General features: G+C 42.9%; 1 protein-coding gene across 1 annotated transcript; it reads left to right on the top strand.

The window, feature by feature from the left end:
• The first annotated feature begins 32,791 nt into the window (after nt 1-32,791).
• LOC122932793 (protein AATF-like) lies at nt 32,792-104,059 on the top strand. The gene is made up of 4 exons (XM_044287403.1): nt 32,792-32,914; nt 67,712-67,903; nt 79,456-79,740; nt 103,884-104,059. The coding sequence occupies exons 1-4, from the start codon at nt 32,830-32,832 to the stop codon at nt 104,042-104,044; spliced, it is 723 nt and encodes a 240-aa protein (XP_044143338.1). The 5' UTR covers nt 32,792-32,829; the 3' UTR covers nt 104,045-104,059.
• The last annotated feature ends 40,120 nt before the right edge of the window (nt 104,060-144,179 follow it).

Below are 144,179 nucleotides of genomic sequence, written 5' to 3'. Positions count from 1 at the left end.
AAAAAAGTTAATTATTTGGCATAAAAAAATACCCAATTTGCCAAAAATTGGGAAAAATTTGCAGATTTCAAAGTTTCAGTTTCTCTACTTCTGTAATACATAGTAATACCCCCAAATTGTGATGACTTTACATTCCCCATATGTCTACTTCATGTTTAGATCATTTAGGGAATGATATTTTATTTTTTGGGGATGTTACAAGGCTTGGAAGTTTAGAAGCAAATCTTGAAATTTTTCAGAAATTCTCAAAAACCCAAGTTTTAGGGACCAGTACAGGTCTGAAGTCACTTTGCGAGGCTTACATGATAGAAACCACCCAAAAATTACCCCATTCTAGAAACTACACCCCTCAAGGTATTCTTAACTGATTTTACAAAGTTTGTTAACCCTTTAGGTGTTGCACAAGAGTTATTGGCAAATGGGGATGAAATTTGAGAATTTGGGGATTAAGTTTTTACTCTAGGGGGCTTCAAAAGGGACATGGTGTCAATAAAAAAGGCCATCAAAATCGGTCTTCCAGAAACCATGTTGGTCCTTTCCTTTTGCGGCCTCCCTTTTACCGATACAGCAGTTTACGTCCACAAATGTGGCGTTTCTGTAAACTGCAGTATCAGAGTAATAACTATTAACTTTTGTTTGGTTGTTAACCCGTTTTGGCACAGTTTTTTTTTCTTGGACCGTGTTAATCTGGGGGGCTGGGTCATGGGGTATTTTTATAGAGGAGATTCTTACGGACGCGGCAATACCTAATAAGTCTACTTTTTTTTTATTATTAAAGATTTAAACTATATTATCCTTTTTGATACCAAAAAAAATTGGGATCTCTAAAGTCTGAGTCATTTTTTTTTTAGCCGATTATCTTATGTGGGGGGCTAATTTTTTGCAGGATGAGAGGATGGTTTTATTGGCACTATATTTTGGGGGCTATATGACTTTTTGATCGCTTGCTATTAAACTTTTTGTTATGTAAGATGACAAAAAAACAAATTTTTTTTTTGGGACCGTGTTAATCTTGGGGGTTGGGTCATGGGGCATTTTTATAGAGGAGATTCTTATCGACGCTGAGATACCTAATTTGTATACTTTTAATAAATTATTTTAGTTTTAACAATTTTTTTGGGTGTCTCAAGTCTGAGAACCAGTTTTTTTATCCAATGTCAGTGCTAAATTGGGATATAAATTTAGTACTCCATGAAGCAACCAATAATGCAGAGGCCCGGATGATCGGGGCACGTGTCACATTGAGTAGTGGTGTCCTTCCGTATCCCCCTCCTGTGACACACTCTGCACCTTTATTGGGTTCGTCCCTTCTTTCTAGTATGGGGGAACCACACCTGGAAAGTGTTGGCCAGGGACGATCCGGGCGACTCCAGTTCCCGAGGCACTCCGGCCTGCTCTTTACCGGTCCGAAAAGATCAGGGCCTTGAGGACTGCCTCATAGAACTGAAGGAATGCCCCTGTGTTGCCAGCGCTCCGGGACAGCACAAAAGAGTTGTACATGGCAACCTGCACCAAGTAGACCACAACTTTTTTGTACCATGCCCGGGTTTTGCGCATGGCATTATATGGCTTGAGGACTTGATCAGAGAGATCGACTCCTCCCATATACCGATTGTAGTCGCCGATACAATCGGGCTTGAGGACCGTTGCCGCAGTACCTTGCACAGGTACAGGGGTGATGCCGTTACCATGAATTGTGGACAGTACAAGGACATCCCTCTTGTCCTTATACCTGACCAGCAACAGGTTTCCAATGGTAATAACACGTGTCTCACCCCTGGGGATAGGTACCTGGAGGGGAGGGCAGGGAGGCCACGTTGATTTTTCCGCACGGTCCCACAAGCGGATGTGGATCTGGCGGCAAGGGACTGGAACAAGGGGATACTAGTATAGTATATCTAGCAGTGGGTGCATAAGGTCCCACACAAGTTTCCCGGTAACACCCAGAGTGGGGGGACATTCTGGGGGTTGAATACGGGAATCTCGCCCCTCGTATACACAAAACTTGTAAGTGTACCCTGAGGTACTGTAACAAAGTTTGTATAGCTTCACGCCATACCTCGCCTGCTTGGAGGGAACATACTGGCGGAAAAGGAGTCTCCCCTTGAACGCAATGAGAGACTCATCTACCGCGACCTCCCTTCCAGGTACATAGGCCTCCATGAATTTGGCCCCGAAGTGATCGATGACCGGCCGTATCTTATACAGACGGTCATGGGCAGGATCACCCCGGGGAGGGACATGCTGCATTATCTGAATAATGCAGACATTTCTGGATGGCCTCAAACCAGGAGCGTGTCATGGTCGTACTGTAAAGTGGGGTCTGGTAGAGGACATCCCCACTCCAGTATAGCCTGACACTGGGTTTCTTGACCAGGCCCATATGCAGCACAAGGCCCCAAAATGTCCTCAGCTCGGCTGCACTGACTGGCGTCCAGACACCGGGCCTGGCCAAAAAGGAGCCCGGGTGTTGAGCAACGAACTGTTGGGTGTACAGGTTCGTCTGCTCCACCATCTGATTTACCAGTGGGTCACTGAAAAAATGACAAAAAAAGGCATATTCAGTGTAGCCCACGGTGGAAATCTGGATTCCTGATTAGCCTACAAAATCAGGAATCGCAGGCTCATATCGCTCTGGGGTACACCAAGTTCACAGGCAGGGTTCTCCAGTGGATTTAACTAGTGGGCCGGAAAACTAGTACAAGCCCCAGAGCTGCTCGTACTAGGGTGGGCCACAGGGACCCTAACATGGCGGTCCCCTTGCTCCGCCTGGCAGCATCTCCACCCCCTTGGGGGCTCATCATCATTGTTAGATGATGAGGAGGACACGGATGACAACAGGAAAGTGGGGTCATCCTCGTCCTCACTGGGACTCGGAGTCGGAGGCAAGCTGGGCATATGCCTCCTCGGATGAGAACGTCCAGCGGGCCACAGGGGAGTGTGTGTCGGCGTGTGTATGTGCGTGTGTGTAAATCTTTATTTGGTGTGCGTGTGTGTGGGGGCATGGGTGTTCGCAAACTCACCGTAAAAAAAAAGGGCAAAAAATGTGAAAAAAAATATATCAAAACTGCTGATCAACCGTCCACAGTTGATCAGCGTTGGGGTGTGCAATGCGCTAACAGTGGCCGGACGCTAAGAGTGCCGGCCACAGTCAGCGTACACAAAAAAAAAAGAAATCCTGGGGGGGGGGTCAAGCAGCGGCACCACTGGGGGGTCTAAGGTCACACACAGGGACCCCAGACAACCTAACTTAGGGTGATGCAATCAAACTTTTTCAAACTAACTTTGCCTTTATTTTCCCTGCCTAGCCCAACCTTTCCCTATATTTTCCCTAAGTACCTGCTGTTCAGATGGAGGTGCTGGGGCACAGATCGGGTCCTGGGGGGCACAGATGGGGTGATGCTGGCACGACGTGCAGGCTCTTTTCTCCTCCGGCTCCGGGACACAAAAGGAGAAGGAGAGGAGCGCTGGCAACATTTGAATCTGCCGCCCGCCCGCCAACCAATCAGAGGCGATCCTGAGAGGTAATTGGTGGGGTAAAATCACACCACCATCAGGATGCTGGAGGTGATTGGTGGGGTAAAATCACACCACCATCACCATCCTGTTTCGGGTTATCGGGTCCTCAGAGACCCGAATAACCCGGAAACGCAGAAAAACGCAGGTCTGAATTGACCTGCAGTTTTCTGCGATCGCCGACATGGGGGGGGGGGGGACAGGCACTGTGGAGGTCAGGTTAAAGGGGCAGGCACTTTTAAAGGGGCCGGGAATATCTTTTTACGACACGCAGAAACATAAAATGAAATAGATGAAATATACACATGCGAAGCCGGGTCCTTCTGCTAGTCTCTTATATACAGTACAGACCAAAAGTTTGGACACACCTTCTCATTCAAAGAGTTTTCTATATTTTCATGACTATGAAAATTGTAGATTCACACTGAAGGCATCAAAACTATGAATTAACACATGTGGAATTATATACATAATTCTAGGTTCTTCAAAGTAGCCACCTTTTGCTTTGATTACTGCTTTGCACACTCTTGGCATTCTCTTGTTGAGCTTCAAGAGGTAGTCACCTGAAATGGTTTTCACTTCAAAGGTGTGCCCTGTCAGGTTTAATAAGTGGGATTTCGTGTCTTATAAACGGGGTTGGGACCATCAGTTGCCTTGTGGAGAAGTCAGGTGGATACACAGCTGATAGTCCTACTGAATAGACTGTTAGAATTTGTATTATGGCAAGAAAAAAGCAGCTAAGTAAAGAAAAACGAGTGGCCATCATTACTAAGAAATGAAGGTCAGTCAGTCCGAAAAATTGGGAAAACTTTGAAAGTGTCCCCATGTGCAATCACAAAAACCAACAAGCGATACAAAGAAACTGGCTCACATGCGGACCGCCCCAGGAAAGGAAGACCAAGAGTCACCTCTGCTGCGGAGGATAAGTTCATCCGAGTCACCAGCCTCAGAAATTGCAGGTTAACAGCAGCTCAGATTAGAGACCAGGTCAATGCCACACAGAGTTCTAGCAGCAGACACATCTCTAGAACAACTGTTAAGAGGAGACTGTGTGAATCAGGTCTTCATGGTAGAATATCAGCTAGGAAACCACTGCTAAAGACAGGCAACAAGCAGAGGAGACTTGTTTGGGCTAAAGAACACAAGGAAAAGGACATTAGACCAGTGGAAATCTGTGCTTTGGTCTGATGAGTCCAAATTTGAGATCTTTGGTTCCAACCACCGTGTCTTTGTGCGACGCAGAAAAGGTGTACGGATGCACTCTACATGCCTGGTTCCCACTGTGAAGCATGGAGGAGGAGGTGTGATGGTGTGGGGCTGCTTTGCTGGTGACACTGTTGGGGATTTATTCAAAATTGAAGGCATACTGAACCAGCATGGCTACCACAGCATCTTGCAGCGGCATGCTATTCCATCCGGTTTGCGTTTAGTTGGACCATAATTTATTTTTCAACAGGACAATGACCCCAAACACACCTCCAGGCCGTGTAACGGCTATTTGACGATGAAGGAGAGTGATGGGGTGCTGCGCCAGATGACCTGGCCTCCACAGTCACCGGACCTGAACCCAATCGAGATGGTTTGGGGTGAGCTGGACCACAGAGTGAAGGCAAAAGGGCCAACAAGTGCTAAGCATCTCTGGGAACATGTTCAAGACTGTTGGAAGACCATTTCAGGTGACTACCTCTTGAAGCTCATGAAGAGAATGCCAAAAGTGTGCAAAGCAGTAATCAAAGCAAAAGGTGGCTACTTTGAAGAACCTAGAATATGACATATTTTCAGTTGTTTCACACTTTTTTGTTATGTATATAATTCCACATGTGTTAATTCATAGTTTTGATGCCTTCAGTGTGAATCTACAATTTTCATAGTCATAAAAATAAAGAAAACTCTTTGACTGAGAAGGTGTGTCCAAACTTTTGGTATGTACTGTATATAAAATTTCGGTCAGTTTCGGTCTGTCTGTTCTTAATGCGCCACCAAACGACTGGACCGATCTTAACCAAATTTGGCACACAGGTACATCAGGTATCCGGGAAGGTTTTAGACCTTTGTCAGCTCTCTAGGACGTACCATTCTTGAGATATTCCCAAAATATGAACTACATTAACCAATACAAGCCTGCAAGGGTTTGTCTTCATATCCCAACTGCCATACACACGGTCACATGTCCATTATCAGCCAATAAAAGTTCGCAGTCCCTTAGTCTGCACATACACACAGTTTTACTCCAGATTTCCATAACAACCCAGCCATTTTTCTTCACTGCTGTAGGTCAGCTTTAAAGGGGCAGGGCGCTGTGGATGACACTGTTAAGGAGGCAGGGGTCACTATTAAAGGGGCAGCTGCTGTGGACACTGTTAATGCGGCAGGAGCCACTATTAAAGGAGCAGCTGCTGTGGAGGTCACTGTTATGGGGACAGGGGACACTATTAAAGGGGCAGCTGCTGTGAAGGTCACTGTTAAAGGGACATTTACTGTGGATGTTACTGTTAAGGGGGCAGGCCGCTGTGGAGGTAACTGTTAAACGGGCGGACACTGTGGAGCTCACTGTTAAGGGGGCAGAGGCCACTATTAAACGAGCAGCTGCTGTGGAGGTCACTGTTAAGGCAGCAGGGTACTGTTAGGTTACTGTTAAGGGAATGGGATATTGTGGAGGTCACTGTTAAAAAGACGGGTGCTGTGGAAGTCTCTGTTAGGGTGAAAGGAACAGTGGAGGTCACAGATAAGGGGACGGTCCCCTGTGAAGTTCAGTATTAAGGGGCGGGGTGCTGTAGAGGTCACTGTTAAGGGGATCGGCTGCTGCACAGGTCCCATTTTAAGAAGGCGGGGCACTGTGGGAGGGTAAGTGTTAAGGGGTGGGGGGCTGTGGAGTTCACTGTTATGGGGGATATGGTCGATATCTTTCATCGACACACACAAACATGAAATGAAATAGAATAAATATACCCGTGCGAAGCCAGGTCCTTCTGCTAGTTCTGTGTATAAATCACTATATCACAGTTCAGTGCTGCCACTTAGTGGCTTTAACTGGGATATAGTAATAATGAGCCTGGAATACAGGCTATGGCTCATTTTTAGAACATAGTGCTTTCCCTGTTCTCCGCTGGGGGAAAGCACGCCAGAACAGGAAACCCGCACTTCCGTTTTTTTTAACACTCCTAGATGCCGTGGTGACATCTTACCACTGCATCTGAGTGCATTACTGCAGATTGTGGACATTGGCCTCGGGTTCCTGCAGAATGAAACAGCAGGTACCCGGTAGCAATGGCACCCGCTCCACCCCAGAGCGGGCACCATCTTTAACTCTTTCTACACTGGAGTTTTTTTTGAGTTTGCGTTTTTGTTTATCACTCCCCGTCTTTCCCAGAGCCATAACTTTTTTATTTTTCCGTTCACATAGTCGTATGAGGGCTTATTTTTGCAGGACAAGTTGCACTTCCCTTACGTCCTACCAGCAGCACAGATGGGGTTAACTGCCCCTGTGGACTGGTAGGACCGGCGGAATTTTAATGAGCCCAAGAACCAATAAACGATCTTCAGCTCCCTGAAAGGGAGGAGATCACCCCCCAGCCCACCGTGTTTTTTTCTGTCCTTTGGACAGGTTGGACTGGCGTATCGCTCCCTTTCAGGGAGCTGAGAGTGTCAGGGGCTCCTTTCTTCTAAAGGGCGGGGCTTTCTCCTTTTAAGCGCCCAGAGCCTGTCATTCAGTGCTCTGGTTGCATCGCTTTGACAAGCTAGCTCCAGAGTTCCCTGCGCCTTGTGATTTCCTTAGTAGTATTGCTTGACGTGGGTTTGTGTGTTCCTCTTCTGCAGCTCTATTTTTTCTTCTAGTGCTGGTGGGCCCCCCTTAAGGTCTTGTTTCTCCACCTCCAATTTTTGTAGGTGTTATGACCTGTTTTTTTTCTTTCCAATTACAGACTATGGCTTCCCCCAGGGATCCGGATCAGCGAAAGTCTGGGGCCAAGAGGAAGCATTTGGCGTGTTTTGATTGCAACACGCCCTTAGACGACGGCTGTCCCTATTCTAGGTGTGAGAGTTGTCGCACGACATCCACGGAACCCACGATGCAGGAAATGTTTCAGTGGACGAAGACATACGTGGATGATTCCATTAAGGGAGTGGTGCATTTACTTAATGAGAGATTACCAGCACCCTCTCAGACTCCCATGGATGTGGTCGCTCCAGTCGCACCGGTCGAAAGACCTACCCCCTGGTCGGTGGGGTCTTCTTCTGAGGAAGAAGAAATTACTTCTTGCTTTTTCCCTCCAGAAAAGACGCAGAAGTTACTTAAGTCCATCAGGTCGGGGGACCAGGATGTTGACATTGGGGAGTCCTCCGATCCCGCCGTACGGACACAGCGTGTCTTCAGAGCGGATGAGACCCTTCTCTCTGTAATGCGCACAGAATGGCGCAAGCCTGAGAAAGGCCCTGTTCTCACCAGAAAGTTTAAACTCATGTACCCGATGGCTAAACCCTTGGTGGAATCGTGGGGTTCCGTTCCCAAGGTGGACATGGCGATAGCCAAGTTGTCCCGGCGCACTCTAGTCCCCGCAGACGATGGGTCTAGTCTGCAGGACCCTCTAGATCGGAGGGCAGAGTGCACCCTTAGGAGGAGTTATGCGGCGGCCGCTGCCTCCGCATCAACTTCAATTGCGGCCACTGAAGTAGCCACCTATTTACGCTCTAGGCTCAACCAGATCCAGACAGACGTGGACCAGAGCGTATCCAGGGATGATATCCTGGCAGCCTTCAAATCAGCCAACCTGGCTATGGACTTCCTAGTTGACTCCACCCAGATGCAGCTGAAGCTGGCCGCCAAAACTATGGCCTTAGTTTCGGCTGCCCGCAGACCACTTTGGCTGAAACCCTGGATCGCGGACAACGCGTCCAAATTCAACCTCTGTGGGCTCCCCTTCGAACCAAACAGGCTGTTCGGGTCCGAATTGGACAAGATAATGGAGGGGCTCTCCGACAAAAAGGGGAAGAGCCTCCCCCAGCAGCCCTTTCGGGGACGCCCCAGGAAGGAAAGGAAGCGCGAAGGACGCCCGGGGCAGCAATCTAGGTGCAAAGATTGGGGGGGACCGTCTCGTAAGTATTCGAGGCGCTCCCGTAAACCCGCTAAGGAGGCAAAACCCTCCTGACTATGGGCCTCGTCGAGGCTCTTGGATAAGCCCTGCTGCCCCTGCAGTGTCTCCTCTAGACTTTCCCATACCACTCCCCCAAACACCCGTGGGGGGCCGTCTCTCCCTTTTCAAAGACTCCTGGAGTCAGTTGATCGCAGACCCTTGGGTTCTGAACTTAGTCTCCGTCGGGTACCGGGTAGACTTTCTCTCTCTCCCCCCAGAGAGATTCGTCGCTACACGAAACTTCGGGCCGGCCAAACAAGTGGTCCTGGAATCTTACATCCAGGACTATATCTCCAAGGGAGCCCTAGAGGAGGTGCCGGCAGGGGAGAGAGGCCTAGGCATTTATTCACCAGTGTTCCTGGTTCCCAAGAAGACGGGAGACCTCCGGATTATCATCGATTTGAGATTTCTCAATCGATTTATAAGGAAAACAAGGTTTCGCATGGAAACCATAAGGTCAGTCACCCATATCCTCAACCTCGGGGATGTCATGGCTACTCTGGACCTCAAAGATGCTTATCTTCACATTCCGATCCATTCCGCCTTCCGGAAATTTCTCAGGATCGCGGTCCAGATTTCAGGGGTTCGCAGGCACTTTCAGTTCACCGCGCTCCCCTTCGGAATCTCTTCTGCCCCCCTTATCTTCACCAAGGTGGTGGTATCGGTGGTGGCAGCATTGAGACTCCAAGGGCTGACTATCATTCCTTATCTGGACGATTGGCTTTTCATAGCCTCTTCAGTTCCGATCCTTACCCACCATCTTCAGATCGCAATCTCCTTTCTTCTCCGCCTAGGCTGGATCATCAACTGGCAGAAGTCGAATGTGAGCCCATCATCTTCAATCCAATATTTAGGATTCGTGGTCGACTCTGTGGAGATGTCCCTCCGGTTGACTCAAGAAAGGAAAGCGCGGATTCAGGACCTGGCAAAGGTCCTTCATGTCCCTCGTCGAGTCTCTATTCGGACTCTCATGAAGATGGTGGGGCTCATGTCAGCGGCTGCGGACGCAGTCCCTTGGGCGCTATGGCACCTCCGTCCTCTTCAGTCGGAGGTCTTACACTTATGGAACGGCAGCCCTGCGGGGCTAGATTCCCTGTGCTCCCTGTCCGGTCAAACCCGGAATTCCCTCAGATGGTGGTTTCGACTGCCAGCAGGGAAGTCTATGACCCAACCAGTTTGGGTCATATTGACTACAGACGCGTCCCTTGTAGGCTGGGGCGCTCACCTGGACGGATCCCAAGTGCAGGGATCTTGGTCCCCCCTGGAGCGGCATCTTTCCTCCAATCTTCGCGAGATGCGAGCTATCCGGCTAGCCCTCCTTCACTTCGCCCCTCAGATTCGGGGCAAAGCGGTGAAAGTCCAGTCAGACAATATGACTGCGGTTCTCTATATAAACAAGCAGGGAGGCACAAGGTCATTACCCCTTCTATCAGAGATCGGGGTGATTCTTCGGTGGGCAGAGCTGAACCTTTCCCATCTATCTGCCGTTCATATCCGAGGTTCCCTCAATATGATAGCAGACCACTTAAGTCGAGGATTACCGACCATGGAGTGGTCTCTGCATCCGGAGGTCTTCAGGCAGCTAGTTCACAGTTGGGGTATGCCAGAGGTGGACCTCATGGCAACCAGGTTCAACGCCAAGGTGCTGAGGTTCTGTTCCCTGTATCGGGAAGACAACCCCCTGGCGATAGATGCTCTGTCGATACCGCGGAGGTTCAGGCTGGCTTACATCTTCCCTCCTTTTTCCATGATACCGAGGGTATTGATGAAAATCCGTCAGGATCAGGCCTCGGTAATAGCCATCATACCGTTTTGGCCCAAAAGATCCTGGTTTACCCAGCTCATTCAGATGAGTCGGGGACAATACTGGAGACTCCCCCCGGAGCAGACCCTGGTGTCGTGGGACACTCACCTCTGCCCAGATCTGCACAGGTTCAACCTGACAGCCTGGAGGTTGATCAGCCCCTTCCCAACATAGAAGGGCTTTCCGAGTCGGTCCTGAGAACTTTGTCGCATTCCCGAGCAGAGTCTACAAACAAGGCCTACTCCAGGATCATGAGAATCTTCGTGGCATGGTGTGATTCCAAACAGGTGGCGTCTGCAGATCCGCCCCTTCCTGCGATACTACATTTCCTTCAGGACGGATTAGATAGAGGCCTATCTCCAGCTACCTTGAAGGTACAAATGTGTGCCATCTCGGCCTGTCTCAACAGGCCATACTCTCGGGATCCACTCATCAAACGCTTCCTGAAGGGAGCGGAAAGACTAAAGCCTACTATACTGAAACCCATTCCCCAGTGGGATCTTTCAGTAGTGCTCAGGGGTCTAGCATCTCCCCCCTTCGAGCCTTTGGAGGAGGTTGATTTCAAATATTTAACTTTAAAGATGGTTTTTCTTCTGGCTATAGCCTCAGCCAAAAGAGTTTCTGAATTGCAGGCTTTCTCTGCAATTCATCCATATATTATTTTCTTACAGGACAGAGTACTCCTGAAGTTTTTACCATACTTCAGACCTAAGGTGCCTACTTTTCAAAATATCAACCAGGTAATCTCCTTACCAGTTTTGTTTACAGCCTCCTCCTCTGATACTCCAGCTAGAGATCCGCTGGATATTTCTAGATGCCTCCAGATCTATGTGGATAGATCCAGAGAGTTCAGGATAGATGAGAATCTCCTTATCCTGTTTGCCGGTAAGTCTAAAGGCCGTAAAGCGTCTAAAGCCACCATTAGTCGCTGGATCAAGGAGGCCATTAAGGAAGCTTTTGTCTCCCAAACCTTAGATCCTCCCGAGTTTGTGAGAGCCCATTCTACTAGGGCGGTCTCCACCTCGGTTGCGGAAAGAAGCCTTCTCCCCTTAGAGTTGATCTGTAAGGCGGCCTCCTGGAGCTCTGAGTCAACCTTCATCTCCCATTATAGGATAGATGCTAGAATGGCAGAGTTTTCGGCTTTCGGGCAGACAGTTCTTACTTCTGCCAGGCATGAGGACCCTCCCTAGGGGTTTTATCTTGCTATCTCCCCATCTGTGCTGCTGGTAGGACGTAAGGGAATCGTTAATTTCTAACGATAATTTGTTTTCCCTTAGTCCTAACAGCAGCACACAAATATCCCTCCCTAACTTACATCATACTTGTTAAAGACACGGTGGGCTGGGGGGTGATCTCCTCCCTTTCAGGGAGCTGAAGATCGTTTATTGGTTCTTGGGCTCATTAAAATTCCGCCGGTCCTACCAGTCCACAGGGGCAGTTAACCCCATCTGTGCTGCTGTTAGGACTAAGGGAAAACAAATTATCGTTAGAAATTAACGATTTCCAACGCCCAATTTAATATTGCATAGAATGTAGTGGGGAAAAAGGTGGTGGAATTGGAAAAAAAAAAAAAAAACAATTTTGCCACAGTTTTACGTTTTATTTTTACGGCGTTCATTATGCGGTAAAACTGACGTGAGCTTCATTCTCCAGGTGAGTACGAATCCGCCGATATCACATATGTATACTTTTCCTTGCGTTTTAATGCTGAAAAAACTTGTAGTTATGTGTGCGGAGCTGATTGAGGGCTCATTTTTTGTGGGGCAATCTGTTCTTTTCATTGATACCATTCTGGGGCATGTATGACTTTTTGATCACTTATTATTTAATTTAAATTTGGGGGAGAAGCAAGTAAAAAAATTGCAAATCGGCTATTTTGACCTTTATTTCTTTTTCCCTTTCTCGTATGGCATTAATACTTTTATATTTTGATAGTACAGTTGTTTACACACTTGGCGATACCCATGATGTGTATTTAAAAAAAAAAAAATATTCTCATTTTGGGGAAAGGGGAATGATTTGAACTTTTTTATTTTTTATTTGTAAAAACGTTATTATTATTTTTTTACACTTCTTTGTAGTTCTCATAGGGAACTATAACAATCAGTCATTTGATTGCTATTATCATAGACTCCAATGCACTTGCATTGGAATCTATGATGATTTTACTACTGTGCACAGCCTCCTGTCAGACACTTTGACAGGGGCTGCGCTTTCGGTTTCCAGCGCACTCAGATGCCGTGGTCAGATTTGACCACGACATCTGAGGGGTTAAATGTCCATGAGCGGCATTGCGGTTGGTTGCGGACATTTAACCGTGGGTGTCTGCCATATGAAACAGCAGGCGCATGGTTGTTATGGCTATGGCCTGAGCGGAGCAGGTGCCATCTTTAAAGACCCAATAAAGTAGATCCGGCAGCACTACTATTTTTCAAAGAGAAAGCCAATTTGGAAAGTCCATATATTGTACCTTGTATCCCGGCAATGTTGGTGCCAGCAGATCGGGATCCTGGCCGATGATCCACAGTCAAAATAGTAAAATATAAAGAAATCCGCAGCACTCTTCAGATAATGGTGAATAAAGTGGATTTATTCCATACAACAGCAAGGACTTGCGACGTTTCGACCGCTCCCGGTCTTTCTCAAGCAATAAAGTGGTTACAATATCATGTGTCTTATATAGTGCCTTAATCAATTATCTAGGCCCTCCCCCAAGTATAGCCATTAATCACATTGGTGCATGTGCATAGTTATTCATTAGTGACATCTTGTGAAATCAAATTTAAGATCCATTACCTTTCCCACAGGGAATGTCCTTGGGGTCCACCTCCATTCCGAATCATCTCCAAGACGACTTACATTCGGCGTCCCGGAATCTCCAATGCGCATGCGTCCCCTTCGATCAAGCAGCCAATAGGAAAAATACCTTCAACCGACGTCACTAGTTGTCAATGGTGTGGAGGCAACCTTTGCTCCACGTCATTGAAAAGCGTCTTCTCCGTCCTTTGGTAGTGACATAGGTGTCGTCATGGAGACGCGATCAGTTTACCTGAAACTCGCGTCACTCGACTCCTCCCCCGTCACTATTTTATGAGTCTCCGGACATGTCTCAATAGGTGAGGGTTCGTCACACCGCTCCAAAATACCTCCACCATTCAATCATGGGGGTTCCCCCACTCCATGTACTTCAGAAATTCTCCATATTCCATTTTTTCGACATGATTCCTCCAGAGCGATTGCCGTATCTCCTCAGCAATATACCCTTCTGAGGTCATCATATCCCAAACTCACATTCCTCTATGGAGGCCATATTGTCCCATCAGCGCCACTTGACGGGGCAGATTCCCTCCACCAGGAATATTTTTAGAAGTAAAATCTCGTGGGTATTTGGGATGTCAGTCAAATTCAATGACAACGACTCTCCCAGTACCACGAACACATACATTCATCAATCTTATTTATTCTATTGACAACCCGAGGTAATAGAGTTTAGGAAGGACTCACCCCCCATATAATGGACATGTCCTTTGGCTATATACATTAGGTGAACTGCTGCATGATCTCTGGGACATCAGCCTTAAGGAGAACGGGATGGAAGCGGACCCCAATATTAGACCATCCTGTAGAGAGAGATAAGAGAAAATATATAAAAGTATAAAATTTTCGTGTTGGTGAACATAAAAAATCATCACAACAAAGTTGGGCACAATCTTAGGTTACACAAAATAATAAATATTAGTCCAGTCTACATTTTAAAGGTGATGTACAGGAATTTCTAGAGGAAGACTCCCAAATTGAAATCCCTATTGAGTCCCCTTGGTTCACGTGTATCTAATTCGTAGATCCATTTCAACTCGAGTTGTTTAAGGAGGGTCTCTCGATCACCCCCTCTACGTAATGGTGAAACTCCATCTATGATCTGAAATCGGAGTTGTGACAAATTGTGTCCCATTTTTTCAAAATGGTCTGGAACCGGTAAATCTAGTGCTTTTTTTCGGATCTTAGATTTGTGCTGTGTGATCCTCTTTTTTATTTCCTGTGTGGTCTCTCCTACATATAGGAGTCCACATGGGCATTGGAGAGTATATATAACAAAAGTGGAATTACACGTATAGAATTGTTTAATTTTATACTTCTTTCCAGTGTGTGGATGTACAAATGTCCTCCCTTTTGTCATGCTATTGCAGTGACAGCACCCCAAACAGGGGTAACATCCCGTTTGTTTATGCACTGGTTTTTTAGAAGGTTTATCTGCATGCACTAATTTGTCCCTCACATTGGGTCCTCTCCTGTATGAAAACAGCGGAGGATTTGCAAATTCTGGGGTATCAGGGAACGCTTGTGTAAGTAGCGTCCAGTTTTTTCTAATTACACCCGCCACCTGTCTGCTAATCATCGTGTATCTGGAAACAAAGGGAATCCTATTTTGAGTTTTTGACCTATCCACATTTTTCTCAAGTAATTCCTCTCTTTTTATTTTTAATGCCCTATTTTGATGTTTGTCCGTTAACTGTTTAGGGTATCCTCTGCTCGTGAATTTTTTGTTCATCTCTTCTAGCCTCTTTCCTACTACTTTTTCATTACTGACTATCCTGCGGACCCGTAGAAACTGACTATATGGCAGTGATTTTACCATATCTCGGGGATGTGAGCTATCATATTGCAGGATATTATTTTTGTCCGTATTTTTTATATGTATATCCGTACCCAGTTTTCCATCCTGGACATATACCAGTGTGTCAAGGAATTGTAGCTCGGTCATAGAGCTAACCCTCGTAAATTTTAAAGCGGGGTGAATGCTGTTAAGATATTCATTAAATGCGTCTAGCTCCAGTTCGGTACCAGTCCATATGCAGAAGATATCGTCGATGTATCTCATCCAGCCCCTCACAAATTTAAAGGAGCTGGATGGATACACGAACATCTCCTCTACATATGACATGTAGATATTAGCATATACAGGTGCGGCGTTGGACCCCATCGCCGTCCCTCTGGTTTGTACAAAAAATTGATCTTTAAACCTAAAATAATTACAGGTTAATATAATTTCAAGTAGTGCCAATATAAAATTTATCATCTCTACTGTATACTCCGAGTCACTTAGGGCATATTTGACTGCCTCCAAACCTTTGTTATGTTCAATACTGGTATATAGACTGACCACATCAAATGAGACCAGTCTATCCCCAGTTTCTATCTCCAATTCTTTCAGCCTACATAGAAAGTGGGTGGTGTCCTTAACGTAAGAAGATGCTCTCGTTACAAAGGGTTGTAACACCCCATCCAAGAACATAGCTGGCCGCGATAGAACAGAGTTGATGCCGGACACAATCGGGCGTCCGGGCGGATCATCTCTGCTCTTATGAATCTTGGGTAGGGTGTACAGAACCGGGGTGACTGGATGTATCACAATCAGATAGTCATGCAGTGGACTGTCGATGATATCCTCAGCGTACGCGTCGTCTACCAGAAGTTTAATCTTTCTGGATATTTCAAACCTTGGATCATAATCAATCATACGGTAGACTGAGGTATCATCGAGTTGTCTTTTTATCTCACATTCATATTTCTCAGTATCCATGATGACAATTGCTCCGCCCTTATCCGCCGGCTTGATGGTAATTTCATCTCTACTGCTCAACTTTGTTAATGTATCCCTTTCCATTTTTGTCAGGTTAGATCTAAATTTAGTCTGTAACCGTTCCCTCAACTGCTGTATGTCTCTTTGGACAAGCGATATATACGCCTCAATCACATTGGTATTGGGCGGTGGCTGAAACTTACTTTTCAGGGAAAGGTTATATTTTTTTAGGGTCATTATGTTTTCCCCTTCACTTCTCATGGTGTCACTTTCCTTCCCTGAGAAGAAGCCTTTCAACCTTAAGCGTCTAAAGAAACGGTACAGATCCACCTCATACTCGAACCAGTCGATAAACATAGTGGGGCAGTAGGATAAACCCTTATTTAGCAATGTCAGTTCTTGTTCTGTGAAAGAGGATGATGAGATATTTACCACTAAATTGCCTATTTCAGTCTGTTCATAGTTAGATTTTTCATTTTGTCCGTCTGTCCCTTCTGGTTCTGGCCCATTGGTGGTTTTTTGGACCTGGTTATTACAGTATTTCTTCCATCGTCTATGTCTCGCTCCTCCCCTCCTATGTGGTCTCGTTTTCTTTGATCCAGTCCCTGGCCTAAAAAAAGAGGATCATCACTACAGTCCTCGGACGATTCAGGGGTAGTGGTCATATCCCTCTCTTTTCTTCCATCATAGGTTCTGCGTCGTGGTTTCCCTTTAAATTGTTTATTTAAATTCTTTTGTTGTCCCGTTATTTGTTTACGATATACTTCACCCCGAGTATAGTCTTCAAGATCTCGATGCCATTTTTGTCTCTTGGTGACTTCAATATTACTTCGATATCGATTTAAATCCACATCCAGTTTATTTTTAATCGTTGTTATCTCAGTTGTTGATAATAGAGTACTTAATTGGTTTTCCAATGCGTCAATACGTATCCGGTTTGAATCCAATTCCAATTGCAAGTATTCTATATTGAGAAGCATAATGTCCATAGAATAACGGTTTGATATTAATTCAAATTTTGCGCAAAATTCCTTGTTGTTCGGAAGTAGGATTGGTCTTAGATGAGACCGAAGACCTCTTGGGATCCTCCCTGCTCTGTAGTATTCTCTTAACGTCGACTGATGAAGTTCATGTGAGATCCGTATTTTTTTCTCTTGTTCCAATTTACGTTTAATCACATCTATTGTTGGTTTGTTCAAAAAGGATTCCTCTCCAGAACTCTCCCCCAGAATCCTGATCACCTCCTCCTCCGTGTAGACTGAACTCCTTGCTGTCGCCATTTTTTTAGCAAAATACTTTTGTCTTCTTTTAGGATTTGAAAAAAAGTCCGTCTCAAAGTGTGCACGCTCAGAAAAAGGCATAGCAACAATAAAGTAGATCCGGCAGCACTACTATTTTTCAAAGAGAAAGCCAATTTGGAAAGTCCATATATTGTACCTGTATCCCGGCAATGTTGGTGCCAGCAGATCGGGATCCTTGCCGATGATCCACAGTCAAATAGTAAAATATATAAAGAAATCCCGCAGCAACTCCTCAGATAATGGTTGAATAAAGTGGATTTATTCCATACAACAGCAAGGACTTGCGACGTTTCACCGCTGCCCGGTCTTCTCAACATATGTTGCGAGCGTGTTTATGAGTGCCTACCAATTTAGCAGTCCGAGACTCATATAAATGGGGAGTGCAGTGCATAGTTTCATTAATGAATCTGTCTCCATGACGACACCTATTCCTACCCACAGGAGAAGCGCTCACGTGGAGCAAAGGTTGCCTCCACACCATTGACAACTAGTGACGTCGGTTGAAGGTATTTTTCCTATTGGCTGCTTGATCGAAGGGGACGCATGCGCATTGGAGATTCCGGGACGCCGAATGTAAGTCGTCTTGGAGATGATTTGGAATGGAGGTGGACCCCAAGGACATTCCCTGTGGGAAAGGTAATGGATCTTAAATTTGATTTCACAAGATGTCACTAATGAATAACTATGCACATGCACCAATGTGATTAATGGCTATACTTGGGGGAGGGCCTAGATAATTGATTAAGGCACTATATAAGACACATGATATTGTAACCACTTTATTGCTTGAGAAAGACCGGGAGCGGTCGAAACGTCGCAAGTCCTTGCTGTTGTATGGAATAAATCCACTTTATTCACCATTATCTGAAGAGTGCTGCGGATTTCTTTATATTTTACTATTTTGACTGTGGATCATCGGCCAGGATCCCGATCTGCTGGCACCAACATTGCCGGGATACAAGGTACAATATATGGACTTTCCAAATTGGCTTTCTCTTTGAAAAATAGTAGTGCTGCCGGATCTACTTTATTGTTGCTATGGCCTTTTTCTGAGCGTGCACACTTTGAGACGGACTTTTTTTCAAATCCTAAAAGAAGACAAAAGTATTTTGCTAAAAAATGGCGACAGCAAGGAGTTCAGTCTACACGGAGGAGGAGGTGATCAGGATTCTGGGGGAGAGTTCTGGAGAGGAATCCTTTTTGAACAAACCAACAATAGATGTGATTAAACGTAAATTGGAACAAGAGAAAAAAATACGGATCTCACATGAACTTCATCAGTCGACGTTAAGAGAATACTACAGAGCAGGGAGGATCCCAAGAGGTCTTCGGTCTCATCTAAGACCAATCCTACTTCCGAACAACAAGGAATTTTGCGCAAAATTTGAATTAATATCAAACCGTTATTCTATGGACATTATGCTTCTCAATATAGAATACTTGCAATTGGAATTGGATTCAAACCGGATACGTATTGACGCATTGGAAAACCAATTAAGTACTCTATTATCAACAACTGAGATAACAACGATTAAAAATAAACTGGATGTGGATTTAAATCGATATCGAAGTAATATTGAAGTCACCAAGAGACAAAAATGGCATCGAGATCTTGAAGACTATACTCGGGGTGAAGTATATCGTAAACAAATAACGGGACAACAAAAGAATTTAAATAAACAATTTAAAGGGAAACCACGACGCAGAACCTATGATGGAAGAAAAGAGAGGGATATGACCACTACCCCTGAATCGTCCGAGGACTGTAGTGATGATCCTCTTTTTTTAGGCCAGGGACTGGATCAAAGAAAACGAGACCACATAGGAGGGGAGGAGCGAGACATAGACGATGGAAGAAATACTGTAATAACCAGGTCCAAAAAACCACCAATGGGCCAGAACCAGAAGGGACAGACGGACAAAATGAAAAATCTAACTATGAACAGACTGAAATAGGCAATTTAGTGGTAAATATCTCATCATCCTCTTTCACAGAACAAGAACTGACATTGCTAAATAAGGGTTTATCCTACTGCCCCACTATGTTTATCGACTGGTTCGAGTATGAGGTGGATCTGTACCGTTTCTTTAGACGCTTAAGGTTGAAAGGCTTCTTCTCAGGGAAGGAAAGTGACACCATGAGAAGTGAAGGGGAAAACATAATGACCCTAAAAAAATATAACCTTTCCCTGAAAAGTAAGTTTCAGCCACCGCCCAATACCAATGTGATTGAGGCGTATATATCGCTTGTCCAAAGAGACATACAGCAGTTGAGGGAACGGTTACAGACTAAATTTAGATCTAACCTGACAAAAATGGAAAGGGATACATTAACAAAGTTGAGCAGTAGAGATGAAATTACCATCAAGCCGGCGGATAAGGGCGGAGCAATTGTCATCATGGATACTGAGAAATATGAATGTGAGATAAAAAGACAACTCGATGATACCTCAGTCTACCGTATGATTGATTATGATCCAAGGTTTGAAATATCCAGAAAGATTAAACTTCTGGTAGACGACGCGTACGCTGAGGATATCATCGACAGTCCACTGCATGACTATCTGATTGTGATACATCCAGTCACCCCGGTTCTGTACACCCTACCCAAGATTCATAAGAGCAGAGATGATCCGCCCGGACGCCCGATTGTGTCCGGCATCAACTCTGTTCTATCGCGGCCAGCTATGTTCTTGGATGGGGTGTTACAACCCTTTGTAACGAGAGCATCTTCTTACGTTAAGGACACCACCCACTTTCTATGTAGGCTGAAAGAATTGGAGATAGAAACTGGGGATAGACTGGTCTCATTTGATGTGGTCAGTCTATATACCAGTATTGAACATAACAAAGGTTTGGAGGCAGTCAAATATGCCCTAAGTGACTCGGAGTATACAGTAGAGATGATAAATTTTATATTGGCACTACTTGAAATTATATTAACCTGTAATTATTTTAGGTTTAAAGATCAATTTTTTGTACAAACCAGAGGGACGGCGATGGGGTCCAACGCCGCACCTGTATATGCTAATATCTACATGTCATATGTAGAGGAGATGTTCGTGTATCCATCCAGCTCCTTTAAATTTGTGAGGGGCTGGATGAGATACATCGACGATATCTTCTGCATATGGACTGGTACCGAACTGGAGCTAGACGCATTTAATGAATATCTTAACAGCATTCACCCCGCTTTAAAATTTACGAGGGTTAGCTCTATGACCGAGCTACAATTCCTTGACACACTGGTATATGTCCAGGATGGAAAACTGGGTACGGATATACATATAAAAAATACGGACAAAAATAATATCCTGCAATATGATAGCTCACATCCCCGAGATATGGTAAAATCACTGCCATATAGTCAGTTTCTACGGGTCCGCAGGATAGTCAGTAATGAAAAAGTAGTAGGAAAGAGGCTAGAAGAGATGAACAAAAAATTCACGAGCAGAGGATACCCTAAACAGTTAACGGACAAACATCAAAATAGGGCATTAAAAATAAAAAGAGAGGAATTACTTGAGAAAAATGTGGATAGGTCAAAAACTCAAAATAGGATTCCCTTTGTTTCCAGATACACGATGATTAGCAGACAGGTGGCGGGTGTAATTAGAAAAAACTGGACGCTACTTACACAAGCGTTCCCTGATACCCCAGAATTTGCAAATCCTCCGCTGTTTTCATACAGGAGAGGACCCAATGTGAGGGACAAATTAGTGCATGCAGATAAACCTTCTAAAAAACCAGTGCATAAACAAACGGGATGTTACCCCTGTTTGGGGTGCTGTCACTGCAATAGCATGACAAAAGGGAGGACATTTGTACATCCACACACTGGAAAGAAGTATAAAATTAAACAATTCTATACGTGTAATTCCACTTTTGTTATATATACTCTCCAATGCCCATGTGGACTCCTATATGTAGGAGAGACCACACAGGAAATAAAAAAGAGGATCACACAGCACAAATCTAAGATCCGAAAAAAAGCACTAGATTTACCGGTTCCAGACCATTTTGAAAAAATGGGACACAATTTGTCACAACTCCGATTTCAGATCATAGATGGAGTTTCACCATTACGTAGAGGGGGTGATCGAGAGACCCTCCTTAAACAACTCGAGTTGAAATGGATCTACGAATTAGATACACGTGAACCAAGGGGACTCAATAGGGATTTCAATTTGGGAGTCTTCCTCTAGAAATTCCTGTACATCACCTTTAAAATGTAGACTGGACTAATATTTATTATTTTGTGTAACCTAAGATTGTGCCCAACTTTGTTGTGATGATTTTTTATGTTCACCAACACGAAAATTTTATACTTTTATATATTTTCTCTTATCTCTCTCTACAGGATGATCTAATATTGGGGTCCGCTTCCATCCCGTTCTCCTTAAGGCTGATGTCCCAGAGATCATGCAGCAGTTCACCTAATGTATATAGCCAAAGGACATGTCCATTATATGGGGGGTGAGTCCTTCCTAAACTCTATTACCTCGGGTTGTCAATAGAATAAATAAGATTGATGAATGTATGTGTTCGTGGTACTGGGAGAGTCGTTGTCATTGAATTTGACTGACATCCCAAATACCCACGAGATTTTACTTCTAAAAATATTCCTGGTGGAGGGAATCTGCCCCGTCAAGTGGCGCTGATGGGACAATATGGCCTCCATAGAGGAATGTGAGTTTGGGATATGATGACCTCAGAAGGGTATATTGCTGAGGAGATACGGCAATCGCTCTGGAGGAATCATGTCGAAAAAATGGAATATGGAGAATTTCTGAAGTACATGGAGTGGGGGAACCCCCATGATTGAATGGTGGAGGTATTTTGGAGCGGTGTGACGAACCCTCACCTATTGAGACATGTCCGGAGACTCATAAAATAGTGACGGGGGAGGAGTCGAGTGACGCGAGTTTCAGGTAAACTGATCGCGTCTCCATGACGACACCTATGTCACTACCAAAGGACGGAGAAGACGCTTTTCAATGACGTGGAGCAAAGGTTGCCTCCACACCATTGACAACTAGTGACGTCGGTTGAAGGTATTTTTCCTATTGGCTGCTTGATCGAAGGGGACGCATGCGCATTGGAGATTCCGGGACGCCGAATGTAAGTCGTCTTGGAGATGATTCGGAATGGAGGTGGACCCCAAGGACATTCCCTGTGGGAAAGGTAATGGATCTTAAATTTGATTTCACAAGATGTCACTAATGAATAACTATGCACATGCACCAATGTGATTAATGGCTATCTTTAAAGACCCAACATGTGACATAGTATTACGTCACATGTCGGGAAGGAGTTAAAGACCCGACATGTGCTGTACATTTGCGGAGGATGTCGGAAAAGGGTTAATGGTCGCAGGACCAAATGTGTATGGGACAGAGCTATTTTTCTGCTCAGACACGAGCTTGTGGAGGTACTTTGGGTGAGAGGGGTTGTGCATGCCTGTGAGCGGCCATGTGAGGGAGGGTCTAGTGGTGTGCAGTGCAGACTAGGGGTACATGCTTTAAGACAACCCGCTCCATTGCTGTAGCTTTTTGTTAAAGGGGGGGGGACTAATTACTGTGAGGGAAGGGGGAATGTGGTGTATTCTGGGACCATGAGGGTGCAGATCTGTGTGAGAATCTTTATTGGGTGTAAGGGAGCATTCACATGACCGTGTGAAGCCCGTGCCCATATTGCGGACTGCATTTGCGGATCCGCAATACACGGGCACAGTTCTGTGTGCATTCCGCATCACAGATGCGGACCCATTCATTTCAATGCTCTGAACCCGGACAAACCCTTTAACCCCTTAGTTACCAGCCTGTTTTGGGCCTTACCGACCAAGCATTTTTCTTCCTTTTTTCATCGTCGCATTCCAAGAGCTATAAAATTTTTATTTTTCCATCTATATAGCTTTATGAGGGCTTGTTTTTTGCGGGACAAGTTGTAGTTTTTAATTAAGCTATTTTGGGGTACACATAACTTTCTGATTAACTTTTATTAACTCTTTCTTTTAGCATTATTCATTTTATGGTGTTCATTTTTTGGTATAAATAACATATAATTTTTCTCTGGGTCACTACGATTACAGTGATACCAAATACATATAGATTTTTTTCCGTTTTACAACTTTTTTTCCAATAAAACGCCTTTTTTTTTTAAACAAAATGTTTTTGCATTGCCGCTTCCCAAGACCCTTAACTTTTTTTATTTTTATTTCTTGTAAAATTGTTTTTAATTAACATTTTTTGGAAAAACAAACAATACAAAATATAATGTAATGAATCAAAGATAGACATATATGTATTGAGTTACACAAAGGTAGATTAGATAATATAGAAATCTGTCTCTAGATATTTATGATGTATATATTCGTAAAATCTACAGGTAATCTCAGTGCATTGAAAATTCAAAAACAAATTAAATAACTAACGTCTTAACAAAACAAAACAAAACAGTACAGGAGTCCCCTTCAAAGTTGAGATCGGATGGTAATTACTCTCTAACCATGTGTCCCATCTATAGTGATATGTGGAGGATCTATCTTGGATCCGTGCTATAGTTTGTTCAAACATGGACGTATTATTAACAGTCTGCCAAACTTCTTTAACATGTGGAGTAGCAGTAGACTTCCAATGCCTAGTTATAACTAACTTGGTAGCCATAGCCAGATGTGCTACAATTGATCTAGAGTCGTCCGGTAGATCATCCAGCCCTAGTAGTAGCAATGCTAATTGTGGTGATAGTGTAAAGTTAAATTTTATTATTGAATTAATGACATTTTCCATAGCCTTCCAAAGTGGTTGAATAATCACACATTCCCATAGGGTGTGTAATAGTGTCCCCTTCTTTCCACACTGTCTCCAGCAACGATCTGACGTGTCTGGGAAGATCAGATGTAACTTACTCGGAGTGTGGTACCATCTAAGGTAGGTTTTGAAGATTACCTCTTTATGTTTAGTGCTGTGAAAATATTTATGAGTATTGGAAAGGGATGAATGCCAATCTTTTAAATCTATTGTTATCTGTAGCTCTTTTTCCCATTTTTCCATGTGTTTGGTAGGTAAACTATTTAAGGATTCTGTCAATTGGGTGTAAAAAGTAGATATCCCTCTCTTTTTCTTGAATAAATTGGCTAGTAGGGTCATATGTGGTAAATGTATCTTCTCTGTTATTTTGTGTTTATTAACAAATTCCCTAACATTTAAAAATCTATAGAAGTCGTCTCTTACTAATCTAAATCGAGTTTTGAGTCTAGAGAACGAGGTAAATGACCCCCCTTCATAAAAGTCCTGAAGGGAGTCAATGCCAACATCCTTCCATTGTGTAACAGGGATTAAGTCTACTTGATCACAAAGGACGTCTAGCGTGACATCAGTTAAGGGAGAATATAATTTCCCCTTCCTCAATTTGAGGAATTTTTTCCAGATCTCGTCCGAGATATTGATCACATTGATAGGTGGAGGAGGGGGGGAGAACCCCCAAATCGGCGCTAGAAGTCTAGACTTTAATGTTGTCATGCCACATATACCTTTCTCTATTTAGACCCACAGTTTGTCAGTATTATCTATCCACCAGTGAGACAGTTGGTCCAGGATGGCCGAGAAGTAATAATATTGGATATGTGGTACTCCCAATCCACCTTTTTTATGGTGTCCAATTATGGTTTTGAAGGCAACTCTGGATTTCTTGTGGTCCCAAATGAATAGTCTGAGTTTAGAATTTAGTGATGTGAAATATGAGTCAGGAACAGAAATCGGTAGTGACCTGAAGAGATACAAGAGCTTTGGCAGAAGCAGCATTTTGTATGCCGCAATTCTGCCCAGCCAAGAAATGGTGTTTTTAGTGAATTCAGCCATATCTCTGTTGATCTCAGAGGCTATTCTAGGAAAATTAGTATCAAAAAGTCTTGATGAGGGATGTGACACCTGTATACCCAAATATGTAATATCCGATTTTTGCCAATCTAGGGGATATTGTCCTTTTAAATCATGTAATAGGGATGGACTCAAATTAATTGGTAGGGCTTGAGATTTATCTGTATTTATTTTGTAATATGAGATCTCACCAAAATATTGAGTAGTCTTAAAAAAAGCTGGTAATGAAGATTGGGGATTAGTGAATGTTAATATAATATCATCAGCGAACAGGGCTAATTTATAGTTGTTGTGACCTATATCTATACCGTATATATCAGGATTAGATCTTATAGCCGCCGCTAAAGATTCCATTGACATAACAAAGAGAAGAGGGGAGGGGAGAAAGGGCAGCCCTGACGAGTACCATTAGTAATTTTGAATGAGTTTGACAGGGAGCTATTCACATAAACACTTGCTGAGGGGTTGCTGTATAGCGCCTTAATACCTGAATGAATGGTTCCAGTTATCCCAAATTTTTCTAAAACTTTAAATGCATATGACCAGTTTATACGGTCAAAGGCCTTTTCGGCGTCAATAGTTAGAAAGATGGCAGGATTTTTTTGCTTCTCACAGAATTGAAGTAAAGAGATTATACGCCTTGTATTGTCTGGGCCCTGTCTGCCTTTTAAAAATCCTACTTGATCCTTATGAATTAATTTTGGAAGTATATTTTGAAATCTTTCCGCTAAAATCTTTGCATAGATTTTTACATCTACGTTTAGTAGGGAAATTGGTCTATAATTTTTCACTTCACAATCATCTTTGCCTGGTTTCGGAATAGTTACTATTGTGGCCCTCAGCATATCTTCAGGGAGAGTGCCTGAATGAAACGCATTATTGTAAACTTTGTGAAGGTGTGGGATCAAGATACTAACACATTTCTTATAGTATTCAGACGTGAAGCCGTCAGGGCCTGGTGATTTTTGATTAGGGGATGTTTTTATTGCCTTTGATATTTCTAACAAAGAGATTGGTAGATTTAATTGATGGATCTGGTCTTGATTTAGTTTGGGCAAGTCTAATTTATCTAAGAATTCTGTAATTTTGGATTCTTCAACTGGTAATGGAAGGTCAGAGGCCAGATTATATAGTTTCTCATAATAATCTTTAAATGAGTTAGCTATATCCCTAGGAGCTAATTTGATCTGATCTGTTGCGGGGTGTTTGATTTTTCTTATTATAGATTTTTGTATTTTGGCCTTCAGCCTTCTAGCAAGTAATGCTCCGGCCTTATTGTCATGAGAGTAGAATTTTGTTTTGGATTGTCTCAAAACTTTTTCGTATGTGAACAGGAGTAGGTTGTACACTTTGAACCTGGCCTTCTGTAGTTCTGCTGTAATAGCATATGATGGTTTCATCTTATTTTTGGTTTCCAAATCTTTTATTAACTTCAGAGCCTCAGTCATATCTTTTTCTCTTTGTTTTTTAATAAAGGAACCTAGTGACATGAATGTTCCTCTGATTTTGGCCTTATGAGCGTTCCATAGAGTGTAAGAGTCTATATCTGAAGTATCATTTATTCTAAAATATTCCTTTAAATCTGATTCAATCGAAGCTGCTAATCCAGTATTATTCAGGATGTAAGGATTGACTCTCCATACGTAATCATTGGTTTGTCTTTGGTCTGTCGTAAATGATATTGTTAGACTGACAGGAGCATGGTCCGACCAGACTATATTACCTATATCTGTTTTAGCTACTAAATCAATAAGTGATCTCTCAACCAAAAAATAATCTATCCTTGAATAGGAAGTACACTTATTTGAAAAATGCGTGTAGTCCCTTTCTGAAGCATGCTGTAACCTCCAGATATCATAAAGACTGTTTTGATCAATTAGTTTTTGAAACGCTGAGTCCCTAAATCTTCCACTATGAGTGGTATCTAAGGATGGATTAAGAATAGCATTAAAATCTCCTCCCAGCAGTAGGTGGCCTTTTTTCATGACATTCAATTTTTTAAGTAATTTCCTCATAAATTTTGTTTGGCCTGTGTTAGGTGCATAGACATTAACTCATGTAATAAGGATATTATTAATCAAAGCTACCAATATGATGTATCTTCCACCTGGGCCAATAAACTTTTCTTTAAAATCTACTGCAATTGAGTCTTTGAATGCTATCATGACCCCCCTTTTTTTCTTTTTGTAAGTGGAATAAACTATCTGCGGAAATTTCCTATGTCTGATTTGTGGGGTACTGTTCGTGGCAATATGGGTCTCTTGGGCATACAGGATGTCACATCTCCTATTTAAAGCCTCGTTCCAAAGCTGATTTCGTTTGAATGGGGAGTTTAAGCCCCTTACATTAATCGATGTTATATTAACAGCCATTTCTGAAAACTGAACATAGCTATGTACCTTGCATCCCTCAGGTCACCACACGGCTTGCACATAGTAAAAAGTGCATCAGAAATTTCCTTCAAATGTATATTACTGGGAAGAGAGAAATGGTTATTTGTCATGAAATGGTGGGATCCTCTTGTACAAAAGATATCGATTAAACAGGTAGTAATTAAAACATTAACAATATTGAAAAACAAAAAAGAAAAGAGTCCATTAACAAATCGGGCAAAAGTAAGCAGATGATCCAAAGTCAGCTATAGGAACTATAGGGCGGGTGTATTACTGGCAAACAGGAGGTTCCCCTCCTCCACACATTGAGTCATGCTCCTTGTGGATACTTCAGGCATTGTTCTTTTGTCTCTGGTCTTTTGTTTGCTTCTTGCGGTCATAAAACTTTTCTGGGTGTTGGCTTTTCTGGAACCTTCTAGGGGCTTTGTCTTGGTAACTTTGGATTTTTTCAATTTGTAAATTCCACTCCCTCAGAGTTATCAAGGCAGATTCTGGAGATTTAAGTGTGTGTAGGGCTCCATCTTTATATACCAACAGTTTTACAGGGAAACCCCATCTATAATTAATACTGTTTGCCATTAGGGTCTTAGTAACCACCGCAAATTATTTTCTTGCTTTAATCGTAGCTGCGGAAAGATCTGTGAAAAGTTGAAGGCCAGTGTATTTTTTCGATAGGATAGGATCTTTCCTCATCTCTCTCAAAATCTGCTCTTTAGGCCTCATGCACACTGCCGTGTTTCACGGCCGTATGCGGGCCGTGGAACCGCGGCCTGGATCCCTCCTGAGAGCAGGAGCGCACGGCGTCACTGGTTGCTATGACGCCGTGCGCTCCCTGCTGCCGCCGCAATACAGTAATACACTGGTATGATCTATACCAGTGTATTACTGTACTGTGCCGGCAGCAGGGAGCGCACGGCGTCATAGCAACCAGTGACGCCGTGCGCTCCTGCTCTCAGCAGGGATCCAGGCCGCGGTTCCACGGCCCGCATACGGCCGTGAAACACAGCAGTGTGCAAGAGGCCTTAATGTGAAAAAAAGTAAATCTGGCCAGAACATCTCTGGGGACATCTTTATGTAGAAATGTAGGCTTAGGAAGCCTATGCGCTGTCAATGCACATCAACTATATATGGGATTAAATCGTTGTTTGAAACACTCTCAGGGATACCTCTGAACTTAATATTGTTCCTCCTGCTTCTGTCCTCTAAGTCAATTATTTTTGCCTGCATAGATTCAACTTGGTCTTCTAGTTCATTATGCCGGTCTATGACCTCATTCTGAGAAGCCGCAAAATCTTCCATTTTATTCTCAATGTGGGAGACTCTGTCTCCTAGCTCTTCAACTGCTTGTTGGAATGGAAGTATAGACTGCTTAAAATCGATATTTATTGATGATCTTAAAGCTAAAAGCATGTCTTTAATCAAGTTGGCAGAGAGCTCTTTGTCTGTGGCTTGGAATTCGGCAAAATGATCGGGTACAGTCTCATGGATTCTCACTGCATCTTGGTTCTGCTTTATTTCGGTATCCATTTTCTTAGATCGAGGGCTCTCCGTCAGGGTATCTTCTCCTTGGTCTTTAGAAATAGGAATAATCCCCTCTCGATCACATTATTTTTCGTCCAGCGAGTCGGACGCTTGGGGGGTCGATTTCCGTGTTGGCGCTATAGCGCCTTCCTCCAGTCCCGTAGTATCTAAATCCGGTGCGTCCCGGCTCGAAGATTTTTTAAGATCCGAACGTTTCTGCAAATAGTCAGCAGATTTCCCCCTTTTAGGCCTCTTTCACACTACAGTATGTTGAATTCAGTGTTTTGCGTTCCGTTTTTCACGGATCCGTTGTTCCGTTTTTTGCTTCCGTTGTGGTTCCGTTTCCGTTCCGTTGTTCCGTTCCGTTTTTCCGTATGGCAAATACAGTATACAGTAATTTCATATAAAAAATTGGGCTGGGCATAACATTTTCAATAGATGGTTCCGCAAAAAACGGAACGGAAACGGAAGACATACGGATGCATTTCCGTATGTGTTCCGTTTTTTTTGCGGACCCATTGACTTGAATGGAGCCACGGACTGTGATTTGCGGCCAAATATAGGACATGTTCTATCTTTTCAACGGAACGGAAAAACGGAAATACGGAAACGGAATGCATACGGAACACATTCCGTTTTTTTGCGGAACCATTGAAATGAATGGTTCCGTATACGGACCGTATACGGAACGCAAAAAACGGACCGTATACGGAACGCAAAATACTGTAGTGTGAAAGAGGCCTTAATCGGGGTACTCGGAGGTAGCAGTGGCATTTTTCGATCCAATTTCTTCGGTGTACTGTGAATCGATCTTTTCACGGAGGTGCCAGCTTGTTTGCAGCTGGAGCCCGACGATGCATCCGAACGAGTGTCCGCTCCGTCCCGGTCCTCACAGTCATGGCTCAAAAATGACCGATTTCTTCGAGCTGAACGATCGGAATTTTTTCTCCTTATAGCTCTTGACTTTCTAAATCATTTGGACCCGAAATAGAAATCCATTTTGAAGTTTTTAACAGATTTTTGCCGCTTTTGGAGCTATTGTATAGAGGAGCTCTCACCTCATGCGGCCATCTCCTTCAGCAGCCAAGCCACGCCCCCCTTTTTATTTTTATTTCTATGGAGTTGTGTGAGGGCTTGATTTTTGCGGGATGACTTGTATTTTTCATTGGCATCATTTTGGAGTAAATGGCGCTTTCTGATCGCTTGTTATTATGTTTTTACGGTGGCAACTAAGAATAAATTAACAATTTTTTTTATGTCGTTCACCGTAGGGGATAATTTACATGATATTTATGCAATGGCAATACCAAACATATGGGGAGATCTTTTGCAATTTTTTTCATTGGAAAGCGTATTTTCAATGGAAAAAAAGCGTCATTTTTTTATAGGGCTGTTAGAGAAGGGCCGCAGCTCTCTGGTGGACCCATGCAGCAGTTAGACTACGGCGGCGGCTCAGCCTAAGGACCCTTAGTGACCCTCGTAAAAGGGAGTATGGGTGGTCACTAAGGGGTTAAGTGAATATAACAAAGTGAATGGGATGCCATAGTTATAATTACACCTCCGTACAAACTTCAAAGAGCTGATCTGACACTCCCGCCGATCCTGAAGACAGGTCATCAATAATGTTGAGTGAATCGAGCTTCAGATCCAAGATGCAAAGTTGATTCGCTCAAAACTTAGTTTTAATACTGTACGGAGACCCGTGTCAATACAGCATTAAAACGTATAGCCTCTGGCAAGGTGAAATTCGTTATCACCAAAGTCTCACAAGACTTCAGTGAAAAACTTTGGCATTCGATTTTTTAACTTGAAAACCATTTTAAAACAGGAATCTGAAGTCTGCTTTGATACCAGCTGGTACGTCTGTACTAAAACCAACTTCGGATCCAAGTTTTAAAATGGTTTTCAAGTTGTAAAATCGAAGTCCTGTGAGACTTCAGCGATAACAAATTTCCCTCACCGGTCCCATATATTTGAATGCTGTATGGAGACGGATCTCCGTACAGCATTCAAACAAATTTTCGAGGGAATCGACTTTGGATCTTGGACACTAAGCTCAATTTGCTGAACACTAGTATTTGATGTAAAATAAGCGGACAACCCCTTTAAGGCCTCCTGCACACAAACGTGTGCTGCCCATTGCCGTATTGTGGACCGAAGATGCGGAATGGTGCGGAACGGAACACTACGGAGTGCTTCTGTGGGGTTTTGTCCCGTACTTCCGTTCCGCAAAAAGATAGAACATGTCCTATCTTATTGTGGAACAGGCAGATCGCTGACCCATTAAAGTGAATTTGCGGGCCGCAGCACGGCCACAAGGCGCACACGTTTGTGTGCAGGAGTCCTAAGTGGAACAGCAGTGAGCATTAATACTTTGTGGGGGCAGATCAGATGGTAACTAGGGATGAGTGAACGTGTGTTTCCAAGTTCGGCATTCAAGCAGGTTCAGGTTATCTAAGGCTACTTTCACACTTGCGTTCAGAGCGGATCCGTCTGAGACGGATCCGCTCATATAATGCAGACGGTGGATCCGTTCAAAACGGATCCGTCTGCATTATATTGTAAAAAAAAAGTCAAAGTCAAAGTAGCCTCAGACGGATCCGTCCAGACTCTTCATTGAAAGTCAATGGGGGACGGATCCGTTTGAAAATTGAGCCATAGTGTGTCATCTGTCCCCATTGACTTACATTGTAAGTCTGGACGGATCCGTTTGCCTCCGAAAAATAGTATCCTTTTTGTCCCCATTCATTTTCAATGAGGACAAAACGTAACTGAACAGAATGGAATGCTCCAAAATGCATTCTGTTACGCTCTCATTGCTTTCCGTCCTGGGATGCGGACCAAACGGATCAGTCATGACCCACAATGCAAGTCAATGGAGACAGATCTGTTTTCTCTGACACAATAGAAAACGGATCCGTGCTCTATTGACTTTCAGTCTTGGCAATGTTAAAGATAATACAACCGGATCCGTTCATAATGGATGCAGATGGTTGTATTATTAGTAATGGAAGCGTTTTTGCTGAACCCTGCCGAATCCAGTAAAAATGCTAGTGTGAATGTAGCCTAAAAATTCCATTATGGTTCCTGGTAGTGGAATCCATAACGGAATTCTTAGATAACCCGAACCTTGCACGCAGAACTTGAAACCACGCGTTCGCTCATCCCTAATGGTACCGTCACTGCAGTGCACTAGACCCAGAACTGCAGAATATGGGACACCATGCATCTGGCACTAAAATTTTGAGGGGGACTATTGTGTTCAGGGGTGCAGTATATCTAGCACTATTTCGGGGGTATAGTTGGGGGCCCCACTCAGGCGACAGATGTGTTTTCGGTTGCATTCCATGGTCCATTTTTCACTCCAGGATAAAAACCATAGTAAATTCTTAGGGTTTTACCATAATCCATGTGGTTCTGTAATATGGGTTTTGTGAGAGGATTTGAACTGGCAGAACATATTGAAATCATCAGCTTTTATGTCGTTTTACCTGCCCCAAATATCCCGTGAAAGCCACCTGCACATTCTAGCACAACTTCCATGTCATGTCCTACTAGTAGCAGTGCGTCACGTTATGTCACCAGGCACAGCACACAGAGTGACTGTGACACACGGGCTACGTGAGCCTCGCAACTACTAAGCCTGCGTCAGAGGGCAGTGACGTCATCTCAGGGGGCGTGGCGTTTTGGCAGCGTGCTTGAGGAAGATGGCGGCGCCCTTGTCTCTGGAGTTGGAGAGTTTACTAAATCCAAAGCCCCAGTTTTGGGATCCCGAGGACGATCCCGATGAAGGTACGAGGGGCGAGATCTGGATTACACGTGCCTTATCTGTGCTGAAGGGGAAGCGGGGTTGTAGAAGCGTTACAGTTAGGCTTCGTGAAACCCACGTGTAATCTGTGTGAACTGAACCTGCTCATAGGGTCGGGTCATATAAACAAGCTTTTCCTCTCTGAGAAGTGTCTTCAAGTATTGTAGCCACATCTTACATTCTCTGGCACTGACCTTTTCCTGACTGTTAGGGCATGTTCACATTGTGGTATGTTCACTACCAAAACATCTGTGAAGCCAGCGTCATGTCTTTGCCCTGTTATTTGTAGTGGGTATTTGTGTTGTGCTTATATGGCTGCCCACCATTTCTGGACCCGCTGCGGTTAACATTTAAGGAGGTGTGCCCCTATCCCATGACAAGTGATGCCATATCTGGCACCTCTAAGAAAACACTGCGGTAGAGCGCCGGGGCTTTGCCTAACATGGCACATGCCATACCTGTTGTGGAAAACATCACACGCTGCTGGGTGATGCCAGTCTGTTTTACAGGGGTTGTTCCATGACAACAAAGCGTAGGATCAGCTGTCCGCTTCTTCTCTCACCCCTGTAGGACTGCTGGAGGTAGCTGGGCGCCTGTACTCGGCAGTCCCCAGCTGCCCTTAGAGTTGGATGGAGGAGTGGACACATGCACATCTGCTGCTCCATTCAAATAGAGGACGTGCGACCAGGGTGGATTTGATTTAAATCACTAGTCAGTAAGGCTTGATTTAAATCATAGTTTTCTACATAAAGACAAATTCTTGCTGGTATAACTTATAATATGTAAGTAGATAAAGATTTTTAGAATAACTTTTCATATTAGTTTGATTCTGTATTCATAGGTTTGTAGAAGTTTGGATTAAGGTCTTTTTCTCAACTCTGTTCACGTTATAACTAGAGATGAGCGAACTTCTGTTTTAAGTTCGGCGTCTAAAGTTCGGGGGCGGGTTAGCGGAGAATCCCGATCTGGAACCGGATATGGATTCCGACTTCCGTTGTGGTCCGTGGTAGCGGAATCAATAATCGGCCATTATTGATTCCGCTACCACGGACCACAACGGAAGTCGGAATCCATATCCGGTTCCAGATCGGGATTCTCCGCTAACCCGCCCCCGAACTTTAGACGCCGAACTTAAAACAGAAGTTCGCTCATCTCTAGTTATAACATTTTTGCTGTGAAGGAGAGGCATGTGATCTCTGCTGAGTCAAATTCAGTTTTGAGAACTGCAAAAGTAAACCAAGCATCTGTGATATTATCTTGTAGGCAGAGAAACTGCCCAATAATCTTACAAAAACCTCTGGAAGAGCATGACATTTCTGAATGGATTAATTGAATTTATTTACCCAAATAATTAAACATATACAGCCTTATTCTACATAATTAAAAAACTAATCTTTATTTCATGATGGAATAACCTTTTGGATGGCAATATATTTTCCTCAAAAAGCATTTTATATATCTAAAAAAATCTGATTTAAATGAAAGAAATCCAGTAAGAAAAAAAATCATGATTTTTATCCACCCTGCGTGGGACTCCGTTCGGATGATCAGCGGCGTCCTGATAGTATCCACCGTGTCGCACCCCCCATGAGAAGTTGGGGGTTTCAGTTCCATTTACACTGGTGACACCCAATTAGGGTAGGTTCACACGACATCACGTATCCCATAACACTATGATGCCCAACCTGCGGCCCTCCAGCTGTTGTTAAACTACAACTCCCACCATGCCCTGCTGTAGGCTGATAGCTCTAGGCTGTCCAGGCATGCTGGGAGTTGTAGTTTTGCAACAGCTGGAGGGCTGCAGGTTGTGCATCCCTGCCATAGCAGAAACCACATCGGTTTCTGCCTTGGGTTTTTATTTTGAATGGTGCAGTCCCGCTCTCAGTTTAGCGCCGTTAAACAAAGATAGATTGCGAGCAGCTCCTGCTGTCGCTGTGAAAATGTGGATGTGTACATTCTTGGTCTGGTTTGGAAAACCACACATAAGAAATCCTCTGCCACGTGAAGTGTGCAGTGGCCTCCCATTGAAAACAATAGGAGGCGGTATAAAATAAAGGCATGATAACCTTCCCTAACTGTGTATACCTCATCCTGCACTACTTAAAAACACCAGTGATTGTCCTCTGTTTTCCTCCACCAACCCGGACCCGTTCATTACGCATGAGCGTATACCCATTGAATTTCTTTTCACTGACCATCTTTCCGTTCAGGAAAAATCGCATCTATCAGTTTTTCACAGACTGCTCCATTGAAGTTAACTGGTCAGTGAAAAAAACCTGACAGCACCTTCACGACATCCGGATGCAGTCCATTTTTCACTGAAGGCTGCTAGATGCCGTGTGTTTTTCATTTTATTTTCTTAACGTACCTGAGATGCAGTTTGGCTATAAGGCCCCTTGCAGACGAGCGAGTTTTCTCCGCGGGTTCAATGCGTGATGCGAACGCATTGCTCCCGCACTGAATCTGGACCCATACAGTTCAATGGGGCTGTGTACGTGAGCCTTGTTTTTCACGCATTACTTGTGCGTTGAGTAAAAATCGCAGCATGTTCTATATTCTGCGTTTTTCACGCAGCTCTGGCCCCATAGAAGTGAATGGTGCTGTGTGAAAATCTCATCTGCAAGTAAGTGTGGATGCAACGCGTTTTTCATTGATGGTTGCTAAGAGATGTTATTTGTAAACCTTTAGTTTTTTAATCACGTGCGTGAAAAACGCATCAATGCGTGTTGCACCCGTCCTATAAAAACAATGCGATTGCATACAAAACTGAATTAACTTGCTTGCGAAATCACGCATTTTTCAATGAATGCATCCGCAAGCATCCGCACCTAATCTGCTCACGCTCATCTGCAAGTGGCCTAACACTTATAGCAATCGCAGACAAACCTGATTCAACTTGTATGTAACACCATTAGTTTCTCACTGAACAGAACCTGACACATGCTGTATCTCATGTGAAAGTAGGCCTAAGGGTCCCCACACATTTGTGGATCTGCAAAACACGGATACAGCCGCGTGCGTTCCGCATTTTGTGGAACAAAATTTCCAACCCATAATAGAACAGTCTATCCTTTTCATCTGGACAAGAAAAGGACATTTTCTATATTTTTGCAGATGACACGTAATGTACAAATGGACGAGGACAGCACGCTGTGCTGTCTGCATCTTTTGCAGTCCCATTGAAGTGAATGGGTCCTCATCTGACCCACAAAAAAATAAGTTTGTGTGCATGAAGCGCAAGACGTTTTTTTTTTGCCACCTGTGTTTGTGGTGGTGTTTTCTTTTTTTTTTTTTTTTTTTCTTTTTTTTTTTTCAGCTTTTCTTTTTGCACACAGTTACATGTCTTGAATTTTCTTCATGGAGTACTGCAAGAAGAGTGACCTGGAGTTGGGATGATGGTCTCTGTCGCTACTTTATGCTGCCCTCACACAGTCTAGTGTAAATCTGTTGACAGATTCTTTTTTTTCTTGAACCTAGCCCTACATGCTAGAATAACATATTTTCATATACCTTTCTTTATTACATTTCCTACTTTTTACATGCTTTGTAGCTGTACCACGTGACCTCACTTCTCTTCCACCCGTTATCTTCTACATCATGCGCCTTTCATTGCCCAACTGCAGGCACCACCCCTTATGTACTTGTTGTCATCAATGATGTACGTGGACCAGTCCCATGGTCTTTGTACTGCGCCTGGCTGCTTGCCTCTGCTGTTCAAGGAGCTTCTGTGACGTCAACCCCATCTACCTGGTCATGTCCAGAAAGTATGCACTGCGCATGCTCCTGGGTAGAGTGGACAAGTTTCTATTGTTTGTTTTTCCATTCTTTTCATTGTATCTTGTTTTGATAAAAGATGACTGAACCATTCTTCAAAAAAGCAATTTTACCTGTTGTGGTGTTCCTATTTATTTATAGATTGTAGGCTCTTTTGAGCCACTCTGATATACAGTAGCCACACTTGAAAATGTTCTTATGTGAATAATATCCTTGGCACTCACCACATAAGGCTTTAACAGTACAGTTTTTCTCTTTTCTTCATGGGATAAATTGTACAGTCAGCTATAGTCTTGCTGTCAAAAATACCAGAACCCTGACTGAGATCAGTGTTTGGTCAATGATTCCCATCAACAAGTCAAATCGAAAACACAGAAAAGGTAAAATAGTTTCCTGACAATGCACTGCATTCCCATTTTTTTCATTGCTTTTTATTGGTACCGGGGGGTATTGTTCTTGTGGGGGGAGGGGTGCATTTTGTTTGGTTATTGTTGTGTACCAGTATATACTGTGTGTTTTTGCTCCATATGACACACCAAGGATTTAGAGGAAGAAAATAAGAAAAAAAGTTTTGTTTTTTTTCAGCAGACCTCAGAGCAGATCCTTACATAAAATAAATAAATACCCCTCTTCAGTAACTTGTGAATACCAGCATTTTGAAGGACTCAACAGGCTTCCTGAAATGCATCTAGCTGAGGATACACAGTGGACACCACACTGTGTATTCGAGTTTTTTTTTTTTGTTTTTTTTTCCATACGTCCTATGACAGCACCAGGAGAGAGAATCCGCCTCACAGGACAGGAAACCCACAGGTATAAATTAAAATGAGCCTCTCCCTCATTCAGTGGTTTCCTGTCCTGGAAGGACAACCTACAGGTTTTTTTATTTTGTGAAGTTACATGGGGAGTAGTTTCTCCCTGGATTTAAGGCTGGCTGGGCAGAGGTCTGCGCCGGGTGAGTTCCCCGCTATGCACACCTTGAAGTTCAGCAAGATGCAATGGAAAGTGCCGGCGGGAAGAAAATGTGTTTAAATACAAGGCTGGGTGGTGAGCGAGGACGCGGCGGTACTCACCGGAGGCGCAGCAGGCACGGAGATGCGGTGGAGTGTTCCCTGCTTCACCTCGTGGCGTTCGGCGTCTAGCCTCCCCAGCTGATAGGCAAGAAAAGGGGGGGGCGGCGGCAGCAGAGCTTGAAGGAGCTTTTTCAAACAGCATAGCGGTATATAAGATGATGTGATCTTGGTGCCCCATACTTGATTCAGAAATTTCTTCAGCCCAGTTCAAGCCTACCTTAGGATCTTTGCGGGGTTCTTCCAGATCCAAGGCTGCAAGAGGTATCCAAGCATGGAGAGCTCTGGTAAAACCACAAGAGACCCAGTTACCCCTGCACCTGTGGTATGAATGAGGGTATGGGTCTATTTTCAATGTAATGAACTTTTTGGATTGTTAGTTTATCCTGGCTTTGTTTTTTTTTTTCTAGGATAAACCTAAAAAAGTGGCCGCTAAAACGCGCCATAAAGAATGTGGCCTCTGTAAAACAAAACTAGATCCCGCCTATACTCAACCATTATGTAGAGCATGCATTGAAAATACCATTGCTGAAGAATCCCTGGCTATGGTTAGATGCATGAAGAAAATAGGGAAGAGGTCAATAGTACCTTGCTATCTAAAAAATAACACCGTCACCATAGAGAAGTTCTAGAGAAAAGTCTGCTTTACTTTTGTGAGATTCTGATGTTTCCAGTTCTGAAGAATTCTGAAAAAGCGGGGAAGTAGATACAACTTCATCATCCTCAGATGACAAATGTGGTGGTAGACCATTTTTTCCCATTCAGGATGTAGATCAGCTTGTTAGAGCAACCATGAATTTTGAAGATACTAAAGAAGTCTGATCTGTTCAGGACATTATGTTTGAGAGGCTACAAACAAAAAAAGAAAAGAGCGTTTTTTTTATCCATAAAAATATCTAGGCCATTATTAACAAGGAATAGAAACATCCGGATAAACGGAGTTTCATCCCAGGGTTGGTTAAGAGTAAATATCCCTTTGAAGAAGGTGATTGTTCTTTATGGGATAAAGCCCCTAAAATCGATGTCCCCATAGCCAAAGTCTCTCAGAGATCCTAGCTGCCTTTTGATTATCTCTGTGAACTCAAGGAGGCGATGGATAGGAAGGCAGGCAGTTTTTTAAGAAGAACTTGGGAGTCCATTGGGGCAGCATTTAAGCCTAATATCGCGAGAGCACACATTTTGTGGATTAAATAACTGATGGCTCAGATAAGGGATAAAACCCCCAGAGATAAATTATTAAAATCCCTTCCGGCCATTTCTAAAGCAACAGATTTTTTGGCTGATGTAGTTAGACCATCATCTATGGCTAATTCTGCTCTTCGAGCATTATGGCTTAAAAACTGGTTGGGTGATGTGGCCTCTCAAAGTCGCCTTTGTAGCATCCCGCTCAACTTTAGATGACATCCTAGAGAAAGGGGGTGATAGAAAAAAGGGTTTTCCATCTTCCTTTCCTCCTTCCCTTTTGTAGATATAATTTTTCCCTTCAAAGGGGCAGGCGGTTTAAGGATCGGGGAAAAAAAGCCTGTGGAAAAAGAACAATAAGTGGAAATTTTCCAGAGAGTGTTCCCACCCTGGACATAAATAACAAACAGCACCTGGATACTTCGATTGTTAAGAGGGATTTAGGATATATTTAAAGTGTTCCCCTCCAGAAAAGTTCAGAGTAACCCAAGTAGGACGCTCAGTTCAGGCCTACTTAGAGAAAGATGTTTTAAATAGTCTTCAGAAGTAGGCGCTTATTCCATGTCCAGAAATAGAAGAATGTATGGAATACTATTCCACTCTCTTTTTAGTCAAAAAAAACAAGTGGATTGTACAGAATGATTATAAACCTAAAGTTTCTAAACAGATATCTACAATACAGACGGTTCAAGATGGAGACTATAAAATCAGTAGTGGAGCTCCTCTACAAGGACTGCTTTATGGCGGTATTGGACATCAAAGATGCCTAATACCGTCTGCCAATTTGTCTGGAACACCAGAAATACCTCCGAGTGGCACTGAGATTTCAGGAGAGATTGAGACATTTTCAATTCCAGCAGGTGTCGACCATCGGTTGGATCCTAAACGAGAAGTCGAGGCTAGTTCCAGAGAGGAAGCAACGATTCCTGTGGATAATGCTGGGATAATTCCTGGGAATATATGGAGGCCACTAAAGACTGGAGAAAATCGTCTTCCTTATTTGTTTTGTATTCCAGTCAGAACAAAGGGAAATCGTCTAGTAAGGGAACTTTAGCTAGATGGATTAAACAGGCTATTTCTCTGGCTTATCTTTCTATGCACAAACCTGTTCCTTCCGGATGGTCGGCCCATTCTACCAGAACAGTTTCTACCTCATGGGCAGAAAAAGCAGAAGCCTCCATACAGGACATGTGCAAAACATCAACTTGGTCTTCTGCTTCAACGTTAACGCTAAACAAGGAGGAAAAGAAGGCTGGGTTGGCCCAAACAGAATGAGTGGATCGAAGGTGGTCTCTCGTCTCTGGAAACTACTGAATGAGGGAAATCCTTTTAATTTATACCTGTGGGTTTCTTGTCCTGGGAGGCAGATCCTCACTCCTAGTTCTGTCATAGACTTCGGAAAATCTAATTGCCAGTAAGTAATTATCCTTTATTTATTTTACTTGTTTTGTTACTGTACAAAACAATAGGGCTTCAGACCCTTGAAAGAAAGCAGAGTGCTTATAAAAGTACATAAAATACTCATATACATCAGAGGGGTACGCAGACCCCGACAATATCAAGTAAAATAGAACAAAAACATTGAACAATGGGATATCACCAAGGCCATCATGAGGCTGACCACCATTGAGAATTATGCAGTATGGTAACCAGAATGAAAACGGAGCAATACGTAAGCAGTACTTAAGGTGAAAAGCTGCTAGACCTATACTCAGAGTTCAGTCATTAGTTCTTTACATATCCTGTAAATGAAACCTCCCCAATCTCCCCTTCAACTGTTCGGTAAGATACCATTCTGTTAACGTCAAAGGCTGTATAATACTACAAATTTCGTTGTCTGACTTGTATTTTTACAATAAAACATCTCCATTTTTTTTAAACAATTTGTGTGAACTTATCTTTAGTATGGAGGATCGTTAATCTTTCCAGATGGAACAGGTTTTTAAGTTGCGACTGAACGACAAATATCGACTGTATGTCTGAGTGTAACCATTGTTGTAAAATAAGTATCTTAGCCACCATACAAATTGAATGGTACAACAGAGGGGGGCGGCTCCCCCCCCCCCCATTCACTTCTTCATAATGAAACAAATATAGTAATGGAGTTAATGGTATCCTCCTTCCTCATATTTCGTATGCTATATCACCCACACTAGAACAGAGTTATTTACTTTAGGGACATGTCCAGAGACAATGGAAAAAGGTCAGTGTATCCGAGACCGCATTTAGGGCAGTTTGTTATTCGTTCCGGTCTAAGCGGGTAAGGAGGTATATTACATAGTAGTAACATAGTACATAAGGCTGAAAAAAGACATTTGTCCATCCAGTTCGGCCTGTCATCCTGCAAGTTGATCCAGAGCAAGGCAAAAAAAAAAATTGAGGTAGAAGCCAATTTTCCTCACTTTAGGGGAGTAAAAATTTCTTCCCGACTCCAATCAGGCAATCAGAATAACTCCCTGGATCAACGACCCCTCTCTAGTATCTATAGCCTGTAATATTATTACGCTCCAGAATTACATCCAGGCCCCTCTTGAACTCTTTTAGTGAACTCACCATCACCACTTCCTCAGGCAGAGAGTTCCATAGTCTCACTGCTCTTACAGTAAAGAATCCTCTTCTATGTTTGTGTACAAGCCTTCTTTCCTCCAGACACAGAGGATGTCCCCTCGTCAGAGTCACCGTCCTGGGAATGAATAGATGATGGGATAGCTCTCTGTACTGACCCCTGATATATTTATACATATTAATTAGATCTCCCCTCAGTCGTCTTTTTTCTAAAGTGAATAACCCTAATTTTGATAATCTTTCAGGGTACTGTAGTTGCCCCATTCCAGTTATTACTTTAGTTGCCCTCCTCTGGACCCTCTCCAGCTCTGCTATGTCTGGAGCCCAGAACTGTACACAGTACTCCATGTGTGGTCTGACTAATGATTTGTAAAGTGGTAGGACTATGTTCTCATCACGGGCATCTATGCCCCTTTTGATGCAACCCATTATCTTATTTGGCCTTGGCAGCAGCTGCCTGACACTGTTTTTTGCAGCTTAGTTTGCTGTTTATTAAAATTCCTAGATCTTTTTCCATGTCAGTGTTACCGAGTGTTTTACCATTAGTATGTACGGGTGACTTGCATTATTCCTTCCTATGTGCATAACTTTACATTTGTCAGTGTTAAATCTCATCTGCCACTTATCTGCCCAAGCCTCCAATCTATCCAGATTGCTCTGTAGTAGTATACTGGCTTCTTCAGTGTTAATTACTTTACACAGTTTAGTGTCATCTGCGAAAATTGATATTTTACTATGCAAGCCTTCTACAAGATTATTAATAAATGTATTGAAGAGAATAGGGCCCAATACTGACCCATGAGGTACCCCACTAGTGACAGTGACCCAATCTGAGTATTTACCATTAATAACCACCCTCTGTTTTCTATCATTGAGCCAGTTACTTACCCACTTACAGACGTTTTCTCTCAGTCCGAGCATTCTCATTTTATATACTAACCTTTTATGTGGTACAGTGTCAAATGCTTTGGGGAAGTCCAGATACACGACCTCCATTGATTCGCCGCTGTCAAGTCTAGAACTTACCTCCTCAACCATATTAAAGCCATAAATTGCTTTGTACATGATCCGTAGTTGTGAATCCCTCCAAACCTCATTGACAATATTTCTGCACTTTCAACCATCCCTTCAATATTGCTTGGGAAACATTTTCCACTCCTAATTGCTCCTCCCACTGGGTAAAATCTCCCATTTTGTTGGAATGCGAGTCTTCCCTCTGCAGCCCATAGTAAAGATGAGAGACGGATGTTCTACCACCTCCCAAACCCAGAATCTTATCTAGGACGTTTTGTCTTATTTCTTTGTGTACCAAAACTACATTGTAATGGATGGCCGCCTTCACCTGTGCATACTGGATCGTCTGGAATGCATTTAAAGAGTATTTCTCTACAAGTTCGTTCTTTTGCTACCATCCCGGTTCAGAGGTGTGAAGCAAGTGTTTAGCCTGTGTGATCCCTTTTCTCTTCCACTCCCTAAATAGACTATTGGTGTGTCCTAAAGGAAACTCTGGGTTATCCCATAAGGGAAGATGTTTAGAAATCCTAAAAGACGACCAATACTTCCTCCGCAAAATTCGCCACGTTGCTATAGTGTCCTTGAAAAGGATAGAATATTTTATGTGAACGGTGATGCAGGACAATCTAGCGTGAAGCAGGGCCGTTACCGACCACGGAGCACAGAACACACTCTCTAAAGATAGTGCAAAATAATAACTGGTTCCATTTTATCCAGTCTTCAATATGCCTGGCTATACACGCTAGGTTGTACCTTCTTACATCAGGGAATGCTATACCTCCTAATTCTGTAGGAGCTATCAACTTCTGCAGGCCTATCCTAGGACGTTAACCATGCCAAAGAAATGTAGTAAAGGCCGCTCTCAATTTGTTAATATCATCGTGCTTTAAGAGCAGGGGGATCATTTGCAGTGGATATAATAACTTGGACATTGACATCATTTTTAGCAAATGATTGCGACCTAGTCATGACAAAGGGATATTATGCCAGTGTTGGTAATTAAGGGAGCATAATTCAGTCTGTAAATGGATTCCATACTTCTACCTATTTTAATGCCTAAATAATTAATAAATGTTTTAGCGATTGGTATCCCTTCCACTGCGTCCCTCAGGTTTCTATTAGCATTGCCGTTCAAAAGAAGAATTTCACTTTTGGCGCTGTTCACTTTTAAGACCAGAAACAGAGCCAAAACTTGACAATGTTTGAAGGACTTTAGGCAGATCTAGGACGATATAGGAACGTCCATAAATAACACTGCCATCCGCAAACAGCGCCAAGAGCAGATTATAAGAGCCCACTTCCAATCCTTTGAAAATCGCAGAGCAGTTAAGATATCTAGCCAGAGGTTTGATCGCAAGATCAAATAGAAGGGGAGACAATGGGCAACCCTGTCGCGTCCCCCTCTGCAATGTGAAGTGGGGGAACATAAAACCCGCCATATAGACTCTAGCTGTCAGATTAGAATAGATCCCTGCCAAAATAGAGCGAAAACTACCCCTAAAGCCCATGGCGTCCAATACTTGATTGAGCCAGCGCCAACTGCTACTGTCAAACGCTTTCTCCGTGTCAAGCGTAACAATAGCTGGGTTTTTGCCATTATATTTCAAAGTTTTCGCTACAGAGAGGGCCAAGAACACCTTCCTGATATTTATAACCGCTGACCTCCCTTTGAGGAACCCCACTTGCAATGTCGAAATCAGTGAGGGGAGGATATCTGCCACTCTATTCGCCAGGATCTTTCATGTCCTGATAAGGGAAATAGGCCTATATTAAGAAGGATCCTCTGGGTCCTTGGCCTTATGTATGAGAGTTATTAGTGCTGTGTTCATATGATCAGGTATATTCTGTCCTCCTATAATAGAAGAATAGACCATAGTCAGCTTAGGCGCTATCTGAATGCACAGGGCTTTATAAAAATCAGACGTATAGCTGCATGGACCTTTGCCTAAGGGGAACGATTTTATGGTAGACTGTATCTCTGCCGCCGTGATTGGCGCATTTAGCATGGTCAATTGTTCCTCTGAAACTCTCGTCGGAGACAAGGTCTCCAAGAAGTTCCTTCCTGACTCCATTTCTTCCTCCCTACTTCCATAAAATCTAGCAAAATAATCCCCCAGAAGATGGGTAATTTGTTTGGGACTGTGCGGTCTTGTGCCATCGCACCTACGAAGACTGTGAGTGTGAGTCATTCGCCTTTTCCCGCAATTTTTTTAACAGATGACACATAAGCTATCAAACGACCCCTTAGTACCGCCTTCCCAGCTTCCCAAAATGGCGTCAGTGAATGAACATGTTCTACATTGTCATTGAAATATTCCATCCACCAGCCTTGCAATAGTTTCTGAAAATTCTCATCTGACAGAAGAAAGTTATAATCCTGTCCCCTGAGATACTGGTCCGTCAGTTCCAAAAGCATAGGGGCATGATCTGAGATCACCATATCCTCAATAGTTACCCTAGACACCATCCCAAGGACTCCTGGAGAAAGAAACATGTAGTCTATTCTCGACCAACTGTTGTGCACATGGGTGTAATGTGTAAACTGTCTGCCCTGTGGGTGTTGAAGTCTCCAAATATCCCTTAAACCAGAAGATTCAACAAAATTTAGAGTCCACACTTGTTACTTAATGCTATCATTCCTTCTGTCCTCACTAGGTTAATGTCGCCCCCTACTATTTTGAAAGGATGAGTGTCACTCAATATCTTACAGCCAACCCCATCTAAGAAACCTTTTTTTGATCCTGATTAGGAGCGTAAATATTATAAATGCTGTAATACCCCAAAGGGACCTGATAAGTGGATATGCAGCATTCTGCCCTCAGTGTCGGAGGCTGTAGCGTGAATCACATGAAGATGATGCCCTATTAGAATTAACACTCCCGCCTTCTTACCCACCGCCTCTGAGCCATAAACAGCCCCCTCCCAAAGCTTCTCTATTCTGTGAAAGTCTTCCTTCATAAGACGAGTATTCTGCAGCAGAGTAACATCGGCTTTCAGCCGCTTAAGATGCCTCAAGCTTTTCATACGCTTATTGGGGGAGCATAGCCCCTTCACATTCCAAGAAATGACTTTCATAAAGCGCTACTGCAGGAAGACCCATAGCCCATGCTGATCCGCCAGCAATAGAAGGAAAAATGAAGAAACTGTCTCCTACAAGGGGGTTGCCTCCCAACGTAGCATCGCCTTAATCTCAAAGTTTCCAATGAGCATACCTCCTAAAATGTTCAGTGAATATCCCAGCAAACTGAAAAAACTGTATTAACTTGAAAAATATTAAGAAAATCAACATGAATACACACATTGTCCTAACCACTTTGTAATGTGACTTTTCCTTTTTCCTGGTATACACAGTGTAGTCTCACTGCTAGTAGAACTATAATCTCAGAAGTCCTCCATGACCCATTTTAGATGATGTATAAAAGCGTCCACTCTTCTCATGGGGTCACATGTTGCTGTCTAGCCGAGGACCTCTGTTATCTCAGAGAACCACGGGTAGCCGAGGCGGGATCTGGTGGCACACGATTCCAAAGGTTGTGAAGAACAGGCGAGTTTTCTGGGATCTTCTGTCTTGCTCCACGTTGAGGTGCTGTTTCTTCATCATGGTGGTGTAAATAACTCTGCCTCCTTTTGGGTCAGTGAATTGACGCATCGTGCCATCGCCTTGTTTTATTTTGAGAGTAGCTGGGTAGATCAGTTGAAATTTCATCCCATTTCTGTGCAGTCCAGAACATATGGTACTAATGGCTCAGCGTTTCTGCATGGTTTCCGCAGAGTAATCGGCAACTACAAGTGCTTTGTTGCCACGTATAAACAACGGCTCCCACCTTAGCCTATAAACTCTCAGAATGTCCTAATTATCTGAGTAATCTAGATATTTGCAAATAACCTGGCGCGGCCTCTGGTTTGCTGTCATAGAGGATGGCTCCATGGGCTCCCTCTGGGGCCCCACACGATGCGTGCTCTCAACTTTTCGCTTCCCACCAAGGCCAAGAGCCTGGGGTAATAAAATTTCAAATAAGTGGCGCAGATCGTGCGGTGGCACAGATTCCGGTATCCCAACCAGTCTTAAGTTACTCCTCCTGGCCAACTGAAGTAGGTCCTTGTGTTTAGCTGCCGCATCTGTGGAGTCTTCCTCCACGCAAGCCCCCCTCTGCTCGATTTTAACAAATCTGTGGTCATGTAAAGCCACCTTCTCCTTCAGCTTGTTTATTGCCGCTTGAATCGTGCAGGACAAGGAGGTAATGAGATCCGGAGCAAGCTGTTTGGCTACTTCAATAGCCAGTTGTTTCAAACAAACATATCCGTCTGGGTATTTACCGGCAAGTTGTCCAGCTCTCTCTGGTCTCCGTGATGTGCCACAGGTGACTAGGTCAGCCCATTTTGTAGAGCACGCTGTTGTCCTCAGGGGCTGTGTGTGGTTGGAGGATTTAGTTTTGTGCCCGCTCTGGAGCAAATGCTGCTCCATGCGCCTTGCTGAATCCGTAGATAGGATCCTAGATTCTTGTGGACACGAGGAGTTAGCGGAGCGAGTCTGCTTTGTCTAGTGGTGAAGAGCTGAGCTTGCCGCTTCCTCACATACCGGAACTGGAAGATCATTTCTTAAATACCACGGCATACAAGTGACAACAGGCCTGCTACTCCCTCTCATGTACAAGGCTCAGGCTGTGGCGTAACAAAAAACAACCAGCATCAGGGAGACCACAGCCGGAGGATCCACAAGAAGCTCAGCTTTGGCTGAATAATCCCACCTTCTCTCAGCGGCTCCTGAGTCCAGTCAGTGGAGAGTGAGAAGAGGGCTGGATTGGAAAGTCAAACCGTGCATGTGAAGTGCGGCTAAACGTGCACTATGACTGACTCATACTGGACAACCTAGTGAGAGTGTAAGTCACTGATGTCATTGTTGTCAGTGGAAAGACTAAGTAAGGCTACTTTCACACTTGCGTTCAGAGCGGATCCGCCCAGACGGATCTGCTCATATAATGCAAACAATGGGATCTGTTCAGAACGGATCCGTCTGCATTATATTGTAGAAAAAATTCGAAGTGTGAAAGTAGCTTCAGACGGATCTGTCCAGACTTTACATTGAAAGTCAATGGGGGACGGATCCGTTTGAAAATTGAGCCATATAGTGTCAAATTCAAACGGGTCCGTCCCCATTGACTTACATTGTAAGTCTGGACGGATCCATTTGCCTCCGCACGGCCAGGCGGACACCCGAACGCTGCAAGCAGCGTTCGGGTGTCCGCCTGCTGAGCGGAGGACAAACAGTGACAGACTGATGCATTCTGAGCGGATCCGCATCCACTCAGAATGCATTAGGGCTGGATGGATGCGTTCGGGGCTCCATGTGAGAGCCTTTAAATGGAACTCACAAGCGGAGCCCCGAACGCAAGTGTGAAAGTAGCCTAACGTGCGCAACTAATTGTATCCACAAAGATATGGGGAAGCGATTTAAGCAGTAATGTGACCACCAGAAAACCTTGTCCCTGCTGTCCCATTCAAATTAATGGAACTGATTTTTGGTGGTGAATTTTCTGCCACAAAATCTTCCGTGTGTTAAGGCACCCTTTATGTATTTGGTGCATGACTCCTCACAATGCAAGTGTATGCTGGATATGGCTGTGTGGGATCCCCTGTTTGTTTGTTTATTATATGCAGGATTTACTCAAGCACTCTCCTGATCAGACCTGCAACGAGAAGCATACCTACCTGCTCCCCTGTGCTGGATCCCAGCATCTTCGCTCCCCAGCATCACTGCCTCTCTCTGGTCCCCATCTATCAACATCCACTGGAGTCAATTTCTGGCCGCAGTGGTGACCTTCTCTCTTTGTCACCTAATCAATTGACCTGACACAAGGGGAACAGATCACTGCCACGGCAACAGCGGTGTTAATTGTCCCTGTACAGTATAATGTTCCCTTTTGGCCCGGTACAACAATTGTCATAAATTAGACAAATTCTCTGGCAGTGTATGGGGGAAACAAAGACAGACTTAAAAAAGTGGTCTTTGTAAATTACCCCCAATCATTTTTTGGTGCCGGCTGATGGGCAATTATCAGAAACAATAATTGAGATTAATCTTGCAGGACGGTGTGAATGAACCTTGGGTCTATGGGATCTATCATGTATACAGTCAAACAGCATGGTGACATCATCATAATTCCAGTTGGGAGCATACTCTCAAAATGTTCCCCAAACTTGAAAATATAGTGGGGTTATTTACAAACTGTTTTATTCCCCTTTTTGGCATAAAATTGTTGCACAAACCCATTTTATGATTTTTATTTTATTTATTTTTAAAGCCTGTACAACATTATTTGTAGCATGGGCATTTTTATGCTGCATTTAACACAAAGGAATGGTGGGGGCTGGACGGGAAAAAAGTGTAAAAGTTAGGGGCTAGTGTAGATTTACAGGCAGTATGTGCCTAATTTATGACAAGGTGCACGCCCCACCACTATTTATGGAGAACATCAACAAAGAGACAACAAGGGACGTTTGAAACATCATTGCAGTAGGGAAGTGCACTATTTAGACATGATATACAATATAAGCACACATCCTTTAGGTGGTAATAACGCTTTAAAGGGTATTATCAGCTAGGACTGTTATGTGAGATTGATTTAGGTTTCTTTGGCATTTCCCCTGCACAGCAGTGCTCCCCTGATAATCTTTTGTCTAGATTAATTTCATAAGCTATGTTATCATGGTGAGAATTTGTTTTTCTGACAAAGCTCCAAATCCCATTCTTCATGATAAAACTCTTGCTGTGTGCAGCTACCATGCAGGGAAGCTTTCTGCTTGTAGATTTATACATCTGTTTGCAGGATGTTTCTAAACTCTCCCGATTGGTGGCTTTGGGCAGACAGACTTTTATCATTTTAAGGCAGGGGTGCACAGCGTTTCCTAGTTGGGGGCCACATTGCCAGACTGAACCAATGACGAGGGCTGAAATGTCTAGTTACACTTCCAGGACTCCCATCTAATGGGAGAAATACATGAAAAATACATGTGCGCAGCAACAAGACATAGGCATACATGTCTGTTACCAGATGGTTGGGGGCTGCACAGAATGGTATCAAGGGCCGCATGTGGCCCCCGGGCTGCAGGTTGTGCACCCCTGTTTTAAGGGGTTCTCTGGTTTCTAGATACTGATGACCTATCAGGACAGATCATCAATAGTGGATCGGTGATGGTCTTACACTCAGCACACCCACCAAGCAGCTGTTTTTGGAAGCAGCTGGCACTGGAAACAATATAGTGGATGAAGCGGGAAAAGGATGGCTTTGTCTACAGTGTACTGAACATGATGGTGTACTGCAGTTCATCTTCCATTAAAATGCTGTATTTTTTCCCCTTTAAGACAAAATGGGGGGGAAGTTAGTGCGTCTTATAGGGTGACTATGGGGGGGGGGGGGCGAGAATGTATGGCGCTACCAGGGTGCTGCTGCAGTGGTGGGATGAAAGGGCTGCATTGATAGATTAAATCAGTGGTGGTGAAGCAGGCTCAGGATGGAAACATGAGTGCCCTTTGATCCTGCATTTACCGTATATGCCAGAGAGAAAGTCAAACTCGGAGCGGGGAGCAGAGGGCATTTTCAGCAACTGGAGCTCCGCCAGCGTGCGTGCGCTCCAGTTGCCGGAAGTGCCCTCTGCTTCTCGCTCAGTTTGACTTTCGCTCTGGCATATACGGTAAATGCGGGCTCAGAGGGCACTCATGTTTCCATCCTGAGTCTGCACCACCACGGCCGTGCTGCGGGTGCTGAGCGCGAAGGGCCGGGCACGCTGCAGGTGTTAGGAGGGAGGGACCGCCCCCTGCTGCAGATGGTGGGATGCAGGGGCTGGTCGCCTCTGTGGTACGGACCCGAAGATGCGCTGTTATGGAGGAAAGCGGATGGGAGTGCAGGAGCAGGCAGATGAGGGGCGGAGCAGACTTCCCTGTCACACATACCTGCTCCTCCTCTGTCTTCACATGTGCCTGCTGTGAGAGCTGTTCCCTGCCAGAAAGTCATCCCTAAAGTACTCCTAGTGACCCCACTCTTAATAAGAGTGACCCCTTTAACACACCTTTTTGTTCAAAACATTTTTTTTTTTCGATTTTTCACCCTCTAAAACCTAGGTGCGTATTATAGGGCGAAAAATACGGTGCTTGTCTGCTTTTCCTTTCCTTCCTCAAGTTAGGTCATCAAGATGAGATTAGCGGGGGTTTGACTCCTAGCACCCCCGCCGATTAACTGCTTGAAGAGACCACAGCCCTTGTACGAGTACTGCCTTCTCTATACTGTTTACCTGCTCACTGCAGCGGTGAGCAGAAGGAATTACAACTTTTCCATCCCATTCACTTTAATGGGACAGCTCCTTGCTATTCAAGTGAATAAATACAAAGCTGTCCCATTGAAGTGAATGGAGACAGCTGAGTTGTAATTACACTGGCTCACCACTGCAGTGGTGACAGTGAGCAGGTAAACTGTGAAGAGAAGGCAGCGCTCGTAACGGCATTTATTTAGATCTGGCACTAATACAGTCCTATGGGGGGAAAAAAAAGGCGGATCCGGCATTCAGGCAAGTGTTCTGTTTTTTTGGGCTGGAGATAAGGGTACTTTCACACTAGCGTTTTTCAATGCATTTTTTTGGGGACGGATCCGGCATTTCAATGCATTTTTTGGGGGGGACGGATCCGGCATTTCAATGCATTTTATTTTTGGGACGGATCCGGCATTTTTAAGACTAATCCTGATCAGTCTTACTAATGCGGATCCCTCTGCCGCAAGTGTGAAAGTAGCCTTAGACTGTAACATGCTGTGGTTTTATCTCTGTCCTGATCAGTAAAAAAGACTGAACTGAAGACATCCTGGTGCATCCTGAACGGATCGCTCTCCATTCAGAATGCATGGGGATAAAACTGATCAGTTCTTTTCCGGTATAGAGCCCCTGTGACGGAACTCTATGCCGGAAAAGAGAAACGCTAGTGTGAAAAGATATTTATGACTTATCCTCAGGATAGGTCATCCGTATCAGATCTACTGGGGACGGGGCAGGGGGTGAACATATGAGACCCTTGCTGATCAACTGTTAGCGCTGCAGCCTTTTTCCTAGGTCAGTGACATCATTGTACATCAGTCACATGGCTCAACCCCACTCTCAAGTTAGTGGGGCTGAGCTGCAATACCAAGCACCTGGGCATGGCCTCTAGCTGTGGCTTACCCGCATGATGCTGATCTTTTTATGTGAATAAAGCTGCTAAGAGTATTCCGAGTCAGTGCCACATTCTTCTTCTTTTTTTTTGTCTTTTTACATGTACCTGTAAATTGCTAACCCTACGAAAAACAGCATATGAAGGCGACTGTTCTGCTTTAGGACATGCAAGTTTGGATTCCTAAGGCCTCATTCATACTGTGCAGATTCTAGTTAATATTTTGCATCCATTTTCCTACCTGAAAAACAGGTTGTAAAAAGGGGCAAATAATTCCAAATCCCATATAAATATTTCCAACATACTCTGAGACCTAATGCAGAGTGCTGTGAATGTAGAGGTTACTAAACATTTCTGTTACAAAAACAAAGAATTGCCTTGTTTTTCATTCCCTTCATTTTATTTCTTTGTACAATTGAGGTCTGGGATTTCCAGACAGTGTGATTTGTTGGGAGACAGCATGATGACCTAAATATCGTGTATCACAGAGTTAGACAGTGTAACATGACAGATATGTACATGATGCTGAGATTTGTAACCTCTGTGAAGACAGTAGGCAGTAATCCAGAAAGTCCTTCTATTTCTTGGATTTTTGAAAACCCACAGTAGTGTAGAGGCATTATCAACATTTCCTCTAATGAGCACCATTATTGCTGCAGTCATGTAAATCACGAGAATTATTTTTATTAGGAATGACCGTACTTTAGTTTGCTGATTAAGTCTCTGGCAGCAGAGCTAGCTGCAGAAACCTGGCACGGCCACTACACAGTGGGCGGCAGAGGTTGTAATAACGCCTGTACACGTGGCATAGAATCCTATTCAGGCCATTTTACTGCCTGGAAAAGTCTAAGGCATACCAATACGCCTTAAACTTTTCCCTGCCATTCATCAGTGCAGTGAGCGCTGTGAACAGCAAGGGCAGCGCAGTGATGCTGCTGCTGCCTGAAACAACCAATCACAAAGCTCTTTACAGTAAGGAGCTGGCTGCTTATGGTACACCGCTCTGTAGTGAGGAAGTGAGTGCGGTACTGAATAGAAGGTCTAGGGGACCGTCTTCACTACCGCGCTCAGCAGTGAGGAAAAGTGGCTGAGCTCTTCAGTCAGCGAGAATCTCTGCTCTGGACACTCCAACTCCCAGTATCCTCCTTTCAGTTCTCTGGGAGTTACAAGAACAGCTGAGCAAGTGTGCATGCTGGGTGTTGTAGTTTCACAGCAGCTTGAGTGACAAAGGTTGCTGTACCCTAGATCTACAGGCGAGCCTGGTAGTTATCACTGTGTGATGACATCATCCAGATCCACAACATGTGACTATGACTATGGTGGTCTGAGCACCTGGCACCAGAGGTATGTGCCTGGGTCTTTAGCTTGTGCCCTTGGCACCAGCATGCACCACCATCCATTATGCCGGTGTCCTGCTCCGCCAGTGCCTCAGTTTTCTTCAGAGTCTACCAACGGCCCCAGTGGCACCGCCATACCCACCAGAGAGCTCACCTACAAGGATGTAACTTTGGTGGGCATCAATGGCCACATGATGGATGGCAAACCCCAGTGACCAGCGGCACAGAAACAGCAGCACAAATTAAAGGGATTGTCCAATGATCAACACTATTTACCTATCTATATTTGACCCAGAGAACACTAGAACATGGTAACCAAGGTGGGACCCCAGCGATAACAATTCTGGGGAATCCATTCTTGTGACTCTGTATTGTACCATTCCTCTATTATTCCTACTAGAACTTATGAACGAATTACTAGTAGTCTGCAATAAAGGTCCAGCTGAGTGTTACCAGTATACAGCACTGATTGGGACCTTCACTGCAATCTGCTAGCAAGTAATTGTACTAAATTAAAACAGGGATCAAACCCTGAAAAGGTGAAGACTCACAGTGGAACAAATATAAAAAGTAAAAAAAAAAAAAAAAAACTTCCTTTTCCCAAAATAAAGTAAAAAGAAAAATGGTGAAAAGTAGACATATTAAGTATCGCCACGTCCGTATCGACTGGCTCTAAAAAAATTCACATGACCTAACCCCTCAGATGAACACTGGCAAAAAAGTAAAATAAGAATGTTTTTGTCACCTTACATCACTAAAAGTGCAACACCAAGTGAGCAAAAAGGTGTATGCCCCCCAAGATAGTACCAATCTAACAGTCGCCTCATCCCGCAAAAAATGAGCCCCCTACCTAAGACAATCGCCCAAAAAATTATTAAAAACGTATGGTTCAGACACTATGGAGACACTAAAACCATTATTTTTTTTTATATGTATAAAAAGAAAAAGAAAGTTTAAATTTTGGGTATCGCCACGTCCGTAACAGCCTGAAATATAAAAATACAACATGACCTAACCCCTCAAATGAACACCATACAAAGAATAGAATAAAAACGGTGTAAAAAGCCATTTTTTTTTTTGTCGCCTTACGTCACAAAAAGTGTAATCGCAAGTGATCAAAAAGTTATATGCACCCTAAAATGGTGTCAAACTGTCATCTCATTCTGCAGAAATGATACCCTACCTAAGACAATTGCCCAAAAAAAAAAATAAAAAAAAAAATATGGCTCTGACTATGGAGACACTAAAACATAATTATTTTTTTATTAAAAAATGTAGCAAGGGAAATAGGCACGACACCTTCTGGAAAATAATGTACAATACTGTATTTGACTATTTATTCAGGCTATAATGCTCTATGCATGATTTAAAATTCAATAGTACAGGATATCACATAATACAAATATAAACAATAAAATAAAAAAATCACTAAATAAGTCACTGTGTGACAATTCAAAGGGTGTTCAGAGGTCTGGCGCCCTCATAATATACGGACTCCAATGTATACAGTCTCGTGAAACGTGCCACAACTGTGGTAAAAAAAGGACTATGCCCTCTCCACATCCAGTACTGGTCCGGACATAGAGTACAGAAGAATTCTGTGGATATAAAAGAAATTTCTTGAAGTGGCCATTGTTAATACAGACTCCTATTGTGGTATAGGACCTGTGTACCACATGACTTTACTATTGCACCAGCTGATCTGTCTATCAGGATCACCTGACTTGGACACGCCCCCAAGCAACGGAGCCGAGCACTCCAAACACATGTATTTAGCGTCTCGGTGATAACATCCTACTCCCCACTCTTTGGAAGGTGCCCGTGCAGACACGTGAGTAAGCGATTCTGCTGACACACCAACGGATACTACGGAGTGGTAAGAGTCTCACGGAGACAATCTAATAAGCTTGGCAACTATTTATCAGACTATATCGGGCGGTCTATGAGAAGAGTGGTGCTTACCTTTGTGTTACAGCTGGATACCTTTTTTACCACAGTTGTGGCACGTTTCAGGAGACTGTGTAGACATTGGAGTCCGTATATTATGAGGGCACAAGACCCCTGAACACCCTTTGAATTGTCACACAGTGACTTTTATTTAGTGATTTTTATTTTATTGTTTATATTTGTATTATGTGATATCCTGTACTATTGAATAGCAAATCATGCATAGAGCATTATAGCATGAATAAATAGTCAAATACAGTATTTTACATTATTTTCCAGAAGGTTGTGTGCCTGCTATTTTTCTTGCTACATTTTCTTACCCTTAACTGGGTGGGTGACCCAGTGAGCAGTGAACCCACCGTTGCACTTCCATCCAGGTTTTGAGCCTCCCTACTTTGACGGTTTTATTCAAAAATGCTGTTATTGTGTAAAACAAATAAAAAAAAAAGTATACAATTAGGTATCGCTGCGTCTGTAAGGACCTTTAAAATAAATAAAAACTACAGTGCCCAGAAAGATTATCAAAATTTGGATAATTTAATTTTAAAAAAAGACAACTAAAGGGAGATCCAATAACTGTATAACTATATCAGGGGTCAGTACCCCTCTCCCATCATCTATTTATCCCCAGAACTGTGACGAGGGGACATCCACTGTGTCTGGAGGAAAGAAGGTTTGTACACAAACATAGAAGAGGATTCTTAACGGTAAGAGCAGTGAGACTATGGAACTCTCTGCCTGAGGAGGTGGTGACGGTGAGTTCACTAAAAGTTCAAGAGGAGCCTGGATGTATTTCTGGAGTGTAATAATATGACATGTTATAGCTACTAGAGAGGGGTCGTTGATCCAGGGAGTTATTCTGATTGCCTGATTGGAGTTGGGAAGGAATTTTTTTCCTCTAAAGTGAGGAAAATTGGCTTCTACTTCAACAGGATATTTTTTTTTTTTTGCCTTCCTCTAGATCAGGGGCGCACAACATTTTCTGGGGTGGGGCCCACATTGTCAGACTGAACCAACGTCAAGGGCCGAAAATAAAATTTAAAGGTGTAAAAAACTGAAATACTGTATTTATGCATATCGAACATACAGTACATACAGTATATGCCATTAATGTGTAGTTACACTTCTAGGACTACCATCTAATGGGCGAATATATGAAAAATACATGTGAGCAGCCACAAGACATAGGCATATATGTTTGTTACTAGATGGTTGAGGGCCGCACAGAATGGTATCAAGGGCCGCATGTGGCCCCCGGGCTGCAGGTTGTGCACCCCTGCTCTAGATCAACTTGCAGCATAGCAGGCTGAACTGGTTGGACAAATGTCTTATTTCAGCCTTTCAGAATTTGTTACTACGTAAATGTACTGCCTTTTATCACTAACTGCCTCTGACACTAAAAGCTCTGCATACATAAACTGCAGCGTCATCAGCTTGTCTCCAGATATGAGTTTGTCTCCTGCTGCTCCATTGTCTCCATGGGTCTTTCCTCCTTTGCCCACCTCTTCTTGGCCCTTTTAGTCTATGCAGTTACGGACTTGCACAATTCCAAGCCTCTATCTCCTTGTTCATCATTACATTATTAAGACCACAGTCTGCTCCGATCCTAACATCAGTATGGAGCTTTTTTTATTGGATGTTTGGGCACCAGCAGTATTGCTGTATTGCCTGTGCCGTTCACAGCAGGCAGTGCTCTCATCAAGCATAAAATTGCCTGTACAGAGATGCCAGCTATGAAGTTTGGTGGAGGAAAGATAATGCTATTGGGTTGTCTTTCTGGGTTTTGCCTAGGCCTCTTAGTTCCAGTAAAAGGAAATATTATTGCTTCAGCATACCAAGGCATTTTGGACAGTTGTATGCTTCCAACTTTAGAAGAACAGTTTGCAGAAAGTCTTTTTTTCCCCTCACCCATGAAAGCACCCATGCACTAGGACCTCCCATCCAGGACAGGAAACCTGATGACATAAAAAGGTTCACACCCCCACCACACCTCAGTTCAGGTTTCCTGTCCTCCGCTCTTGTTCCTAGCCTTGGGTTCACACCCTGGAGCTGGGGAAGGTCTGGGTCTACTAACCGTGAAGGGACCTATCCCAGACGGCATAAGTCTCCATTGGGAGCGGCTGGCGAAGTCTGCTTTTTCTCCTGCTTCATCCCAGCCTCTTGGGGGCTGTGGCTGTGTTGGAGCCTAATATTAAAGATAAGACGCCAAGAGAGGAGCTTCTTTCTACCTTACCTACCTTCCTTAAAGCTGCCGATTTTTCTAGCAGATGCATCCACTGGTTCTGCTCAGTTTTCTGCTAGGGCAGCGACTGTCTAATGCAGCCAGGAGTGCAATTTGGCTGAGATCTTGGAAGAGAGATCAGGGTTCTAAAGCTAGACTTTGTGCAATCCCTTGTGTAGGTTCCAGGCTGTTTGGTCCCTCTTTAAATTTGTTCTGGAAAGGGCTTCTGATGAAAAGAAGCTGTTCCCTGTTCCACAGAAGCCTACTTTTTTTTTTTCCGTAAGCCCCAGTCTAATTTCAGGTGGCAGAAGGGCAGGCAGAGTGATAGAAGAGAGAGGTTCCTTTAAAAGTCTAGCTGTTTCTTGTTTAAACCCCAGGAAAATAAATCTAAAGACAAGCAGCAATGATGCCAGAAGTCAGGTGGGGGGGAAGGTTAGCTTAGTTTCTTTCAGCCTGGATGTCCATTACCTAAAACACCTTTTTGTTAATTTCTCAGTCAAGGGAGGGGTTGTTAGAAGACATAAATTTCCATTGCTCCACTTAAAAAATAAATAAAAAATCTAGGTTGGAAAATAAATTAGAACAAGGTCTTGTTCCCTCTCAGATATGTGTGTTTTTGGGAATCCAATTGGACTCCCATCAGCGGAAGAGTTTTCTTCCAATAAAGAAAAGGGATTTGATTATACAACAGACTTGTTTGTTTCTCTCCTACCTGTGTTCATTCAGAGAGGATATGGTGCTATTGGTTCTGATGACATCCACTATTCCAGCAGTAGCTTATGCTCAAATTCATTCCAGGGATCTGCAGGCAGACATTCTGAGGGTCTGGGATGGCTCCCCCCTTTCTCTAGACAGGGAATTCCAGATTTCTTCAAAGGCCAGGCTTTCACTTTTATGGTGGATGAATCTGCCTCCAGCAGTTCCAAGGTCCTTTCAGGATCAGTTGGTAATCACCACAGATACCAGTTCTTGGGGTTGGGGAGCTCACTCTCAGAAAAGGTTCTGGCAGGGGAGGTGGCATCTAGCCTCAAGGAATGCCTCCTCCAATTTCAAAGTTAAAAGCAATAAAGATGGCGCTTTCCAAGGTTGATGAACAGGGGAATAATTTTCCATTCGGACACTTCAACAACTGTAGCCTATATAAATTGCCAGGGGGGTACCAGAGTCCCGTCTCTGTTAAATTTTTCCCAAGAGATTTTCTGTATAGCAGAAAGAAAGGGGCTTTTTCTATCTGCAGGATACTTGAAAGTGAAGGACAGCACAATTGCAGATTTCCTGAGCTGCACTTCTTTCAAACAGGGAGAGTGGTGTGTAAATGAGGAGATCTTCCGGCAGATAATTCAGATGTATGGTCTTTGCACGATAGATCTACTTGTGTCTAGGGCCAACAGAAAGGTGGAGAGATTCTTCTCAATCAATCGTTTGGACAATCTACTGGCAATAGATGGATTAACTCAGGACTGGAGTTGGGATATGCTTTCCCACTTTGCCTTATTCCCAGAGTGTTAAGAAAAATAGAGGAGGGTGCATCAGTACTTGTAGTAGCTCCAAAATGGCCAAAGAGATCCTGGTTCTCAAGTCTAATGAGGTTAACTCTAGAACCTCCTTGGACCCTTCCAGCGAGGGAGGATCTTTGCTATCAGAGTCCTGAGAATCTTTATCAGTTTGGAGGTTGAAAGGCAGATCTGGTCTAGAAGAGGTTTATCATACAATGTAGTTTCCACTCTATTGAAAGGCAAGAAACTAGTTTCTTCAAAGAAATATTTTAAAGTATGGAGTATTTTTATTTATTTTTTCTGATTTCATGGGAGGCAGTCCGGACCCGTTAAAGGCTCCGGACATATCAAAAGTTCTAGAATTCTTACAATCTGGTCTTGAGAAAAACCTTAAATCCTCTTCTCTCAAAGTTCAGGTTGCTGCCCTCAGTAATTTTTTTTTTTGGGACACCAGACTGGCTGAGCATCCCTGGATTAAGAGGTTCTTGTCTGCAGCCTCCCGAATACATCCTTCCCTAAGACCTCTTTCTCCCCCCTGGTATCTTATACAATCCTTCAGTGGTCCATATGGTGACCAAAATGGTCACCAATGCGACCAGGAATTTTCAAATGGCGATAAGACTTTTAAGTCTTATCGCCATTAGCGAGTTGTCCCACCTGCTGCGCTGCAGCTTTAAGAAAAAAAAGGTCGCTTAGCATTGTATTGATTTATGATGCTATGTAACTCTTACAGTTTTTTTTTTTTTTTTGGGACGGTGTTAATCTGGGGGGCTGGGTCATGGGGTATTTTTATAGAGGAGATTCTTACGGACGCAGCGATACCTAATAGCTGTTTTTTACAATTATTTAGGTTTTAGACTATTTATCCTTTTTGATTAAAACATTTTTTTTGTATCTCCTAAAGTCTGTCATTTTATTTTTATTTTTTAAGCCGATTATCTTATGTGGGGGCTCATTTTTTGCGGTATGAAAGGGCTGTTTTATTGGCACTATTTTGGGGGCTATATGACTTTTTGATCGCTTGCTATTAAACTTTTTGTTATGTAAGGTGACCCAAAAAAATATTTTTGTGCACCGTTTGTTTTTTGGACCGTGTTAATCTTGGGGGTTGGGTCATGGGGTATTTTATATTTTAGTTTTTACAATTTTTTGGAGAACCATTTTTTTTTAAATCTGATGTCGGTGGCTAAATTGAGATATAAATTTAGTACTCCATGGAAGTGTGATACTCCTTGAAGCAACCAATAATGCAGAGGCCCGGATGATCGGGGAACGTGTCACATTGAGTAGTGGTGTCCTTCCGTATCCCCCTCCTGTAACACACTCTGCACCTTTTTTGGCTTCATCCCTTCTTTTCAGTATGGGGGACCACACCTGGAAAGTGTTGGCCAGGGACGATCCGGGCGCCTACACTTCCCGAGGTACTCTGGCCTGCTCTTTCCCAGTCTGAAAAGATCAGGGCCTTGAGGGCTGCCTCATAGAACTGGAGGAATGTCCCTGTGTTGCCAGCGCTCCGGGACAGCACAAAAGAGTTGTACATGGCAACCTGCACCAAGTAGACCGCAACTTTTTTGTACCATGCTTGGGTTTTGTGCATTATATGGCTTGAGGACGTGATCAGATCAACTCCTCCCCTATACCGATTGTGGTCGACGATACAATCGGGCTTGAGGACCATTGCCGCGGTACCTCGCACAGGGACAGGGGTGATGCCGTTAATATGAATTGTGGACAGTACAAGGACATCCCTCTTGTCCTTATACCTGACCAGCAACAGGTTTTCAGTGGTAAGGGCACGGGTCTCACCCCTGGGGATAGGTACCTGGAGGGGCAAGGGCATGCTGCACTATCTGAATAATGCAGACATTTCCGGATGGCCTCAAACCCGGGAGCATGTCATGGCCGTACTGTAAAGTGGGGTCTGGTAGAGGACGTCCTTACTCCATTAATGCCTGACACTGGGTTTCTTGACCAGGCCCATATGCAGCACGAGGCCCCAAAATGTGCTCATCTCGGCTGCACTGACCGGCGTCCAGCCATTGGGCCTAGCCAAAAAGGAGCCTGGGTGTTGAGCAACAAAGTGTTGGGCGTACAGGTTCGTCTGCTCCACCATCAGATTTACCAGTGGGTCACTGAAAAAATGACAAAAAAAAGTTATATTCAGTGAAGCCCACTGTGGAAATCTGGATTCCTGATTGTCCTACAAAATCAGGAATCGCGGGCTCATATCGCTCTGGGGTACACCAGACAAGTTCACCGGCAGGGTGCTTCGTGGATTTAACTGGTGGGCCGGAAAACTAGTACGAGCCCCAGAGCTGCTCATACTAGGGTGGGCCACAGGGCCCCTAACATGGCGGTCCCCTTGCTCCGCCTGGCGGCGTCTCCGCCGCCTTGGGGGCTCATCGCTAGATGATGAGGAGGTCGCAGATGACAACAGGAAAGTGGGGTCATCCTTGTCCTCACTGGGACTCTCGGACTCGGAGGCAAGCTGGGTGTATGCCTCCTCGGCCGAAAACATCCTGCGGGCCGTAGGGGAGTGTGTGTATGTGCGTGAGTGTAAATCTTTATTTGGTGTATGTGTGTGTGGGGACACGGATGTTTGCAAACTCACCCTAAAACTAACAGAAATAAAAGACTAACTAAAAAAAAATGCAAAAAATTTGAAAAAAAAGTTCAAAACCCCTGATCAGCCGCCCGAAGTTGATCAGCGGTGGGGTGTGTGATGCGCTAACAGTGCCGGCCACAGTCGGCGTACACAAAAAATGAAAATAAAATCCTGCACCTCAAAAAAGTTGGGGGGGCGCTAGGGTCACACAGCTGTCCTGTGGACCCCAGACACCCTACTTAGGGTGATGCAATAATTTTTATTTTTTTCAAACTAACTTTCCCTTTTATTATCCCTGCCTAGCCCAGCCTTTCACTATACTTTTCCTAAGTAACTGCTAATCAGATGGGGGTGGTGCTGGGGCACAGATCGGGTCCTGGTGGGCACAAACGAGGTGATGCTGGCACAGATCGACGATGTGCAGGCAGCGCTCCTCTCTCCTCTGGCTCCGGGACACAAAAGGAGGAGGAGAGGAGCACTGGCAACATTTGAATCTCCGCCGGCCCGCCCACCAACCGATCAGGGGCGATCCTGAGAGGTGATGTCACCTCGTGTGGTTCCGGTGATCGGAACCACACATGATGTACCGGTACGTCATGTGTCCTGAAGAGGTTAAGATGACCTTTTTACTTGCAATAACATCTTTTAGGAGAGTCCTGAGATTAAAGCCATTTCAGCCTTTCCTCCTAAGGCTACTTTCACACTTGTTGCCGTGTGATCCGGCGGGCAGTTCCGTCGTCGGATACGCTGATCTGCCGCTGACTTGAAACTGGCCGCTGACTTGAAAGCATTTGTGAGACGGATCCGGATCAGTCTCACAAATGCATTGCAAGGACTGATCTGTCTCTCCGCTTGTCATGCGGACCGACGGACCCGTCTTGTACATTTTTTCACATTTTTACCTATCTGTGCATGCCGGAACGACGGATCCGGCATTCTGAATGCCGGATCCGGTGCTAATACATTCCTATGGGAAAAAATGCCGGAGTTCAGGCAAGTCTTCCGTTTTTTTTCGCCGGAGAGAAAACCGTAGCATGCTGCGGTTTTCTCTTTTGCCTGATCAGTCAGAACGACTGAACTGAAGACATCCTGATGCAAACTGAACGGATTACTCTCCTTTCAGAATGCATGGGGATAAAACTGATCAGTTCTTTTCCGGTATAGAGCCCCTGTGACGGAACTCTATGCTGGAAAAGAAAAACGCAAGTGTGAAAGTACCCTAACACTAAAAAAACACAAGTACTGATCACAGCTCACACACAGTGGTGCAGAGCAAAAAAAAAAAAGCCAACAAAAAGCCAAAAAAGGACGGGGGGGGGGGGGGGAGGAGGGGACAGGGATTGGGGATCTGAAACGGCTGCAGATGAGCCAAAGATCACTACAGCTGTTCCAGATGTTTCAGAGTGAAAATCAGTGATTTATGTGGTAGTATTCCAAGTCCCAGCCGACAACGAGCAGCACAGAAGACTGGAGCGTTGTTCCAGCCAATCACAGCTCTGGGAGGGGGACATCAGTGTCTGGTGTCCCCTTCCTGACCCAGTAGGAGATATGGGCTGATGTCATCAGCCCCCTCCCACCTCTAGCCGAGCCCCACTGCAGCGCCATACATTGCCGGCGCTGCGATGGGCTGGTCTTTACTGCGCAGAAAAACGCCTCCTCACCTTCATCTAAAATGGCTGACTGCCAATTAGTGCAGTCAGCTTACTCCGGTCTGCTGACCGTAGTTATCCATGATGTACTATTACATCACGATGCGGTAAGTCACGGACTTCCATGATGTACTAGTACGTCATGAAAGAAGGGGTTAAGGCTACTTTTACATTGGCGTTTTGGTTTCCATTTGTGAGATCCGTTCAGGGCTCTCACAATCGTTCCACAATCTGAATGGAAAAGGATTTGCTCTCCATTCCGCTTTGGAGACGTACACCAAAATGCTGATGATAATGAGCCAAACAGATCCGTCCTGGCACACAGTGTAAGTCAATGGGGAAGGATCCGTTTTCACTGGCACAATACAAAACCGATCCATCCTCCATTGACTTTCAATGGTGTTCATGACTGATTTACACAAAACGCGAGGGTAAAAGTAGCCTAAATTTGCCTCCCCCGTCAGGGTTTGGAGCACATTCTACTAGAGCAGTTGCAATCAGATTTGTAGGGCAGCCACATGGAGCTCTCCTCATCTCACAGCGCACTGCTGTGCTTTGTCGGAGCTCTGCCCCCGTCCCCATTATAGTCAATGAGGACGGAGCGGCAGTCCGGCGGCACGGCGAAATAGTAGCAGGACGTATCCGACAGGGTGAACATGCAGTGCAGGAGCTCACGGCATCATTGGTTGCTATGACGCTGTGTGCTTTGTACCACTGCCGCAATACAGTAATACACATGTGAACTATATGAATGTATTGCTGTACAGCAGCGGTGGCACGAAGCACATGGCGTCATGGCAACCAATAACGCACGAAGCAGGACTTGTGATTGAAGCCTAAAGCTTAACAAAAATGCAACTTGAGATATAGCCAGGTGTATAACGACCTGCTCTTAAAAAATATCAATTGATCCACCCTGTCAGGTGAATGCACTAAGCAGGATGCCAGACACAGACGTGTGAAATTAGCCTAATTCTGGCTTATAGTCTGTTCTCGCATTGGTGCTGTCATGGGGAGAAAACAAAAATTTGCCTAACGGTAATTGTTTTTCTTGAAAGCCCTGACAGCACCCCAAAATAATCCCACCCCATAATGTTATTAAAAATAAATAAATGACGATGGATATATTTGTGGGAGCATGTACCTTTTACCTAATAACCTTTTTTTTGTCTTAGATAAGGATATACAGTAATTTTCCATAGCGTTTCCCTGTCTTTTTTTCGTTTCTCTCTTTATTTATTTATTTATTTATTTATTTTTTTAGGCACACTTTTAGGCACACTTTGGTACTTAGAATTACTGACTTGGGTTTGAACCTTTTTTTAAAAAAAATTTTTTAAATTTATTTTTTTTTCTCATCAGGTTTCCTGTCCTGGATGGGAGGTCCTAGTCGCATGGGTGCTGTCATGGGTTTCAAAAAAGTTATTTTTGTTTTCTTTCCACCTTGACTGTGTCCCAGTGCACAAAGTAAGGTCCATAAACACATGGTTGGTTGAGTTTGATCTGGCCTGCACAGAGCCGACCTCAACTCCATACAACATCTTTGGCATGAAGCCAGGCCTCCTCAACATCAGTGACTGACCTTACAGATGCTCTTCTGGATGAATGAGCAAAAGTTCCCACAAACTCAGTCCAAAATCTTGTATAATATCTTCCCAGTAGAGTCCCCCCAAATTCTGACCGATCTGCACTGATGAGGTGCAATCACCCCAAAACATCTGTCTGCAGATGAGGTGCTGACTCGTTTATTATCCAAGTCATTTCTCAAGGCCTATTTTCAGGGTCAAACATTGACTTATAAAATAGCTGCCTTACTTTTGTTGACATTAGAAGCAGAGATTCCGAAGAGCTTATTTGCATCCCTTTCTTCCTAGAATTTTATGTATGGCATATGTGTCCCCACGCCGATTGCGGTGTTCTCTCTTCCCAAGTAGAGGTAGTAACCCCCCCCCCCCCAAAAAAAAAAAAATTCCCAGGAGCTGTTTTAGCTGCAAAGGAGGGAACAACTACGTATTAATGTCTATGTATTTATATTTTGTAATGGGATAAACCTCTTGCAGGTGTGAATGCTTTTGTTATTTTGTTGAGAACATATATTATTCGGCCATTGATTCCAGTGGCTGTATCCAAGTCTCAGTTCGCACTAGTGATATGGCTTCTACCATAACAAAGCAATGAGGGGTATGACAGATTTGCTTTCAGACTGCAAGAAATCCTTAGAGTCAAATCCATTGACTTAGAGGGTTTTCTCACTTCAGCAAATAGTATTTATTTTGTGGAGAAAGTTAATGCAAGGCACTTAGTATTGTAGTGATGTTATCCAGCTGGCTTGATTCATTTTTCCATCACATTATACACTACTTGTTTCCATGGTTATGACAACCCTACAATCTAAAAAAAAAAAAAAAAAATGCCTATGCGCACCCTCATTGTCCAAGCCACCAGAGTGTCCTGCGCTTTTCTCCTATAGTGTGCAAGCATGACCACCGCTCAGCAATTGCAGGGTGGTCGTAACCATGAAAACAAGCAGTGTATAATGTGATTGAAAAATGAATGAAGTCAGCAAAGGAGGCAATATGGACAATCACAATACATTAGCAAGTGCCTTGTATTAACTTTCTCTACATGATAAATGCCATTTGCTGAAGTGATACCCCTTTAACCTCTTCCGTTGCATTGGTTCTCCCTGGTCTGCAACGGCTACCCCTAAGGGGAATCGGGGCAGCCGGATAGTGTGTGCAGCAGCCTCTGTTCTCCTGAATGATCCGAGGCTGCTGAAGATAGACTTCAGTGCTCATGCATAGAAAAAGAAAATGGCCAATTCGCCGTTCTTGAGTTGCTTCACCTCCAAAAATTTTAATAAAAAGTGATCAGAAAGTCATACACACTCCAATGGTATACCGTATTTTTCGCCCTATAAGACGCACCTAGGTTTTTGAAGAGGAAAATAAATATTTTGAACAAAAAGGTGTGCTTTTGGTGGGTTTTGAACTAATAGTGGATCTGTGGATGACACTGTTATGCTGGGTCTGTGGGTGACACTGTTATGCTGGGTCTGTGGGTGACACTGTTATGCTGGGTCTGTGGGTGACACTGTTATGCTGGGTCTGTGGGTGACACTGTTATGGTGTGTCTGTGGGGGACACTGTTATGGTGGGTCTGTGGGGGACACTGTTATGGGGGGTCTGTGGGGGACACTGTTATGGGGGGTCTGTGGGAGACACATATGTGTCATCCACAGATCCCCTCCATAAGTGTCCCTGTAGTGTGAATGACCCCCAATACAGGGGGTGGGGGGGTTGCATCTGGTTTTATGACAGCGGGGCCCGTGCAGTGACTGTATTCTACTACACGGGCCCCGCTCACTGTATATACCGTAATCTTATCTATAATTGCGGCATTGTTAATAGTAATCGGCGCCTGTATTACTTACAACAAGCGCTCGGTAGCAGAGAGGAGCGAGGAGGCATGCCGGAAGGACAGGCGCTGGCAGCGTGAGTCACTACGTCATAAGTTGCACTGCTATTTTCCCCCCACAATTGGGGGAGGGGGGAAAAAGTGCGTCTTATAGGGCGAAAAATACGGTAAATAAAAAGTACAGATCGCCCCACAAAAAATGAGCCCTCAAACAGCTCTCTAAACAAAACTACAAAAAAAAGTTATAGGGGTCAGAGTATACCTTGTGGTATCACTAGAATAATACTGACCTGGAGAATGAAGTCAGCTGGTTAATTTTACAACATGGGGAGCATCATTTTTTCCAATTTCACTCTATTTGGAATTTTTTTTTACAGTCCCCACAACATCGTATGCAATATTAAATGGTTCAATTAGAAAGTACAACTTGTCCCAGAAAAAACAAGTACTTGAATGGAAAATAAATTTTTATCCTCAAAGGCAGGAAGTGAAAATCTAAAAAGAAAAACGGAAAAACCATCCCAGGGGTGAAGGGGTTCATATTATCAGTCAGGTACAGTGTCGAAAATATTTTTCATCAAACCTCGAATCCGCTCCTATAATGCAAACGATGGTATCCGTTCAGAACGGATCCGTTTGCATTATATTTCAGAAAAAAGTCTAGGTCCAATTTGTAATCGGACGGATCCGTCCAGACTTTCAATGTAAAGTCAATGGGGGACAGATCTGTTTGACATTGCACCATATTGGGTCAACGTCAAATGGATCCGCCCCCATTGACTTACATTGTAAGTCTGCACGGCCAGGAGGACACGAAAACGCTGCAAGCAGCGTTCGGGTGTCCGCCTGCTGAGCGGAGCGGAGGCCAAACGGAGCCATACTGATGCATTCTGAGCGGATCTGCATCCACTCAGAATGCATTGGGGCTGTATGGATCCGTTCGGGGCAGCTTGTGAGAGCCTTCAAACGGAATTCGCAAGCGGAACCCCGAACGCAAGTGTGAAAGTAGCCTTAATTAGATCACAGATTAGACCCCCACCCCCACAAAACCAACCAGACCTCCCAGGAGAAGACCAGGGAGTGGTGCGTACAGAGCCAGCACAAAGCACAATGTATTCACCGCTCCCTGGTCCTGCATTACTAATGAGCACTTCCATAATGTAAGTAATCATTCGGTTTTGCCCCATGAGACATACTAACATCCCTCCCCCTTCCTTTTTGGCGGGAAAAAGTGGCTCTTATGGGTTGAAAAATACAGTAGATCTGAGTTCGGTTAAATAACACTACTTTTTTTTTTTTCCCCCCCCGCAGTCACTGCTGCTAAAGTGATCGACAAATTTGATGAAGGTGGAATTGATGATGATGATGATGCAACACAAGGAAACCTAAAGAGAAACTCAGTGACCTACTTATCTGATACGGATAAAAAGTACTTGGGGAAAGCTACATCTCGAAAAGATTTAAAAGCAGAATTGGGAGAGGAGTCGTTCTCAGAAAATTCTGGTGAGTTTTAATTTATTTCAGTACTGCTGTTTGCTTAGTTATAGTTATATTTTAAAGTATCCCGGTTTAAATGATTACATTTATTTCTTTTGAAAATAGGATGTCTATCAGCCCTATTAAACCAGACATACTACCTGAGCCCCATCATGCTGATTAAAACTATACCTTTCTTTTGTCGGTACGATGAATAGCTGTGGGGAGCTGCATTTTCTTGTAAATTTTGTTTATTAGTTTTAACAAAGAGAAATACAACTTTTATTAACAGTGCACATGGTTCCGTTCACTAATTGCAATCAAAGCAATAGAATAGCAGTAATCAATCAAGAAGAAAGCATTATTGATATGAAAGTAATAAATATTTCAAATAAAGAAAAAAATGCACTGGGCTAATAATTCTAATAAATATACTATGAATAAGCACATATACTCAATCTAATAGTAAGGTACATTATGGCTGAGAAGCTTAACATTTTCTATTCATTTTCGAATGAGCAATTCGAGCACCAAGAGGCGGGGCTGAATTGTCTGAGCACTGCTATGTAACACCCCCTGTGCTCTGAACACTCCCCTTCCCATTGATTGACAGGGCTAGACCTTAGGCTGAGGGTAGAGCCCTGTCCAAGAGCTGTGTGCTAGTAATATCATATCACCACGTGTTTTTTTTTGTTTTTGTTTTTTTATATGCTCATACAGTATCTCACAGAACACCCCTAACTTTTTTGTAAATATTGTATTAGATAGTTTAATGGAACAACACTGAAGAGATGACACTTTGATGCAATGTAAATAAGTCATTGTACAGCTTGTATAATGGTGTAAATTTTGTGAGCCCTCAAAATAACTCAACACACTGCCATTAATGTCTAAACTGCTAGCAAAAAAAAGTGGGTATACCCCTAAGTGAAATTGACCAAATTGTGCCCAATTGGCCATTCCTTCCCGGTATAATGTGACTTGTTATTGTTACAAGGTCTCAGGTGTAAATGAGGAGCAGGTATGTTAAATTTGGTGTTACCCCTATCACACACTCTCATACTGGTCACTGGAAGTTCAACATGGCATCTCATGGCAAAGAACTCTGAGGATCTGAAAAAAAGAACTGTTGCTCTACATAAAGATAGACTAGGCTATAAGAAGATTGCCAATACCCTGAAACTGAGCTTGGAGATCCTGACACAGACAGGGGTGTAATAACTGCAAATATCGATGCCAATTTATCATTCAAGGAGCAACAGTCCTTGCTCTGTCTCGGAGATCTCCAATTGGAAAGCACAGAGTCTCAGGAGACAGTTTGTGGGCATGATTTCATTTCAACACGACTAATAACAAATACTATCCTATAAAATCCTGTACACCCAGTATGGATGTATTTCAAGAGGTCATTGAAAAGGAATTATTATTAATACACAGTCCTGAATACAAAAAAAGAGAGACACAACTTAAATAAATAAAAAAAGACAAGAGGCACTAAAAGAATTGGAGAACAAAACAGATCTTGTATTGAAGATGTCCGACAAGGGAGGTTCAGTGGTGGTGTTAGACAAGGCTTCATATCATCAACAGATTGTTGGGGGTTTTGTCTGACAGCACCCCCTATTTGTGTAGGTGGTGTGTTTGTTTGAACAGGTGTCTGATGCGCTAATGATTAGGTCCTGCCCCTCCTCCCCTCGGGTTGGATGGGGGTTGAGCCTATTTAAGTCTATGGCGGAACAGACACACTGGATTAGGATTAAGAACAGAAGTGTTCGAAACGCGTAAATCGGGGAAGAGTGGGAGAAGGTGCCACTGTACTTGTATAAGTCGCTTTTGGTGAAATAAAGACCTGGACCGAAAAAACTTTCACAACTGGTGCTGTATCCTTTTCTTACTGCATATGAACACATATTACTGGTGTCTGTATAATCGTATATTGTGCCTGTGAATACAGCAATAATATGTATATTAGCTTTCTTAGCAGATCTGTGTGGTGAAGCTATAGTACATACACATATATACAGTAGATATGTATAACCCAGGACACAGCTCTGCCCTCAGCCTGATGTCTAGCCCTGTCAATCAATGGGAGGGGGGATGTGTGCAGAGCACAGGGGGTTTTACATAGAAGTGCTAAGATGATTCAGCCGCGCCTCCTGGTGCTCCAACTATGCGTTTGCATATGAATAAAAACTGATTTCTCTGTGTAGCTGTTTTAACATACAGACAAAATAAATGTATAGTTTTAATCAGCATGATGAGCCCTGCCAGGCAGTATGTATGGTTTAATAGGGTTGAGCCTGGTGACAGAGACTCTTTAAAATGTAGCTTTCAGATGTTTGTTATACAGTGGGGAAAATAAGTATTTGATATACTGGCGATTTTGCAGGTTTTCCCACCTACAAATAATGGAGCGATCTGTAATTTTTATCGCAGGTACACTTCAACTGTGAGAGGCAATCTTAATTAAAAAAGCACCACATGATTTTTAAATAATTAATTTGCATTTTATTGCAGGAAATAAGTATTTGATACAATAGAAAAACAGAAATTAATATTTGGTACAGAAACCTTTTGTTTGCAATTGCACAGCTACCAACCAGCAAGAATTGTGGCTCTCACAGACCTGTTACTTTTTCTTAAGAAGCCCTCCTACTCTGCACTCATTACCTGTATTAATTGCACTTGTTTGAACTCATTACCTTTTATAAAAGGCACCTGTCCACACACTTAGCACAAGCACACACTGTCACCGCCCTTTCAGGATGCCAGAGCGGCAGCGGTGCAGTGTCAGCTGACAACATACAGCGGACACTCTGCTTAAAACAGCTGTTTAACCGCGGTCTGGAAGGGGCTAACTATCGGCCCGATGCTTGAAGGGTTAATGTTCATCCCTATCCTCCTTTATAAAACATTTTTTTGGTTACTTTGCCTTACAAAAAGCGTAATATATAATATAATTCAAAAAAAATTAGCATATTGTGATAAAGTTCATTATTTTCTGTAATGTACTGATAAACATTAGACTTTCATATATTTGATTCATTAAACACAACTGAAGTAGTTCAAGCCTTTTATTGTTTTAATATTGATGATTTTGGCATACAGCTCATGAAAACCCCAAATTCCTATCTAAAAAAATTAGCATATCAGAGACGCAAGACCCAACACTCTGGATGAGCTTAAGGCCGCTATCGAAGCATCCTCGGCCTCCATAACACCTCAGCAGTGCCACAGGCTGATTGCCTCCATGCCACGCCGCATTGAAGCAGTCATTTCTGCAAAAGGATTCCCGACCAAGTATGGAGTGCAGAACTGAACATAATTATTTGAAGGTTGACTTTTTTTGTATTAAAAACACTTTTCTTTTATTGGTCGGATGAAGTATGCCAATTTTGTGAGATAGGAAATTTGGGTTTTCCTGAGCTGTATGCCAAAATCATCAATATTAAAACAATAAAAGGCTTGAACTACTTCAGTTGTGTGTAATGAATCTAAAATATATGAAAGTCTAATGTTTATCAGTACATTACAGAAAATAATGAACTTTATCTCAATATGCAATTTTTTTTTTTAGAAGGACCTGTATACTAGCAGAAGGACCCGGCTTTGCATGGGAATATTTCATTTAATTTTTGTCGTTAAAAGATATCGACAGTATCCCCCATAGCAGTGATCTCTACAGTACCACCCTCCTTAACAGTGAACACAACCCCTCACCCCTTAACACTGACCCCCCCCCTCACAGTGCTCCGCCTCTTTAAAATGGGACCTCCACAGCAGCCCATCCCTTTTTGACCTTCATAGCAGCCCGTCTAACAGTGAGTTTCACTGCAACCAACTCCCTTGACATTAACCCCCTCAGGGGCCCACCCCCTTAATAGTGACCTATACAGCACCCTGCCCCTTAACACAGACCTCCATAGGGGGCCGTCCCCTTGTCTGTGACCTCCACTGTTCCCTGCACTCTTAACAGAGACCTCCACAGCACCCGTCTCTTTAACAGTGACTGCCACAGTATCCTGCCCCTTTAACAGTAACATCCACAGTGCCTGCCCCTTAAACAGTGAGCTCCACAGCAGCTGCTTCTTTAATAGTGGCTCCTGCCCTCTTAACAGTGGCCTTCACAGCGCCCTGCCCCTTTTAAGGATAGGGCTGCATGAAGACATATCGTGCAACATTTTGTCGTACCAATGTCGCAGAAAGATGGATGCATGTAGCAGTGTAGTTGTGCCCTATGTGTCGTGCAACTTACTGTCGTTGTGTAGCCCTAGCCTAAAGCTGACCTACAGAAGTAAAGAAAATGGCTGGGTTGTTATGGAAACCTGGAGTAAGACTGCGTGTATGTGGAGACTAAGGGCCTGCAAGCTTCTATTGGCTGATAAGGGACATGTGACCGTGTGTGTGGCAGTTGGGATATGAGTGAAAGACTTGCAAGCTTCTATTGGCTAATGCAGGTAATTTTTTGGGACTATATCAGGAACAGTACGTCCTAGAGAACTGAGACTAGCAGAAGGACCTGGCTTAGCACGGGTATATTTAATCTATTTAATTTAATGTTTGTGTGTCGTTAAGATATTGATGGTATACACCATAACAGTAACCTCTACAGTACCCCACCCCCTTAAGAGTGAACTCCACAGCCCCTCACCCCTTAATACTGACCCTCCCCCACAGTGCCCCGCCTCCTTAAAATGGGACCTCCACAGCAGCCCATCCCCTTAACTTTGACATTCACAGCAGCCTTCCCCTTTAACAGTGAGTTTCACAGCACACCACCCTCTTGACAGTGACCTCTACAGCTGCCCACCCACTTAACAGTGGCCTTTATAGCAATCTACCCCTTAACACTGACCTCCATAGCAGACCATCCCCTTAACTGTGACTCCACAGCAGCCTGCCCCTATGGTTGCCAGAGGTCCAGTTTTATGCCGGACAGTCTGGCATTCAGACTCGCTGTCCTCCGTCTGGCACTGTGCTGTCTGAGTGTGAGCTGCTGGAATAAAGTCCCCTCCCACCCCTGCAGCTGACAGAAGCAGATTTTTTACTTCATGTATTCAATCCCTATCAGCAGAGGAGTGGAATGGGGCGTGTCCTAACTGGATCGGAGTCGTGGCTTAGCGGGACTTGGGGGCGGGGTGTTAAGTCCGTATTTTGAGTGGCCTGAATGGCCAGCCTACCTGCCCCCTGAACTGTGACCTCCACAGCACTCTTCTCTGCGAAGGACCTGCGAGCTTCTATTGGCTGATAATGGACATGTGACCGTGTGTATAGCAGACGAGCTTCTGTTGGAGGTCATTTTTAGGGAATATCTCAGGAACGGTACGTAGACCCACTTTAAAACCTTCCCAGACACCTGATGTACCTGTGTGCCAAGTTTGGTGAAGATCAGTCCAGTCGTTGGGTCGCGCATAAAGAACAGACACATATCCATACAGACAGAAACTCGTGGATATAAAAAGTCTACACACCCGTGTTTAAAATGTCAGGTTTCTGTGCTGTAAAAAAATGAGACAAAGATAAATTTATTTCAGAACTTTTTCCACCTTTTTAATGTGATCTATAAACTGTACCACTCAATTGAAAAACAAACTGAAAAGCAAACTGTAATCTTTTAGGTAGAGGGAAGAAAAAATATAAAAATAAAATATGGTTGCATAATGTGCACACCCTTAATACTTTGTTGAAGCACCTTTTGATTGTATTGCATCTATCAGCATGGCACATCTTTAACTCTTTAACATCTTCTTTGCAAAAACACTCCAAATCTGTCAGATTGCGAGGGCATCTCCTGTACACGGCCCTCATTTTCGGATCACCCCACAGATTTTCAATTGGATTCAGGTCTGGGCTCTGGCTGGGCCATTCCAAAACTTTAATCTTCTTCTGGTGAAGCCATTCCTTTGTTGCTTTGGATGTATGCTTTGGGTTGTTGTCATGCTGAAAGATGAAGTTCCTCTTCATGTTCAGCTTTCTAGCAGAAGCCTGAAGGTTTTGTGCCAATATTGACTGGTATTTGGAACTGTTCATAATTCCCTTTAGTTTAACTAAGGCCCCAGTTCCAGCTAAGGAAAAAACAGCCCTTCAAAGCATGATGCTGCCACCACCATGCTTCACTGTGGGCATGGTGTTCTTTTGGTGATGTGCAGTGTTTTTGCGCCAAACATATCTTTTGGAATTTATGGCCAAAAAGTTTAACCTTGGTTTCATCAAACTAGAACACCTTTTCCCACATGCTTTTGGGAGACTCCAGATGTGTTTTTGCAAAATGTAGCCTAGCTTGGATGTTTTTCTTCGTAAGAAAAATCTTTCGTCTTGCCACTCTAAGAGAACCATTTTTCTTTACTGCTTAAAGGGGCGGGCACAGTGGAGGTCACTGTTGTTAAAGGGGCGGGCACAGTGGAGGTCACTGTGTTAAAGGGGCGGGCACAGTGGAGGTCACTGTTAAAGGGGCGGGCACAGTGGAGGTCACTGTTAAAGGGGCGGGCACAGTGGAGGTCACTGTTAAAGGGGCGGGCACAGTGGAGGTCACTGTTATTAAAGGGGCGGGCACAGTGGAGGTCACTGTTAAAGGGGTGGGCACAGTGGAGGTCACTGTTGTTAAAGGGGTGGGCACAGTGGAGGTCACTGTTAAAGGGGCGGGCACAGTGGAGGTCACTGTTAAAGGGGCGGGCACAGTGGAGGTCACTGTTAAAGGGGCGGGCACAGTGGAGGTCACTGTTAAAGGGGCGGGCACTGTGGAGGTCACTGTTGTTAAAGGGGCGGCCACTGTGGAGGTCACTGTTGTTAAAGGGGCGGCCACTGTGGAGGTCACTGTTGTTAAAGGGGCGGCCACTGTGGAGGTCACTGTTGTTAAAGGGGCGGCCACTGTGGAGGTCACTGTTGTTAAAGGGGCGGCCACTGTGGAGGTCACTGTTGTTAAAGGGGCGGCCACTGTGGAGGTCACTGTTGTTAAAGGGGCGGCCACTGTGGAGGTCACTGTTGTTAAAGGGGCGGCCACTGTGGAGGTCACTGTTGTTAAAGGGGCGGCCACTGTGGAGGTCACTGTTGTTAAAGGGGCGGCCACTGTGGAGGTCACTGTTGTTAAAGGGGCGGCCACTGTGGAGGTCACTGTTGTTAAAGGGACGGCCACTGTGGAGGTCACTGTTAACCCCTTAAGGGGACGGCCACTGTGGAGGTCACTGTTAACCCCTTAAGGGGACGGCCACTGTGGAGGTCACTGTTAACCCCTTAAGGGGACGGCCATTTTTTTTGTAAATCTGAGCAGTGTAACTTTATGTATGAATAACTTTAAAGTGCTTTTACTTATCCAGGCCATTCTGAGATTTTGTTTTTTTTCGTCAACATATTGTACTTCATGACACTGGTAAAATGGAGTAAAAAAAAAATACAAAAAATGTGGAAAATTTTTGGGTTGCTCTATATTAAATTTTTCTGAGGCAAGGTTACCAAAAATTGAAATTCTGTAATTTCATCTCCATTTGCCATAAACTGTTAAGGAACACCTAAAGGGTTAATAAAGTTTGTAAAATCAGTTTTGAATACCTTGAGGAGTGTAGTTTCTTAGATGGGGTCACTTTTTTGAGTTTCTACTCTAGGGGTGCATCAGGGGTTCTTCAAATAGGACATGGTGCCAAAAAAAATGCCATCAAAATATGCCTTCCAGAAACCATATGGCGTTCCTTTCCTTCTGTGCCCTGCCGTTTGGTCATACAGGAGTTTACGACCATATATGCGGTTTTTCTGTAAACTGCAGAATCGGGGTAATAAATATTACGTTTTGTTTGGCTGTTTTTTTATTTTATTTATTTAGGTTTTACACTATTATCCTTTTTTAAACCAAAAAAAACAAAACATTTTAGTATCTCCATAGTCTGAGTCCGTATTTTTTTATTTGATTTTTTTTTTTTAGTTTTTAGCCGATTTTGTAGGGGCTCATATTTTGCGGTATGAGAGGACTGTTTTATTGGTGCTATTTTGGGGGGGGGCATATGACTTTTTGATCGCTTGCAATTACACTTTTTGTGGAAGCCAAGTGAAACATAAAGTGCAATAGTGCTAGTATATATACATATTGTAATTAATCATCCCATAAACAATGTTACAATTCATTATTTTCCAAACCACATCTCAATGTGAATAGAGACAGATGGTGCTCAATACATGTTCAACAGCAATCCATATATCATACCTGTTATTCATATACTCAAAGTGATAACATAATAAAGTGCATGGTGCATTAAAAACATAGATATTAAAAAAAATACCTTGCTGGGGCATTAAAACTGTATTTCATTTGGCAAATAAGGGAGATAAAAAGTCATCTTAAGTTGTGGTACTGGTACGCTATATACCCCAGCAAGGTATTTTTTTATATCTATGTTTTTAATGCACCATGCATTTTATTATGTTATCACTATGAGTATATGAATTCTATGTTTAATATCACAGGTATGATATATGGATTGCTGTTGAACATGTATTGAGCGCCATCTGTCTCTGTTCACATTGAGATGTGGTTTGGAAAATAATGAATTGTAACATTGTTAAAGGGGGAGTGCACGCTTTTTATGGGATGATTAATTAGCTTTAATTAATTACAATATGTATATATACTAGCACTATTGCACTTTGTTTCACTTTGCTTGAGAAAGGTTCTGAGAGCAAACCGAAACGTTGCTATATGATGTGTGAATAAATGGCAAATTTTTTAATCTTTCAAGGAGTGCTGAGGAATTTTATTATTTGTTCATCCTGAATCGAGGGATTACCGCTGCCTGGCTTTTTATGGATTTCTCTCTCTATATCTATATCCACTCGCCTAAAGAATTATTAGGAACCCCATACTAATACGGTGTTGGACCCCCTTTTGCCTTCAGAACTGCCTTAATTCGACGTGGCATTGATTCAACAAGGTGCTGATAGCAATCTTTAGAAATGTTGGCCCATATTGATAGGATAGCATCTTGCAGTTGATGGAGATTTGAGGGACGCACATCCAGAGCACGAAGCTCCCGTTCCACCACATCCCAAAGATGCTCTATTGGATTGGGATCTGGTGACTGTGGGGGCCATTTTAGTACAGTGAACTCATTGTCATGTTCAAGAAACCAATTTGAAATGATTGGAGCTTTGTGACATGGTGCATTATCCTGCTGGAAGTAGCCATCAGAGGATGGGTACATGGTGGTCATGAAGGGATGGACATGGTCAGATACAATGCTGAGGTAGCCCGTGGCATTTAAACTGTGGCCAATTGGCACTAAGGGGCCTAAAGTGTGCCCAGAAAACATCCCCCACACCATTGCACCACCACCACCACCACCAGCCTGCACAGTGGTAACAAGGCATGATGGGTACATGTTCTCATTCTGTTTACGCCAAATTCGGACTCTTCTGTTGAGACATTCAAAAGGTAATCAAGACTCATCAGACCAGGCAACTTTTTTCCAGTCTTCAACAGTCCAATTTTGGTGAGCTTGTGCAAATTGTAGCCTCTTTTTCCTATTTGTAGTGGAGATGAGTGGTACCCGGTGGGGTCTTCTGCTGTCGTAGCCCACCTTTCTTTCCCATTCTGACATTCAGTTTGGAGTTCAGGAGATTGTCTTGACCAGGACCACAACCCTACATGCATTGAAGCAACTGCCATGTCATTGGTTGACTAGATAATCGCATTAATGTGAAATAGGACAGGTGTTCCTAATAATTCTTTAGGTGAGTGTGTGTGTGTGTGTATGTATATGTGTGTATGTATATATATATATGTGTATATATATATATATATATATATATATATATATATATATATATATATATATATATATAATTTTTCATTCTTTTTATAAGGCAAGCTAGCCAAAAAATTGCTTTTCTGCCACAGTTCTCATTAGTTTTTTTTACAGTGTTCATCTGACATAGTAGATAATGTGATATATGTTTATAGAGCAGGTCGTAATGATGCGGCAATACCTAATAATAAGTACATTTTTTTTGTTTTGTATTTACACAAATCTTTTTTAGAAAAAAAAAAAAATCAGGTTTTGTTTCCATTTTCTAAAAGCTTTTTTTTTTTTGCCGATTGTCTTAGGTAGGGTCTCACTTTTTGCTGGAAGAGATGATGGTTTGATTGGTACAATTTTGGGGCACATATATTTTATTTTACGCTTTTTTTGGCCCCCCCTTTTTTTTTTTTTTTTTTTTTTTTTTTTTTTTAACGGCGTTCACCAGACGGGTTAGATCACATACTATATAGGTTGTTATGGACACAACGATGCCTAATATGTTCTTTTTTTTCACAATAAGAGCATTTAAAAAAAAAAAAAATCGTTTGTTTCCATTTTCTGAAAGCCATATTTATTTTTAATTTTTGGGCGATTGTCTTGGGTAGGGTATAATTTTTTGAGGGGTGAGATGACTGTTTGGTACCATTATGGGGCACATATGACTTTTTGATTGCTTGGTATTACACTTTTTGTGATGTAATGTGATAAAAAAATAGATTTTATTGGCACATTTTTTTTTATTTACATTTTTTTATGGTGTTCACCAGATGGGTTGGATCACATGCAATTTTTATAGAGCAGTTACGAACATGACAATACCTAATATGTGCATTTTATAAACTTTACTTTTATTCAATAAAAGCATGTTTGAAAAAAATGTTTGTCTCCATTATATGAAAGCAATATTTTTTTTTATTTTTTGGGAAAATTGGCTTATGTCGCGGCTCATTTTTTGTGGCATGAGGTCACAGTTTGATTGGTGCTAATTTTGTATACATATGACTTTTTTTGATCACTTTTTATACCATTTCTGAGGGCATGTTAAGCAAAGCTGATACCAGTAAACAAAAAAGTGCAATTTTCCATAGCCTTTAATGTAATTAAAGAGGACCTGTCACCACAAAATGCAGTGCGATCTGAAAGCACCATGTTATAGAGCAGGAGCAGAGTGATATGTTTGTGGGAAAGGGTTCAGTAAAACCTGTGATTTTTTTACATTTGTCTTTTTTTTTGAAAAATCCTCCTTAAAAAAGGAAAAATCCTCCTTAAACTTAACCTGTGAGTCCAGGCGTTTCCAGGATCCTCTTCATGGTCACGTGACTGCTCCTGCAGCATTTTCAGGGCTTGTGGTCCAAGCCCATCTTCTTCTCTTCCTTTCTGAATCCGAAGATGGCACGCCATCACTGACCTTAGTGCTTCCTGTCAACCTTCCTTGTTCCTAACGCTTGCACATTAGGATAACACTATTGCCCATGTGCTGGGACTGCCGGCTGTCTTGTCACTGTATCGGCTTTAGTATTAAGCCTGTACTTTACCGAGTCATGCACATTACAATCTTAAGTACTATGAATGTCACATGATGGATTTTACAGTGGAATTTTGGGTTTGAAATGAAGGACGTGGCTGCCGGTGGGTTTTCGGTGAAATTTTATTGTGGATTGCAGAAGCCACTGCAGAATAATTTTATTTATTTTTTTCAGTTTTATTTCTTGTCACTAATTTCTAGTGTCCCTTTTAATCATGCATTTCTATTAAGGAATTTTAAATTTAACTTAGTTTTTTTTTTTGTATTAATAGATGAGGATTTATCCCACGAGGAGGACTATGATGAAAAAATATTAAGTGATGATGGAATAGATGAAGAAAAGGCTAACTCTGAGGAAGATGATGATTTTGATGAAGAGGAGGAGGAGGATGCTGATGGTAGTATTTACGGTGCACAACAGAATACCGATGAAGATGAGACTGCAGACCAGAAAGGCTTAGACGGGTCACAGTTTCGAGATGATGCTGTACAAACATTCTCTAAAGCAAAGGTGTCAGCAGATGTTGCTAAAGGACAAGGAATTAAGAACCAAAATGGTGAGCAAACATTTCTCTGTTTAGGGTACTTTCACACTTGCGGCGGAGTGATCCGGTAAGCAGTTCAGTCGCCGGCAATCTGCATGCAAACGGAAAGCATTTGTAGACGGATCCGGATGCGGATCAGTCTTGCAAATGCATTGCAAGAACGGATCCGTCTCTCCGTTTGTGATCCAGAGAAACAGATCCGTTATACATTGTTTTCACATTTTTAACGGTCTGCGCATATGCAGACTGAAAGGACGGTTTCGGCATTGCAGTATTTTGAATGCCAGATCTGGCACTAATACATTTCTATGGAAATAAATGCCGGCATTCAGGCAAGCGTTTATTTTTGGGCCGGAGATAAAACCGTAACATGCTGCGGTATTATCTCCACCATGAACAGTCAAAATGACTGAACTCGAAGACCACCTGATGCATCCTGAATGGGTTGTTCTCCATTCAGAATGCATGGGGATAAAAGTGATCAGTTCTTTTCCGGTATAGAGCCCCTAAGATGGAACTCTGTCGGAAAATGAAAAACGCTAGTGTGAAAGTACCCTAATATTGCTTAAAGTTAAGTTGTCCTTTTTTGAGGTAGTTATATATTGTGTTCATCCATCTAAAAAAATAAAAATAGATGTATAGCGCATTGACTTGCACAGACTGTGAGATACCCATGTACGGATAAGAGCAGCACTGCACTGACTACATGCACTGGCACACAATTTATTTCATGCTGGTATGAGCAAGAGGGTTTTCTCATATACACTGGAGATCAAAATTAGAAAACAATTTATGAACACTTTATTTTTTTTTTCATAAATAATGTGTTCTTCCTTGTCAACCGTTGAAGGAATTCTTCTTGTTGCTTTACCATGCTACTAGAACAGTGTTTTACAAAATAACCGAGGCACTTCAACCAAAAACTTTTATTTTGCAGAACATGACTCAAATTCAAAATAGAGAACACCAATCTCTGTAACACAGAGATTCCAACTACATTCTCTAAAGGTGTGAATTAATTGTATGGAAGGCAGCGTGGCATGAAAACATAATTATAATTCGTCTTGATCAATAAAAAACACAAACAATAGACCCTAATATAGTTCCCTATCTAAATTAGTCCCACTGATTACCCTTAGAAAATCATGATTCTTACATTGTTTAATACACACCATAATCCTGTCGCTAACATTTTGATAATGAAGTACAATTATGTAATATATACTGGATCCTTTATATAAAAAATTAAAGGCAAAATTATGTAAAAAATAGATGAAAATACGTCCTCGTATGATTTTTCCATATGAATAAATTGATAACTAGATATACATATGTCTCTCCAATGATGATATATTGATAACTAATTGAGTAAAATTACGTCCTGCTTGTATATAGTTCCTTTATATATAGTGTTTAAACGGAACCAGTCACCCCCCAAAACCACCCCAAGCCGCCAGCAGTGTGTTTCTGATGATGCCTTTCTTCCTGAAGGCAGATGCAGCAAAAGTTCTGAAAACGTTGTTTTATCCCCTGCGCTTCTCCACACATGCTTGAAGTCAAGGCGGCAGCGGCCAGTCACGGTAACCACGCCCCCTTCCCTGCGACTGACAGCACTTATGCACAAGAGTTCGGCTGTCGCTCACAGCGAAGGGGCAGGGAAGGGGGCGTGGTTAGTGACTGGCCGCCGCCTCCTTGACTACAAGCATGTGTGGAGAAGCACGCCGGGCAGGGGATAAAACAACGTTTTCAGTACTTTTGCTGCATCTGCCTTCAGGAAGAAAGGCATCATCAGAAACACACTGCTGGGGTGGTTTTGGGAGGTGACAGGTTCCCTTTAAATTCCATACTGATAGATTTATGTATGAAATAAATCAATGTGTCTCATTTCAATTATGTGACAGTTGTGTTTCAATTCATGGGTAATAGTTGATAAATGCTGTAGAAATATTGTTACTACATTACCGCTCCAAGGAAATGCTTCTTGTGTGCCAGATGAGCCCTGCCTGTGAAAGCTTTGGCATGTCTGTGGCTGGGATGGTAGTATATAGAAGAGAGTGTGGTAGTAGTAAAAGCCACACCTGCCTTTACATTAGAGATGATATATCATCACAACACCAGATTGTCTTCACCAAACGCATTTCAGAGCTGACATGCTCCTTCAGTGGTTAGGATTATCAGCTCTAATGTAACTACAGGTGTGGCTTTTACTACTACCACACTCTCTTCCATATACTACCATCCCAGCCACAGACATGCCGAAGCTTTCACATGCAGTGAAAGCAAAACAGGGCGCTTACCAAGCAGAAGACCGAGGCCAATCGAAGAACAACCCCCAACCACGAGCGATACCACGTGGGACGCTGGGAGAACAGGGGCAGGCAAGCAGCTGTAGTACGGCAGCCCCACACTGAAAGGGGCTGGGGACAAAATGAATGAGGGCTCATCTGGCGCACATAAGATGCATTTCCTTGGAGCGGTAATGTAGTGACAATATTTCTACAGCATTTATAAACTATTACCCGTGAATTGAAACACAATTGTTACATAATTGAAATGAGACACAGATTTATATATCAAATAAATCAATCAATATGGAATTTAAACACTATATATAAAGGAACCGTATACAAGCAGGACGTAATTTTACTCATCAATTAGTTATCAATATATCATCATTGGAGAGACATATGTAGATCTATATATCAATTCATTCATACGAAATCTGGTACTGCTGCTATAAAAATGTGTGTGTGTGTGTGTGTGTGTGTATTTATATATATAAAAATGGGGTATATATAGTCCCACCCCTTATTACATCACAATGTAATGAATTAGCAAACATAGACCATAAAGTGCAATTAGTGCATATATAAAAAAGCGCAAATAGTGCATATATAAAAAAGCAGGCTATAAATATAAGGGTCATATACATCAGTATCAAAATACAATACTGGTGTGTACAAAATACATAATAAAGTGAAACAAATATGGCATAAAAGTGTATTAATCAATTAGTACAGACCAGGTGCACAATTAGTGGGAGGGGCGAGAAGATATGATGCTGCCAAAGGGAGGGGGGAGCGACGACATACCCGGTGTCACTATACGTGCCCCACATGTCCAATACCGCCACGTCCGGCGTTCGGATGGAGGCAGTACGCAGGCGCTGAGTCGCATGAAAATCATGCTGTAGCTTCCTCTGATGACGTAGCCGGGACATGCGCGCAAGTGTGGAGAAGCTTCGTCAGCCATCTTGCAAGTGGTACAGATCCTTACATATGAAACACAGCGCAGACACTAAATCGCATCGGAGATGCGATATAGTGAATTATTCTCACATATAACAGCGAGAGTATGCGCATAGCAAAAAACAAGAGAAGTACACTTAATCAGCCATCACACAGAAAATAAAAATTAAAAGAATACATTTGCCTCACTAATGTGTGTGCGCATAGCCTAGTGTTAGACCAGACAGCACAACCCGGAAAAATGCAGCGTCCCTTATCGTGTACCCATGAGGGACAGAGGAGAGAATGTAGCTAATAAAAGATACAGCTCACCTCACGGATAGACAATATGTAAAAATGTGCGCGGCGGATTCCGCAGCGGACAAATAACATAGAGGCCAACATTCCCCAATGGGGACACCTTCAACATGGGACACACAATAGGTGGCATAATATAGCAGACATAGCTGAAAAAGTGTAAACGAAGCAGAAACCGCCATATATACTGAATGGAAATATGTAGGCAAATACGGAACACAACGGGTACGTCCTACTTCTCCAGCCCGCAGCATCATGCTTATCTGTGAAGATAAAATAAAAAAACAATCAATAATAATAAAAATGACTTAATAGTGTTCATAGTACACTATGTAACACCAAAGAGGAGTCACATATCGCATAGTCAACAATGTAGGGCAAACTACTCTTCTAAGCATATATCCCCGGATTGTAGTCCACATTGAGCCCGTTGGGTCTCAAACTATTAAGGGTGTAGATCCAAAACAGCTCCCTTTTTCTAAGGATCGCCACCCTGTTGCCCCCACGTCTTGGCATGGGTATATGGTCAATGGCCCAACACTTAAGATCTTTTTCGGAGTGTTGACGCTCCGTGAAATGTTTGGCAACAGGGAGGTCCTTTCTTTTTTTGCGTATGGACAATCAATGATTGTTCAACCGCGTTTTGAGGTCCGTCGACGTTTCACCCATGTACAATAATTTACACGGACAAATAAAGACATAAATGACAAAATTAGAATTGCATGTAAGGTGAAATCGAATCGGGTATGAAACTCCAGTGATAGGGTGGACAAAAGCACTACCCTTGCCCATATACTTGCAGTCAGTACATCCAAGGCAGGGAAAGCTGCCCTTGCCATGTATAGTAAAGGTGGTTTGAACGGACTTGGACCTAGGTCCAATATCAGCTCTGACAAGTTGGTCACGTAGGTTTCTGGACCTGCAGTAAGAAAAGAGGGGAGGAGATCTAAATTCTAAGATCTCACTGTGACAGCCACCCAGAATCCCCCAATGTCGCCTAATAATGCGATTGATGTCCTTGCTTTGTTCCATGTATTTGGAGATAAAGGGAATACGAGTGGTAGACCTATCAGACGCCCCTCTCCAAAATACTGCTCCTATCCAGGCTGCGGACCCTATGTTTATGGGAAACTCCCCCCCCCTCTTTTCTTACTGCAGGTCTAGAAACCTACGTGACCAACTTGTCAGAGCTGATATTGGACCTAGGTCCAAGTCCGTTCAAACCACCTTTACTATACATGGCAAGGGCAGCTTTCCCTGCCTTGGATGTACTGACTGCAAGTATATGGGCAAGGGTAGTGCTTTTGTCCACCCTATCACTGGAGTTTCATACCAGATTCGATTTCACCTTACATGCAATTCTAATTTTGTCATTTGTCTTGATTTGTCCGTGTAAATTATTGTACATGGGTGAAACGTCGACGGACCTCAAAACGCGGTTGAACAATCATCGATTGTCCATACGCAAAAAAAGAAAGGACCTCCCTGTTGCCAAACATTTCACGGAGCTTCAACACTCCGAAAAAGATCTTAAGTGTTGGGCCATTGACCATATACCCATGCCAAGACGTGGGGGCAACAGGGTGGCGATCCTTAGAAAAAGGGAGCTGTTTTGGATCTACACCCTTAATAGTTTGAGACCCAATGGGCTCAATGTGGACTACAATCCGGGGATATATGCTTAGAAGAGTAGTTTGCCCTACATTGTTGTCTATGCGATATGTGACTCTTCTTTGGTGTTACATAGTGTACTATGAACACTATTAAGCCATGTTTATTATTATTATTGATTGTTTTTTTATTTTATCTTCACAGATAAGCATGATGCTGCGGGCTGGAGAAGTGGGACGTACCCGTTGTGTTCCGTATTTGCCTACATATTTCCATTCAGTATATATGGCGGTTTCTGCTTCGTTTACACTTTTTCAGCTATGTCTGCTATATTATGCCACCTATTGTGTGTCCCATATTGAAGGTGTCCCCATTGGGGAATGTTGGCCTCTATGTTATTTGTCCGCTGCGGAATCCGCTGCGCACATTTTTACATATTGTCTATCCGTGAGGTGAGCTGTATCTTTTTATTAGCTACATTCTCTCCTCTGTCCCTCATGGGTACACGATAAGGGACGCTGCATTTTTCCGGGTTGCGCTGTCTGGTCTAACACTAGGCTATGCGCACACACATTAGTGAGGCAAATGTATTCTTTTAATTTTTATTTATTTTCTGTGTGATGGCTGATTAAGTGTACTTCTCTTGTTTTTTCGCTATGCGCATACTCTCGCTGTTATATGTGAGAATAATTCACTATATCGCATCGCCGATGCGATTTAGTGTCTGCGCTGTGTTTCATATGTAAGGATCTGTACCACTTGCAAGATGGCCGACGAAGCTTCTCCACACTTGCGCGCATGTCCCGGCTACGTCATCAGAGGAAGCTACAGCATGATTTTCATGCGACTCAGCGCCTGCGTACTGCCTCCATCCGAACGCCGGACGTGGCGGTATTGGACATGTGCGGCACGTTTAGTGACACCGGGTATGTCGTCGCTCCCCCCCTCCCTTTGGCAGCATCATATCTTCTCGCCCCTCCCACTAATTGTGCACCTGGTCTGTACTAATTGATTAATACACTTTTATGCCATATTTGTTTCACTTTATTATGTATTTTGTACACACCAGTATTGTATTTTGATACTGATGTATATGACCCTTATATTTATAGCCTGCTTTTTTATATATGCACTATTTGCGCTTTTTTATATATGCACTAATTGCACTTTATGGTCTATGTTTGCTAATTCATTACATTGTGATGTAATAAGGGGTGGGACTATATATACCCCATTTTTACACTGTGTTCATTGCTTGAAAAAGGCTCTTGTATGAGCTGAAATGTTGCCATCCACATGGGTGAATAAACACCATTAATTTTTATTTGGAGTGCTGTCCGTTTTTCATCTGTATTAAGACGGGGTTAGCTGCTACATCCCTGGACCTAGCACCCACCTTGTTTTTCCAGTGCCGCCATTATTTTCTAGATAGATAGATATATATATGTATATATGTATATATATATATATATATATATATATATATATATATATATATATATATATATATAATTTTGCCTTTTCATTTTTTGCTTTTATCAACTTTTTTTATATACAGGATCCAGTTTATATTATGTAATTGTACTTCATTATCAAAATGGTAGCAACATAATTACGGTGTATATCAACTAATGTACGAATCATGATTTTTAAGGGTAATCATTGGAACTAATTTAGATGGTTAATTAACTATATTAGGGTCTTGTAACAGCCACCCAGGTTGTGATCAGGGTGTATGCCGTCACAGACATCTTTTTTCCCGGCGAGAGGCTGTGCTGCAGAGTATTCCTGATATCCCATCCGCTGTATCCTTGTAGAAAGGGAGAAGTGGAGCTCTTAAAGGGAACCTGTCACCTGGATTTTGGGTATAGAGCTGAGGACATGGGTTGCTAGATGGCCGCTAGCACATCCGCAATATCCATTCCCCATAGCTCTCTGTGCTTTTATTGTGTAAAAAAAACGATTTGATACATATGCAAAATAACCTGAGATGAGTCCTGTATGTGAGAGGAGTCAAATTTGCATATGTATCAAATCGTTTTTTTTACACAATAAAAGCACACAGAGCTATGGGGAATGGATATAGCGGATGTGCTAGTGGCCATCTAGCAGCCCATGTCCTCAGCTCTATACACAAAATCCCGGTGACAGGTCCTCTTTAATCACTAGCTCTTTTAAAAGGAACCTTTCACCTGGAAAAACATTGTGAACTAAGTATCATAACATATACAGTGGCGCCCAGGGATCTCATTGCACTTACTATTATCCCTGGGAGGCGCTCCGTTCTCCCGTTATGTCCTCTGGAATCTTCGCTCAGTAGGTTATAGTAGGCGGAGACTGCCCTTGTTCTGCTGGGCGTCTCCTCCTCCTAGGCTGTAGCGCTGGCCAATCGCAGCGCAGAGCTCCCAGCCTGGGAGGAGGAAAAACTCCCATGCTGTGAGCTCTGCGCTGCGATTGGTCAGCGCTACAGCCTAGGAGGAGGAGACGACCAGCAGAACAAGGGCATAATCCGCCTACTATAACCAAGAGTCCTAAGTCTCTGCCTATTATAACCTACTGAGCGAAGATACCGGAGTACATAACGGGAGAACGGAGCGGCTCCCAGGGATAATAGTAAGTGCAGTGAGATCCCTGGGCGCCGCTGTATGTCATACTTGGTTCACAATGTTTTTCCAGGTAAGAGGTCCTCTTTAATCACTAGCTCTATTAAAAGGAACCTGTCACCGGGATTTTGTGTAATTTTTTTTTCCAGGTGAAAGGTCCTCTTTAAGCTGGAAGCAGATACCCTTCAAAAACGAGAGAGGCTACATTTGAGGCTTAAGCAGGACTGCTTTAATGACCACACAAGCATTGCCTTTTATACACATTTTCCAACAAGGTTACCAGCCAGGTATACCTTGTGGGGAACTGAGGACATAAACATAGCAGCCAATCATTTACAGTTTAAACACCCCCATTCATCACTGTACATTCCTCCCCTCTGCTTGGAAGATAATTGAGTTAATTGTGGTATCAGCTTAATTATTTCTAAGCGAACAATATACTTTTTAACACATTTCTGTAACTCTAAAACTATACATTCAACAAACCCAATGGCCATTGCCTGTGACACACTTAACAAACCCAATGGCCATTGCCTGTGACACACTTGACAAACCCAATGGGCATTGCCCGTGACACACTTGACAAACCCAATGGGCATTGCCCGTGACACACTTGACAAACCCAATGGGCATTGCCCGTGACACACTTGACAAACCCAATGGGCATTGCCCGTGACACACTTGACAAACCCAATGGGCATTGCCCGTGACACACTTGACAAACCCAATGGGCATTGCCCGTGACACACTTGACAAACCCAATGGGCATTGCCCGTGACACACTTAACAAACCCAATGGGCATTGCCCGTGACACACTTAACAAACCCAATGGGCATTGCCTGTGACACACTTAACAAACCCAATGGGCATTGCCCGTGACACACTTACAAACCCAATGGGCATTGCCCGTGACACACTTAACCAAATAAAAGAAATTAATCCAGGGGGTTTATACAAGGTTACAGTCTGTGGTACACGCCATAACAGGGCTTCCGCTCCGCTACAGGTATATGGTTTGTTTTTATAAAATAAATGATCCATTGATCAAGACGCATTATAATTATATTTCCATTCCACATCTGAGGATAGAGTGCCTTCCATACAATGAATTCACATTATTCTAGGTATTATATTGGCAGTGGGTGCGCCGAGAATAGCACATCTTATTCCTAGGAAGGTTGAGCCACTGTGGCTGAATATTAGTACATTATTTTCTGAAGGTTAGGGTCCATGCACACATTTGCAACTTGGGGCCGGATCCATTCCACAATTTTGCGGAATGGGTGGGGGCCCATTCATTGTCAACTGGGCCGGAACAGATGCAGACAGCACACTATGTTTTCCGCATTTCTGGATCCGCAATTCCTTCCCCCCCAACCAACCACCCCCCCCCCACCCCCACCCCCCCCCCTAAATTTTTTTTTTTTTTAACATGTATTCTTGTCCGCAACTGCGGACAAGGAAAGGCATTTTCTATTATAGCGCCAGCGATGTGCGGTCCGCAAAATGCGGAACGCACATTGCTGGTGTCTGTTTTGCAGATCCACGGACCACAAAACTCTAGGCTTTTGCTTCGAATGACTTCAGCACATGACATCATTAAAGTGTAACTGCCATTTCACTACCAAAAATGAAATTCCTGTGATGCTGAAGGGAAGAGATTCATGAAGCTGCATTTTTCAGCTAATTTTACCTTTTTGATGTCTGTATTCAGCCCTTAGCAACAATATTTCTCTGTGCCTCTATTTCAGCACCTTCCTCTACTGCTCTTCCTGTGATGTTTGCCCTTTCTTGAGGCTATCCTGTATTTCCCTCACTTCCCATAAGCACTCATATGAACTAGCAGGACCAATCAGAACGCAGAAAACTTTCCACAGTACCCAGAGCAGTGTGTAACCTCACAAACAGCTAACCAGAGACAAGCACTGCAATTACATTAAATCAGTAAGAATTTCTTTTAACCTCTTAATAGCCAGCTGTCCCTCATTCTCCTCCAGACTGACGGGGACGAGGGGGAGCTACTTTAGCTGCTTATATTTCTGGTTTGGTACCAGCTAGAAATATTTGTATTGTCTGAAAGCTGACATTCCAAGCTTTCAGACAATACCAGAATTACATAAATCTGTTCATTACAGGGGAAGATATTAATGATAGAAATCGGGATTCTGTGAATGAAGCTGAAAGTAAAAGCAGATTTTACCCACGATTATTCCCAACTCTATTTCTAACAGTGATTTCTCCTCTGTTGCTTGGACTAGAGCTGTCATTCTGGTCTTGTATGAAAGCCTGGACTGTCAGCTTTCAAACCAGACCAGTGGCATATAGCTGCTACCATTAAGAAGATATCACCATCTAAAGCAGGTTTGATTGCTGAATGCAGGTTAGGAACGACATGTTGTAGAAGAAGGTTCTGATAAACGTTTGCATTCACTCTACCATTTAGATGTATAAGAGACCTAACTACTGCTGCTGAAAACATTCCCCAAACCATGACACTTCATCCTCTACCTCTTTACACACTTTGGGTTCAGTCTTTGCCCAGTTTTACGCGCTTATTCTCTGTCCACACAATAGAAAAGCTTAGTCTAGCCTTTTGATTCTTTCTGCTAATGGGAGATTTGGTCACTGCAAAGGGTGCTTTCAGTTCAAGTGCTCTTAAATGTTGAGACATTGTATGTTGACGGATCCTTGCCCTGTTCACCACTGAACTGACGAGCAATTCCAGCTGCCTTGAGATTCCCCGCATTATCCTGTCCTCTCTTGCATTTGTGTTTCATGGACAACCAGCATTCTTAGGAGGACTTGAATGAGTTTGGGACTCTGTAAAGATGAAGTATTATAGAAATCACAGATTTGGAACCACCAACTTCTGTTGCTATGTCTTTTGGGGTTATTTGTTCATCTGTACAACCTGCTGCTAGAGGGTTTCAGTCACCTTTGAATGGCTAACTACCGTATGCAAAGTCAGTAAAAACTGGAAAGCTGTGCTGGCAGTTAAATAAGGTTTGTCATATAACTAAGGAAATTAGCACCAGGTGCCAGATTAACACCACTAACTGGAATGTATCTGAAAGTATTCTCTAATTTTGATCAGTGTTCTTTTTCAAATATTATGGTTTTTTTTTATACTGTGCTTCAGAATATATGTGCGGTAATGCATGAAATATGCTTAAAATGCTACTCTTTTACTCCAGTTTGGATAATTTCATATAGGTCTAAGCATAAGTGTCCAATGGGATCCTGTTTCCTTAAAGGGAACCTGTCACCGGGATTTTGTGTATAGAGCTGAGGACATGGGTGCTAGATGGCATCTAGCACATCCGCAATACCCAGTCCCCATAGCTCTGTGTGCTTTTATTGTATAAACAAACCGATTTGATACATATGCTAATTAACCTGAGATGAGTCAGGGACAGGACTCATCTCAGGTTAATTTGCATATGTATTAAATCGTGTTTTTTTTACACAATAAAAGCACACAGAGCTATGGGGACTGGGTATTGCAGATGTGCTAGGGGTGATCTAGCAGCCCATGTCCTCAGCTCTATACACAAAATCCAGGTGGCAGGTTCCCTTTAAAGGGAACCTGTCAGCAACTTTATGCGGACCGTACTGAGGGCAGTATAAAGTAGTGACAGAAATACTAATTTCAGCGGTGTGTCACTCATCAGCTAAAAGTAAGTGGTTGCTGAGAACCAGCATCATAATCATTGCAGCACAGGCCTTGAAAAGAGTCAAATCTACCTAAGAGTCATGGTTATTCAGAATCTCCTGCTCTCCCCGCCCATCTGCTGATGGTTGGAAGTTCTCTCCTAGAGAGAAAGGGAAAAAACTCGGTAGAAGCCTGTCCGTCATCAGCAGGTGGGCAGGGAGAGCAGGAGATTATGAATAACCATGACTCTTCTCTGGAAGATTTGACTCTTTCATGGCCTGCGCTGCAATGATTATGATGCTGGTTCTCAGCAACCACTTTTAGCTGCTGAGTGACACACCGCTGAAATCAGCATTTCAGTCACTAATTTATGCTGCCCTCACTGAGGTCAGCAATAAAGTTGTTGACAGGTTCCCTTTAACCACTTCAACCCCCCTAGCTGAAACACCCTTAAGGACCAGGCCACTTTTTACACTTCTGCACTACACTACTTTCACCGTTTATTGCTCTGTCATGCAACTTACCACCCAAATGAATTTTACCTCCTTTTCTTCTCACTAATAGAGCTTTCATTTGGTGGTATTTCATTGCTGCTGTCATTTTTACTTTTTTTGTTATTAATCGAAATTTAACGAAATTTTTGCAAAAAATGACATTTTTCACTTTCAGTTGTAAAATTTTTCCAAAAAAATTACATCTATATATAAATTTTTCCCTAAATCTATTGTTTTACGTGTCTTTGATAAAAAAAAAAAATGTTTTGGTAAATAAAAAATGGTTTGGGTAAAAGTTATAGCGTTTACAAACTATGGTACAAAAATGTGAATTTCCGCTTTTTGAAGCAGCTCTGACTTTCTGAGCACCTGTCATGTTTCCTGAGGTTCTACAATGCTCAGACAGTAGAAAGACCCCATTTCGGAAAGTAGACACCCTAAGGTATTCGCTGATGGGCATAGTGAGTTCATAGAACTTTTTATTTTTTGTCACAAGTTAGCGGAAAATGATGAATTTTTTTAATTTTTTTTATTTCCTTACAAAGTCTCATATTCCACTAACTTGTGACAAAAAATAAAAACTTCCATGAACTCACTATGCCCATCATGAAATACCTTGGGGTGTCTTCTTTCCAAAATGGGGTCACTTGTGGGGTAGTTATACTGCCCTGGCATTTTAGGGGGCCCAAATGCGTGCAAAGTAGTTTGAAATCACCCCCCTGTAAGGCTCCATTCAGACGTCCGTATGTCTTTTGCGGATCCGATCCATGGATGCGTGGATCCTTAAAACACATACGGACCTCTGAATGGACAGGGGGGTGATCAATGACAGGGGGTGATCAGGGAGTTTATATGGGGTGATCACCCCCCTGTAAGGCTCCATTCAGACATCCGTATGTGTTTTGCGGATCCGATCCATAGATGCGTGGATCCACAAAACACATACAGACCTCTGAATGGAGCCTTACAGGGGGGTGATTAGGGAGTCTATATGGGGTGCTCACCCTCCTGTCATTGATCACCCCCCTGTAAGGCTCCATTAAGACGTCCGTATGTGTTTTGCGGATCCGATGCGTGGATCCGTAAAACACATACGGACATCTGAATGGAGCCTTACAGGGGGGTGATCAATGACTGGGGGGTGATCAGGGAGTCTATATGGGATGATCAGGGGTTCATAAGGGGGTTAATAAGTGACAGGAGGGGGTGTAGTGTAGTGGTGGTTGGTGCTACTTTACTGAGCTACCTGTGTCCTCTGGTGGTCGATCCCAGCAAAAGGGACCACCAGAGGACCAGGTAGCAGGTATATTAGACGCTGTTATCAAAACAGCGTCTAATATACCTGTTAGGGGTTAAATATCGCCGTTCAGTACGGATCCGTTCAGACTTTCAATGTAAAGTCAATGGGGGACGGATCCGCTTGAAGATTGAGCCATATGGTGTCATATTCAAGCGGATCCGTTCCCATTGACTTACATTGTAAGTCTGGACGGATCCGCACGCCTCCGCACGGCCAGGCGGACAGCTGAACGCTGCAAGCAGCGTTCAGCTGGCCGTGCGGAGGCGAGCGGAGCGGAGGCTAAACGCCGCCAGACTGATGCAGTCTGAGCGGATCCGCATCCATTCAGACTGCATCAGGGCTGGACGGAAGCGTTCTGCTCCGCTCGTGAGCTCCTTCAAACGGAGCTCACGAGCGGACAGCAGAACGCTCGTGTGAAAGTAGCCTAAGCTGTGCAGCCTAGTATCAAGAAAAATCAAATCTGGCAGAAACTTTTTTTTCTTTTTGTGTATGTACATTATTTATCTTGAGGGCCATCTATTTTACTTGATAACATTATTTATTTTTATTGTTTTTTATGCTTTTACAATACCAAAAAAGGACATATGTATCCTGACTGCATGTAAAATCAGTATTACAAAATTGTATATCACCACATCACAATTTATAATTTTCCACCCACTCCCCATCCAAAAAAAATATAAAAATAAAGGAACTCTCTCATCTCTCTCCATCCCCTTCCCCCACACCCCAGTCCAACCTCCATCTTAATCAGTTTTTCAGCCATTCTGCCCACATACTCTCAAACCTCCACCTTTTAGGGTTTCTAACTATATGTAATCTCTCACAAGCCAGCAAACATTTGACCAGACTGAGCCACATGTATTGTTTGTGCGGTTTTCTCTATCAATTTTCTTACAATACATCTCCTAGCCTGAAATAACAATTTAGTTATTAAGAATTTCCCAGAATCCCTTATGTCCTCCACTTTATGAAGTACCTTATTATAACCAAGTATTTAATTCCCAAAATTTTGGAGAGAATGGCACGCCCACAGTAGATGCACATCCTCAACTCCAATCTTCCCACATTATAATATTTCATAAGTTTGGCAGGGGAGTAATATAAACGATGCATGACAAAGAATTGAATAAGCCTATGTGCTGGGTTCTGGGAGGTCTTGTTTATTACTTGAAATATTTTACTCCACCCTTTGAAGTTTATCTGTTCCACTCTCCCATTCCATTTTCCCATATTAATCTTCACACCTTGTTTTTCCCTCATTTTTTTTGACAAGATATTATACATATTTGATATTCTCCTCCTAACATTAATCATTTTTGAAATTACCTTGACTGGTGAAGGGCGTGAGGTATCTATTTTTCTTTTCCCCCAGCAATGCTAGTTTAAGATCCGCTCTGAGATCTTTATCTACGAGACTATTTTTACATTTAAGATCTTTAAAACCCATTATTTCTCAATTTCCCCATATCTGGCCAAGAGTACTGATTCCATGTGTCTGCCAGAACCTCTCATCAATGCCTAATAGTTCTTTTGAGTGATATTTTCCCCAAAGCAGCGTATCGTTGTGATAGTCTGTCTTTTCCCATAGTTGTCGAATAGCTTGCCATGTTTTTTACATTCATTTCATAGTAGGGGATTTATTAAACTGGGGATGCGGTGTATACCAGCTTGTAATATCTGGGATATTCCAGTGGAAGTAGCATTTTTATATATGCAGCTTAAAACAGAATTATAAAGTTGGGATTTACTCCAGTCCAAGCAGTTTGTAAACTGCCCTGCCACAGCATATGCTTGTAGGTCAGGGATTGCCAGACCACCCTCTCCAGTCGGCAGTTGTAATCTTATTCTTGGCCTTCTACCCCTCCAAATTAAATCACTCAGGAGACTCTGTATTGTCTTATAATATTTCTTAGGGATTTTGATTGGGGAGTTCTATAAAATATGGTTTATCATTGGGAGTAGACACATCTGAAACAGTGAAATTTTACCAGACATAGACAGGGGTAGTTTTTTTTCCAAATGTGTATCTTATTTCTAATTTTCGCTATTGTGGAAACTAGATTTAATTTTATGTAGTCTTTAGGGTTAGATGATATCTGTATTCCCAAATACTGCAAGTTCTCTACCTCTTTTATAATCTTCAGGCAACCAGGGATAAAGTTCCTGATTGGATCGAACGGTATACAGGCTGATTTATTCCAATTTATGGACAGACCAGCCACCTTCCCGTAACTCTCGAATGTTGCAATTGATCGAAGCAGGGAGTCATGGGACCCTACAAACAGCATCAGATCGTCCGTATACAAAGACATTTTTTCCTCGTGCTGACAAAATTTGAAACCCGCTATATTCTTATCCTGTCTTATCCGAGCGGCGAGAGGTTCCACTACAATAGCAAAAAGAAGCGGGGATAATGGACACCCCTGTCGTACTCCCTCTTGATGTTAATTGGGTCCTATATCTCTCTATTAATTGAAATTCTTGATGTTATGTCTGTATATAGAAGCTCAACCCATGCTATAAAGTTATTCCCAAAGCCCATTTTCTTTAGAGTGGCTACCATAAAGGGCCACTCTGTGTCAAAAGCCTTACTTGCATCCAGTGAGACCACTAGTCGTTGACCGGTATCTGCACCTTTTTTATTTGCATATTTATGTAGCGTCTTCTGATATTCTCTGATATAGATTTATCTGGCATAAAGCCTGTTTGATCACCATGAATTACCGTAGATATCACCTCTTTTAATCTACAAGCTAGAATCTTCGCCAAGAGTTTATCAGTATTTATTAGGGATATCGGTTGATACGAGTCAAGTTTCTTTGGACTTTTCCCCGTTTTCAGGATCAACGTTATCAGCGCCTTTCGTAAAGAATCGGATAGTGTCCCACATTCCCCCGAAACCTACCACATTTCCAGGAGCCTGTTGGATAGCACCCCACCGAAAGTTTTATAGACCTCGAAAGGGATTCCATCTAAGCCTGGAGACTTGTTCTTCGGTGTGGACCTAAGGGCTTTGTTAATTTCCTCCAAGGAGATACCTGCTTCCAATAGTTCTCTCTGTGGCTCCGAGAACTGTTTCAGTGATATATTCCCCAAGAACCTGTTTATATCCACTATATTTCCATTTCCTTTATTCGAGTATATATCCGCAAAATATTCTCTAAAGAGCTGCATTATATCCTCTTGTTCCGAGACTACCTGTCCCTTGTCATTCTCCAAATGGGAAATATAATTATTACTTCTCTGTTTTTTTTATTAATAATGCAAGCAATTTCCCTGGTATATAACAGATATAGTTCATTATTATAGTTAGTCAAGTTTTCCTCCCACCTTTGTAAATTAATTTCGGTGGGATACTCCACATATTCTTTCTCACTATCTCCAACCACCAGTGCTAGAGCCACTATTCTTTTTTCTGATGTTTTCTTCACCATTGTATTATGTTTAAAGAAAATTCCCTGCATGGAGGCTTTCCCTGCATCCCATACAATCCTTGTGTCCAATGTGCCCATATTTTTGTCGAAATATTCCAGTGCAAATCTTTTCATACCTATCCTGTGTAATTAAACTATCTATCTGAATTGTAACCTGACCTTCTCTTGCCCGTGTATCTCCCTTAGTACAGACCAAAAGTGGACAATGATCAGATACTGCTTTGTTTATAGTTGATCTTATCAATGAAATGTGCTCCTAAGTTATTACTAAGGGCCATATCAATCCTAGACATAACTTTGTGATTTAGAGTAGCAAGAGAATCTCCTTTTTCTAGGATTCTGTAATCGCAAAATGTCCAACCACTCACTCATCTGTGATATTTTTCAGTGCGGATTTTATAGTGCCCGATATTATTTTTTTTAAAATATATATATATATACATATATATATATATATTAGGGCTGCACGATAAATCGAAAAAATAATCGAATGGCGATTTGGCAGACCCGAAAATGCTGCGATTATATATAAAGGGGCCCTGCGCACATAACTGCCTTTTGCGTGTAAAGTGTTTTACTAGTGTGTGTGTGGGTGAAACAATCTCTCTCCTAACAGGTCCGGCCTCTGTACTCACTATGAATGCAATGCACTGCAGCGAGCGGCAGCGAGGTGGCCGGCGCGTGACTGACGTCACTTAGTAACGCTCCTGCTTCCTGAAGTGGGAGGAGCGTTACTAAGTGACGTCAGTCACGCGCCGGCCGGCCACCTCGCTGCCGCTCGCTGCAGTGCATTGCATTCATAGTGAGTACAGAGGCCGGACCTGTTAGGAGAGAGATTGTTTCACCCACACACACACTAGTAAAACACTTTACACGCAAAAGGCAGTTATGTGCCCAGTTTAAGACACATGAGGGGGGACCAGCATAAAATGCTATATGTCTTAAGCTGGCCCCCCTCATGGCCCTGTGTGTCCTCCACACATCCCCCATAACAGCGTCCTCCACAGGTCCCCCATAACAGCGTCCTCCACAGGTCCCCCATAACAGCGTCCTCCACAGGTCCCCCATAACAGCGTCCTCCACAGGTCCCCCATAACAGCGTCCTCCACAGGTCCCCCATAACAGCGTCCTCCACAGGTCCCCCATAACGGCGTCCTCCACAGGTCCCCCATAACGGCGTCCTCCACAGGTCCCCCATAACGGCGTCCTCCACAGGTCCCCCATAACGGCGTCCTCCACAGGTCCCCCACAACACAGCGCCCTCCACAGATCCCCCACAACACAGCGCCCTCCACAGATCCCCCACAACACAGCGCCCTCCACAGATCCCCCACAACACAGCGCCCTCCACAGATCCCCCCACAACACAGCGCCCTCCACAGATCCCCCACAACACAGCGCCCTCCACAGATCCCCCACAACACAGCGCCCTCCACAGATCCCCCACAACACAGCGCCCTCCACAGATCCCCCACAACACAGCGCCCTCCACAGATCCCCCACAACACAGCGCCCTCCACAGATCCCCCACAACACAGCGCCCTCCACAGATCCCCCACAACACAGCGCCCTCCACAGATCCCCCACAACACAGCGCCCTCCACAGGTCCCCCACAACACAGCGCCCTCCACAGGTCCCCCACAACTATGTCATACCGAGCCGCGTCAGCGGCTCATATGGGAAAATCTAAGCAAATAGACCTCTAGCACAATTCTTTTAAAATATTGCATCGCATATCGTTATAGCAATTTTTAGGGCCCTAATCGCAATCGCACAAAATTCCCATATCGTGCAGCCCTAAAAAATTATATATAATATTATATATATATATTATCGGTAATCCTACATCAAGATTGTATCATAAACCTTAATTAATACTACCATTTTAAAAGGAGGAGGGATATAAATGTTGGCGATTTATCCAGGGTTTATTTTCTAATAAGCAACATGTATCTTCACTATCAACAACTACATCATTTATTAAAATTTTAATAGCCTTATGTATCGGGATACTTACACCCCAGGAATAGTATAAAGCATGAAATGCATGCTGTATCCACGGCCTATCCATGGTGGTTACCGTATCTTTGGTCAAATGTGTCTCTTGAAGACAAATAATAGCGGGGAGAAATTTTGTAATAACATTAAATATTGCTATTCATCTCACTCCCGTACCTAGTCCTCTAACATTCCATATGACGATTTGCATATTTTTATCAATCCAGTGTTGATCAAATCTGGCAGAATATTCAAGAGGGCATGGATATGAGAGAGGAGAGGGAGAGGGGGGGGAGAGAGAGAGAAGAGAAAAAAACAAAACAAAAAAAAAAAACCCACACATTAGACCCAGTGGGCACTAGCCCCTGACTCTCTTCCATAGTGTTAACTGTCCCCCTCTTCCCCAATCCTATCCGTTTAATTAGACAATTTATCCTCGATCCATGCTTTGCTATCTTCCGGGGAATAAAAAAAAACACTTTGTCCTGCCATTGAACGCGTAACCTAGCCGGGAACATCATTAACTCACATTCTTTCTACGCAATTCTTTTTTAATCTCTAAAAAACTGGTTCTCTCTTGCATAGTTTTCTTAGCATAGTCTGGAAATAACATAACTATAGCCCCAATCTAACTTTCCCTTCTTCCTGGCTCTTCGTAAAATTTCATCTCTATCCTTAGCCGACAACAACTTGACTAGAATTGCTCTAGGTCTTGTACCCAGAGGGGGTGGCTTGGAGGGGACTCTGTGCACTCTCTCCACAAAGTCCTTTAATGTTGAGACCTCCTGTCCGAATTGCTCTATAAACCAATTCTGGACAAATGTACACACATCCACTCCCTCCAGAAAGCCCACACATCTCAAATTGGCCCTTCTGGATCTATTCTCAATGTCCAGTTTATATATTACATTTTGGATCACTTTCAATTATACTTTTCCCGAATATTGGTGATCTGTCAAATAATTATTCCCCCTTTTCTCCTTTTTGGGCCCATCTAAACCAACAATATATAGGTTCCCATCTAAAGAAGCCACTTTTTCTTTGGTTGATGGGCCCATATAATTTTTATCAGACATGTATGCAAAGAGCTTCAAATTGTCATGTACAGTAAATATCAGTAATGCAATTCAGGATAATCCATATTTTCAATGCTTGCATATGTCTTTGTGCCTAAAGCAGTGTGCTGCTTCATGTACAGTTTTACACTTTTAAACGGGCTTGTTTATGTAATATTAACTGCTCACAGTACCTTTTCCATCTGGTTTTGTTGCTCCAGAAGAGACTCTCGATCCCTTAGCTTAACTTGTTAATCCACAGAAAATGTACTTTTATTCTTGTTCTCACCATATACAGATTAGCTTGTTGAAGTCGAGGATGCCAGCGCAAACCTCCAGCAAGTCAAGCTTTTGCATCAAAGGTTAACAGCCAAACAAAATTCCTTATTTATTACCTTGATTCTGCGGTTAACAAACACCGCATTAGGGAAGTACCGATATTATCAGCGATAGTAAGGATTTTGCACATTATCGGTATTGGCATGTAAACTTGCTGATAATGTGTATAAAGCGAATACTAGTAAGCGCTTATGGAAGCGCTCACTAGTACGCATCTGGTAAAGGGGTCAGGGAAGAAGCGCAGCTTCCGATACTCACTCTCCCTGGTCTTCTTTGATGGGGCCCGCGTTGCACTGTCCTGACCCCGTACAGCGTCAGGACATAGTGCGCGCACTATGACTTGCCGATGCACGCTGTCAGGTGACAGTGCTGCGCGGGTCGGAGGACACAGGGGAGTGCGACACCGGACCTGGAGATGAAGAGGAGTCGCGGCGCAAGAGAGGTGAGGAGTTTTTCAATTTTATCCATCTGAGGTCTTATAGGGGTTAAATAAAGTCTGATCTGAGGTCTGATGGGGGTTAATTAAAGTCAGTGAGAAGGGGGGAGGGATGGTGTGGAAATTGGCATTTGGCACTAGTATATTATAAATGTAAATTATAACTTGACTACCAACTAAGAGCTTTATTAATTAGCAATTTACCATACATTTATAATATACTAGTGCCAAATGCAAATTTCTACCACCTCAGTGACTACCAACTAAAATAATATCGGTATAAATTATTGGCCTGAAAGTTCACCAATTATCGGTATTGGCTCACAAAAATCTGTATTAGTCGATCCCTAAACCCCATATGTAGTGGTAAACTGCACACGGCAGGCCGCAGAAGGAAAGGAGCGCTGTATGGTTTTTGGAAGGCAGATTTTGCTGGACTGGTTTCTCGAAACCATGTCCCATTTGAAGCTCCCCTGATGCACCCCTACAGTAGAAACTTCCAAAAAGTGACCCCATTTTGGAAACTACGGGATAAAGTGACGGTTCTATTAGTACTATTTTGGGGTACATATGAATTTTAATTGCTCTATATTTTGTTTTTGTCAGGCAAGGTAACAAAAAAATCGCTGTTCTGGCACAGTTTTCATTTTTAGTTTTTTACAACATTCATCTGACAGGATAGATCATGTGCTATTTTTTATAGAGCAGGTTGTTACAGACGCACTGATATCAAATATGTCTACTTTCTTTGTTTCAGTTTTGCGTAATAAAGCAATTATGCTTGTTTTTGTGTGTCCATTTTCTGAACGCCATATTCTTTATATTTTTCTGCTGATCGTTTTTTGCAGGAAGAGTTGACCTTTTTATTGGTACTATTTTGGGCTACATATGATTTTTTTGGATCATTATTACACTTTATGGGCCAAGGTGACCAAAAATTGGTTGTTTTGGCACAGTTTTTTTTTTATTTGTTTATTTTTACAGCGTTCACCTGAGGTCATGTGATATTTTTAATAGAGCTGGTCGTTACGGACGTGCAATACCGAATATGTATGCTTTTTCTTATTTTTTTTATGCTTTACACAATAATGGCATTTTTTTAAACAAAAAAAAATGATTTTTTTACTGTCTCCATAGTCTCAGAGCCGTAGCTTTTTATTTTTATTTTTTTATTTATACTTTTTGGCCGATTGTCTTAGGGTACTTTCACACTAGCGTTTTTCTTTTACGGCATAGTTCCATCCTAGGGGCTCTAACGGAAAATAACTGATCAGTTTTATCCCCATGCATTCTGAATGGAGAGTAATCCATTCAGGATGTCTTCAGTTCAGTCTTTTTAACTGATCAGGACAGAGATAAAACCACAGCATGCTACGGTTTTATCTCCGGCCCAAAAAAAACACTGCACACTTGCCTGAATACCGGCATTTTTTCCCCATAGGTATTAGTGCCGGATCCGGCCTCTCTGCAATGCATTACAATACATCTGTATTGTAATGCATTGCCTGTTACTGTATTACTCAGTGTAATATACTAACAGGTTGCCTAGGAGACCCAGCCTTCTTACCCATCAGGTCCCCACTGCAGCAGCCTGGGGACCAAATGGGCTCTCTCACCTGCCGCAAATACTTTCTATGCCGCGGTCAGTGCTGAGCGCAGCCTAGAAGGGGTTAATCCGCCGGCAACGGCTTTTACAGCAAAGCCGGCGGATACAGCAGGGGCCCGACTTTCAAGTACTGCTGGGCCCCTGTAGTGATCGGGCGCACACCGCTCCGGTGCCCGACCGATCACCATTACGCAATAGTACGTCAAAATGCGGCAAGTCACCTGCTGCCGTTACGTACTATAATGTCATGTGTCGGTAAGGAGTTAATGGGCATCTATGAAATGGTCTTATCGAAACCCTTAGCCAGCATGTAGGTATTGAAGGTTATAAAGATTTGAAGGATTTTAGATTGTTATAGCCACAGGTCTCTGACCTTGCATAGAATAGCTGATGTACATGTACTGGGCTTTTTGCCATATTTCTCAACAAGTTTATGTTGCTTTTTCCTTGAAGTACTATGAAGTGTCTTTTTATTTTTTCATAATGTAACAGATGTATTCTTCTAAAGCATCTGCTTCCTGTGATGAACGTTACATTGGCTAGGCTTTCTTAAAGTCTACTATATTATATTGGATAAGTTAAAGGTTTTGGTAAGGATCAAGATAATAGATGAAAATGTGAGTTACTCAAAAGGTAATCCTTTTTATTAGTCTGTTTGAAGGTGTCTTTGCGAGGTAATTGTTTTAAAGAATTAAATCATTAATTTTCTGCAGCCAACACATCCCGGCAGGTCTGACAAGTAATCCTGCTGGCTCACCATACATAATGTACCACCCCATGGTTCAGACGCACTCTCTTTTAATTATGTGGATTCTAATTTTGGCTAATGCCCAGATGTGACTGTCTTTTGAAGCTGTAGGAGATCATATGAACCCACCACCACCACCACCATCCTTTTCCCCTTTTAAGAATGTATGTCATCATAAAAGTCCTGAAGTAATTACAGTGTAAAATATTTTACACTCTGCTGTACCATTAAGAAACCAAGACTTGGCTTCACAGTGCCAGTTGTCAACTTATTGCTCTTACAAGCTGACAATTCGCTTATACCAAACTACTGTCCTTCACTTACCACTTTCACATAAACAGTATTATGTGAATGAAATAGCTTCTTGGACTTCTAAGGTTATTATCTTGAAGTTGTTTCACAAAGAGAACCCCTTTTGTCTAATGCCTAAAAGGGCTGGGTCTGCTGGAGCCTAACAGAGTTGTAGCTAAATCTTGGGACCCTTTCTTAGCACTCAAATTGATGGCTTTTCTGTGCAGTCATGAAACCTTGTTTTTTGTTAGAACACTGAAATGTAGACTGTGTAAAGTCCGTCAATCTAAAGATGCACCAGTTTTTAATTTATGAAAACAAAATGTAATGCATGCTAACTTCAAAATAATGAATAAAAAATATGTACTTAACGTTATACCACCTTTCTGCTAAACCTTGCTCGTTTTTCCCATTAAGCCACACCACCTTAAGAAGCGAGGTGCAATGGATTATTATTTTTGGCACATTTACTTTATGCTTCAGAAATGCACAAACATGTTGACTTATTTTGCAACAAGATCTAGACGCATTAGGCTCCTTTCACATCACTGTTTCTCCTTTCTGTTCTCCGGCTCCGTTGAGGAGCAGGAGAACGAAAAGGACGGATTCTGCAGATAACTGCATGCAGAACTTTAGTCTCCGCTCTAAAAAAAAAAAATCATATTCTGAGCGGACACCCCATTATAGTCTATGGGGTCTTTAGGCTCCGTTATGCTCAGTTAGGTCTTGGTTATCTGCATAATCCTCAACGGAGCCGGAGAACGAATAGGAGAAACGGTGATGTGAAAGGAGCCTTAGTAAATGAAGGCCATGGTCTCAAATGAGGTACTTATTCTATTAGGAAAACCTATCTTCTATATACCCACTTCCGGCAGCTAAAATTCCATCTAAAAGTTGGTATTGTAGGGAAAAGCTGCAGACAGCTATACATTTCCCATACAGCATACAAAAGCTCTGATACAAATTCTCTGAAATGCTGATCACTATATGTAGTATATTCTTTTGGTCGTAACAATTTTGTGTTTTTCTTTTGTCCAGGCATTTGGGATCAGCTTCTGGAAGGCCGAATAAAACTTCAGAAAGTACTTGTTTCAGCTAATCAGCTTCCACAACATGATATGTTTGCCTTGTTTAAGAAAGAAGGAGGAGCTGAGTTTTTAGCGCCATTAACAAATAGTAAGTTCTTGTATATTACTTGAAGTATCCGTTCAAATTTGGGAAACGTTTTACTGTTTAAAATTCACATAACCATTTTTAAGGGTAACTAATCTTTAAAGGCAATGTACAACTTCGGGGACAATTTTTTATGGTTGCATTTTTACTCACTTTGGGCTAAAAAATTAAGTGTGTTTATAAAAAATATCATCTAATAAACCTTATCTGTAATTACTAAAAGCTCAAACACTGATATAAGCTACATTCTTACCAGTAAGATAAGAATTGAGTTTTAATGAGTGCTTTTAAGGTCAGAGATAAGGAGCCCATCAGGTGAGCTGGCTGACAGAACAGAGTGAAATTTCAGATCCTGCTACTAGATAAACTCAAGTCGGCACAAAGAAAGTGGTTCAACATTTTCAATAAAGACTAGTTGAAAAAATTATGTTAGCTCAAAATGAGTGCAATGCAATAATGCAAAAAATCCTTTAACCTTTTAAGGACCTCCGCCATACATGTATGTCCGGTCCCCAAACATTGCATCGGCTTGCACGTGCAGCGGGCGCCATAGCCGCTGGGTTTCTGCTATTTTAAATAGCAGAGACACGCAGCACATGTATGCAATCAGCCATAAGGCATTTTCCCTTTCAGATGCCGTGCTCAAATGTGACCACAACATCTGCGCAGTCCGGAAGCGTCCGTTGCGCGCTTCCGTTACAGCGTTCCCCGGCTGAGATCGGGGAACCTGTTACATTGATCTAATAGGCTGAAGCCTCAAGCAGGCTTAGTTGCCTAATAGATGACTATACCAATACAGGCCACTAGGTGGCAGCATTGTATTGGTATAGTTCAAATGAAGTGTTCAATGGTGTCTATATAGACATCAATAAACACAATAGGCAATCTATTGATGGTCAGTTATTGTCACCCAAGGTGACTTAAATAAAAAAAAAAAAAAAGTATTTGCAAATATAAAAAATAAATTAAAAACGAAGTACAAATCACCCCGCTTTCCTTAAAATAAAAATACTATTAAAATATAACAATATTAATGGCATACGGTAAATGGCGTAACAGGGAAGTCGTCACTTGAACTACCCAATAATTTTTTATCAAAAGTGATCAAAAAATTGCGCACACTTCAAATTGGTATCACTGTAAAGAACAGATCGTCCTGCCAAAAAATGAGCCCTCACACAGCCCCGTACACACAAAAGGTCAGAATATTGTTATAAAAAAATAATTTTTTCCTCAAAGGTTTGAAATATATATATATATATATATATATATATATATATATATATATATATATAATTTTTTTTTTTAGTATTAAAATGCAAGGAAAATTGTACAAGTGTAGTATCGTTGTAACCGTACTGACCTGGGGAATAAAGATAACAATTTTACTGCATAGTGTACAATTTAAAAGAAAAAAAAAAAAAAACTATCAAAATTTAGTTTTTTCACAAGTCTACTCCATTTGGAATTTTTTTCCCGCTTCCTACTACTATGCAACCGTAAATGGTGCCATTAGAAAGTACAACTTGTCCTGCAAAAAATAAGCCCTCATAAGGCTATGTGAATGGAAAAATAAAAAAAAGTTAGGACTAAGGAGGGCGGGGAGTGACAAACGAAAACTCAAAAATGGAAAATCCCATGGGGTTAAGCAACGGTCAATCTGATAATCACAAACCCCTCTTTCCACTGCAAGCTTAAAGGGAAACTCCCAAACTAAAGCTAGGTTTCCTATGTGCTACTTTAAAGGGGTTATCTCATGTGTAATGTAAATAATGAAAGTCAGACATCTTATATAGTAACATAGTTTTGTAAGCCTGAAAAAAGACACCCATCCAATTCAGCTTTTTATCCTGCAAGTTGATTCCGAAGGCAAATTACACAGTGTGATAGAAGCCTACTTTCCTCATTTTAGAAGAAAAGATTCCTTCCCAACCCCATTTAGGCAATCAGAATAACTCCCTGGATCAACAGCCCTTCTCCAGAAATGTAACCTCTTCAGGACACATGACGTACTGGTACGTCATGTTGTCCTGGTACTTAAGGACACACTACGTACCGGTACGTCATGTATGGTTCCGATCACTGCCGCCCGGCGGGCGGTGATCGGAACCCGGTGCCTGCTCAAATCATTGAGCAGGCACCTTGGCTAGATGCGCTGGGGGATCCTGTGACCCCCCCCCATGTTGGCGATCGCAGCAAACCGCAGGTCAATTCAGACCTGCGGTTTGCTGCGCTCTCTGCAGTTTCTGATGCCTGCGGTCCCTGACCGCGGGGATCAGAAACATTTCAAAATGCCGAAAATATTGATTTTTCACCCCCCCCTGCACCCCTGAATGATTATTTTGCGATCCCCCGCCCGTCTCCTCTTGAATATTCATTGGTGTCCAGTGGTTATACCAGAGTGTCAGCACATTGCTGACACTCTGGTATAAACGGCTGACATCTGTGCTGCGATGTCAGCCGTTTAACCCTTTCCATACCGTGGTCTGTACTGACCGCGGTATGGAAAGGGTTAACATCCAGGGAGCTCCCTCTCCCATCGGGGGGCTGCTGTGCCTTTGCAGCCCCCAGACAGGATGGGGTGACAGAGGGTGGGAGCTCCTCTCCTTCCCCTTCCCCATTTGCTCAGCTGTGGCAGACGGGGAAGGTTCCCATGGCAACAGGATGCCTTCTCTATGCTAAAGGCATAGATCTGTTCAGAAAAAGTGTAAGTAAAATACAGTACAATACACTATATAGTGTACTGTATTATACAGACATCAGACCCACTGGATCTTCAAGAACCAAGTGGGTCTGGGTCAAAGAAAAAAGTGAAAAAATAAGTAAAAATAAAAAAACACATCACTGATTAAAAATGAAAACAAATAAAATTCCCTACACATGTTTGATATCACCGCGCCTGTAACAACCTGATCTATAAAACGGTCATGTTACTTTACCCGAACGGTGAACGCCAAAAAAATAAAAAACTATGATGAAATAGAAATTTTGCCCACCTTACTTCCCCAAAAAGGTAATAAAAGTGATCAAAAAATTCGTATGTACGCCAAAATAGTACGAATCAAACCGTCATCTAATCACGCAAAAATCATACCCTACCCAAGATATTTGCCCAAAAACTGAAAAAAAAATATGGCTCTCAGACTATGGAGACACTAAAACATGATTTATTTATTTTTGTTTCAAAAATGAAATCATTGTGTAAAACTTACATAAATAAAAAAGTATACATATTGGGTATCGCCGCGTCCGTGACAACCTGCTCTATAAAAAATATTACATGATCTAACCTGTCAGATGAATGTTGAAAAAAAATAATAATAATAAACGGTGCCAAAACAGCTATTTCTTGTTACCTTGTCTCACAAAAAGTGTAATATAGAGCAACCAAAAATCATATGTACCCTAAACTAGTACCAACAATACTGCCACCCTATCCCGTAGTTTCTAAAATGGGGTCACTTTTTTGGAGTTTCTACTCTAGGGGTGCATCAGGGGGGCTTCAAATGGGACATTGTGTCAACAACAAAAAAAAACGGTCCGGCAAAATGTGTAAGCTCCAGAAATGCATCCGGCCCCTCTTGAACTTTTAGTTCACAATCACCACCTCTTATAGGAGAGAGTTCCATAATCTCACTGCTCTTACAGTAAAGAATCCTCTATGTTTATGTAAAACCCTTTTTTCCTCTAGACATGGAGGATATCTCCTAGTCACAGTCCTGGAAGAGGTCTCTGTACTGAACGATGATGGGAGAGATCTATGTACTGACCCCTGAAATATGTATACGTAGTTTATTAGATCTCCTCTCAGTTGTTTTATTTATTTTTTTAAATGCCTTAATGCAGTTTTTTAAAAATATGCTATACCCTTATAACCTAGAGATTGTGTTTCCTGTAAACTTTATTTTGTCAGGTGATTGAGGTATCAGATTATAATTTTTTTTCTGTCTTTGCACAGTTTTATTTTATAGTTTATACTTTTGTCTAATCTCATCTTCTCTCTGCTTGGATTGGTTGATGACATATCACCATTGGCTCTGACATCTGTATAAATCATACTTGCCAACTTTTGAGAGACAATATGTAAGAGGTTAGACAGTGGGGTGCACCACACTGACATTCACACTTCCCTTTTCTTAGATTATACCCCTTTTGGCATAGACCATTCCTCCTTTTTAATGTTGCACACCACCCCCTCAGTGTATTATTTTTGGTAATATGGCTCAATATCCTCTTAAGAACTCATTACCAGCATTTACTGTAAGCTATAACATGATAATTACCACCAATAATCTAGTCAAGTACCACTAGCCTAAAAAAAATTCTGGCAGTTGGCAATCCTGCACATGGGACATCTCTAACCCAGCATTCCAACACAATACACAGTTAGTGAGAGGTGTCAGGAAGTTTCTGTCCTCTAGTAGGTTGCTTCATTTTCCAGGAGCCTTTTGGACATTTTGGGAGAGTTGGTCTATATGATATATAAATGCAGTAATTACTAATAGTCTTTTATGCAAAGTTGTTGTGACCTGATTGCTTAGAAAATTACTTTGTAAATGTCATTATTTGAACTGGATTTTAATTTAGTTAAACTTGGTGAAGTCTGTCATATGGTGTCAAATGTCCGAATAGATCATTTCCATTTCATTTGGAGACAGATGAAGGACTCTAATTATTCTTAAAGAGGTGAAATATAGATAGTGATGCAGACGCAGCATCATACTACACAACGGTGAGTTCTAATTATACATTAAGAAAGTAGCTATGATAGGACACTGCAGATTAACCCCAATTTACGTTGGTGATATGAACGAAAGATCGCCCGCTGGGTCCATGCTGTGTTGAGTAATGAAAATGTGTATCTACTAATTATTACAAGTCAGTGGTAGCGTGGCTTCACATGCAAGTGGTATAATACTGGCTTTTTTAAGGGCTGCTGACACAGCTTTAGAATTCATGGCTACTAGATAATGCTCAGTCTCTATTGTATAGTTTACTAGTTGGAGCTTTTTCAGATTTTATTGTGAAGCGCCCAATAATTCAGATATCATCATGTGCTTTGTATTTCTGTCCGAAGTAAAAATGGCATACCGCCTGTAATTCTGTTAATAGTAATAATGATATCACTAGGGATGAGCAAATTGACTTCGGATGAAACATCTGAAGTCGATCTGCATAAACCTTCGTTCCCATACTGTATGGAGCAGGATCTCTGTGCAGTATTAGAATGTTTTGGCTCCGAAGAGCTGAAGTTATTGCTTTGTGAAGTCCTTGTGAAGACTTTGCGTATTTTCATAAATTTGTACTGTAAAAATTTTTTTTCCGGAACTTGGACTCGGTTCCAAGGTACCACTTAAAACCGAATCGGAGTTTGGGATTTATATATTTTTTTTTCTCAGTACAAATTAATTTATGAAGTTATTACGTGAAGTCTCGCGAGACTTCGTGAAGCAATAACTTCGCCTCATCGGAGCCAATGCTTTCTAATACTTTATGGAGCTCCTGCTCCGTACAGTATTGGAACCAAGTTTTATGCGAATCAACTTTGTATATTTCATCCGAAGTCTATTCTCTCATTCCTAATTATCACACATTAACATATATCCTTGTAAAGACTACTCTATGAAATAAATTTATAAGGGTACTTAAAGGGCCACTAAATCCAGAAGCCAAAGAAAAAACAACCAACAAAATGTAACAGTCTCCTTACTTTTCCATCACATTATACACTTCTTGCTTCCATGTTTATGACCAACTTGCAATTCAGCAGTGGTGGCCGTCCTTGCACACTATAGGAAAAAGTGACAGATTGTGGGTGCTCCCACAGTCCCAGCTACCAGCTTTTTCCTATAGTGTGCAAGCATTGTGACCGCTGCTGGATTGTAGGATAGTCATAACCATGGAAACAAGAAGTATATAGTTTAATGGAAAAATTAATCCAGCTAGTGAAGGAAGAAATATGGATAATACATTAGTAAGTGCCTTGTATTAACTTCTCAACATGATAAATGCCATTTGCTGAAGTAAGAGAACAGAAGGTGTGGTCTTAGTGTCCTGTGTTGTTCACGTTTTCGCCTCTCCGCTTTGTTATCTAAGTCCACCCCTCCTAGTTGGGCTCCACTAGTCATTGTCTCATTAGCACTGATGAGGTCAGATGAATGGTCCTCATACGCTACTCACAAAAAGTTAGGGATATTTGGCTTGAGGGTGAATTTTCAGGATGAACCTAAAATGCACTCTAATCTTTACAGGTGAACTTAATGTGACCTTCTCTAAACTTTTGAATGTAAATGTCCAGCTGTTCAATGTTTTATTGTTCAACTTGCTGTTCTCTAACAAGGAGCTTAACGGCAAAATGACTACAGGTGTTTGATCCATGAATTTCCCAATACATTTCCTGGTTCAATTAGAATTATTGTTTAAACAGTCCTCCTCATCATGCTGTTCACATCTTGACATAAGACCAAAACAACACATAACAGTTGATCAGTGGCCACTGGGCTTAAAGTGTCACAGAGTGTCATCAGTAGTTTTCAACAGAAAGACTGGAAGAGTCCCAGAAAGACATAAAAGTGGACGTCCTTTGGCCACATCCCACACCGATGACTGCTTCATTGTGAACAATGCCCTGCGGAACCGAATTGTGAGAGGCACACAAGTGTCATGTCAGATCATTCAAAACTGTTTATATCAGCATGGTTTGTGTGCTAGACGACCTGCAAGGGTACCTCACACCAGGCGTCATCGTTTTGAATGGACCAGGGAGCATTTACGCTGGAGGATGGACCAATGGGCCTCAGTGCTGTTCACTGATGAAAGTCTATTCACGTTGAGCAGAAATGATGGCCGCCAACAATGTTTGAGACGTCAAGGAGAGCGCTATGCATGAGCCACTGTTGTCACCAGACGAGCCTTTGGTGGTGGTGGTGTTAGTGTGGGCAGGTGTGTCTAGTCCATACAGAACTGGCCTACATTTTGTGAATGGTACAGTGACTAGCCTATAGTACTTGAATAACCTCATTAATCCAGTCATTGAGCCTCTGCAAGAACAACACGGGCCTAATTTCATCTTCATGGGTGACAGTGCACCATGTCGGGTTATATAAAGACCAAATGCTTTATTTTATTTAAAGTAATGGATCAAAAGAAAAATTATTCAAATGATATTGATCTGTGAGATGGGCATAAACATCTCCAAGAGTTCGCTCGACAACCAAATTATTTTGTGGAATCAGTAATAAAAAACAGGGTACAATCGTCTATGCAAAATAGACATGATTTATTATACAATAATTTAGAATGCAATCAAAAATTAATAAAAGTAAATTTCAATAATATACAATGATATCCAGTGCCCAGCATTTGCCACTATAAGGTGCCAACGAAACACTACTCAACCAACGCAAGAATATTATGCAATACTGCTTTACAATTGTAAGAGCTATAAAATCAATGGATTATGTGCCAAATCTCAATCAAGAAAATGACAGATATGAGCCCTTGCTCTGCCCAAAAATGATGACCAATCTCAGATAATGGTAGTATTGGAACAAAACGTATAAATTATCGGCTTGATATCAAATTAGGGAATATAAATATTCCCTACAGAGAATCTCTCATCAATATCAGATCTTGTATTCAGTGAGATGCATTTTCTGTGAATGCCGTTGATCCTGATGTAATGCTAACACTATATGTCCGCAATAAGCAGAGTTTGGCTAAGTATCAAGACAATAAATTTATATAAATACTACATAAAACAAAAATATACGTTACCCAAGGGGTCAAGTGATGTGCAGAGTCTTGGGGCAGTCCGCTCTCTAGTTTTTCTGATAATCCAGATCTTCAGAGATCTCCCTTTTCTTTCTCCCCCCCTCTTTCTCTCTTCCTGGTATGTGGTTTCTTAACCCAAAACTTATCAGATGAGCACACCTTCCTAGCTTGGAACTTTCTAATCATTGTTGGATAGGCGTGTGCATTCATAAGGAATGTGACGTCATAACACTACCGAGAATGCTCTTTTGCTTCTGGTGTAGTATTTACTGCTCATACCTAGGCGACACTGTTGTATAAGCTATAAGCATCATACCATTAAGGGTTAACTCATACATGCCTGACATTTTCAATACTACACATCTGACATCTGGAGGCCTTGTCTCAGAGCCAAGGGACAAACTTTGATACCTGAATGTATACTTTGAGGAACATCTAGACAATTCTCACACTGTGGAAATCATGTTCAGTAAAAAAATACAATGAAGCCTCTACATCTGCAGGTGTTGTGTATTCGTGTATCTTCTGTCTAAATGTATAATAGATTGTTACAATAGCACTAGCTTTTTGAACGGTGCAGTAATCTTTCCATGGACTTACTTCGCCCTTCATGAAAATCCATACAAAATAGTGAATATAAATCAACATTGCTCTTAAAGGCAATGAATATCCATTATAAGTAGAATAAGTAGATATAACTGTTTACACTCATGAAAAAACACTACACCCAGCTCATGTAGGTCGCATCTTTAGGGAATGGCTGGGTTACCACCATGTGGAACTGTAATAGACTGCAGAATACTAAATGTACCAAGATTAATTAATCTCACCATTCCTAAATAGTGCCATATGTAGGCAAATTTTGTTTTTCAGGGTCCTGAGAAAGCTGGGTTACCTCCATGTGGAATGGTAATAAAGTGCAGAATACCAAATCTACCAAAGACATATTCCCTCCACACTCCTGAATAGTTCCATAGCTTGGCAGATTTGCCTTTCAGGGTCCTGGGAATGCTGGGTTACTTGCATAATGTAAGGGTAACATTATTTGAATAGTGTGTACTGATCCACAAGACTTGTAATCCAGCTTTCCCACACTGATTGATGTCATGTTTGCCTAAACCAGTCAGAAATAAATCCTGGCTCTATATGCAATCCTGACATTGCGGCACATGGGAAAGCTGTGTAGCACTTTCTGTAGTGTTAGTGTATTGGTACTTTTTAGTACCACTGCACACACAGGAGGAGGTTTTGTAAGATATTTACAGTTGATTTCACATTGATCTGATCCTTAGTTTTGTTGCCTGTGAAGGTACTCATTTATCCAGGTCATGGTATATCTGTAAAGAATAAATCAAGGCAACTGGACGTACTGTAGATTTCTTGAAAACGTTTCACTCTTAGTTTTGATGGTTTGCTCTTGCTACATTATGACATCAATGTTAAAGGAATGGTCTAGCTTTGTGGGTTTTTTAAGTTTCAAGTCCAGCTTGCTGTACTTATTGAAAAAAAGCATACTCACCTGCTCCCCTGAGGCTCCGTTCTGTGTTCCTGGCTCCCTGCAGTCGTTTGGTCCCTGTCTTGTAAACTTCCAGACAGACTGGGTCACATGCGCTGTTGCAACCAATGACTGGACTCTGCTGTGACAAGTTTCTAAGCGATGCATCAATGCTGGTTCACATGTTGCCTGGGAACACATTACCACTGAGGACAGTCATTGGCTACGTGCAGCACACATCTAGGATGTAGACTAGAATGCATCTTTACCCATTTACACAAAAGTCACAAAACATTAGAGGCAGGACGAAAAAAGTATCCTTGTCTCATAGTATGCATATAACATTCTCATTCATTGCTATAGAACATCTGATCTGTTATATCACATGACTAAGGATTAGCAAATTGATTCTAATGAATCAATTTGTCTCATTAGAAGGGCTTCTTCCATTGTGAGTGGTTGCCAGATATCCTGCTCAGCTCTTTTAGTCTCCTGCTTTCACTGTTGCCCAAATCTCAAAATCAGCTTTGGAAACAGCGACTTCTCTTGTGCAGGTACCTGAAAGCGCATGTGCAGTCACTCCTCCCGAAACTGAATTTGAGCTTTAGACAGCAGCTGAGGCAGGAAATTGTCAGGGTTGGGCAGGATGTCGCTGTCAATCAGATGGCAGGTGGGTGCTTCTTCACGTATGGGGACAGCCCCTCCCAAGTGAAGAAGCCCTGTTAATGAGACAAATTGATTTGTTACAATTGATTTACTAATCTATACTCCTGCCTCCACATAAACATTCATGTTCAGAGATCCAGGTTTATTTCAACAGTGAGATTATGATAAGACATTGCTAGATGTCGCTGGCAGCAAAATATATTCTGCAGGAAAAAGACGTCAGGAAAGATGGAACCTATGGGAACAATTACCACGGTGAAGTTGCAAAGCAATTTTTCCCTTTGTATGGGGTAATTGGCAACCACTTCATATTATTTTTTATTTTTTTTTGCCTTCCTCTCGACTAAAAAATAGGATTATCAGTTGGACTTTTAGACGCCAGCCACAGACGCCCCCATGGCGGGGCCAGCCACAGACGCCCCCATGGCGGGGCCAGCCACAGACGCCCCCATGGCGGGGCAGCCACAGACGCCCCCATGGCGGGCCAGCCACAGACGCCCCCATGGCGGGGCCAGCCACAGACGCCCCCATGGCGGGGCCAGCCACAGACGCCCCCATGGCGGGGCCAGCCACAGACGCCCCCATGGCGGGGCCAGCCACAGACGCCCCCATGGCGGGGCCAGCCACAGACGCCCCCATGGCGGGGCCAGCCACAGACGCCCCCATGGCGGGGCCAGCCACAGACGCCCCCATGGCGGGGCCAGCCACAGACGCCCCCATGGCGGGGCCAGCCACAGACGCCCCCATGGCGGGGCCAGCCACAGACGCCCCCATGGCGGGGCCAGCCACAGACGCCCCCATGGCGGGGCCAGCCACAGACGCCCCCATGGCGGGGCCAGCCACAGACGCCCCCATGGCGGGGCCAGCCACAGACGCCCCCATGGCGGGGCCAGCCACAGACGCCCCCATGGCGGGGCCAGCCACAGACGCCCCCATGGCGGGGCCAGCCACAGACGCCCCCATGGCGGGGCCAGCCACAGACGCCCCCATGGCGGGGCCAGCCACAGACGCCCCCATGGCGGGGCCAGCCACAGACGCCCCATGGCGGGGCCAGCCACAGACGCCCCCATGGCGGGGCCAGCCACAGACGCCCCCATGGCGGGGCCAGCCACAGACGCCCCCATGGCGGGGCCAGCCACAGACGCCCCCATGGCGGGGCCAGCCACAGACGCCCCCATGGCGGGGCCAGCCACACACGCCCCCATGGCGGGGCCAGCCACACACGCCCCCATGGCATTTTTAGCAATTCTGACGTGTCAGTTTATGTGGTGTTAACTTTAACCTCTTCAGGACACATGACGTACCGGTACGGCATGTTTTCCTGGTACTTAAGGACACATGACGTACCGATACGTCATGTGTATTTCCGATCGCCGCCCGGCAGGCTGTGTTCGGAACAAGGTGCCTGCTCAAATTATTGTGCAGGCACCTTGGCTAAATGCGTGGGGAATACTCACTGTATTACTCATACAGCCAATGCATTCCAATACAGAAGTATTGGAATGCATTGTAAAGGGATTAGACTCCCAAAAGTTCAAGTTCCAAAGTGGGACAAAAAACGTGAAAAATGTTTTTTTTTTTACCCCCAAAAATGTTAAATTTCAAGTAAAATCAAACAAAAACATAATTTTCCCCAAATAAAGTGGAAAAAAATTGGTAAAAAAAAGTATACATATTAGGTATCGCCGCGTCCGTATCGACCGGCTCTATAAAAATATCACATGACCAAAAAAATAAAAACTTAGCTAAATAAACAATTTGTCACTTTATATCGCAAAAAGTGTAATAGCAAGCGGTCAAAAAGTCATATACACCCCAAAATAGTGCCAATCAAACCATTATCTTATCCCGCAAAAATCATACCCTACCCAAGGTAATCGCCCAAAAACTATGCCTCTCAGACTATGGCAACACTAAAACATGATATATATTTTTTTTGCTTAAAAAAAGAAATCCTTGTGTAAGGCCTCTTTCACATGGGCGTCATATTTTTGGCCCGGATAAGAGGCGTGTGCGTTGCAGGAAAATGCACGATTTTTCTGCGCGAGTGCAAAACATTGTCATGCGTTGCACTCGCGTGAGAAAAATCGCGCATGTTTGGTACCCGAACTTCTTCACAGAAGTTCGGGCTTGGGATTGATGTTCTGAAGATTGTATTATTTTAAAATAATAGCATTCTGAATACAGAATGCATAGTAAAACAGCGCTAGAGGGGTTAAAAAAATAATAATAATTTAACTCGCCTTAGTCCACTTGATCGCGAAGCCCGGCATCTCCTTGTGTCTGTCTACTATGCTGAACAGGACCTGGGGTGAGCATTAAATAGAGGTTAAGGACCTTTGATGATGTCACTCCGGTCATCACATGGTACGTCACATGATCTTTTACCATGGTGATTCACCATGGTAAAAGACCATGTGATGACCGGAGTGACGTCATCAAAGGTCCTTAACCTCTATTTAATGCTCACCCCAGGTCCTGTTCAGCGCAGAGGAGACACAAGGAGATGCCGGGCTTCGCGATCAAGTGGACTAAGGCGAGTTTAAATTTTTTTATATTTTTTTTTTTAACTGCTCTAGCGCTGTTTTACTATGCATTCTGTATTCAGAATGCTATTATTTTCCCTTATAACCATGTTATAAGGGAAAATAATAATGATCGGGTCTCCATCCCGATAGTCTCCTAGCAACCGTGCGTGAAAATCGCACCGCATCCGTACTTGCTTGCGGATGCTACGCGATTTTCACGCTTCCCATTCACTTCTATGGGGCCTGCGTCACGTGAAAATCGGACTATATAGAGCATGCTGCGATTTTCACTCAACGCACAAGTGATGCGTGAAAATCACCGCTCATGTGCACAGCCCCATAGAAATGAATGGGTCAGGATTCAGTGCGGGTGCAATACGTTCACCGCACGCATCGCACCTGCACGGAAAACTCGCCTGTGTGAAAGGGGCCTAAAACTTACATAAATAAAAAGTATACATATTAGGTATCGCCGCATCCGTGACAACCTGGTCTATAAAGATACCACATGACCTAACCTGTCCTAACCTGATGAATGTTGTAAATAACAAAAACAAATAAAAACTGTGCCAAAACAGCTATTTCTTGTTACCTTGCCTCACAAAAAGTGTAATATAGAGCAACCAAAAATCATCTGTACCCAAGACTAGTACCAACAATACTGCCACCCTATCCCGTAGTTTCTAAAATGGGGCCACTTTTTGGGAGTTTTTACTCTAGGGGTGCATCAGGGGGGCTTGAAATGGGACATGGTGTCAAAATTTGGGTTTTTGAAAATGTCAGAAAAATTTCAAGATTTTCTTTTAAACTTCTAAGCCTTGTAGTATCCCCAAAAATAAAATATCATTACCAAAATGATCCAAACACGTAAAGTAATAACTATTTTTGGAGATTTTACAATGTATTATAGAAGTAGAGAAATAGAAACTTGGAAATTTGGCATTTTTTTTACAAATTTTTTTGTAACTAGTATTTAAAAAAAAAAAAAATATATATATATATATATATATATATATATATATATATATATTTTTTTTTTACTTCATTTTACCAGTGTCATGAATAATACAATATGTGACGAAAAGACAATCTCAGAACGGCCTGGATAAGTCAAAGCGTTTTAAAGTTATCACCACTTAAAGTGACACTGGTCAGATTTGCAAAAAATGGCCTGGTCCCTAAGGAGAAATAAGGTTGTGTCCCAAAGGAATTGAAGGCCATTCTGAGATTGTTGTTTAGTCACATATTGTCCTTTTGTGATGGTCATAAATTTGAGTCAATATAAAAAAAAATACAATATTTTCAAAATTTTTTAAAAATTAGCAAATTAACCGCCTACGGACCGCCTAACGCAGATGTGCGGTCCGGAGGCGGCAGCGCTGCGCAGACTGATGCATATACGCGTCATTTCGCGAGACGCGAGATGACGCGCTTTGCCGGCCCGCGCATGTGCAGTTCGGGCCGGCATTTCGTCGAGGGGGGTCGCGTCATCAGCTTGCCAGCCAATGATCGCGGCTGGCAAGCTGATGATTTTTTTAAAAAAACAATCAGAGTGCCAGATAACAGATCATATTAGTAAATATGATCTGTTATATGGCTGGCCTGCTCCTCTGCTAGTTCTTTTCGTCGGTTGGATCCAGCAGAGGAGCAGGCTACACAGTGAGTACACCAACACTACATACTAGCCCCAGATCACCCCCCTAAACCCCAATTAACCCTTTGATCAACCCTTTGATCACCCCTTTGATCGCCCCTGTCAATCACTAGTGAAAGGAAAAAAGTGATCAGTGCAAACTGTCACTTTTTTTTCCCACTGATATTGACCGTTAGGTTTTAGGTATAGTTTAGGCCCCTTGGTTAGGTAGTTTAGGGATCGGTTAGCGCCCAGCCCACCGCACCGCAGTCAGTTATTCGCTGATTAGCGTATCGCTAATCAGCATTTGTACTTTTATAGTATCTGGAAGTGATCAAAACTGATCACGGTCAGATCTATAATTGTATTAGTGTCACTTTAGTTCTCCCTCCACCCAAAACGCAGTGTTTGCCCGATCAGGCCTGATCGGTCGCCCACACGTGCGTTCGCCCACACCCGCCCCACCGCAGTGACACCCCCCCCCCCCCCAATTTTTTTTTTTTTTGATCACTGCACATTCACTTTACACACACTGCGGCGATAAAAAAAAAAATCAGTTTTGATATTTTTTATCAACCACAGCGGCCTCCGGTACTTCGCTAGCCTCCCCTTTGTAAGACAGGCTTGCTTTTTTTTCTTGGGTAGTCTCAGGGAATACCTCTAAATTGAGTTGCCCAGATGAATCTAGCGGGTCAGAATACAAACCTGTAGAAAGCAGTGGCTCTCTGACCCAAAGTTCGGACGAGGAGGCTGAGGTCCCTGATAGCACCAGGCGTACCCGGCCCCGTGTCGCTAGACCGCAGGTTGCGCAGGATCCGTTTCAAGAGCAGCAGAGTGGGGCTGCTGCTGTCGGATTACATGGTGAGGCATACACCAGCAGCGCAGCCCTCCCTGGACCTAGTACCAGCACTGCCGTACAACCTGGTGAAGTGGCGAGCACCAGAAGGGCAGTTGAAGCTGGTACGGTGGCACGAGCAGTAGTGACCCTGTCGCAGCCACCGCAAAGACTTGCCCATAGAGCCCCTAGAATCCCTGAGGTGCTGGCAAACCCTGATTGGCAGTCCCCAACTTCAGCCGCACCTGTAGTTTTCCCTTTCACTGCCCAGTCTGGAGTTCGGGTTGAGACAGCTCAGATCGGTTCGGCCCTGGGATTTTTTGAGCTGTTCTTGACTGCGGAGCTCTTAGACATAGTTGTGGCCGAAACAAACAGGTATGCCACACAATTTATAACCGCCAACCCGGGAAGCTATTATGCCCAGCCTTTCCGGTGGAAACCAGTCCAAGTTTCCGAAATTAAAACTTTTCTGGGCCTCCTCCTCAACATGGGTCTAACTAAAAAGCATGAATTGCGGTCATATTGGTCCACGAACCCAATTCATCACATGCCCATGTTCTCTGCTGCTATGTCCAGGGCACGTTTTGAGGCCATCCTGCGTTTCCTGCACTTTAGCGACAACACCGCCTCCCGTCCCAGAGGCCACCCTGCTTTTGACCGGCTCCACAATATTCGACCCCTCATAGACCACTTCAACCTGAAATTTGCAGATTTGTATACCCCAGAGCAAAACATCTGCGTAGACGAGTCCCTGATACATTTTACCGGGAGCCTTGGCTTCAAACAATACATCCCAAGCAAGCGCGCCCGGTATGGGGTCAAATTGTATAAGCTCTGTGAAAGGGCCACAGGCTATACCCACAAATTTCGGATCTATGAGGGAAAAGATCAGACCCTGGAGCCGGTCGGTTGCCCTGACTACCTGGGGAGCAGTGGGAAGACAGTTTGGGACTTGGTGTCACCCTTATTCGGCAAGGGGTACCATCTTTATGTGGACAATTTTTACACAAGTGTGACCCTCTTTAGGCATTTGTTTCTAGAACGGATTGGTGCCTGTGGCACCGCGCGAACTAGTCGCGCGGGCTTCCCCCAACGGCTCGTTAGCACCCGTCTTGCAAGGGGGCAGAGGGCCGCACTGTGTAACGAAGAACTGCTCGCGGTGAAATGGAGAGACAAGCGTGACGTTTACATGCTCTACTCCATTCACGCAGACACGACAATACAAATTGAGCGAGCAACCCGTGTCATTAAAAAGCTCTCAGTCCACGACTATAACCTTCACATGGGAGGGGTGGACTTCAATGACCAGATGTTGTCTCCGTATTTAGTTTCCCGCAGAACCAGACGCTGGTATAAGAAGGTGTCTGTATATTTAATTCAATTGGCTCTGTATAATAGTTTTGTTCTCTACAGTAAGGCTGGGAGAACTGGATCCTTCCTCAAATTTCAGGAAGAGATCATCGAGAAACTCCTGTACCCAGGCGGTTCCGTGGCCCCATCCACCAGTGTAGTTAGCCGTCTTCACGAGCGACATTTCCCCAATGTCGTTGCTGGTACCTCAACCCAACAGTCACCCCGAAAAAAATGTCGTGTCTGTAGCAGGAGTGGAATAAGGCGTGACACCCGCTATTTCTGTCCTGACTGTCCTGACCACCCTGCCCTATGCTTTGGAGAGTGTTTCCGGAAGTACCACTCACAGGTACACTATTAGCATAGGGATCATCTCACCAGGACAGGCACACAGGGCTATTAGGGCCCATTCACTCACACAGCTGCTGCAAACCTCTCCTTTCACCTGGGACAAAGTGCATAACGCACTTCGCCACATCTTTGGGCGATTTGCGCTTTGCACATTGACCCATGGGGAAGGAGAGGTTTGTTCTATAAAGGTATATAAAATAAAATAAAATAAAGCACAAGTAAGCAAAAAGGTTAATGTTTAGTTCAAAAAGTTAAAGTTTATATATTCTGTTCCAAAGTTAATAAAATTATTGCGTTGCGGCCTGTTTTTTTTTTTTTTTTTTTTTTTTTTTTTTTTACCTTCCAGGTGGACCAACCGAACGACTAGCTGCAGCACTGATGTGCATTCTGACAGAAGCATTGCGCTGCTGTCAGATTACACGCAAGTTGGTGTATGCAGCGCTGCAAGACGAGATTTCCCCTCTGCAGTAACAGATACGTTTGCCAAGGCATACGAACTGAGGAGGAGGCGGCGTTCCTATGCTTTGGCAAGCACTTTGTATATATAAAAAAATAACAAAAAAAAAAAACCCGGCAATGATTTATTCATCCACATCGATTGATGTGAATGGAGAAATCTGGTTTGCCAGGGCATACGAGCTAAGTGGGTATGGATGTTGGGCGGAGCTCCTATGTCCTGGCAGACGCCTTTCCCCTCCTTTTTTTTTTTTTTTTTTTGGCAGAGATTTTTTCATCCACATTGATCGATGCGAATGAAGAAATCTGTGCCGTTCATTTTTTTTCTTTCAGCCCAGAGGCTGAACGGAAAAAAAAAAAAAATCTCATTACCTGTATGCTCAATATAAGGAGAATAGCAGAAACTCCTAATGCTGGCCATACATGTAATGATTGCGGAGACCCTCAAATGCCAGGGCAGTACAAACACCCCACAACTGACCCCATTTTGGAAAAGACACCCCAAAGTATTTGCTGAGGGGCATATTGAGTCCATGAAAGATTTAAATTTTTGTCCTAAGTAAGCGGAAAGTGAGACTTTGTGAGAAAAAACCAAAAATAATCAATTTCCGCTAACTTATGCCCCCAAAAAAAAATTCTATGAACTTGTCAGGCCCCTCATTGAATACCTTGGGGTGTCTTCTTTCCAAAGTGGGGTCACATGTGGGATATTTATACTGCCCTGGCTTTTTAGGGGCCCTAAAGCGTGAGAAGTCTGGGATCCAAATTAGGGATCGACCGATTATCGGATTTACCGATATTATCGGCCGATATTCAGGATTTTGAACACTATCGGTATCGGCATCTATTTTGCCGATATTCCGATAGTGTATGGGGAACACAGATAGCGCTGCTGACAGCGCTCTCCGTGTTCCCCTTAGCAGCACAGGGGAGAAGGAGCAGTGTCTCCTCCCCCTGTGCTGCTCCTGCCGCTGCCGCCAATGTAAGGACAGGGGACAGGAGGAGGGGAGGAGCTATGGCCACTGCTCCACCAATGAAGATTAATCTATCATTCATTCATATACAGGAGGCGGGAGCTGCAGGATCACATAGCCGGCTCCCGACCTCTATGAGCTGTAGCTGCGATCTGCGGTAGTTAACTCCTCAGGTGCCGCGGATCGCAGCTACTGCTCATAGAGGTCGGGAGCCGGCTATGTGATCCTGCAGCCAGCTCCCGCCTCCTGTATATGAATAAATGTGAGATTAAGCTTCATTGGTGGCGCAGTGCGCTCCCCAAGCCCGCCAGTATCAGACATTGGTGGCGCAGTGCGCCCCCCCCCCCAGTGGTGGCGCATAGGGCCCCCCCACCCCAGTCGCAGTGCGCCCCTCCACAGGATCCCCTCTCCCTTGCTCCTCCGATCGGAGCCCCAGCAGTGTAATGCTGGGGCTCCGATCGGTTACCATGGCAGCCAGGACGCTATTGAAGCCCTGGCTGCCATGATAATCTCCATGCTGCTGTGTGCACAAAGCACACAGCAGCAGGGATAGTGTGAGCTCCTATTCACCCTGATAGATCTCTATCAGGGTGAATAGGACAAGGGTTCTAGTCCCTAAGGGGGCTAAAAGTTAGTTAAAAAAAAAAAAAGTTACAAAAAAAATAATAAAAACACCAAAATATTAAATATAAATGAAAAAGAAAGATTTACAAAAAAAATAAAAATACACATTAACAATAAACATTAATTTTCAGCAGATTTGTGGGAATTTTTATTTTTTTTTCAAAAATGAAAATTCCCAGAATATTGGTATAAATTATCGGCTATCGGCCTGAAAGTTCACAAAGTATCGGTATCGGCCCTAAAAAATCAATATCGGTCGATCCCTAATCCAAATGTCTAAAAATGCCCTCCTAAAAGGAATTTGGGCACCTTTGCGCATCTAGGCTGCAAAAAGTGTCACACATCTGGTATCGCCGTACTCAGGAGAAGTTGGGCAATGTGTTTTGGGGTGTCATTTTACATATACCCATGCTGGGTGAGATAAATATCTTGGTCGAATGCCAACTTTGTATAAAAAAAAATTGGAAAAGTTGTCTTTTGCCAAGATATTTCTCTCACCCAGCATGGGTATATGTAAAATGACACCCCAAAACACATTCCCCAACTTCTCCTGAGTACGGCGATACCAGATGTGTGACACTTTTTTGCAGCCAAGGTGGGCAAAGGGGCACACATTCCAAAGTGCACCTTTCGGATTTCACCGGTCATTTTTTTACAGATTTTGATTGCAAACTACTTCTCACACATATGGGCCCCTAAATTGCCAGGGCAGTATAACTACGCCACAAGTGACCCCATTTTGGAAAGAAGACCCCAAGGTATTCCGTGAGGGGCATGGCGAGTTCCTAGAATTTTTTATTTTTTGTCGCAAGTTAGTGGAATATGAGACTTTGTAAGGGGAAAAAAAAAAATCATCATTTTCCGCTAACTTGTGACAAAAATTAAAAAGTTCTATGAACTCACTATGCCCATCAGCGAATACCTTAGGGTGTCTACTTTCTGAAATGGGGTCATTTGTGGGGGTTTTCTACTGTTTGGGCATTGTAGAACCTCAGGAAACATGACAGGTGCTCAGAAAGTCAGAGCTGCTTCAAAAAGCGGAAATTCACATTTTTGTACCATAGTTTGTAAACGCTATAACTTTTACCCAAACCATTTTTTTTTTTTTGCCCAAGCATTTTTTTTATCAAAGACATGTAGAACTATAAATTTAGCGAAAAATTTATATATGGATGTCGTTTTTTTTTTGCAAAATTTTACAGCTGAAAGTGAAAAATGTTATTTTTTTTTGCAAAAAAATCTACATTTTGATTAATAACAAAAAAAGTAAAAATGTCAGCAGCAATAAAATACCACCAAATGAAAGCTCTATTAGTGAGAAGAAAAGGAGGTAAAATTCATTTGGGTGGTAAGTTGCATGACCGAGCGATAAACGGTGAAAGTAGTGTAGTGTAAAAAGTGGCCTGGTCATGAAGTGGGTTTTAGCTAGCGGGGTTGAAGTGGTTAAGATTTCTATACTTTTTTATAATAGTAATACCTCCAAAATAGTTATCACTTTACATTCCCTTTATGTCTACTTCATGTTTAGATCATTAGAAAAAAGGCATTTACCTTATTTTTCGCCGTATAAGACGCACTGGCCCATAAGACGCACCTAGGTTTTTGGGGAGGAAAATAAGAAAAAAATTATTTTTAACCAAAAGGTGTGCTGTGTTTTTGGTGGGTTTGGAACTAATGGTGGTCTGTGGATGGCACTATTACTGGGGATCTGTGGATGACGAACACTGTTATGGGGGGGATCTGTGGATGACGGACACTGTTATGGGGGGGATCTGTGGATGACGGACACTGTTATGGGGGGATCTGTGGATGATGGACACTGTTATGGGGGGGGATCTGTGGATGACGGACACTGTTATGGGGGGGATCTGTGGATGACGGACACTGTTATGGGGGGGATCTGTGGATGACGGACACTGTTATGGGGGGATCTGTGGATGACGGACACTGTTATGGGGGGATCTGTGGATGACTGACACTGTTATGGGGGGGAATCTGTGGATGACGGACACTGTTATATATGTGTCATCCACAGACCCTCCCAGCCCATAACTGTGCCATCCACAGATCCCCCGCCGCTCCAGTATACAAATATAAGATGTCTTATTCAATTAATAGTTATTACACATGCCCCCCAACTCCTAATAGTACCTTACATCCTAACCGCTTCAGTACAATGGAGGCAGGCCGGGTGGCCGGCGCGTCACTCACTGACGTCACTTGCCTGCGCCACCTGCTTCATTCATAAAGTAGGCGGCGCAGGCACCTGACATCAGGGAGTTGCGCTGCCGCCCGCCCGGCCTGCATTATACTGAAGCGCTTAGGATTTAAGGTACTATTAGGAATAAAGGGGCATATTTAATAACTATTAATTGAATAAGACATATTATATTAGTATACCGGAGTGGCGGGGCTATAGTGCAGTGACTGCACCGCCCCGCCGCTATTGCCGGCCCCCAGCTCCTCCTCCCAGTCCCTCCCCGAGTCCCCGCTCGCTCGTACATTGCAGCTTGCGATGTAAAACTGACAGCATTCGCTGTATAAGACGCAGGGGCATTTTTCCCCCATTTTGGGGGGGGAGAAAAAGTGCGTCTTATACGGCGGAAAAAAAAAATTGGGGACGTTAGAAAGCCAAGAAGTTTAGAAACAAATTTTAAAATTTGAGGACCAGTTCAGTTCAGTTATAAAGTCACTTTCTGGGGCTTACATAAATAACCCCATTTTCAAAACTACACCCCTCAAGCTATTCAAAACTGATTTTACAAAGTTTGTTAACCCTGTAGGTGCCCCACGAGAATTAAAGGAAAATGGGAATAAAATTTGGCTCAGGAACAGACACGGGCACCATGACTTCCAGAAGTACTGGGAACCTTCTCGGCCTGGGTTTGAAAAATTAAGGTTTTGATAATCTCTTGGAACTGAAGGAAAGTTCCTGTGTGGCCTCTGGATTTAAATAGCACTTACGCATTGCACATTGCCATCTGTACAATGTGTACGGCCACCTTTTTGTACCACACATTCTTTTTTTTTTTTTGGAGTCTGGTAGAAAATATCCGAACTCCAATATTGTCTAACGTTTATTAATTTTTTTGTTTTTTTTAGAACGCCCATATGCAGCATGGTCCAAGTTAGGGTTTTAGCGTATGGTGATGTAGGGTTCTGAGCAATGAGTTGTTGGGCGTAAAAATTGTTTTGGGCCACCGTTACATTTGCAAAATCTTCAGAGAAGAAGATTTTGAAAAAAATCAGTTTCTGTGAAAGCCGCACAATTTATCTGAATTGCCCACAAACGCAGGAATTTTGGGCTGCTAATTGACAGTGGGTGGGGTCCATAAGGATTCACTTTGGGGTGCTGCCTCTGCTGCTACCCTGGGGTGCCGTCTAGAGGGTCCCTCATTAGCAGTTAATGATGAGGGGGTAGAGGAGTAGAGAAAAGTGGCATCCTCTTCTCCCTGACTGGCAGACTCTGTATCGGAGGCAAGGATGGCATATGCCTCTTCAGCTGAGTATACTCATTGGGATAAATTGGACATTTTTATTTTATTGGGGTGTGACATGTGAAATGTGTAAACCTTTTTTAGTGTGAGGGGTGTGTATGTTGTGTTTTCACATGTGAAGGGGCTTAACTCATGTAAATGAGCACACTACTGATCGATGCTCTGCAGCACGTACACAGATCGTGCGTGCGTGCAAAAACTGTAGTACAGTGATAGGCAAACTGCAGCTCTCCAGCTGTTGCGGAACTACAACTCCCAGCATGCAAAGACTGCCTACAGCAGGGCATGGTGGGAGTTGTTGTTTTGCAACAGCTGGAGAGACGCAGTTTGCCTATGTTAAAAAAGGGAACACTGGCTCTAAATATAATATTTATAAAGTACAATTTCTTCTTTGAACCAAAAAAGGAAATATTAGCATAGAATAATAAAAAGTGGTGCAGAGCCCCAAAAAAAAAGACCCATAAAGCGTACAGACCAAATTGTGTCCATAAAAAAAAGACGGGGAGGGAAGGGACAGGGATGTAGGGTAGTTTAGGGATCTGAAACGGCTGCAAATGAAAAAATAAATCGGTGCAGCAATTCCAGATGTTCTCTTCTTTTTTTCTTCTTTGAGCAGGATAGGGTTAAAAGCCCAGTTGTGGTGCACCACAAGTCCCAGCAAGCCAACAGAAGCACAGAAATTCAAAGAACCTCTCTTCATGCAGTTACCAGCTAGAGTAGCTGCATGCTGGGAGGTTCTGCCCCTTTCATGTGCATCTATAGCGCTGCCATTGGCTGGAGTGTTGCCCCAGCCAGTCACAACGCTGGCAGGGAACCCCAAACACCTGTGTTCCCTGCCTCACCTTGGAGGAGACCGGAGCTGACCAGTTCAGGACCGGTCCCCTCCCCCCGACCCACCCTGCAGCTGTATACAGCTTCCGGCACTGTGATGGCCAATCGCAGAGCTTAGAGCTGCAGGGGGGTGGTGCAGCACCATGGTCCCCTTACCCGGCATGGCTGCCTGCTGGTAAGAGTAGCCATGGTGCTGCAATTTCGCCCCGATCGGTCCCCAGAGCCCCGTGGACCTTTTACCGTACACGTACGGCGCTGGTCCTTAAATCACGTCCAGTTGCGCTGTACATGTACGGCGTGGGTCCTTTATGGGATTAAACATTAAGTTTAGGATTAACCATCAGTGTTTGATCGGTGAGGGGCCCTCAGCAGAATTAAGATGTGCACTCTTTCCACAAGTGAGGCCACTTTATTGTTTCGATTGGTGAAGTTGGATCCCACTGATAAAACATTGGTGACCTCTACTAAAGTTGGGCCTTGTATGTTTAAGACCTGGAAAATCCCCATAGGAATACTGTAGTGAATGTTTTGAATTATCCAATAAGAGATTCTGTTTTATGTGGTTTATCTATGTAATGTATATAGATTTTTATTTTAACTATTTTAATAGCTGTACTGCCTAGCAGCAGGGTACCATACTGAAAATGATTAACAGACCCCCAAACAACTCTTAATAAGATGACCTTTACTTTCAGTGCACGCTATTAATGCCTTTAATGGGATATTTTGCAATTGACATAAAGTATACTTTAATTTATGGGTAACAATGTAGTATGACTGTAGGTATTTAATAGAAACAACAGTTGACATTTAATGCTTAAACAAGTACATGGTTTAACTAAAGACCTGTATAAACTGGGCAATTATTTTTCTTATGAAAGATTTGTGTTCAATTGTGGATAAGGAGCTGTTTTCTCTGTGTTCAGGCACCATTGAGCCCCATAACAGTGCCTTAGTTGCTCTTGATGTAATTATATTACATGTGGTCTGTTCTGAACAGAAATGAGGTTCTGTAATTGGTCTTTAAGGGACTTTCTAGGGAGTACAATAATGACCTTAGTCCATGTGACCAGGAAACTTGACATCACTGCCCTAGGAAGAGGCTGAAACTCTCTCCAGCGTACAGTGCATATCTGTGATGGTCTGACACCCTGCAGCCACGCTAATCCGATATTGAAGACCTATTCTGAGGATAGGTCTTCACCATTTTACTCCCTGAAAACCTCTTTAAAGGAATTCTGTCACAAAAAAACAACAACTATTTGACCAGACATAATGGGCCAGATTTACTAATACTAAAGTAAGCGTATTCGGGCTGTCAAAACCTGCACCTGATTTATCACAGCAGCTCGGGTCGGACTCTATACCAACTATTGGTTGGCTTACTTTCAGACAGATTTTTACCCCAGAATTGTGGTGCATTTTAGGCCCTGCCCTTTTGCCACAATGCTGAGTCCTCTTCAAAGTTTTTCTGCATGTAGTCTCCTTTGTGCAGTGTAATTACACTGTGACATCCTATTCAACTGAATGGGATGAGGTGGTACACAGGTAAGCTTTTTAGAGTATGCAGCGTTCATATAAGAGACGCAACCTCCTCAAACTCTGCACAAGCCATGTAAAAAAAATTTGGTGGCAGATTTTCTGCAGCCAGAACAAATAAAGGACATTGAATTTCCTGGTGAGATTCCGCCATGCACAGCAGTGCTCGCTGTGTAATACAGCAGGCACAGAGCCGGGATCGGGGAGATGTATAATCACAGTAGATTTAACATCTCATGGGGTTATTCAGAGAGATAATGCTCCCTCTGTTTTCTAATAACAAAATTTTGGGGTTCTGGTTGGTTACCATGGCAGCCCGGGGCCTCGTGCTGGTTCCCAAGCCTGCCATAGCAAACTACTTGTTAAGCCATGCCTGTGTCAGGGCCTAGTAGGCAGGCAGTGAAAATCCATCTTTAACCCCTTCCCGCATTATCATATACATGTATGTGGTACCTTATCGCATTCCCACGTTCATTTCTGTGATGTGATAGGGTGGCTGCAGATCTGCCGCACCGGCCCGGCTGTGACTGATAGCTGGGCCCCTGTTGCATCCACCGGCATCGTTGTAATGCCGGCGGATTAACCCTTTCACATGCCACAGTCAGCGCTGACCGTGGCTAGTGCAGGGTTTACAGAGGGAGTGAGCTGATGGTTGCCATGGCAGCCCCTATATACAGGCATTGGAGCCTGCCATCTACGGAAGCCCAGGAGATACCTGAGCGCTGGGTCTCCTAGGCAACTGTCAGTGTCTTACTGTGTAAGACACTGACCGTTCAATACAATACATAATGTATTTTACTGAATTGAAGTGGGACAAATAAATAAATATAAAAAGTGAAAGTGTATTTTTTTAAATAATTTTTTTGTTTAGTTTCAAGTAAAAAGCATCCTTTTCCCAAAATAAAGTAAAACAAATAGTAAAAAAAATAGGGAAAATAAGAAAAGTAGACATATTGGGTATCGCAGCGTCCGTATCGACCGGCTGTATAAAAATATCAAATGACCTAACCCCTCAGATCAACACTGTCAAAAAAATGAATTAAATAAAAATATAAATATGCAATTTTTTTGTCACCTAACATCACACAAAGTGTAACACCAAGCGATCAAAAAGGCATATGCCCCCTAGAATACTACCAATCTAACCCTGCCAAAAAATGAGCCCCTACCAAAGGCAATCGCCCAAAAAAATAAAAAAAAGTATTTTATGTAGACACTAAAAAATGATTTTTTTTTGTTTCAGAAATGCTTTTATTGTGTTAAATGTAAAAAATAAAATAAAAAAAGTTGACATATTAGGTATCGCCGCGTCCGTCACAATCTGCTCTATAAAATATTACATGATCTAACCCCTCAGGTGAACACCCAAAAAATAAATAAAAACGGTGTAAGAGCCATTTTTTGTCACCTTTACATCACAAAAAGTGTAATAGCAAGCAATCAAAAATTCATTCGCACCCCTAAATCATACCAATCAAACAGTCATCTCATCCCGCGAAAAAAGAGACCCTGACTAAGACTATCGCCCCAAAAAATATTAAAAAAGTCCCTTAGAATATGGAGACACTTTTTTTTAATTTTTTTCAAAAATGCGTTATTATGTAAAACTGAAACAAACAACCAAAAATGGTATTGTCGCGTCCGTACCAGCCTGCTCTATAAAATCCACATGATCTAACCTGTCAGATAAACAGGGACCATAACAGCTATATTTTGTTACCTTGCCTCGCAAAAAGTGTAGTACAGAGCAACCAAAAATCATATGTACCCTAAAATAATGCCAACAAAACTGCCACCCGTAGTATCCAAAATGGGGTAATTTTTGGGGAGTTTCTACTCTAGGGGGGCATCATGGGTTTTTCAAATGTGACATGACAACTTGAAATTATCCCAGTGAAATCTTCCAAAAACCATATGGCGTTCCTTTCCTTCTGTGCCCTGCTGTGTACCCGCACAGCAGTTTACGACCACATATGGGGGTTTCTGTAAACTACAGAATCAGGGCAATACATATTGAGGTTTGTTTGGCTGTTGACCCTTGCTTGGTTACTGGAAAAAATGGATTAAAATGGAAAATCTTCCATAAAAGTGAAATTCTGAAATTTCATCTCCATTTTCCATTAATTCTTGTGGAACACCTAAAAGGCTTAACAAAGTTTTGTAAAATCAGTTTTGAATACCTTGAAGGGTGTAGTTTTCTAAAATGGGGTCACTTTTGGGTGGTTTCTATTATGTTAGCCTCACAAAGTGGCTTCAGACCTGAACTGGTCCTTAACCTCTTGGGGAATCAGGGCGTGATCCGAACAGAGTGCCTGCTGAAATCATTCATGTGACAATGCCGAGGGGGTTCTGTGACACATGATTTTTTTTTCCCCTAAAAGGCTGTTGTGTTAAAATAAAAAATAGATACATATTAGGTATCGTCGCGTCCGTAGGAACCTGCTCTATAAGAATATCACATGACCTAACCCCTCAAGTAAATGCCGTAAAAAAGTTTTTCAAAAATGCCATTTATGTCGCCTTACATCACAAAAAGTGTAATAGCAAGCGACCCAAATGTCATATGCACCCCAAGATAGTGCCAATCAAACTGACAACTCACCCTGCAAAAAATGAGCCCCATCATAAGTCACCCCCAAAAATATATATGGCTTTCAGAATGTAGACACACAAAAAATTATTTTTTTCAAAAATGCTTTATGTAAAACTGAAACAAAAAACCCCCAAAAGTAGTTTTATTTGGTATTGTCACGTCCGTAACAACCTTCTCTATAGAAATAGCACACGATCTAACCTGTCAGATCAGCGATGTAAATAACAAAAAAAAAAAAACTGTCCCAAAACAGCTATATTTTTTTTGCAATTCTTCCATTTTAATCCCATTTTTCCAGTAACAAAGCAAGGGTTAACAGCCAAACAAAACTTATATGTGGTTGTAAACTGCTGTATGGCCAAATGGCTGGGCACAGAAGTAAGGGAATTCCATATGGTTTTTGGAAGGCAGATTTTGCTGGACTGTTTTTTTGACCGTATGTCCCATTTGAAGCCCCCCCTGATGTACCCCTAGAGTAAAAACTTACTCCATCTAAAAAACTACTCTCTCAAGGTATTCAAAACTGATTTTACAAACTTTGTTAACCCTTTAAGTGTTCCACAAGAATTAATGGAAAATAGCGATTACATTTCAAAATTTAAAATTTTTGGGCAGATTTTTCATTTGAATCCATTTTTTCCAGTTACAAAGCAAGGGTTAACAGCCAAACAAAACTCTATATTTATGGCCCTGATTCTGTAGTTTACAGAAACACCCCATATGTGGCCGTAAACTGCTGGACTATTTTTTGTGGAAAGAGCACACCGGGTCCCAGGGGGTAAACCAATTCCTAGAAGACGGCCACGTACACTCATTGCTAAGATATTGGTTTCGCGAGATAGGGACATGATTTTGAGAAGGGCAAGGGAGTGTCCCCCTATTTTATATAACGGGAACAGACTGGCTTTTTTTCCAGTTTTTTTCTAAGGGTATTCAAGATATACATAGACATAGCTATATGGAAGTGAAGAAACGTCTCCAGAAAAAATAAATTAAATACTAATTTTTCTACCCGGCCAAACTGTGGATAGTTGTGACCCTCTTTTTTGACACACCAGTTCTTGTGGTGGACTGGCATGATTGAAATAATATGAGTGGTCTTTAGGTGAGCGAAGCTGGCCCCCCTTCAATCAGCACAAACAAAAACTCCAGTGTGTTTCTTTAGTGCTACGTTTGTGCTGTTTTGTGCCGCAAAAATTAACATTTGTGCTGCTTTTATTTTAAAGATAATAGCAACTGTTTGTTTCAACATGATGACATCACCAGCCCCCCTACAACAGCAAAAAGACATGACACTTGCTGGATGGTTAGTGCTACGTTTGTGCTGGTTTGTGCCGTTTAAATCTCCATTCTGCCTCCTTTCATTTTCGAGTTATTAACCATTTAGTGAAAGGTCACAAAAGGTCACCCAGCCCCCCATCACAGCCAAAAGACACAAAACTGGGCCGGTTGGTTAGTGCTACGTTTGTGCTGGTTTGTGCAGTTTAAATCTCCATTCTACCTCATTTCGTTTTCGAGTTATTAACCATTTATTGAAAGGTCACCAAAGGACATGCTGCCTGAGGAGGGAGACCGGAGGGCTGGAGCAGAGAAGTGTGAAGACAGTCTGTGAGTGAGTCTGCACTGTGACTGTCTCTTGTCTGTGGGACAGAAGGGGGGGGACTCTTCGATCTGCTGCTGCTTCATTCTATTTAGTTGTGTTACTGTTTCATTAAGCAGTTTGTCTCCATGACACCTGCCCCCCCCTCCACATATCCTGTCCTATCTCATCCTCATGGGGCCCCTGCTGTCTCCTTTCCTCCCTCATGTATCCAGAGCTCCTGTCCCACCCTCCTATCTCCTATTGCTGCCCTGCACAGACCTCCTGCCCCTACTTGTTGTATGAATCGCCCTCAGAGCCCCTTCCACCTACTTGCTGTGTCCACCCCTCCTGTCCATCCAGGGCCCCTGTCTCACTCCTCTGCCTCTCATTATGGTGGCATCTGAACAGCATTCACCATAAGGACCTTCTAACGTCACAGGGTCATGTGACTATGCCCCCCACCCAGTACTGTGCCCCTTTATACCCTGCATTGTGCCCTCTTACCACACCCTGTGCAGTGCCCATAATCATTCCCTGTACTGTGCCCTCTTATACCCTTTTATACAGTCACTGTATGGTGGTTTTATCATTGTATGGCGGTGTTATCACTATATGGCGGTGGTATCCAATAACTGCATGGCCATAACTGTATCCCCTTCCATGCCCACACCACTTTTTTTAGACCTGGCATGAGCGGGAAAAGATACAGATTGCGGTGTTAAGGACCTTTGCGCCACAATCTGTGTCAGAAATACGCCTAATATAGACGTATTTCTATATAATAAATGACCCCCTAATTGTATTATTATTCGGGGGTAGGGCTAATATCTTTATAGTATATACATTCTAGTGTATTATACTGTGCCCTGTATTTCCCAGTAGAAAATTATCCTTGGGAAGCACAGTCCTCATCCCTGACCACCAGGACCAGGTAGCGCTCTGTCAGTACATGGCGGCCTCCCCTCTCCGCCACACTGCTCCGCTGCTTATTCTGACACTAGGGCTGGGTTCACGTCCTATTTTTGCCATCCATTTAATGTATACCAAAAATGTATACGTTAACAGATGCCTCAGACTGATGCCGTACAGTGGCGTCCGTTCACCATACAGTTCCATTGTAAAAAAACATATACGTTAACGTATGCATTTTTTACTTGACCCTGCAGGATACAAAAACGTGGAGTGCTGCACATTTGTATACATCAAACCGATAGGAAAAACGTGATGTGAACACACATTTGGGGGGAGGGGGGCGTACTAAAATTTTCTGTGGGGCCTAGTCAGTTCTAGCTACATCACTGCACATCTCCTTCTCTCCTCCAGGCCTGGCTCACTGCTGCAGCGGGCCGCCGGAGAGAAGGAGCGCAGGGAGCTGCGGTTAGTGAATGACAGGACCGCCAGCTCCCCTGCTCTCCAGCAATGATAGGTATGTGAGGGGGCCACTGGGGGGTCATTCATCACACTGTGAGGGCCCCTTACACAGTATAATGACTCCCAGTGCCCCCCATTTAGTATAATGATCCCCATTGACCCTCCATTTAGTATAATGACCACCAGAGCCCGCATTAAAAATAATAACCCCTCGTGCCCCCTCCATACAGTATAACCCCCAGTGTGGGGGCGACTGGGGGTCATTATTCTGAATGGAGGGTCACTGTGAGGTCATTATACTGTGAGGGCCCTTTACATAGTATAATGACCCCCAGTGTCCCCCATTTAGTATAATGATCACCAATGACCCTCCATTCAGTATAATGACCCCCAGAGCCCCCTCCATACAGTATTCCCCAGTGTGGGGGCTACTGGGGGTCATTATTCTGAATGGGGGCGACTGGGGGTTATTATTCTGAATGCAGGGCCACAGGTGGTCATTATACAGGGGGGGGGGGGGGATTGGGGGTTCATTATACTGTGTGAAGGGCCACTAGTAGTCATTATACTGTGTGAAGGGCCACTAGTAGTCATTATACTGTGTGAAGGGCCACTAGTAGTCATTATACTGTATAGGGGCCACTGGGGGTCATTATACCGTGTGGGAGCCACAGGGGGTCAATGTAAAAAAATGCCTAATGGGGGCCCACTGGGATTTATCGCCCAAGGGCCCACATGAACCTGGAGCTGGCCCTGGCTGAAGCATACTAACTTTACACAGGTAGTAAGACAAGTTAATGTAGACTGGCATCACTTGAAGTAAGAATGATTATAGCATGCAGACACATCAGTCTCAATGAAAAAGGTAAAAATAGGTTTAATAAGGAATGGCAACATCAGAGACCTGCAACCTGTGAAGGTGTGCGGACACAGTGAGAGTCACAAACACATGTGCATTTGATGCATTTTGTCAGTGCCTTTGTAGTGCCTTTTGTGACAGCACATCCTACAGTGATTATGTGACTCAAGAAATAAGCAATGTAGAATGTTTTCAGCTTGTGAAAGCCATGGCAGAAAAAGGTGTACAAAAAGAAATTTACATGCTAAGAGGTAAAATCCTAAAGGGACATATTTGGAGCAGAACAAATAAAAGCAGGACTCCAGCTGGTTAAAGCTGAGTGCAACATATCATCAATAACTTCAAATGTGTTCTCAACAGTGCCCAGTATAGTGGCTGAGAGCAAATGGAGCATCAAGAAATATTGCATGTGTATCAGTTGACCAAGACACATTAAAATCCAGAGGAGTTTCAGCTCTACAAGATGCAGTCAACAAACACATTAACTTACCACCTTCAAAATGCTCGTCACGCATCTATGATGTGCAACATACACCTATGGAAATGCAGTTTTTTGACCCTTCAGTTTCTGGAAATGTTCTTTGTAATGGTACAGTAGGAAACACCTTCAAAACAGGACAGCACCTTTGGATTGACACTGACATAGGACTCTGGGCAGCTTGTGAGACACGAAGCAGAGGTTCACAAGAAAGATTTCTTGAAGCAGAACTCTCTGAATTCCGAGCCTACCTTGAATTAAATGAGAACAGGTTCACTTTAAGAGCTGTTGTTGCATTTTGCCAACCAGCTACCAGAAGCTCTCTAGGCCATTACATAGCCTACTGTAAAAGGTCTGATTACGCATGGGAAAAATATGATGATTTGACAAATGGTATGGCAGTGGTAAATTCACATACCGAGATCTGCCCCCATACTGTTCTGTACACAAGAGGTAGCTGCTTGTAGTCCACAATAGAAGACACCAGCACTGGACAATATGTGCCAGAAGTAAAGCACTTTTTATTAAATTGACACATACATCAAACGGCCAACATTTGGGGGCCATGCAGGGTCCCTTCTTTTGGCCAACATAGTGACGGTCACTATGTCGCCCAGAAGAAGGGACCCTGTATGGCCCCCAAATGTTGGCTGTTTGACGGACACAGCGCCATCCATGTTGTCACTTCAAGCACCAACCTCTAAGGCTGGGTTCACACTTGAGCGTTGCGCAAACGCGCGTTTTTGACGCGCATTTTTATGCTCGTTTTTGTAATAGTAAACGCGCGTTTGACGCGCGTTTGTGTGATTCACTACAGTGTCCTATGGCCACAAACGCCCCAAAAGTCGCTCATGTACTTTTTGGAACGTCGGGCGTTTTACAGCGCGATCGTACGCGCTGTAAAACGCCCAAGTGTGAACCATTCCCATAGGGAATCATTGGTTTCTCCTTGTTGAGCGTTTTACAGCGCGTAGGAACGCGCTGTAAAACGCTCAGGTGTGAACCCAGCCTTACTCAAGGTCTGTACACTGTACGGAGTGCTGATGATTTTGTATTATTAGCTGCTTGTAGTTCCAAGTTACTATTTGTTAAGCGTAGGTAGCAAAGGTTTTAGCTTGAGATAATCTACTTTTTTATGCACTTCCCATGGACAAGTGCAGTTACCGTTTAATGAAGAGTGCGAAAAAATCTGGACTTTATATGGATATCTCTATGTTTGGGTTTATTTGTTCTTTATTTGTCATTGATTTTCATGAAAACTTTATGATCTTCAGTTTGTAAAATGATTTGTAGAATAAAAATGTTTGAGACACATTTTACTATTCTACTTCTTGATAGTATTTATTTTTTGGGCTGTAGCTATAATCATTCTTACTACAAGTGATGCCAGTCCGCATTAACTAGTCTTACTACCTGTGTAAAGTCAGTATGCTTCAGCCCTGCTAATGGAGTTCAGAAAATTAAGCAGCACAAATGATCATTTTTACAGCACAAATGCAGCACTAACCGACCAGCCCGGTTTTGCTATTATCTTACAAATAAAACCAGCACAAATGTTAATTTCTACAGTACAAACCAGCACAAACGTAGCACTAACCAACCGGCCCAGTTTCGTGTCTTTTGGCTGTGATGGGGGGCTAGGTGACCTTTGGTGACCTTTCAATAAATGGTTAATAACTCGAAAACAAAAGGAGGCAGAATGGAGATTTAAACGGCACAAACCAGCACAAACGTAGCACTAACCATCCAGCAAGTTTCATGTCTTTTTGCTGTTGTAGGGGGGCTGGTGATGTCATCATGTTGAAACAAACAGTTGCTATTATCTTTAAAATAAAAGCAGCACAAATGTTAATTTTTGCGGCACAAAACAGCACAAACGTAGCACTAAAGAAACACACTGGAGTTTTTGTTTGTGCTGATTGAAGGGGGGCCAGCTTCGCTCACCTGTGGTCTTTGGTGGGAGGAGAGAGAGAGGTCTTAGTTTAGAGATCTGTTACAGGAATGTGGCGGATCAATAAGTGTGTGTGGGGGGGAGGGTGAGCTTTGGGGTGGGTTGCAATGAATCTCCCTTTGCCGGTGGGGAGTTAGGAAACCTGAGTAATTCTATATTTGGGCATGTCACAGGTTGATTGATGATTAGAATATTAACCGGGAATGTTCGGGGCCTAGGTGATAAGATAAATAGGCATACTGTTTCCGATTTGGTTCGTAGACACCTACCTACCATTGTAAGTCTGGTGGAGACTAGTTTTACTCAGGGCATGATCCCTCGACTTGGTGGGGGTTGGGCTGCACAGGTCTATCATTCCACTTTCACTAGTTATTCTAGAGGAGTGACAGTATTAATTCATAAACAGTTAATTTTTTTTATGTTTGGCATCCTGTATTGATAAGCAAAGTTTTTCTTTATGGAAAGCTTGACGAGAAATTATGTATTCTGGCCTTTATCTATATTACTCCTCCTTTTTCTATTCATGTACATAATTGTTTGATGGCCCAGTGGCCAGACTGTCTGTCTATAGTGAACGGGGATTTTAATTGTGTTATTAACACAATTAAAAACCCCGTTCACTATAGACAGACAGTCTGGCCACTGGGCCATCAAACAATTATGTACATGAATAGAAAAAGGAGGAGCAATATAGATAAAGGCCCGAATACATAATTTTCAGAGATGGATAGAATATCTATGGGAGGGAATATTTACAACCCTGTTCAAGGGTCCCCACTGGCTCATTTTCTGCCAGGAATCAGTTTTTGTGGCTGTATGGGCATATTTATCTAAAGGGAAAAGAGCCTATTCCTGTGTTAGTAAATCTGGAAACTGTATGTCCAGGATAGATCTTGCCCTGATAAATAAAGGCTATGTGAACTGTATTAAACGGATGACATATGAGGCTAGGTCTTTATCAGACCATGTACCTCTTTCGTTGGAGCTATGTATGGTTGATAATAATTCTAATGTGAAACCCCCATTTAGATTGAACCCCTTATCAATAATGGATAGTCATGACCTGACTAAAAAATTAGATTTTTTCCTTTTGAGATAGGAATTATGGGTCAATGAAGTCCCACTATGTGTGGGACTCATTTACAGCCTTTATAATGGGAGGGGGGGGGGGGAGTTTATTAGTTTTATTTCTAATCTGAGAAAACGTTATGCAATGAGGGAGGAGGAATTGGAGGAAGCAGCTGCTGCCGGAATGGATAAGTTCACCAGGAACAAAACTGAGGAAGGCAGGGAAATTATGCAGAGCACAAGTCAGGCTTTTTCTGACTGACTTCTGGATCAGGCCCAACAGAGGCTTTTGTTTAGAGGACAAAACATTTTTTCCAAGTCGGGTCGTCCAGGGAAAATGTTGGCCAGGGTGATTACTAATCAGGACCCAAACAAAGAGATAAGTAGTACAGTCGTGGCCAAAAGTTTTGAGAATTACATAAATATTGGAAATTGGAAAAGTTGCTGCTCAAGTTTTTATAATAGCAATTTGCATATACTCCAGAATGTTATGAAGAGTGATCAGATGAATTGCATAGTCCTTCTTTGCCATGAAAATTATCTTAATCCCCCAAAAAACTTTCCACTGCATTTCATTGCTGTCATTAAAGGACCTGCTGGATCATTTCAGTAATCGTCTTGTTAAATCAGGTGAGAATGTTGACGAGCACAAGGCTGGAGATCATTATGTCAGGCTAATTGGGTTAAAATGACAGACTTGACCTGTTAAAAGGAGGGTGATGCTTATAATCATTGTTCTTCCATTGTTAACCATCGTGACCTGCAAAGAAATGCGTGCAGCCATCATTGCGTTGCATAAAAATGGCTTCACAGGCAAGGATATTGTGGCTATCAAGATTGCACCTCAATCAACAATTTATAGGATCATCAAGAACTTCAAGGAAAGAGGTTCAATTCTTGTTAAGAAGGCTTCAGGGTGTCCAAGAAAGTCCAGCAACCGCCAGGATTGTCTCCTAAAGAGGATTCAGCTGTGGGATCGGAGTGCCACCAGTGCAGAGCTTGCTCTGTAATTGCAGCAGGCAGGTGTGAGCGCATCTGCACGCACAGTGAGGCAAAGACTTTTGGAAGATGGCCTGGTGTCAAGAAGGGCAGCAAAGAAGCCACTTCTCTCCAAAAAAAACATCAGGGACAGATTGATCTTCTGCAGAAAATATGGTGAATGGACTGCTGAGGACTGGGGCAAAGTCATATTCTCCGATGAAGCCTCTTTCCGATTGTTTGGGCCATCAGGAAAAAGGCTTGTCCGGAGAAGAAAAGGTGAGCGCTACCATCAGTCCTGTGTCATGCCAACAGTGAAGCATTCTAAGACCATTCATGTGTGGGGTTGCTTCTCCTCCAAGGGAGTGGGCTCACTCACAATTTTGCCCAAAAGCACAGCCATGAATAAAGAATAGTACCAAAACACCCTTAAACAGCAACTTCTTCCAACAATCCAACAGTTTGGTGAAGAACAATGCATTTTCCCCCACGATGGAGCACCGTACCATAAGGCAAAAGTGATAACTAAGTGGCTCGGGGAACAAAACGTTGACATTTTGGGTACAAACAAAAACCCACTGATTCTGACAAACTCCAAGAAGTGATTATGAAAGAATAGGTTGCTATCAGTCAGGAATTGGCCCAGAAGTTGATTTAGAGCATGCCCAGTCGAATTGCGTAAGCGTCTCAGTTGATCTCAGACTGGGATTAGTGGCAACTAACTCCGCAACACGGACTCGGTGCACAGTAGCCAAAACCACAACTAACTTGATTGCTTTTTGTGGTTGTGGTTTTGGCTACTGTGCACAAATTGTCTGTCCAACGATTCATCTCGAAGATTGGGATAATATATTTGCAAATTTAAAATTAGTTTCTTATAATTTTATTCACATTTTGGGCCAATTTAATATCTTACACAGAATTTATATTACACCAGGATGGCTCAATAGATGTGGTCTGAAACACCCCCAATTGTCTACGGTGTGATGCACCTGAGGCGGACTATTTGCATTTGTTTTAGTTTTTGTGTAGAATTGAAACAATATTGGGTTGCAATCCTTAAATTTATTGTATATAAATTGAAAGTTGCGATTCCATTTATCGTGGAATGTTGGGCATTGAGTGATCTCTCCAAGGTGGGATGTCATACATATAAAAGAACCCTTCTGATTAAAATAATGTTTTTGGCGAGACTCCTGATGGCACAGGCTTGGTTCTCGCGAAATAAGTATGAATTCATGGTTAAATCTTGTTAATATGATTAAGAGATATGAAAATATCTTACATAAGCAAAGAAATACTGAGGCTAAATGGACTAGAATCATACCATAAATAAAGGTAAAACATATTGACTCATTTAACATTAACAGTCTCTGAATGGCCTGGATAAGTAAAAGCGTTCCAAAGTTATTACCACATAAAGTGACACATGTCAGATTTGCAAAATTAGGCCTGCTCAGGAAGGGCCTGGTCTGGGTAGATCATGTGATATTTTTCTAGAGGCTTTTTCTTACAGATGCTGTAATTCCTAATGTCTATTTTTCATTTATAAAGTAAATGGGTTTATGAGGGAAGAATGGTGCTATTTTACACTTCTCTCTTTTTATTTTAATAAAACAAATGAGGCTGCCTTCCCAACCATCGGGTTCTTGTCACCGCAGTGTGGGGACAGATGGGGAGGGGGGGGGAGCTCCCTCCCAGCTCCCTCCCTCCACACATGCCGCTGCCAGTGCTGACTGCGGCATAGCAAGGGTTAATGCATCTGCATCTGTTTTTTCACGGATGATGGTGCATACAGCTGGGTTTCGGCTGTCAGTGACTGCTGGACCCCTGCTGCTGATTGGGCGGGCACTGCTCCTACACCCATCTGATCAGCGTGCCAGTTAGGAAAGGGTTAAATACTTTGTCATTCTATTTTGTAATTAATGTAATTTAGTTTTGCTGTGTTTTCCCTTTCCCTAAACAAAGGTATGTTGTTGCAAAAATCACATGAGAGTTTTTGTTTATTGTGTTTTTTGCTGCACCAAAAATGCAGCATAGTGGTGACATGTGGTAGCACCCCTAGTGTATGACCATACAGTGCGGTATTCTGGCATTTGGGATGCAGCCATGCTTTGATCAAGAACTGCTTAGCGGAATGGGCAGCACCAAACCATAATTTAATCTAATGAGACTGCCCTGTTTGGCCATTGTACATTGTTAATGGCCGCATAGCCAATACAGACCAGCTTACACAATCCATACTACTGCGCAGATTTTGATCACAGGACAGCCACATCCTAAACGTGTGTGGTCGTACCCTTAAGCCTTATTCACACATCAGTGTTTGATCATTGATTTCCATCAGTGATTGTGAGCCAAAACCAGGATTTGATCTTTCACAGAGATAAGGTATAAGGGAAAGATCCGTACCTATTCTGTGTATTGAGCCGCACCTGGTTTTGGCTCAAAATCACTGATGGAAATCACACATCAGTGTTTCATCAGTGAATAAAGGAGGGTTTACACTCGTTGAGCTAAAGCAGATTGTCGGGAAGGAAGTGTTTGTTCCTTACATTTGGCTGCTCCTTCACAGTATAAGAGTAAGGTTAATCCACGGCACTCCAAATTTTTGTGCAAAATTTTATTCTTTTTGCAGATTATCATTTGTATACATCCAGAATAAATCATTGGTATGTAGCCACATGAGACACAATTCCCGGTCTGGTACGACCTTCCTCAGTGGGGTCTTGGTGGCAGAGCAGTAAGCCAGGCGCTGGCGGGCACCCACACTGGATTCAAGGTGTGCAGAGTTTTTTTCAATCCTTCACAGTATAAGGCCTCATTCACACATACGTGGAAAACTCGTCCTGCTGAGTGCACAGCATCATAGCAACCAACGTTCGCGCTGCTGCCGTACAGTAATACACTCGTATAGCTTGTGCACTCAGCAGGACGGCAAGCAGGATTTTCACGGACCATGGTCCATGAAAATCCATGTATGTGAGAATAAGGTCTAAGGATGAGGGATTACTTGTCATACTCGTTCATTGAATGATCGGCAGAAAACTTACACAGGCAGATTGATGGGAATGAGCATTCGCAGGAACTTTCATTCCCTATAATCTGCCCGAATATTGGGCTGTATTGAGCCACCTACACCCCTTTAACACGAGTGACTTTTCCCGCGCGGGTGCAACGCTTGACATGAATGCATAGCACCCGCACTAAATCCTGACCCATTCATTTCAATGGTTCTGTGTACATGAGCACTTTTTTTCACGCATTAGTTCTGCGTTGCGGGAATGTTCTATATTCTGCGCTTTTCACGCAGCCCTGGCCCCATAGAAGTGAATAAGGCTTCAGTGAAAAAAAACATTGCATCCTGACGAAAGTGCGGATGCAATGCGTTTTTTACCGATTGTTAGTAGATGTTGGCAAACCTTTTAGCTTTTTATCACGCTCGTGAAAAACGCAGCACTCGCACGGAAAAAACTGAACGCAATTGCAGACAAAACTGACTGAACTTGCTTGCAAAATGGTGCGAATTTTACTGAACGCATCTGGACCTAATCCGTCGCTCTCGTGTTAAAGGGGCCTAAAAGCATATTAGAGGCTGCTGCCACACAGCGAAGTTGGGACGCAGTTGAAAACTGCGTGCAGCTACTGAATATACAAGCAAGCATTTACAAGGCCCTTATGGAATTTAGGCAATTAATCACTGGTGTTCTGCGTTGGAGTAATCATTTAAATGATTTAAATAATTGTAACGGGGTAAATACTTTAAAGAGGACATGTAACCGCTCCTGTTATGTCTGTTATAGTAACTACTTGCACTCTCCATGTAATTAATATTCTGGATCTGTTCTTATGACTCTGTTTTGGGCCATTCCTTTTATTATTTTTACTAGTAAGGACAGTTTTTTTTTTTTTTTTAACTGTAAAGGCCTTTTAGTTATGATTTTATGATAAATGCCAATAAACTGTAATGTCCTAATTTAATCAACTGTAAAGCATAATCTACAAGGAGTGGAGTATTTTTGAAGTGGAGTAGTTTTTCACTCCAGGCGTGCACACAACGTAAAAAGTTGGTCTTTGTAAATGACTCCCATTATGTTAAAGGGGCATCTAATTAATGTAATTTTGCCAATCAAGGCTTTACAATGTTTAGCTGTCCTATGAAATTTGAGATTTCAAGTTTAGTGTGATGATGTACTGCAAAATTGGTTCTAAATTGAAGTAGAAAATGTTTTGCAAACCTGGCAGCTTTCAAGCCTCGTACCCATTTGTCACCCAGCATTTCACTTTGTGTATGGAACAAGAATTAATTAGGCTCTCGGCAGGAAAACTGTATGGCAATCATTTATATAGGAAAAATATCTATTAAAAAGACTTCCTTTGTTGAAACCTTTACTTCTCCATCCCATACTGACTATTTAGATTTTATTTTTATTCCTTTACATATGTAGAAATGTATTTCATTTTGCATGAATGAACACACAGAATGGAGAACTTAAAGGGAGTCTTTCACCTAAAATGACCATTATACACCACAAACATGATGATATCCATTACATTCCCCATATTATAATCTTACCTTTCATATTGCTGTCCGTCGCCTATTCGCTCTTAAAAACACTTTTATTCCATATGCTAATCAGGTTCTGAAGGTGCCCAGGGGCGGCGTTTATGCGGCCGGTGCCCAGGCTCCACGGCGCTGTTCAAATCAAACCCCTCCCCTTTCACCCCT

Source organism: Bufo gargarizans, chromosome 3 (genome assembly GCF_014858855.1).
Source record: "Bufo gargarizans isolate SCDJY-AF-19 chromosome 3, ASM1485885v1, whole genome shotgun sequence".
NCBI lineage: Eukaryota > Metazoa > Chordata > Amphibia > Anura > Bufonidae > Bufo > Bufo gargarizans.
Note: the sequence above shows the minus strand (reverse complement) of the source record. Positions and strands in the feature narration are given on the sequence as shown.

Bases quoted from the DNA above. Each gene is read 5' to 3' on its own strand.
- LOC122932793 (XM_044287403.1), top strand. From the start codon at position 32,830: ATGGCGGCGCCCTTGTCTCTGGAGTTGGAGAGTTTACTAAATCCAAAG. The intron at 32,915-67,711 runs GTACGAGGGGCG...CCCCCCCCGCAG, and splicing joins CGAGGACGATCCCGATGAAG to TCACTGCTGCTAAAGTGATC. The intron at 67,904-79,455 runs GTGAGTTTTAAT...TTGTATTAATAG, and splicing joins GTCGTTCTCAGAAAATTCTG to ATGAGGATTTATCCCACGAG.